Here is a 138,192-nt window from a genome sequence, read left to right as displayed (position 1 = left end):
TGAACCCATGACCTCTGACTCTTTCTGTGCTCTTTCCACTGAGCTACATAAGTGCTGTGGAGCTGGGGGCGGGGGGGGTAAGTAAAGGGAGCAAATCAGGGCAACACAGAAGGGAATGGGAGAAGGGGAAAGGTGGGCTTAGGGAAGGCCTCTTGGAGGAGATGTGCCTTCAGTAAGGCTTTGAAAAGGGGGGAGAGTAATTGTCTGTTGGCTATGGGGAGTGAGGGCGTTCCAGGCCAGAGGCAGGAGGTGGGAGAAAGGTCAGTGGCGAGATAGGGAAGACAGATGCTGCTAAGGATAGAACTGGAGATGACAGGAGGAAACTATTTGATACAGTTCATACAAAGGGATTGCAGAGTCAGGGAGAAATAGAGAAGGGCAGGACTGAGTTGAAGCGAGAGGAGGAAGGGCCAGAAAGGGAACTGGCTTTCCTGCAGCGATTGGATGTAACATAACATGGAGCTGAAGTAAACTGGGCTTGTCAGCAAACGGTTTAGGAGGTGACCCCAGGCAAACTGGGGTACAAATGTACTAGACAGAAAGCATTGATATTACCACCAGAGGGAGCCCAGCGCTTGGTTTTCAATCTGTTGGACCCAATCCCCTGAGGTAGCTGTAAAGGAAACAACTCCTAGCATATGTGGGAAACCGTTTCCAAAAAACCAACATCACCTCCCTAAACAGTGAAGGGGCCTGGAAGCCTTTCTTTCCACACCTTACAGTGTGGCCTAGTAGAAAGAGCATGGGCCTGAGAGTCAGAGGACCTGGGTTCTAAACCCAACTCTGCCACTTGTCTTCTCGGTGACCTTGGGCAAGTCACTTCTCTGTGCCTCAGTTCTTTCATCTGCAAAATTGGGATTCAATACATATTCCTCCTAGTTAGACTGTGAAGCCTAGAGACGTGACTATCTTGTGTCTACCCCAGCACTTAGTGCAGTGCTTGGCACATAGTAAATGCTTGGAAGCAGCGTGGCTCAGTGGAAAGAGCACAGGCTTTGGAGTCAGAGGTCATGGGTTTAAATCCCAGCTCTGCCACTTGTCAGCTGTGTGACTTTGGGCAAGTCACTTCACTTCTCTGGGCCTCAGTTACCTCATCTGTAAAGTGAGGATTAAGACTGTGAGCCCCCGTGGGACAACTTGATCACCCTGTAACCTTCCCAGTGCTTAGAACAGTGCTTTGCATATAGTAAGCGCTTAATAAATGGCATTATTATTATTATTATTAACAAATATCCCAACTATGACCTTCTTCCTCCACTTTCTCTCCTCCCACTCCCTTCTGGCCTCTACCTACTCGAAACCACTGACAGTGACCTCCTTCTTGATAAATCCAGTGGACTCTACTCCATCTTAATTCTCCTTGACCTCTCTGCTGCCTGTGACACTGTGGACTACCTGTATATCAGTGCCACTAGTTCTTCTGATTCTACTCCAATCTCTCCATCTGCTCCTTTTCAGTCTCTTTCTCAGTCCTCCTCTCCAACTGTAGGGGGTGTCCCTGAAGACCCAGTTCTGGGTTCCCTTCTATATTCCATCTACACCCACTCCTTTGGGGAGCTTATCCACTCTCAAGACTTCAACTACCATTTCCACACTGATGATTTCCAAAACTACACCTCCAACCTTGCCCTCAACTCCTCTCTGTAACCTAACTTTTCTTCTTTCCTTTAAGACATCTCTACCTGAATCAGCTTAACATGTCAAAAATTGAACTTTTCATCTTGCCTCCAACGCTCACTCCTCTCCCCAAAATTCCCTTCCCTTTAGACAACACCACCAGCCTACACCCTTGGAATGATCATCAGCTCATCTTTCTCATTCAACCTGTGTATTCACTCTGTCACCAAATCCTGTTGGTTTTACTTCCACAACACCTCCAAATTTGCTCCTTCTTATCCATCCAAACCATTACCATACTGCTTCAAGCATTTGTCCCATCCTCTCTCAACTATTACACTAGTCTCCTCACTGACTTCCCTGCCTCTAGCCTTTCCCCTCTCCAATCCATACTTCACTCTGTTGCCCTGATCATCTTTCTAAAAGAATCTCTCTGCCTACATCTCCCCACTCTTCAAGAGCCTCCAGGGGTTGTCCATCCCCTCTGCATCAAGCAGAAACTCCTCACCATTGGTTCTAAGGCATTCACTCAGCTCTCTCCCCCTTACCTATCTTCCCTCCACTCCCACTCCAACCCAGCCCACTTCACTCCTCTAATTCCAAACTATTCGCTGATCTTTGCTTTCGCCTGACTCGCTGCCAACTCTTTGCTCATGCCTTCCCTCCTGTCTGGACCTTCCTCCCCATGCACATCCAACAGACTATTACTCTTCCCATTTTTAAATAATAATAATAATAATGGCATTTGTTAAGCACCTACTATGTGCCAAGCACTAAGTGCTAGGGGGATACAAGATAATCAGGTTGTCCCACATGGCTCACAGTCTTAATCCCCATTTTACAATTGAGGTAACTGAGGCACAGAGAAGTGAAGTGACTTGCCCAAATTCACACAGCTGACAAGCGGCAGAGGTGGGATTAGACCCCATGAACTCTGACTCCCAAGCCCGTGCTCTTTCCGCTGAGCCATGCTGCTTCTCTAAGTTCTACTGAAATTTTATCACCTCCAGGAAGTCTTCTCAGACTAAGCTCTCATCACCCCTTTCCTTTTCCCCCTTCCCCACTACCGCTTCTCCCATTCACTTAGTCCTACCCCCTAAATACTTAGGTATGCACCCCCATTTTCCCCCATTCCCAACCCCCAGAGCACTTTTGTACATATTCTTATACTCTGTTACTTCCCTTGCATGTAATTTTTTTCAATGTCTGATCCCCCATTAGACTGTAAGGTTTCTGAGGGCAGGGATCATGCCTACCAACAGTGCCCAGCACTTAGAACTGTGCTTGGCACATAGTAAGTACTAAACAACTACCATGATTATTATCATTGCTGCAGTCTCCCTAGTGCTTAGTACAGTGCTCTGTGCACAGTAAAGCACTCAGTAAATACCAGAGATTGATTAGTATGTGTTCCTACTGGGTACCACCTTCATATCTCTAAGTTTCTCCAAAATTATTCCAGTTTTTTGCAGAGTCAAGAAAGGTAACATGGAAAGAAAGGTCAGAGCAGGTCTTTGGTTTTCTGGAAAGAAATATGGAGAAAACTTTTACCTCGTATCTACCTCAGTGCTTAGAACAGTACTTGGCACGTAGTAAGTGCTCAACAGGTACCACAATTATTATTATCATTATTATTATTAGCACTCTGCTCCTATACATAATAATAATATTTATTAAACACAATATGAAGAGTGCTCTATTAAGCGCTGGGAAAGTGTACAGAGGTAGGAATTAGATGCAGTTCCTGGCCCTCAAAATGCTCACAATCTGAGAATAGGGAGAGAAAGGAGACTGGCAGTAGACACAAAAGGAGCAATGAAATAATAAAACACTAAAACAGCATAAAACACAAGTGAGTGCTTACTACGTGCAAAGCACTATACTAATCACTTGGGAGAGCACAGGATAAAACAAAATGAAAAGCATTGCTATTATTTGTGGACAATTCTAATAATGGTTCATTGGCATAATAATAGTATAATCAGATCTGAACTAGTTTCTGTCCCACCTGGGGCTCATGATCTGAGGAGGAAGGAGAGCCTAAAGATTTGGAGAAGCAGCATGGTATAGTGGATAGAGCACTGACCTGCGAGTCAGAAGGTCATGAGTTCTAATGGCTCCACCACTAGTCTGTTATGTGACACTGAGCAAGTCACTTAACTTCTCTGTGCTTCAGTTACCTCATCTGTAAAATGGAGATTAAGACTGTGAGCCCCAAGCAGAACAGGGACTGTGTCCAACCCAACTTGCTTGTATCCACCCCAGCCCTTCATAAAGTGCTTGACATACAGTAAGTACTTAACAAACATTATTATTATCATTATTTGATTACACTGTTTGCCTTTAATGTATTTCACTTTTATTTAAATGCAAAAACTACTTGAATTTTAATACAAATCATTGTTTTAAGTTTGACTGAAACCAACAGGCAGCTTGCAAGGTCTTTGGTCTAGGCTGTTTCCAAACCCCCGATCAGGATAGTATTAATCCCTCTAGACTGTAACCTCCTTGTGGGCAGGGAATGTTTCTACCAAATCTATTATATTGTATGCTCCCAAACGCTTAGTGAGGTGCCCTGCACACTGTAAGTGCTCAATAAATACGGTTGGTTGATTGGTTGACCACCAAAAGATGGACAGACACCGAGCAGGCTTCCAACGTTTGACCGTCCCTGTAACAGGGAGAACTTTTTCTGCTTCCTTCTATTCTGACTGACATCAACCGAAAGTCCTTTCCAACCTCAAACCAGGAGTGTTTCTTCAGGTGGAATGTCTGACCTGCTACCCTTTGCTCTAGGCCCATTGAGTTCTCTTCCCGGGTTCCCATCCCCCAAACTCTGCTTCCAGTGGGCAGGCTCTTTCCAAATCTGAAGCCCCATGTAGGAAGAGCAGGACTAGAACATAGCAACGTGGCCTAGTGGATAGAGCACGGGCCTGGGAGTCAGAAGGACCTAGATTCTAATCCCAGCTCTGCCAATTGTCTGCTGTGTGACCTCGGGCAAGTCATTTCACTCCTCTGGGCCTCCGTTCCCTCATCTGTAAAATGAGGATTAAGAGTGTGAGCCCCATCATCATCATCATCATCAATCGTATTTATTGAGCACTTACTGTGGGCAGAGCACTGTACTAAGCACTTGGGAAGTACAAATTGCCAACATATAGAGACAGTCCCTGCCCAACAGTGGGCTCACAGTCTAAAAGGGGGAGCCAGAGAACAAAACCAAACATACTAACAAAATAAAATAAATAGAATAGATATGTACAAGTAAAATAAATAAATAAATAAATAGAGTAATAAATATGTACAAACATATATACAGGTGCAGTGGGGAAGGGAAGGAGGTAAGATGGGATGAAGAGGGGGACGAGGGGGAGAGGAGGGAAGGGGCTCAGTCTGGGAAGGCCTCCTGGAGGAGGTGAGCTCTCAGCAGGGCCTTGAAGGGAGGAAGAGAGCTAGCTTGGCGGATGGGCAGAGGGAGGGCATTCCAGGCCCGGGGGATGACATGGGCCGGGGGTCGATGGCGGGACAGGCGAGAACGAGGTACGGTGAGGAGACTAGCGGCAGAGGAGCGGAGGGTGTGGGCTGGGCTATAGAAGGAGAGAAGGGAGGTGAGGTAGGAGGGGGCAAGGTGATGGAGAGCCTTGAAGCCCAGGTTGAGGAGTTTCTGCCTGATGCGCAGATTGATTGGTAGCCACTGGAGATTTTTGAGGAGGGGAGTAATATGCCCAGAGTGTTTCTGGACAAAAATAATCCGGGCAGCAGCATGAAGTATGGATTGAAGTGGGGAGAGACATGAGGATGGGAGATCAGAGAGAAGGCTGATGCAGTAGTCCAGATGGGATAGGATTAGAGCTTGAACGAGCAGGGTAGCGGTATGGATGGAGAGGAAAGGGCGGATCTTGGCGATGTTGCGGAGCTGAGACCGGCAGGTTTTGGTGACGGCTTGGATGTGAGGGGTGAATGAGAGAGCGAAGTCGAGGATGACACCAAGGTTGCGGGCTTGTGAGACGGGAAGGATGGTAGTGCCGTCAACAGAGATGGGAAAGTCAGGGAGAGGGCAATTTTGGGGAGGGAAGACAAGGAGTTCAGTCTTCGACATGTTGAGCTTTAGGTGGTGGGCAGACATCCAAATGGAGATGTCCTGAAGGCAGGAGGAGATGCGAGCCTGGAGAGAGGGGGAGAGAGCAGGGGCAGAGATGTAGATCTGGGTGTCATCAGCGTAGAGATGATAGTTGAAGCCGTGGGAGCGAATGAGGTCACCAAGGGAGTGAGTGTAGATCGAGAACAGAAGGGGACCAAGCACTGAACCTTGGGGAACCCCCACAGTAAGGGGATGGGAGGGGGAGGAGGAGCCTGCAAAAGAGACTGAGAATGAACGACCGGAGAGGTTAGAGGAGAACCAGGAGAGGACGGAGTCTGTGAAGCCAAGGTCAGATAGCGTGTTGAGGAGAAGGGGGTGGTCCACAGTGTCGAAGGCAGCTGAGAGGTCGAGGAGGATTAGGACAGAGTATGAGCCGTTGGATTTGGCAAGCAGGAGGTCTGTGCGCAACCTGAAACTCATTCCTTTGTTCTCAGGAGTTCCTCGGGCCAGCTTCTGGTCTATTTTCTGTAAACTATAGTGTTGAAAAGCCCAAAATATTTACACTGGGTCATGCAAGCAGCCTGTGAGACTGCTGGTAGTAGCTCCTTCCCTTGGCAGATCCCTCCTGTCAACAGAGCCAGGTGCTTTGTGTCTCTTTGCTCTGCCATGTTCAATCCTCAAAGGAGTTTCTAATCAGCTGAAAAAGATGTCGATTGCCTCTCTCCCTTCTGGTTATTGATCTGAGCTTCCCTCAGCTCTGCTTGAGGTGCTCAAAGCAATATTGGGGTCCCTCTGCTCCATGACCTAAGCATTAATTCCATCCCAAACAAGCAGGATGTTTTCTTTTTTTTAATCTTCCTTCTCTCTGAGACGTAGAAAGGAATAGTAATAGAGGGAAAAGAGGAATGGAAGAAAGGGGGAGTGGTATTTGCTGAGCACTTAACTGTGTTCCAAGCGCTTGCATCTTTTGAAGCAGCATGGCTTAGTGGAAAGAGCATGGGCTTGGGAGTCAGAGGTCATGGGTTCAAATCCTGGCTCTGCCAATTGTCAGATGTGTGACTTTGGGCAAGTCACTTGACTTCTTTGTGCCTCAGTTACCTCATCTGTAAAATGGGGATTAAGACTTTGAGCCCCACGTGGGACAACCTGATCACTTTGTTCCTCCCCAGCGCTTAGAACAGTGCTTTGCACGTAGTAAGTGCTTAACAAATGCCATTATTATTATTATTATTATTATCTTGTATCTACCCCAGCACTTAGAACATGCCTGTCACATAGTAAGCACTTAACAAATGCCATAAAAAAAATTACAGGAAAGGGAATCAACCCAATAAAAAGATATGTACATAATTTCTGTGGGAGCCAGGGGAAGTGAGTTCCTAATGCTTAAGATGGACCTGACCAACTATCGTCCAGGTGGCAGGACAGGAGTCCCAGATGCCTAGAACAGTGCTCTGTTCACGATCGGCATTTTTTTGTTTCATTTTGTTTTGTGTTGTTTTAATGGTATTTGTTAAGCACTTACTATGTGCTAGGCACTTCACTGACCACTGGTGTAGAGACAAGCTTATGAGGTTGGACACAGTTCCTGTCCCACAGGGGGCTCACAATCTTAATCCCCATTTTACAGATGTGGTAACTGAGGCACAGAGAAGTGAAATTACTTGCCCTAGGTCACATAGCAGACAAGTGGCAGAGACAGGATTACAACCCAGGATTATGACTCCCAGGCCTGTACTCTATCCATTAGCCCATCCTGCTTCTCAATAAGTAGTACTGATTGAATACGAATTTCAGTACAATTTGCTTAATATGGGGCTCCTAGTCACTTTAATATTAAGATTAACAAATAAAAGACCATTTTAGAAAAGGAGCTTGGCCTAGTGGAAAGGGCAAGGACCTAGGATTCAGAGGATTTGGTTTCTAAGCCCTGCTCCACCACCTGCATGATATGTGACCTTGAACAAGTCACTTAACTTCTTGGTACTTCAATTTCCTCATCCGCAAACTGTTTTCCTACCTAGATTTTGACCCCGTATAGGACGGGGACTATGTCCAACTTGAATATCATCATTTGATTCAATCTTATTCATTGTGCATTTTACTGTGTGCAGAGAACTGTTCTCAGCACTTGGGAGAGTACAATACAACAATAAACGGTCACATTCCCTGCCCACAATGAAATATCAGTATCTACCCTAGTGCTTAATGCAGGACTATCGGGAGATTTGCTTTTAGTAAGATTTTGAAGATGGGGAGAGCTACCGGTCAGATACGAAGAGGAGAGCATTCCAGGCCAGAGGCAGAATATGGGCGAGAGGTCAGCAACAAGATAGACAAAATCAAGGAACAATGAGTAGGTTGGTACTAGAGGAGTGAAGTGTGGGGCCTGGGCTGTAGTAATCAGGTAGTAGAAATCAGGGACGTAAGGTAGGAGAAGGCAAGATGATTGAGTGCTTTAAAGCCAATGGTAAGGAGTTTCTGACTGATGCAGAGGTAAATGGGAAACCACTGGAAGTTCTTGAGGAGGGGGGAAACCTGAACTGAATGCTTCTATTAAAAAATGATGTGGGCAGCAGAGTGAAGTATGGACTGGAGTGTGGAAAGACAGCAGGCTTGGAGGTCAGCAAGAAGGCTGGTACAATAATCAAGGATTAACATTGTAGCACTTTGGAGAGGAAGGGAGGGATTTTAGGAATGTCGTGAAGGTTGAACCAACAGGATTTGGTGACCAAACTGAAGATGTGAATTGAATTGAGAGATGAGTTGACCTTCAAAGCATTATTACAAGCACATCTCCTCTAAGAGGCCTTCCCTGACTAAGCTCCTTTTTTCCTCTACTCCCACTCCCTGCTGCTCACCCTTGCACTTGGATTTACACCCTTTATTCACCCCTCCCTCAGCCCAACAGCAGTTATGTACATATTCATAATTCATTTATTCATGTTAATGTCTGTCTCCCCCTCTAGACTGCAAGCTCATTGTGGGCAGAGAACATTTGTACCAACTCTGTTATATTGTACTCTCCCAGGTGCTCTTGGGAGAGTACTTACTCTTACCTCACCTCCCTTCTCCCCTTCCACATCCCAGCCTGCACACTCCGCTTCTCTGGGGCTAACCTTCTCACTGTGCCTCGTTCTCGCCTGCCCTGCCATTGACCCCTGACCCACGTCCTATCTCTGGCCTGGAATGCCCTCCCTCCTCAAATCCACCAACAACACTGTCCCCCTTCAAAGCCCTACTGAAGGCTCACCTCCTACAAGAGGCCTTCCCAGACTAAGCCCCTCTTTTCCTCAGCTTCCCCTCCCCTCGGCTTCACCTCGACTCACTCCCTTTCCTCTCCAACCACCCTGCCCCACAGCAATTGTGTGTATATGTACAGATCTATAAATCTATTTATATTGATGCCTGTTTACTTGCTTTGATGTCTGTCTCCCTCCTAGACTGTAAGGCGGGTGTGGGCAGGGATTGTCTCTCTTTATTGCTGAATTGTATTTTCCAAGCAGTTAGTACAGTGCTCTGCACACAATAAGCACTCAGTAAATTTGATTAAATGAATGAATGAAAGTGCTTAAAACGGTATTCTGCACACTGTGAATGTTCAATAAATGCAATTAGTTGATTTATATTAAATGCTTAACAACTGCTATTGTTATTATTAGTACTACGATAGGCCCTGCAGTTCTTAGCATTTAAGTTTCATGATTAATCTTCGAATAAATACAGAACTTAATCCACAGATGCTTTCACAGGTTTGAACTTTCCTCTAGGAGGGGGCCAGTTAACCATGATAATCAGAGCTGTGGTTCTTTCCTACTTAACTGCCCCAGTCATTGATTACTCTCTAAGGGAGAAGGCATTCCGAAGTTTAATAGAGTAAGTGCTAATGGCAGTGCAACTAAAGGTCCATTTACATTACAGGAATATTCCCTGCAGAATTTCTCTGAAGTTTTAGGCCTTCAGAGCAAACTGTTTGTCATTGCTATGAGAGAGAGAACTCTCAAAAGGGGCACAGCAATAAAACCCTCCCTATCTAAAAGCAATCCATCTGTTCCTAAAGTGTCAATATGGTTATGGGCTTCCCCCAGATAAACAGTATTTTATGGTAATAATGGACAACACTAACTGCATTCTAGCTCAAAAAAATCTTAAATAACTTTTCACATAGATTTAAATCCAATTAATCAATAAGATTTAAATCCACTTTATAAACTGCTTTACTAATTTTTTAACATGAGGACCTACAATTTAAAGGAATTCTATGCTATCTTTTTGGGTATGTTTACCCTTTTCCCACATCAACTTACAAAGACTTCTATAACAACTTTGGATATTTTTTCATCGTATAAGTAGGAAGATGGTATTTATAGTATTGATCAGAAGATGGTATTTCTTCACTCTTCCAAGGATCACCTTCTAATTATTCTTTCCTCCCAGCTGATCCCCTCTGACTCTCTTGATTCCAACATTCCATGGCCTGAAACGCCATCCCCTTGCAAAAGTGCCAAAGCACAGCTCTCATCTTCAAAGTCAAAGAAGCAGCGTTGCCTACTGGAAATAATAATAATAATGTTATTTGTTAAGCACTTACTGTGTGTCAAGCACTGTTCTAAGCACTGGGGCAGATACAAGCTAATCAGGTTGGACACAGTCCCTGTCCCATGTTGGGCTCACAGTCTCGATCCCCATTTTACAGATGAGGTAACTGAGGCACAGAGAAGTGAAGGGACTTGCCCCAGGTTACACAGAAGACAAGGGATGGATTCAGAATTAGAACCCATGACCTTCTGACTCCCAGGCCTGTTCTCTATCCAATAGGCCACACTGCTTCTCTAAACCCGTGTCTATACTGTGAGATCGTTGTGGGAAGGAAACATGTGTACCAACTTGGTTACATTCTATTCTCCCAAATGGTTAACACAGTGTTCTGCACCAGTCAGTGCTCAATAAATACCATTGATTGATTGATTAGAATAAGATCATGGCAACAATCCCATTCTGGGAGTTCAATTCTGGCATCCAGAAGGAAAGAAAACGAAAGGTTAGAGAAGCGGCATGGCCTAATAAAAAGAGCGCAGATGTGGGAATCAGAGGACCTGGATTCTAATTCTGGCTCTGCCAATTGCTTGCTTTATGACCTTGGGCAAGTTATTTAACTTTTCTGTGCCTCAGTTCTCCTGTTCTCTCTCCTACTTAGACTGTGAGCCCCATGCAGGACAGGGACTGTATTCTATTTAACTTATATCTAATCTAGCGCCTAGAACAGTGTTTGTAAGCCCATTGTGGGCAGGGAATGTGTCTGTTTAATGTTATATTGTGCTCTCCCAAGTGCTTAGTACAGTGCTCTGCACATGGTAAGCACTTAATAAATATGAGTGAATGAATGAATGACACAATAAATTCTTAACAGTACTACTTTTTTGAAAAATGGTTTAGTGCTACCTGTTGATTTTCCTAAATTATGTGCAAAGGCTGATCTACTTTTGTCCCTCCAGGTGGTGCCAGTCACAGAGAGTTGGGTCTGGCAGACATATCACCAGGCTGTTCCTAGACTCTGTTTCAGACCTCTGTTTCTGGGGAGAGGCAAGTTTATGCTTACATCTGGCTGAATAATGGACTATCCAAAAGCTGTTCTCCCTTCTGTGCCCAGGAGAACTCCTAGCACTCTTTGGGTATGGAAATGAATATAGAGCTTGGACTCTGTCTGGACCTTATTTTCTCCTTGCAAAATGTCCATGCAAATACATCTGAGGCTCAATGCCTGAAGGGAATTTGACTACAAAACTAGGAGGAAATTAGATATTGGCATTAAAAAAAAATCAGAATTTTTTTTACCAGTACCATACTGGTAAAAATACTGAGGAACAGTGGGTAGTCCTGTAGTAGTAGAACTAGTTGTATTTATTAAGCACTTATTTTGTGCAGAGCACTGTACTAAGCCCCAGAAAAAAGTCTGCAGGTGGGAATTAAAAATTTCTGTCCCTGGAAGGTCTCACAATCTATAAATATGGAAGACAGGGGAGGACTGGAGACACACACATAAGGAGCAATGAACACTGAAACAAACATAGTGTAAAGGACACGTATAAATACTCAGTACACAAAATAAAAACAAAAGTCAGTAAGGAACTGTGGTTTAGAGGAGCTGAATTTCTCCTCGTAATTCAGAATCTACAGCAATTGCTGCTTAGGCACTAGCTTTCCTAAGGTTCTTTGAGGCTTCACATTACAGGTGCTGTTCTCCCTCCCATCAGGGCAGTGAAATGCTGGATAGGATGGAATCTGGAGGCAGCAACTCCAAGGTGCTAGAGCACAGGCCTGGGAGTCAGAAGGACCTGGGTTCTAGTCCCTGCTCTGCCACTTGTCTGCCGTGTGACATTGGGCAAGTCACGTCACTTCTCTGGGCCTCATTTACCTCAACTGTAAAATGGGGATTGAGACTGTGAACCCCACATGAGAAAGGGATTGTGTCCAACACTGTTGTCTTGTATCCACTCCAGCACTTAGTACAGTGCCTAGCATATAGCGAATACTTAACAGGTACCACAATTATTATTAATATTATTATCATTATTGGGTCTCCTCGATAGTTCGGAGTGGAGCCAGTGTGAGCCCTGGTGGCAGGGAGGGAAGGCACTTCATTCATTCATTCAATCATATTTATTGTGCACTTACTGTGTGCAGAGCACTGTACTAAGTGCTTGGAAAGTACAAGTTGGCAACATATAGAGACGGTCCCTACCCAACAACAGGCTCACAGTCTAGAAGGGGGAGACAGATAACAAAGCAAAACATGTGGACAGGTGTCAAGTCATCAGAATAAATAGAAGTAAAGCTAAGTAAACATCATTAACAAAATAAATAGAATAGTAAATATGTACAAGTAAAATAAATAGAGTAATAAGTCTCTGCAAACTTATATACAGGTGCTGTGGGGAGGGGAAGGAGGTAAGATGGGGGGGATGGAGTGGGGGAGGAAAGAGGGGACTCAGTCTGGGAAGGCCTCCTGGAGGAGGTGAGCTCTCAGTAGGGCTCTGAAGGGAGGAAGAGAGCTAACTTGATGGATGTGCAGCAGGACGGCATTCCAGGCCAGAGGGAGGACGTGGGCCTGGGGGTCAATGGCGGGACAGGTGAGAACGAGGCACAGTGAGGAGGTTAGCGGCAGAAGAGCAGAGGGTGTGGGCTGGTCTGGAGAAGGAAAGAAGGGAGGTGAGGTAGAAGGGGACGAGGTGATGGAGAGCCTTGAAGCAGAAAGTGAGGAGTTTTAGCCTGATGTGTAGGTTGACTGGTAGCCACTGGAGATTTTTTAGGAGGGGAGTAACATGCCCAGAGCATTTCTGCACAAAGATGATCTGGGCAGCAGCGTGAAGTATAGACTGAAGTGGGAAGAGACAAGAGGATGGGAGATCAGAGAGGAGGCTAATGCAGTAATCCAGTCTGGATAGGATGAGAGATTGAACCAGCAGGGTGGTGGTTTGGATAGAGAGGAAAGGGCGGATCTTGGCAATGTTGCAGAGGTGAGACCGGCAGGTTTTGGTGATGGATTGGATGTGAGGGGTGAACAAGAGACCAGAGTCAAGGATGACACCAAGGTTGTGGGCTTGTGAGACGGGAAGGATGGTAGTGCCGTCTACAGTGATGGGAAAAGTCAGGGAGAGGGCAGGGTTTGGGAGGGAAGATAAGAAGTTCAGTCTTGGACATGTTGAGTTTTAGATGGCAGGCAGACATCCAGATGGAGATGTCCTGAAGGCAGGAGGAGACACGAGCCTGAAGGGAGGGAGAAAGAGCAGGTCAGTCGACTGAAGAGCTTGTACAAAAGAGTGGGGACCGGAGGTTGCAAATGCTGGATGACTCATTTGGCTCCAGATGAAAAGGAATACCTAGCTGAGAAAGCAACTAGGTATTTCACAATCTGCAAGGTTGAAAGCTCCTTTTCATTCATTCATTCATTCATTCAATCATATTTATTGAGTGCTTACTATGTGCAGAGCACTGTACTAAGCGCTCGGGAAGTACAAGTCGGCAAAATATAGAGACGGTCCCTACCTTTTGGGCAGGCACCATGTCCACAAACTCTGTTGTACAGGGAAGAAGCACGGCCTAAAAGAAAAAGCACCGGACTAAGATTCAGAGGACCTGGGTCCTGGCTTCGCCATTTGTCAGCTGTGTGACTTTGAGCAAGTCACGTAACTTCTCTTTGCCTCAGTTACCTCATCTGTAAAATGGGGATTAAGACTGTGATCCCCACGTGGGATGACCTGATCACCTTGTACATTCATTCATTCATTCATTCATTCATTCAATCATATTTATTGAGCACTTACTGTGTGCAGAGCACTGTACTAAGCACTTGGGAAGTACAAGTTTGCAACATATAGAGACAGTCCCTACCCAACAGCAGGCTCACAGTCTAGAAGGGGGAGACAGACAACATAAAAAGACATATAAACCAAATAAAATAAATAGAATAAATATGTACAAGTAAAATAAATAAATAGAGTAATAAATATGTACAAACATATATACATATATACAGGTGCTGTGGGGAAGGGAAGGAGGTAAGATGGGGGGATGAGGAGGGGGAGTAGGGGGAGAGGAAGGAGGGGGCTCAGTCTGGGAAGGCCTCCTGGAGGAGGTGAGCTCTCAATAGGGCCTTGAAGGAGGAAGAGAGCTAGCTTGGCGGATGTGGGGAGGGAAGGAATTCCAGGCCAGGGGGAGGACTTGGGCCAGGGGTCAACAGCAGGACAGGTGAGAATGAGGCACAGTGAGGAGATTAGAGGCAGAGGAGCAGAGGGTGCGGCTGGGCTGGAGAAAGAGAGAAGGGAGGTGAGGTAGGGGGCGAGGTGATGGACAGCCTTGAAGCCCAGGGTGAGGAGTTTCTGCCTGAAGTGTAGGTTGATTGGTAGCCACTGGAGATTTTTGAGGAGGGGAGAAACATGCCCAGAGCATTTCTGCACAAAGTGATCCGGGGAGCGGCGTGAAGTATGGATTGAAGTGGAGAGAGACAGGAGTATGGGATATCGGAGGATTGTACCCTCTCCAGCGCTTAGACTAGTGCTTTGCACGTAGTAAGCACTTAATAAATGACATTATTATTATTATTGTTCTAATCCTGACTCCACCTCGTACCTCCTGTGTGACCTTGGGCGATTCACTTAACTTTTCTATGTCACAATTCCCTTATCTGCAAAATAGAGATTCAATACCTGTACTGTCCCCTACTTGGACTGTGAGCCTCATGGGGAACCTGATTATCATGAGTCTACCCCAATGCTTAGTACAGTGCTTGGCATATAAGAAGCACTTAATTAATCAATCATATTTATTGAGTACTTACTATGTGCAGAGAACTGTACTAAAGGCTGGGGGAGCACAATACAACAAAATTAGCAGATACATTCCCTGCCCGTAATGAGCTTTCAGTCTTAACAAAGGCCACAATTATTATCACTCTCCCAAGCACTTAGTGCCATTATTATCATTAGCAGTAGTGTTGAGTTCTAGATCTGTGCACCCATTATGGGCAGAGAGTGTGTCTGTTTATTGTTGTATTGTACTCTCCCAAGTGCTTAGTATGGTGCTCTGCACTCAGTAAGCACTAAATAAATGCAACTGACTGACTGACTGACAATGCCCCTGGAGAACCCTGATCCCTGGAGATATCATCCTAAAACAGCTCCCTGCAATGGCCTTGCAGAGAGGATGGGCCCAGCCAGCTGGGGGAGAATGAGAACCCCAAGCTCAACCAGCAATGGAGAAATTCATTCATTCACTCATTCAATCGTATTTATTTAGTGCTTATTGTGCGCAGAGCACTGTACTAAGCTCATAGGAAAGTCCACTTCAAAACTCTCCTCAGGTAGCTGATAGACTTCCCCTGACAGTGAAGGCCTAGAGGAAAGAGCACAGGCCAGGCAGTCAGAGGTCCTATCATCTAATCCCAGCTCTGCCATTTATAATAATAATAATAATAATAATAATAATAATGGCATTCGTTAAGTGCTTACTATCTGCGAAGCACTGTTCTAAGCACTGGGGAGGTTACAAAGTGATCAGGTTGTCCCACGTGGGGCTCACAGTCTTAATCCCCATTTTACAGATGAGGTAACAGGCTCAGAGAAGTTCAGTGAATTGCCCAAGGTCACACAGCAAACATAAGGCGGAGCCAGGATTAGAACCCATGATCTCTGACTCCCAAGCCCATGCTCTTTCCATTGATCCATGCTGCTTCTCTATTTATCTGCTGGGTGACCCTGAGCAAGCAGATAAGTGACTTCTATGTGCCTCAGTTCCCTCAACTGCAACATGTGGATTCACTACCTGTTCTCCCTCAACTTAAACTGGGAACTGCATGTGGGACCTGATTAGTGTTTAGAGAAGCAGCGTGACTCAGTGGAAAGAGCCTGGGCTTTGGAGTCAGAGGTCATGGGTTCTAATCCCGGCTCCACCACTTGTCAGCTGTGTGACTTTGGGCAAGTCACTTAACTTCTCTGGGCCCCAGTTACCTCATCTGTAAAATGGGGATGAAGACTCTGAGCCCCCTGTGGGACACCCTTGTAACCTTCCCAGCACTTAGAACAGTGCTTTGCACATGGTAAGCACTTAAATGCCATCATTATTATTAGTAGTAGTACAGTGTCTGGTACATAGTAAGTCCCTAACAAATACCATTTGGGAAAAAAAATTTAAAAAGGAACTCCTTGAGTTTGAAGCTGGTTGACACCCTGGGCTTATGTAGGATGCCTCCTTCATTGAATATGAGTAAATTGTCTGGGGGCATTAAAAACTCAACTAGGGAGAGCAATGAGCTTCCCATAGTTAAGGAGACCCTGTAGCTTGGCTATTTCAATTGATCGATAAATGGTATTTACTGAGTGCTTACTGTTGCATAGCACTGTTCTAAGAGCTTGGGAATGTTCAATTCAGTGGAGTTGGTAGATATGACTTCTGCTCTCAAGGAACTCACAGTCTAGTGGGGGAGACAGATATTGAAATAAATGACAGGTAGAAGTGGCAGAGTGTAAGGTTATGTATATAAGGGCTGTGCCATTCATTCATTCATTATTCAATTGTATTTATTGAGTGCTTACTGTGTGCAGAGCACTGTACTAAGCGCTTGGGAAGTACAAGTTGGCAACATATAGATATGGTCCCTACCCAACAGTGGGCTCACAGTCTAGAAGGGGGAGACAGACAACAAAACAAAACATATTAACAAAATAAAATAAATAGGTACAAGTAAAATAAATAGAGTAATTAATATGTACAAACATATATACATATATACAGGTGCTGTGGGGAGGGGAAGGAGGTAAGGCGGGGGGGATAGGGAGGGGGAGGAGGGGAAGAGGAAGGAGGGGGCTCAGTCTGGGAAGGCCTACTAAAAACAAAACACCAACATTAGTGTGATGTTTTTAGTGCCAACAGGTACCACACTAATCCAAGCACTTCTCCTTGACTACTGCTTCTGCCTCCTCACTGGCTTCCCTGACCCTTGTCTCTCCCCACTCCAGTCCATCCTTCACTCTGCTGACGAGATCATTTTTCTTAAAAAAACGTTGCCCATCCATCTCTGCATTAAGCAGAAACTCCTTACCATCAGCTTTGAAGCACTCAATCAGCTCACTCCAGACTACCTTACTTCACTAATCCCCTCCAGCAGTCCAGCCCACATACTCTCCTCCTCTAGCACCAGCTTACTCACTGTGCCCCAATAATAATAGTGATGACATTTATTAATCACTTACTATGTGCAGAGCACTGTTCTAAGCACTGGGGAGGTTACAAGGTGATCAGGTTGTCTCACAGGGAGCTCAGTCTTAATCCCCACTCATCTATCTCTCACTGATGCCCATATCCTCCCCCTAGCCTGGAACTCCCCCACCCTACATATACACCAGACCACCACTCTCCCCACCTTCATCATTATTATAATGATTATTATTATTATAGTATTATTTTAGCATTATTAGGTCACTTCTCCTCCAAGAGGCCCTCTGTAATTAAGTCCTCTTTTCCCTCGTGACCTTTGGGCATTTGATATTCTCTCCATTCTCAATCCCAAAGCATTTATGTACATTTCTTTAAAATTATATATTGTAAATTATTTATATCTGTATCCCCCTTTAGACTTCAAGCTCACTGTGGACAGGAAACTTATCTGCCAACTCTTGTTGTAGTGTACTCTCCCAAGTGCTTAGTACAGTGCCCTACATGCAGTAAGCTCTCAATAAATATGATTTATTGATTGATAAATGATCAACAAATATAATTGATTGCTATGGGGCTAGACCATTAATCGAAGGTCATCACGGCATTCTGAATGAAAGCAAATGGAGCTCCCTTTCTTGGAGAAAGTTTTACACCCAGAAAGTGTTTCCTCTGGGAGATTAATTAGTCATTCAATGGTATTTATTGAGTGTTTACTCTGAAAAGAGAAGTAGCATGGCCTAATGAGAAATGCACAGAACAGGGAGTCAGAGGACCTGGACTCTAATCCCGGAACTGCTACTTGCCTTCTGAGTGACCTTGGGTAAATTGATTAACTTCTCTCTGCCTCAGTATCCTCAGCTGGAAAATAGGGATAAAATACCTGTTCTCCATCCCCTTCAGACCAAGCCCCATGTGAGATGGGGACTGAATCTGATCTGATAGTGTTTTACCAGCACCCTCACTGAGCACAGTGCTTGGAACAGAGTGAAGACTGAACTCCTTGTTTTCCCTCCCAAACCCTGCCCTCTCCCTGACTTTCCCATCACTGTTGACGGCGCTACCATCCTTCCCGTCTCACAAGCCCGCAACCTTGGTGTTATCCTCGACTCTGCTCTCTCGTTCACCCCTCACATCCAAGCCATCACCAAAACCTGCCGGTCTCACCTCCGCAACATTGCCTAGATCCGCTCTTTCCCCTCCATCCAAACCACTACCCTGCTTGTTCAAGCTTCCATCTTATCCCATCTGGATTACTGTATCAGCCTTCTCTCTGATCTCCCATCCTCCTGTCTCTCCCCACTTCAATCCAAACTTCACGCCGCTGTCCAAATTGTCTTTGTCCAGAAACACTCTGGGCATGTTACTCCCCTCCTCAAAAATCTCCAGTGGCTACCAATCAACCTACACATCAGGCAGAAACTCCTCACCCTCGGCTTCAAGGCTCTCCATCACCTTGCCCCCTCTTACCTCACCTCCCTTCTCTCCTTCTCCAGCCCAGCCTGCACCCTCCGCTCCTCTGCCACTAATCTCCTCACCGTGCCTCGTTCTCGCTTGTCCCCCCGTCAACCCCCGGCCCACGTCCTCCCCCTGGCCTGGAATGCCCTCCCTCCACACATCCGCCAAGCTAGCTCTCTTCCTCCCTTCAAGGCCCTACTGAGAGCTCACCTCCTCCAGGAGACCTTCCCAGACTGAGCCCTCTCTTTCCTTTCCCCTTCCTCCCCCTCCCCATCCTGCCCGCCTTACCTCCTTCCCCTCCCCACAGCACCTGTATGCATGTATATATGTTTGTACATATTTATTACTCTATTTATTTATTTTATTTGTACATATTTATTCTATTTATTTTATTTTGTTAATATGTCTTGCTTTGTTGTCTGTCTCCCCCTTCTAGACTGTGAGCCCACTGTTGGGTAGGGACCATTTCTATATGTTGCCAACTTGTACTTCTCAAGCGCTTAGTACAGTGCTCTGCACACAGTAAGCACTCAATAAATATGATTGAATGGATGAACAAAAAAAACTTATCAGCATCATTCCCTCTCTCCCCACCACCCAGTTGAGGCTCCAGCCCTGGAAAAATGGACTCAGGCAAACAAATCTTTTCAGTATTCTTTCTGCTTTACTGTCAAATCCAGAGAGCAAAGAGAGAGTTTCTCACGACTGAGAAGGTCTCAGGCAGTCAGGCCGCCGCCACTGCCCCACCCCAACGCACGGAATGCCCAGCAGGGCACATTCAGGGGGAAGGTCTTACACTAACAGTCCTTTGTGCTGGGAACAATTTGCGCCTGAAGCTTTTCCAGCTGGCTCTGCTCACTCTGCCAACACTGCCAACCTCCATTCCTGAGTGTGGTCCACTGCCCTGGGCCAGAGGGCCTTCCTGCTTTTTTTTTCTTCTTCTTTTCATGATATTTGTTAAGCACTGTGTCAAGCACTGGGGTAGTTAGTCCATCAGTCTTATTTTAGTGCAGAACACTGTACTAAGTGCTTGGGAGAGTACAATGTAACACTATAACAGACACATTCCCTGCGTATAATGAGCTCACAGTCTAGACTGGGAGAAAGACGTTAATGTAAATAAATGAAATTACAGATCATCATCACCATCAATCGTATTTATTGAGCGCTTACTGTGTGCAGAGCACTGTACTAAACGCTTACAGATATGTACACAAATGCTGTGGGGCTGTGTGGGGAGTAGTGGGGAGGAGAGTACAGTGCTCTGCACATAGTAAGCGCTCAATGAATATGATTGATGATGATGATGATGAATAAAGGGAAGGCATCTTGGAGGAGAAGTGCTTTTAACAAGGCTTTGAAGGTGGGGAGAGTGATCATCTGTCAGATATAAAAAGGAACAGTGTTCCAGATCAGAGGCAGGACATGGGGAGAGGTCATGGGAGAAAGGTTGGTGGCAAGATACATGAGATCTACGTACAGATTGACATTAGAGAAGCAAAGTGTGCGGGCTGAGTTTTAGTAGGAGAGTAGTGAGGTGAGGTAGGAGGGGGCAAGGTGACGGTGCTTTGAAGCCAATGGTGAGGAGTTTCTGTTTAATGCGGAGGTGAATGCACAACCACTGGATGTTCTAGAGGAGGGGGGAAACTCAGCCTGAATATTTTTATAGAAAAATCAACTGGGCAAGAGAGTGAAGTATGGACTGGAGTGGGGAGAGACAAAAGGCAGAGAGGCCATCAAGGAGGCTGATATAAAAAGCAAGACAAGATAAGATAAATGCTTAGATTTACATGGTAGCAGTTTGGATGGAGAGGAAAGGGCAGATTCTAGCAATGTTGTGATATAAGTCAAGTTGAGTGAACACACTCCCTGTCCTGCACGGGGCTCACAGTTGAAATAGGAGAGAAAACAGGAGAACTGAGGTTCAGAGAAGTGAAGTGACTTTCCCAAGGCCACAGAACAAGGAATTGGCAGAGCTGGGATTAGAACCCAGGTCCTCTGACTCCCAGGCTATTTGCCCTTTCCATTAGGCCATGTTACTTCCCAATTTTGGGGGAAGACCCTCACCATGTTTTAAATATAATTTGGGGTCCCTCTTCTTAAATTTGGGCTTTTTTCCCCCAAACTAGGGAGTTTATTTTTAATTAATTCAAACATATCCCACGAGGAATTTTTTTGCTATGAAGAATGGTGTGTCCTTGCTTAGCTTATCTTAGAACAACATCCTGGTGGACCCTGGAAGGATACTCTTTAAAACTTTATCTCATGAAAGAAAAGGTTTATCCTGTCCCAATCACCACAAGGTCATTGTGTTTCTTGTTTCCAAAAGTTTCTATCCATCAGTAGACAGCACAGAGTTGTGGCTTGCTTCAAGGTAAAGTGACAGAGGACTCTTTAGGTTGGTATTATTCACCCCTTTGAGCAGTGCATTTCCTCAAGCATAAGGAAGAAAGACTTCCACCCTCTCCCTTGAGAACAATGGAAACACAGCTTGAATATTAGCTGGGTGAGAGAGGAAACTCATGCAAAATGCTGATCTAGAAGGAAGGCAATTAAGAGAGGACTGAAGGATTATTTGGAGTTTCATAATAATAATAATAATAATACCCATCAAGCAGACTCCTCACTCTCGGCTTCAAGGCTCTCCAAAACCTCGCCTCCTCCTACCTCACCTCCCTTCTCTCCTTTACAGCCCAGCTCACACCCGCTGCTCCTCTGCCGCTAACCTCCTCACTGTGCCTCGCCTGTCCCGCCATCGACCCCCGACCCACGTCCTCCCCCTGGCCTGGAATGCCCTCCCTCCGCACATCTGCCAAGCTAGCGCTCTTCCTCCCTTCAAAGCCCTACTGAGAACTCACCTCCTCCAAGAGGCCTTCCCAGACTGAGCCCCCTTTTTCCTCCCCGCACCTCCTTCCCCTCCCCACAGCACCTGTATATATGTTTGTACAGATTTATTACTCTATTTATTTTACTTGTACATATTTACTATTCTATTTATTTTGTCAATTATGTGCATCTAGCTTTACTTCTATTTATTCTAATGACGACTCCTGACCACATGTTTTGTTTTGCTGTCTGTCTCCCCCTTCAAGACTGTGAGCCCGTTATTGGGTAGGGACTGTCTCTATATGTTGCCAACTTGTACTTCCCAAGCACTTAGTACAGTGCTCTGCACACAGTAAGTGCTCAATAAATACGATTGAATGAATGAATGAATAATAATAATTGTGGTGCTCATCTCTAGACTGTAAGCTCTTTGTGGGCAGGAAATATGTCAGTTTATTGGTATACAGTACTCTCACAAGTGCTTAGTACAGTGCTCCGGACACATAAAGTGCTTAATAAATATGATCGAATGAATGAATGAGTGGTATTTGCAAGGGCTTATTATGTGACAGGCAAAGTACTAAGTGCTGGGGTGAAGTCAAGTAAATCAGGTAGGACACAGTCCCTGTCCCACAAGGGGCTTAATCCCCATTTTACAGATGAGGTAACTGAGGCACAGAGAAGTGAAGTAACTTGCTAAGGTCACAAAGCAGACAAGTGGCAAAGCCAGGATTAGAAGCCATGTCTTTCTGATTTCTGGGCCCATGCTCTATCCACTAGGCCACATTGCTTCTTGCTGTTTATTGTCCAAAGAAGCTTGAACGGAGAGGAGTTGAGAGTGGCAAACGTGGGGTCTAGCCTGGGGGTCTTGAGGATTTTATGAGAATTATTTCTCTGCAGTTGTTGCTCTTGTTAGACAGCCCAAGGTGATGTTCCCTGCTTTGAAGGAGACTTCAGGGTAACAGGAACCTGAAGAGGCTTCTTAGAATCTGTCTTCTCTTTCTGTCTCCACATTTCGTGGCTCAGTGGAAAGAGCTCGGGCTTGGGAGTCAGAGGTCATGGGTTCTAATCCCAGCTCATCCACTTGTCAGCTGTGTGACTTTGGGCAAGTCACTTCACTTCTCTGGGCCTCAGTTATCTCATCTGTAAAATGGAGATGAAGCATATGAGCCCTAGGTGGGGCACCCTGATTACCTTGTATCTACCCCAGAATTTAGAACAGTGCTTTGCACATAGGAAGTGCTTAACAAATGTGATCATTATTATCTATGATCCACCCATCTTGGATCATAAAAATTAGCCCAGGCTGAGGCTGGGAAAAATGGAAAGTGCATCTCTGAAGTTAATATCTGGGGTAGAACCTGTCCAAACCCTCCATAGTCATAATCCACCCATTCCGCTTCATCCAAACTGCTACCACTTTAATCACTTATCTTCTCCTGCCTTGATAACTGTAGCAGCCTCCTTGCTGACCTCCCAGCACCCTGCCTCTCCCCACTCCAGTCCATACTTCACTCTGCTGTCCAGATCATTTTTCTACAAAATTGTTCAAGACATATCACACCCCTCCTCAAAAAACTCAAGTGGTTGCCCATCCACCTTCTCACTGTACCTTTATCTTGTCTATCTCACTGCTGACCCCAAGAGACCTTAACTGACTAAGCCCCCTCCTTCCTCTTGGAGAAGCAATGTGGCTTAGGGACAGAGCACAGGCCTGGGAGTCAACCTGGGTTCTAATCCCAGCTCCACCACCTGTCTGCTGTGTGACGTTTGGCAAGTCACTTCACTTCTCTGTGCCTCAGTTAGCTCAACTTTAAAATGGACATGAAGACTGTGAGCCGCAAATGGGACAGGGACTGTGTCCAACCTGATTAACTTGTACCTACCCCAGCACTTAAAACAGTACTTGGCACATAGTAAGCACTTAACAAGTACCATAATTATTATTGCAATTATTATTATTACTCTCACCCACTCCCTTCTGTGTCACTTTGACTTGTTCCCCCCACCCCACCCCTCCCAGATATGTACATATCTGTAATTTATTTATTTATATTGGTGTTTCTCCCCCTCTAGACTGTGAGTTCGTTTTGGCCAGGGAATATTCACATAGTAAGTACTCACTAAATACGATTGAATGAATGAATGCATGAATGCATGAATGAATGAATGAATGAGTGAATTGATGAATGAATGAATGAATGAAGTGTTTATAGCGCTCCTAAGGTGTTCCAAGCCCTGTGCTAAGCACTTGGGAACTAACTAGGGTAGCAGCCCTCCCACATGTCAGACAAGGAGATGCCTATGATGTCACCTGCAGAGCATCACTCACACAGCATAAGATGATGATGTCATAGATTCTATTTTCCAGATGTATTATAACAATAATAGTGGCAATGATAATAATAATTATGGTAGTTGTATACAAATTGTGTATGAAAATTTACATGCAAATTTTGCCTGATCTTGGAGTACTGTTCTGGACAGAGGGAGCGCGGTTTAGTGGAAGGAACATGGGCTTGGGAGTCAGAGGTCATGGGTTCTAATCCTGGCTCCACTACTTGTCAGCTGTGTGACTTTGGGTAAATCACTTAACTTCTCTGTGCCTCAGTTACCTCATCTGTAAAATGGGGATTAAGACTGTGAGCCCCACACAGGACAACCTGATCACCTTGTATTCCCCCCACCCCACCCCATGCAAGACCGAGCTCCTTATCTTCCCTCCCAAACCCTGCCCTCTCCCTGACTTTCCCATCACTGTAGATGGCACTACCATCCTTCCCATCTCACAAGCCCGCAACCTTGGTGTCATCCTTGACTCTACTCTCTCGTTCACCCCACACATCCAATCCATCACCAAAACCTGCTGGTCACACCTCCGCAACATTGCCAAGATCCACCCTTTCCTCTCCATCCAAACCGCTACCTTGCTGGTTCAATCTCTCATCCTATCACGACTGGATTACTGCATCAGCCTCCTCTCTGATCTCCCATCCTCCTGCCTCTCCCCACTTCAGTTTATACTTCACTTGGCTGCCCAGATTATCTTCGTGCAGAATTGTTCTGGGCATGTTACTCCCCTCCTCAAAAATCTCCAGTGGCTGCCTGTCAGCTTATGAATCAAGCAAAAACTCCTCACTCTCGGCTTCAAGGCTGTCCATCACCTCGCGCCCCCACCTCACCTCCCTTCTCTCCTTCTCAAGCCCAGCCCGCACCCTCCACTCCTCTGCCGCTAAATTCCTAACTGTACCTTGTTCTCGCCTGTCCTGCCGTCGAAGCCTCCCCCACCCCGCAACCGTCCTTCCCCTGGCCTGGAATGTCCTCCCTCCACACATCTGCCAAGCTTCAAAACCCCACTGAGAGCTCACCTCCTCCAGGAGGCCTTCCCAGACTGAGCCCCCTTTTTCCTCTCCTCCTCCCCTTCCCTTCTGTCCTACCTCCTTCCCCTCCACACAGCACCTGTATATATATTTGTACAGATTTATTACTCTATTTATTTTACTTGTACATATTTACTATTTATTCTGTTAATGATGTGTGTATAGCTTTAATTATATTTGTTCTGATGATTTTGACACCTGTCTATATGTTTTGTTTTGTTGTCTGTCTCCCCTTCCTAGACTGTGAGCCCGTTGTTGGGTAGGGACCGTCTCTATATGTTGCCAACTTATACTTCCCAAGCACCTAGTACAGTGCTCTGCACACAGTAAGTGCTCAATAAATACCATTGAATGAATGAATGAATGACACCCTGATAACGTTGTATCTCCCCCAGCGCTAAGAACAGTGCTTGGCACATAGTAAGCGCTTAACAAATACCATAAATATAATTATTATTATTACACCTACCTGCTCTAGATACTTTGGTTCCAGATACTTTGGTTCCCATCCCAGAACAGTATGAGGCCTGGGGCATTGACCAAGCAAGTGGAGCTCAGAGGCAGCCATGTCAGACAGTGGCTCGCACTAAAAATAATTAAAAAAAAGAAACAGACATAAAAATGTCTGGAACAGAACCAAGGAGGGGGCGTATCAATGGACATTGGGCTGTCATGTAGGAAACCAGATAAATGGCCACCCAAATGGAACAGGAAATGGCCTCCATTTTGGCCCAGCCTTTGAAGGATCTGAGCCAAGAGTTAAGGAAAGAAACCCAGACTCTCAACTAGTTCAAATACTTGGCTCAGAGAAGGTAACTTCTCTCCCTCCTCATGCTTAGCATTTTCAGAAAAGTGTCATGCCGCTGATCCAATCAATCAATTGTATTTACTGAGAGCTTACTGTGTGCCAAGCACTGTAATAACCTCTTGGGAGAGTACAGTCTAGCAGAGTTGGTAGAAACGTTCTCTGCTCATGATCCTCTTCAGGGGATTCTGCAACATAACTACAAGAACCAAGAACCGCTGCCATTTTGGAAAATGTCAGTGGAAAGTGTCAACATGCTGGGAGTAGCAGTGTGGACTAATGGAAAGAGTGTAGTCCTGGAAACAGGAGACCTGGGTTCTAATCCCAGCTCCACCATTTGCCTTCTGGATGACCTTGGGTAAGTCACTTAACTTCTCTGCTCCTCGGTTTCCTCATCTGAAAATGGGGATTAAATACCTGTTCCTCTACCCCTTAGACTATGATCCCCATGAGGGACAAGGACCCTTAACAAATATCACAATACCCTATTATGAGGACATCATTGCTGAGCATTGTTCTTAACAAATACCCCAGTACCCTACTGTGAGGACATCACTGTCCTTATTTCAATGCAAAGAACCAGCACTGCCAAGTGGTTTTATACTACAAAGAAAAGCAGTGAATAGGGGGGAAGTCTGAAGGAGACCATCAGCTAGGTAGAGGGCCTGTCAGCTGTCTTTAGGTGGCAGGCCTGAAGTCACCCCATTTTGCTTACTTGAGAAGAGAGCAGAATCATAGGCCGGTGTTGAATGACTGCCTTTCCTGGGATTCTAGATTCAAGGTAGGATCAATTGATTTTTATCACTGACTCAGTGGTAACTGGTGAGGGTTGAGGGAGTAAATGAAATGCTTAGTACACATGTCTGATGTAAATTAGACTTTGCTTATACTGTAAGCTCCTCTAGACTGTAAGGTAGTTGTGGGCAGGTAATGTGTCTTTATATTGTTGTATTGTACTCTCCCAAGTGCTTAGTACAGTGCTTTGCACACAGTAAGTGCTCAATAAATATGATTGATTGAATGAATGAATGAATGGAAGTCTGAAGCCAATCTGAGGCTTGGAAGAAGTCAGGTGGGTGAAGGCAAGAAGAATATTATTTAGGTAAAAACCACCTGATTCAGAGCCTTCAAAACTGGGGAGGACAGTTTCACTGACTTTCATGAGTAGCCCAAATAATAATAATAAGGAATAATTATGGTATTTGTTAAGCAGTTACTATGAGCCACGCACTGTTCTAAATTCTGGGGTAGATAGAAGGTAATCTTAGGGCTCCTCGTTTCAATCCCCATTTTAAAGATGACATACCTGAGGCACAGAGAAGTAAAGTGACTTGCTCAAGGTCACACAGCAGACAAGTGGCATAGCCTGGATTAGAACCCTTGACTTTCTGACTCCCAGACCTGTGCTCTACACCATGGTGCTATTTGGCTATCAGGCTAACTAACTGGCTATCACCTCCCCCAACTTCCTCTGCCAATCACCAGGTTTTGCTAGGAAATATTATACTTTGGAGGGCCTGAATAAATAATATTTCAAAACTCCTTAGAATTATTTTATCAACCTATCACACCAGTTGAGCTGGAGATCCTGTCACAATGGGCTTTCCTGTTCTCTCTCTCTCTCTCTCTCTCTCTCACACACACACACACACACACACACACACACACACACACACACACACACACCACCCCCCGCTCCCCAAATTCCCACCCCTCTACCCACATATATACATCCCATCCAAGGGAAAAGAGAAATCTATTTTGCTATCATCACCAGCACCTCCCAGAGTTCCTGCCTCTGGAGCTGTGGGGCTGCTTCTGACTGTTTACAACTTTATTTGTTAAGCACTTACAAATGCCAAGCACTGTACTAAGCGCTGGGGTAGATACAAGATAATCGGGTCCCACATGGGGCTCACAGTCTATGTAGGAAGGAGAACAAGTGTAGAATCCCCATTTTGCAGATGAGGGAACTGAGGCAGAGAAGGTTACATAGCAGGTAAGGGGTGGAGTTGGAATTAGAACCCAGGCCACACTGCTTCACTGTATTCTCAGCAAAGAACAAATTCCAGGGAATTGATGATGCAAGAGTAGTTTCTCCTCTCATCCGGTCCAGATGTTACTGTCTGGCTTCTTGCCGGACTTCTGGGAGTTCTTGTCTCATCATTAAGTTCAGCATGAAGCAGGTGTGTAGTGGCCAGAGTGGTCTAATGGATAGATCCTGAGCCTGGGAGTCAGAAGGACCTGGGTTCTAATCCTGGCTCTGCCACTTGCCTTCTGTGGGACCTTGGGCAAGTCATCAATCGTATTTATTTAGCGCTTACTATGTGCAGAGCACTGTACTAAGTCACTTCACTTCTCTGGGCCTCAGTTACCTCCTCTGTAAAAGGCAGATTAAGAGCTTGAGCCCCTTGCGGGACAGGGACCCTTTCCAACCGTATTACCTTGTATTTACCCCAGCACTTAGAACAGTGCATGGCATGTAGTAAGTGCTTAACAAGTACCATTATTATTATTATGAACCCTTAAGGACACTTTGTAGCATTCCCAGGGGCACACATACCCCAAGGTGAGAAATCTCTGAATCATAGCATCAGTAGACCACTAATTGGGCTAAGACTGGGTTGAGCTGATTTGTAAATCATTTTCTGGGATAGCAGACTTTTGAATCTATATACAAGGATGGCTTAAGTGTGCCGTCGGGAAGAAGGAGCTGCAAGTTATAAAGCAATCATTACAGCCAACGGGGTCTTCTTTAAACAAGAGAAGATTGTGTTATTTGTATTTTCTCTTTACTCATCCTGGCTTTAAATATCTGAGGTAATTTCTCTTCTGTCAGTTCCAGTTGGGAGATTATCCCACAGCTTAAATATAGCTCACCATTTTTTCCTGGTGTTCAGACCGAATTTCCTGTCGGATTCTCTATAAGCTTTAATTAAACTTGCTTCAGCTAATGAGCTTGGCTATTAAATGGATGATCTTGCTCAGAAGGGAAGTGGTGCAAGTTTGTGCCAGCCCTATGAAGTCACCATGAACTGCTTGATTGATCCAAGGTTTAAGGGACAATGGGAATTAATTTCCCTCGGAAGAGACCGATTTGGTGGTCAAAGATCAGGTGGTAAAATAATTTCTAAGTACTGAGATATAAATTAGGAACCAACCATGGGTTGATAATACAAAAAAAGTTCCAAGACAAAGCTTTTGTTGGTTTTGGAAGAAAAAAAATCATGAAGATCTTTTTATTTGGGGAAGGCCCAAGTCTTATTTTTTTAATACCTCATTTGAGAATAGATATGGGATACTATATTTACCTAAGAAAAATCAATAAACAATGTATTCTACTGCTGGGATCCAAGTTCCAGTTGTTTCCACTGGGTTTCAGAAAATAAACTTGTCTGAAAGGCAGAATTGCCTAAATTGGGAACAAAATCCATCCAACCAGTGTTCAGTCATAGTTCTTAATGGACCGGCCCATAATGGACAGTGCAGAAGATGCTGTGAGAGAGTTATTGTGTAATGCCAAGCACCCTGTGATTAAGTTTAACATTCTCGTGGGGTGAGTAGGTCAAATATACTGAGAAAGAAATAAATTGAGACAAATAGTTTAAAAAATTAGCCTATGAGAAGCCCAAATAACGTGTGGGCCCCTCTTTTTATTACTACTACCCTTGCTAAGGTGGTGGGAGAGTATGCAGAAAGTGTCATGGCCTGGTGGGAAGAGTAAGGTCCTGGGAGTCAGAAGGACCTGGGTTTTAATCCCATCTCCTCCCCTTGTCTGCTGTGTGACCTTGGGCAAGTTGCTTCACTTCTCTGGGCCTCATCTGGAAAATATGGATTATGACTGTGAGCCCCATGTGGGGCAGGGACCGGGCCCAACCTGATTACTTCCTACCTAACACAGCTCTTAGAACAGTGCCTGGCATATAATAAGTGCTTAACAAATACCATTAAAAGATATATGGCCACATAATGAGGGCCATCTGGTCACCTCAGCCAAGGGCCAAAATCAGAGATGAAAGACACTCTCTTTCCACCAACTACCCCAGAGCCTGCAAACGGGTCTGAACAAGAGCAGCAGCTAAAATCATTTATTTTCATTCATTTATAATTGGATTCTCAGACTGAGGCATTAGCCTGGGGCAAACCTAAATGAAGCACTGTGCTAACAATAGCCAGGATTTTCCTAAGCAGACATAGCCCATCTTTTGGAGCCAGGCATGATGAATCATGCCTCCGAGATGGCCCCGAACACAATACTATCCTGGTTTCCACCCCCATCCCCATCTCTAGTAATAATAATAATAATAATAATGATGGTATTTGTTAAGTGCTTACTATTTGTTAAGTGCTTACTATATGCTAAGCACTGTTCTAAGCACTGGGGTAGATTCAAAGTAATCAGGTTGTCCCACATGGGGCTCATAGTCTGAATCCCCATTTTCCAGATGAGGTAACTGAGGCACAGAGAAGTTAAGTGACTTGCCCAATGTCACACCGTTGACAAGTGGCAGAGCCAGGATTAGAACCTACAACCTCTCACTCCCAAACCTGGGCTCTTTCCACTAAGCCACGCTGCTTCTGTGCTTTTCCACTAACTCCATGCCCAGATCCAAGACTGTCAGGGAAGCTGAGCTCAAACAGCTTCAGCCCAAGTAGGGCCCAGACTAGGGGTGAGGATAAGTTGGGAGGAGGTTCCCTGGTTCAAGCCTGTATTTCCACAGCCCCTTTCCTCTCTAGTTGATGTTTTTGTGGCTGCCGGTGTGATTTTGCAAATCACTGGGCAGGCCTGAAGGTATCACTAGTTATGGGCAGGGAACGTATCTGCTTATTGTTATATTGTACTCTCCCAAGTCCTTAGTACAGTGCTCTGCCCATAGTAAGCTCTCAGTAAATATGATTGAATGAATATCATGCATGCTCAGTTGCTCTCCTGTCCCTGGCACCCTAACAGCCCAATTCCTACTGCTCTGTAATGCCTCTCCCTGCCTCATCCCTGTCCATTCATCCTGAAGATTCCTGGGGATACAAATCCCAGCAACCCATAATCCATATGCACGTACCAACCAACCTCCAAAAGTGAGGTTGGATTATCGGTGATGGTGATGGTATTTATAATAGTATTTATTAAGTGCTTACTGTGTGCAGAGCACTGCCCTAAATGCTGGGAGAAATACACGGGTGGGAATTAAAAACAGTCCCTCTCCCTCATGTGGCTCGCAATCTATTATGTATTCATTCAATCAGTCAGTCATATTTATTGAGTACTTACTGTGTATAGAGCACTGTACTAAGTGATTGGGAAAGTACGATGAAACGATAAACAGTGACATTCTCTGTCACAGTGAGCTCACAGTCTAGAATACCAAGCACTGTACCAAATGCTGGAATAGATACAAAATAATTGAAATGGACAGAGTCCCTGTGCCATACAGGGACTTACAATCAGTATGGTAATATAGAAATCAATTTTAAAAGTCAAACATTAAAAGGTGGTTTTAACTAAAATATAAAAATAAAATCATGCAGGCACCCACATAGGACAGAAAATCAGAGAAAGCCATTCCGGTTGGCATTAGAGGTGTGTCTGAAACATCAAACCTGGAAATTTAATCAAATGCAGTTCAACTGATGCTGGTACCTATGTGTTCAGATAGGATTGATTAATCCCACCATCCCACCGGGTCAGCCCCAGAACCAGCCCATAGAGCAGATACTCAGTGCAGCTTGTTAGCCAGTACAAACACCTTCAAAATGGTTAGGCAATTTAAATGACTTGCTACTAGAGAATAATGTATAGGTAGCACTTTTAGAAATTTGGACGTTTAGTTTTAGAAGTGTGTTGATTTGGCACAGCGATACCAGTAATCTCAGGTAAAATGACACTGGTTCTAAAAGGATTGTGATGAGAATGCTATTGACAAAGGAGAAAGAGAAGAAGGAGAAAGAGGAAAAGAATGAGAAGGAAAACAAAGAGGAGAAAGAAGACGAGGCTTCGTAGTGTGACTTTTTTGTTTTTTAATGGTATTTGTTAATAATAATAACAATGGCATTTATTAAGCGCCTACTATGTGCAAAGTACTGTCCTAAGCACTGGGAAGGTTACAAGGTGATCAGGGTGTCCCACAGGGGGCTCACAGTCTTAATCCCCATTTTACAGGTGAGGTAACTGAGGCACAGAGAAGTAAGTGACTTGCCCAGTCACAGAGCTGACAATTGGCAGAGCCAAGATTTGAACCCATGACCTCTGACTCCAAAGCCTGTGCTCTTTCCAATGAGCCACGCTGCTTCCCTGAGACATTTACTATATGCCAGGCCCTCTATTAAACACTGGAGTAGACACAAATTAATCAGAATAGACCCAGTCCCTGTTCCACAGAGGGTTCATAGTCCTAATTCCCATTTTACAGATGAGGTAAGTGAGGTCCAGAAGTAAAATGACTTGCCCAAAGTCACACAGCAAGCACGTATGGGATTAGAACCCAGGTCCTCTGACTCCCAGACCCGTGCTCTTTCCATAAAGCCACGTTACTTCTCTGACTTTGGGAGGGTCACTTAATATCTGTGCTTCAGTTTCCTCCTCTGTAAAATGGGAATAAAATACCTGCACTCCCTATCTTTTAGGTGGGGCGGAGTAGCAACTGTATCTGATCTGATGATCTTGTTTCTTTCCCTGTGCTTAGCACAGTGCTTGGCATCTATAAATTGCTTAATATATATCATCATCATGATCATCATCATGATCATAATTATCATTACGTATTGGGGAAAAGCATCTTTGCTGTTTATAAGCCCTAAAGGGGATGTTCTTGATATTCTCTGTGCATCAAAACACTCCCACAAGACTTAGAGCTCCCACATACAACCTTTAGCCTTGCCAAGCAATCAATCAATCGTATTTTTTTTAATGGTATTTGTTAAGCACTTACTATATGTCAGGCACTGTACTATGTGCTGGGGTAGATACAAGGTAGTCAGATGGAACACAGTCCTGTTCCACATGGGGCTCACTGTCTTAATCCCCACTTTACAGATGAGGTAACTGAGGCCCAGAGAAGTGAAGTGACTTGCCAAGGTCATACAGCAGTCATGTGGAAGAGCCGGGATTAGAACCCAGGACCTTCTGACTCCCAAGCCTGTTCTCTCTCTACCAGGTCATGCTGCTTCTCTTTATTCAGTCAGTCAGTCAATCATATTTGCTGAGTGCTTTCTGTGTGCAGACCTCTGTACTAAGTGCTTGGGAGAGTACAATATAACAATAAATAGCTCCTGATCACGAGGAGCTAGAGCTGTAGAGTTTATCCAACCAACAATACATTTCCCCTCCTTCAAACCTTATTGAAGGCACATCTCCTCCAAGAGGCCTTCCCTGACTAAGCCCTCCTTTCCTCTTCTCCCATTCCCTCTGGGTCACCCTGACTTTCTCCTTTTATTAATCCCTGCTCCCAGCCCCACAGCATTTATGTATTTATTTATATTAATGTCCATCTCCTCCCTCTAGACTATAAGCTCATTGTGAGCAAGGAATGTGCCTGTTTATTATTATATTGTACTCTCCCAAGCACTTAATATAATGCTCTGCACACAGTACTTAATAAGTACCAGTGATTGCTTGCTTAATTGATCCAATCAACCAAGATGCCCTGGCACGATCTGTTTTCATCCTTACTTGACTGCCCGGAAGCTAGCATTTATTGTCCACCCCTTCTTCAGAGGTGTGGTGTAGTGGATAGAGATGGGCCTGGGAGTCAGAAGGCCATGTGTTCTAATCCTGCCTCTGCCACTTTTTTGCTGTGTGACTTTGGGCAAGTCACTTTACTTCTCTGTGCCTCAGTGACCTCATCTGGAAAATGGGGATTAAGACTGTGAGCTCCACGTGGGACAACCTAATCACCTTGTATCACCCCCAGCTCTTAGAACAGTGCTTTGCACATAGTAAGTGCCTAACAAATACCAATATTATTATTATTATTATTATTATTAGGTAGGGACTCCTGATTCTCATCCACCCCAGCCCCCAGCCCCAAGAGTACATTTCCTTAGCCTAGGCCATCCTGGAGCTCACAGCTCCCTTAATGCCACTTGCAGGGAGCCAAACACAATCTCCCTCCCTCTCAAACAAACCTGGGGCCCACGTTCCTGTGGTTGGGAAATGCAGGAGCCGGGAGACTCATTTATAGATTCTAAACATGAGGCTCTCAATATAGACTGCAGCTGGCATCTCACATTTTTTTTTAATTTTGGAATTGTTTGTTTTGTCTAAAGTAGGATCAAATGTTGAAATTTTAGCATTCATTGTTAGCATCACTTCACTCTGGATATAAGGAACCTGCTCAAAGAGGAAAGTGACTAGGCTGGACTCTCGGCAGAACTGGTTAGAGCTTGTAGGAATAGATAAGGAGCCTATTCTGTGGGTTCCGGTTGGGCAAAACATCAATGAAAAACTGAGAAGGGACCTTTCAATCTAATCTAGTGAGTAGGATTATATTCCCTGAGAGATAGCCTGCAGATGAAGAAATGGAGTGAATGAGGAACAGGGGTGGGAAACTGGGAGCACTGTGGAAATGGGAAGGGGTGGAATTGGGTAAGGGAGAATTCATCAGTCAATGAATTGATAGTGATATTTACTGAGCACTGACTGTATGCCGAGAACTGTATTAAGCACTAGGGAAAGTACAATATAATGAAGTTGGTAGATATGATCCCTGACCTGAAGTCAGTCAGTCAATCATATTTCTTGAGCACTTACTGTTTGCAGAGCACTGTACTAAGCTCTTGGGATAGTATAATATAACAATCAATGGAGACATTTCCTGCCCATTACAGTGTACAAGGAGTTTATTGTCCACAGGGGGAGTCAAGTATTACAATCAATTAGTCAGTCAATCAGTGGTATGTATTGAATGCTTACTATGTGTAGAGATTTGTACTAAGCACCTAGGAGAATACACTACAACAGAGTTAGCAGACACATTCCCTGTCCATAATGAGCTTGCAGTCTAGAGGAATTACATACATGGGAGAAGCAGTAGCAGCATGATCTAGTGGAAAGAACATGGGCTTGGAATTCAGAGGCCCTGGGTTCTGCTCCTGACTCTGCCAATTGCTTGCTGTGTGACCTTGGGCAAGTCACTTAAATTCTCTGTGCCTCAGTTCTCAAGTTCTCCCTCTTTCGTAGTCTGAGAGCCCCATGTGGTTCAGGAATGTGCCCAACATAAGTAACCTGTATCTACCCCAGCACATAGAATAGTTTTTTACACATGGTAAGCACTTAACATGTACCATTTTATATAAAAAAGGTGAGGGAGGGGGAATAGTTAATTATAAAGATATGTGTACAAGTGCTATAAGGCTGGGGTGAGTATTAAAGTACATAGGAGGACAAAGTCAAGTGCATAGTCGACACAGGGCAGATAGGGCAATGAGGACTTAGAAAAGGGACCTGGGTTCTAGTCCCGGCTCTGCCACTTGTCTTCTGTGTAACTACGGACAAGTTAATTAACTTATCTGTGCCTCAGAGAAGCAGCATGGTGTAGGGGATAAAGCAGAGGCCTGGGAGTCAGAAGGTCATGGGTTCTAATCCCAGCTCCATCACTTGCCTGCTGTGTGACCTTGGGCAAGCCACTTCATTTCTTTGGGCCTCAGTTACCTCATCTGTAAAATGGGGATTATGACTTAACCCCATAAGGGGCATGGTCTGTGTCCAACCTGATTTCCTTGCATCTACCCCAGCACTTAGAACAATGCCTGGCACATAGTAAGTGCTCAACAAATACAATAAAAAAGGGCCTCGTACAATAAAAAAGGGCCTCTTAGAAGAGCTGTTGGGAAGCATTGTGGCCTAGTGGATAAAGCGTAGGCCTGGAAGCCAGGAGACCTGGATTTGAATCTTGGCTCTGTCAGTTACCTGTCGTGTGACCTTGGGCAAGTCACTTAACTTTTCTATGCCTCGGTTTCTTCAAGGGTGAAAAATGGGGATTCAATACGTTCTCCCTCCTACTTGACTGTGAACCCCATGTGGGACAAGGACTGTATTCAGCCTGATTAGCTTTTATCTGCCCCAGCACTTAGAAAAGTGCTTGACCCATAGTAGGCATCTAACAAATACCATTTAAAAAGTTAGTCAATCAGTGGTACTTAGACATCACAAGTTCAACTAAACCAGCTCTGTCAGTAATTATCTGGAAATGCTACCAGGGTTCCTGTTACAGACATTAGCCACTGGGGTTGAGGAGTCCTATGGCTGTTTTGGGGGTACTCAAACTGTGTGTGTATGGGGAATACTGGAAGGAGTAGGAGAATGGGGTGGAGCAGGTGGTTCCTGAAAGTAGCCCTAAAGGGCGGGTCCTAGGAGCCATACAAGAGTATATAGAAGACAAAAGGAGGATGGCCTCAGGGTAGTTACCAGCACAACAGCAAAGGGACAATAGGAGCTACAACAAAGATCATCCTATCACCCCCAGGAAAGCTATTGAGGTTGGCATGGTTGACTGGACAGAGAAACATTCCCAGAAAATCAGCCCAAGAAGGCCATATTAGCTGACCTGGCCACAACCCTTCTGCAAGAACTACACAGACTCCCAACCAGGAGATACCCTGAAATATGTGGACAGGGCTCAAGAACGCCCCAGACGTCCCAGCCTGATGTCAGAGGCCAGGATTCCCACCTTCAGGGTGGGACCGGAGAGGGGTAAGGAGTGCTAGAAGGTATAAAATGGGACCAGGGGATAATGGTCTTTGCTCTGTGGGTCAAAGTCCACTGGTCCTTAAGCCAGGGTAAGGACAAGTTAAGTTAAGTTAATTGCATTGTTGTGGATTTAATGGTGTACTGTCACATTCTTGGACTGGTAATTATACCAGGGTGTCATGTGGGTTTTTTTCCTTTTTCGGGGTGTTCTCTTACAGAAAAGGAGTGTGGCCTAGTGGATAGAGCACGGACCTGCGAGTCAGAAGGATGTGGGTTCTAATCCCAGGTCTGCCATTTGTCTGGTGTGACACCTAGGGCAAGACTCTTCACTTCTCTGTGCCTCAGTTCCCTCTGCTGTAAAATGGAGATTAAGACTGTGAGCCCCATGTGGGAGAGGGGTTTGTGACACCCAAATCTACATCTTGACACCCAAATCTACATCTCTGCCCCTGCTCTCTCTCCCTCCCTTCAGGCTCCTCCTGCCTTCAGGACATCTCCATCTGGATGTCTGCCCACCATCTAAAACTCAGTATGTCCAAGACTGAACTCCTTATCTTCCCTCTCAAACCCTGCCCTCTCCCTGACTACTGATTACTTTGTATCACTGTAGACGGCAATACCATCCTTCCCCTCTCACAAGCCCACAACCTTGATGTCATCCTCTACTCTGCTCTCTCGTTCACCCCTCACATCCAATCCATCAACAAAGCCTGCTGGTCTCACCTCCGCAACATCGCCAAGAACTGCCCTTTTCTCTCCATCCAAACCGCTACCCTGCTGGTTCAATCTCTCATCCTATCGTGACTGGATTACTACATCAGCCTCTTCTCAAATTGCCCATCCTCCTGTCTCTCCCCACTTCAGTCTATACTTCACGCTGCTGCCCAGATCATTTTTGTGCAGAAACGCTCTGGGCATGTTACTCCCCTCCTAAAAAATCTCCAGTGGTTACCAGTCAACCTACGCATCAGGCTAAAACTCCTCACTCTCGGCTTCAAGGCTGTCCATCACCTCGCCCCCTCCTACCTCACCTCCCTTCTCTCCTTCTACAGCCCAGCCCACACCCTCCACTCCTCTGCTGCTAACCTCCTCACTGGGCCTCGTTCTCTCCTGTCGCTCCATCGACCCCCGGCCCACAACTTCCCCCTGGCCTGGAATGCCCTTCCTCCGCACATCCGCCAAGCTAGCTCTCTTCCTCCCTTCAAAGCCCTAGTAAGAGCTCACCTCCTCCAGTAGGCCTTCCCAGATGGAGCCCTCCCTTCCTCTCCCCCTCCTCCACTCCCCATCACCCTGCCCTACCTCCTTCCCCTCCCCACAGCACCTGTATATATGTTTGTACAGATCTATTTTACTTGTACATATTCACTATTCTATTTATTTTATTTTGTTAATGATGTGCATCTAGCTTTACTTCTATTTATTCTGATGACTTGACACCTGTTCACATGTTTTGTTTTGTTGTCTGTCTCCCCCCTCTAGAATGTGAGCCTTTTGTTGGTTAGGGACCATCTCTGTATGTTGCCAACTTGTACTTCCCAAGTGCTTAGTACAGTGCTCTGCACACAGTAAGCGCTCAATTAATACAATTGAATGAATGAATGAATGAATGAATGGGAGGGGCTGTGTCCAAACCAATTCACTTGTAGACCCCACAGATCTTAGTACGGTGCCTGGCACATAATAACTGCCAATTATGTTGCCAATTTGTACAGTGCTCTGCACGCAGTAAGTGCTCAATAAATATGATTGAATGAATGAAGTGCTTAACAAATACCACAGTTATTGGTATTGTTATAGGACACCCCCCCGGGTAGGTTGCTGATGGGTAGCAGGAGAAGTGGTGTGGGTTAGTGGAAAGAGCACGGGTTTGGGAGTCAGAGGACATGGGTTCTAATCCTGAGACCATCACTTGTCTGCTGTGTGACCTTGGACAAGCCACTTAACTTCTCTGTGCCTCAGTTACCTCATCTGTAAAATAGGGATTAAGACTGTGAGCCCCATGTGGGATAACCTGATTACTTTGTATCTACCCCAGTGCTTAGAATGGTGTTTGGCACATAGTGAGCACATAACAAATGCCATAATTATTAATAACATTTTCTGGAGTAAATCATTCTCATTCTCATTATTAGGAGTATGTGGAAAAGAATAAAACCTTGGGTAGGAAAGGGACCTGGGGAACCTTTTGTTTTTCAAATTCTAATAAGAACAGTAACAGTGAAAATAACTGTGTTTGTAAAGTGCTTGTTATGTACCAAGCACTGTATTAGGCTTTGGGGTGGAACAAGAAAATCAGGTTGGAAACTGAGTATAAGAAAATCCGCATGAACTCAAACTGATGACTAACTATTAAGAGCATCTAGGATGTTATGGCATTTGTTAAGTGCTTACTATGTGCCAGGCACCGTACTAAGCACTGGCATGGATACAAGCAAATCAGGTTGGACAGAGTCCATGTCCCACATGGGGCTCACAATCTTAATCCCCACTTTACAGATGAGCTAACTGAGGCACGGGGACGTTAAGTGACTTGCCCAAGGCCACACGGCAGAGAGGTAAGAGAACCGGGATTAGAACCCATGACCTTCTGATGCATGACCTTCTGACTCCCAGAGCCGTGCGCTATCCACTACGCCATGCTGCTTCCCCAGTGAAGCTTTCTAGTGAAGAAAAAAGCTGGCCTGTAAAATGGTGCTCAAGGAATGAAAAAGCTTTAGCAATACCTGAATAATAACAAGAACTGTTAATGGTTCGGATCTAGTTTAGTGGGACAAATTAAGGTTTAGTGATCTGAACATATGATATAAGACTGAATTCTAATCAGGTCTATTTATCAACTGTCATGAAACAAACCATGAGAGATTTGTCATTAAAAACTACTGAGAGAGCAATTATTGTATAACTAGAGGGAAGGATGTAAAATTAGCCACCTGGATCTCATTAGTGTGGGGATAAAAATAAAAGGAAAAATGAATAACGGGAGGGTGAATTTTTACAATGACCATAAATTTTTAGTGACCCTGATTTTCCAGTGAGCCCCAAGCAGAACAAACCAGTGTGGCTCTTCTGGAAAGAACATGTCCCTCAGAGGCAGAGGTCATAGGTTCTAATCCCAGCTCTGTCACTTGTCTGCTGTGTGACCTTGAGCAACTCACTTAACTTCTCCAGAACATTTCAGGACCCGTGCCTCCTCGTCTCAACTGGAGACTTAATACCTGTTCTCCCTCCTACTTAGACTGTGAGCCCCATGTGGAATGGGGACTGTGTAACGGGGACTGTGTCCAACCTGATTAACTTGTATCTATCATCACAGCACTTAGATTAGTGCTTGACACATGCTATGCACTTAACAAATACAGAGATATTAATGATAATAATAATCTCCATAGTCTTCTAAATCAATCAATTAATAATCACATTTATTGAGCACTTACTGTGTGCAGAGCAAGATACTAAACTCTTGGGAGAATACAGTGTAACAGAGGTGATAGACACAGTCCCTGCCCACAAGGATCTTATACCTCCTCTCCCAGGTAATTGCAATACCGGTAAAAAAAGAAGGTGAAACTAACAAATTAAGGAAAACTTAAGATAATTAGCATGATAGGACTTGGGAAAATGAAAAGCACTATACAAATTCAAGGTATCATTCTTTTCTAGAGTGACTGTTCTTCACTGAGCAGTGTGGCCTAGTCGATAGAGCACAGGCCTGGAAGTCAGAAGGATCTGGGTTCTAATCCTAGCCCCACCATGTGTCTACTGTGTGATGTTGGCCTAGATATTTAACTTCTCTGTGTCTTGGTTATCTCGACTGTGAAATGGGGATTAAAACTTCAAGCCCCATGTGGGACAGGGACTGTGTCCAACCCCATTAACTTGTATCTACATCAGTGCTTAATACAATGCCTGTGAGCCCTCTATGGGCAGGGATTGTATCAATTTGTTGCTGAACTGTACTTCTCAAGTGCTTAGTACAGTGCTCTGCACACAGTAAGCATGTAATAAATACGACTGAATGAATGAAAGAATTGATGAATGGCACAAATACCACAATTATTATGCCTGAGTTCAATGAAGCTTTAGATGGCAAGTTAAGGGGGGCAATGGAAAGCCTTTTCGTGTTCAATTCAGAAGTTCTAGAAGCTCCAGCTCAGCACCTGGAATCAAAGAATGCCAATTCAAATGGCAAAATCAAATCCCAGGCACCGCCAGGGCAGCGGTCTCTGAATTTGAGGTGAAACTGTTCCAAATCCTATAGGACTTTGAGTTATCTTCCCCTTGCAATACATTCCATAGTGTCTGAGATGCCAGAAGCAAATGAAGAGCACAGGTCGGGAGGCACAGATTGGCATATGCCAAGACAGAATACAGAGATAATTAGCCCATGTGGATCTTGGTTGCAGTGGCAACCTCAAGAGTTTACAGTACTTTTTCGGTTTGGAGCTCCACTAATGAGCCAGACAGCCCTTCTGCTTTTCCCTATCTGCCCTCTGATTCTTGCTCCCTCCGAGCCAGAGCACAGAAAGATGGTGGAAAGGGTTGGGGGATGTGCAGGGGGGAAGAAAGGGGAGGTGGAAGGGGGTTGACAGATCTCTAGAGCTGCAGCCTTGGCAGTTTGAATTTAGCCTGAGGCTTGGTATAAGGCACTTTAATGAGTGGCACAATCCAAAAAGAAAAAAACCTGGTTTGGGGATGGGTCTGGGGTTTTTCCTGAGCCTGAATTTACCAGGAACTGCTCCCCAAGGCACTGGAATGACTTAGTCACAGTGGGGAAAGTAGGGGGAGAAATGAATACAGCTAAACCAAAGGTCAAAAAAAGCCACCTGCTCCTAAAACAGCAAATCAATGGTCTTTATTGAGTATTTACTGTGTGCACAGCGCTGTATAACATCACTTACTTCCACCTTTTTCTCTCCATCCAAAAGGTTACCATGTTAATCCAACCATTTATCCTATCCTGCCTTGATTACTTTAGCAGCCTCCTTGCTGACCTCCCTGCCTCCTGTCTCTCCCCACTTCAGTTCATACTTCACTTGGCTGCCCAAATCATTTTTCTTCAAAACCATTCAGTACATGTTTCCCCACTCCTCAAAAACCACTGGTGGTTGCCCCTCCTCCTGCACATTAAACAGAAATTCCTTACCTTCATCTTTTAAGCACTCAATCACTTTGTCCCCACCTACCTTACCTTCTTGTTTTCCTACTGCAACCCAGAGCGCACACTTCATTCTTTTAATGCCAACTTACTCACTGTACCTTGATCACACCTATTTAGCTGCCCACCCCAAACCTGCGACCTTCCTCTGGCCTGGTATGACCCCCGCTTCATATCCAACAGTTGATATAAGAAGCATTCATTCATTCATTCATTCAATCGTATTTATTGAGCGCTTACTGTGAGCAGAGCACTGTACTAAGCATTTGGGAAGTACAAATTGGCAACATATTGAAATGGTCCCTACCCAACAACGGGCTCACAGTCTAGAAGGGGGAGACAGACAACAAAAAACAAAACATGTGGTCAGGTGTCAAGTCACCAGAATAAATAGAAGTAAAGCTAGATGCACATCAACGAAATAAACAGAATAGTAAATATGTTCAAGTAAAATAAATAAAAGCAGCATGGCCTAGTGGATAGGGCACAGGCCTGGGAGTCAGAAGATCATGGGTTCTAATCCTGGTGCCTCCTCTTGTTAGCTGTGTGACCTTGGGCAAGACACTTAATTCTCTGGGCCTCAGTTCCCGCATATGTAAGATGGGGATTAAGACTGTGAGCCCTTTGTGGGACAGGGACTGTGTCCAACTTGATTACCTTGTATCTACCTCAGTGCTTAGTACAGTGCACAGTAAGCAGTAGACTGTGAGCCCGTCTCTGGACTGTGAGCCTGTTGTTGGGTAGGGTCCGTCTCTATCTGTTGCCAAATTGTATTTTCCAAGTGCTTAGTACAGTGCTCTGCACACAGTAAGCGCTCAAGAAATACAATTGAATAAATGAACAAATACAATAATTATTATGATGATAACTTTCCTCACCTTCAAAGCCTTATAACTAATAATGACAATAATGGTATTTGTTAAGCACTTACTATGTGTCAAGCACTGTTCCAAGCACTGGGGTACATACAAGGTAATCAAGTTGGACACAGTTCCTGTCCCACATGGAGCTCACAGCCTCAATCCCCATTTTACTGATGCGGTAACTGAGGCACAGAGAAGTCAAGTGACTTGACCAAGGCCACACAGCAGACAAGTGGCAAAGCTGGGATTAGAAGTTGTGACTTCTGACTTTCAAGCCCATGCTCTTGCTACCACTTTGCCTCCAAGAGGCCTTCCCCAACTAAACTCTCATTTCCTCTTCTCCCATTCTCTTCTATGTCACCTTTGCACTTGAATCCCTACCTTTTATTTGCCCCACCCACAGTCCCACAACACAGATGTGCACATCTGTAATTTATTTATAAGACCATAAGCTCTTTGCAGGAAATGTATCTACCAAATCTGTTATATTGTACTCTTCCAAATACAGTGCTCTACACCAGTAAGTGCTCAATAAATTTGATTGATGGACTTATTGATTGATTGACCCTTGTTCTTGGCATTCCTGTAGTTCAGGGGCCGCAGACAGTGGGGATGGGGGAGGCAGAAGAGCTCAAACTCGAGGATGAGACCACCCTGGCTTTGTGTTCAAATCACCCCTCACCTGACTGATTGCTAGAGAATCACAAAGGGCCAATCTCCGGGGAAGAAGACAGTTGGAAGGAGGGGGGTCCAGCCCTGCCCACTAAAGACCAGAGAAATGGTGGGGCTACCGACAGAGTTGTTTCAACTGGAACCGTTTAGGGAAAGACCATTCCCTGCATCCCCAGTTCTGATATGGCAGGTTCCCAGCAGGTGGGAAGAGAGGAGGAGTTGCAGTGGCAGCTCCCTCCCTGATTTGGGAAGCACTTAGTCTTCTCATCCCTAAACTAGAGAAGCAGCATGGCCTAATGCCTAAAGCATGGGCCCGGGAGTCAGAGGACCTGAGTTCTAATCTCCTCTCTGCCATTTTCTGCGGCGTGACCTTGGGCAACTCACGTCACTTCTCTAGACTTCAGTTACCCCATCTGTAAAATGGAGATTAAGACTGTAAAATGAAGGCTAAGACTGTGAGCCCAGTGAGGGACAGGGACCTTGTAAAACCCAATTATCTTGTATCTACCCCCATGCTGTCCCCCACACTTCGCACTTCCAATGCTAACCTTCTTACTGTATCTGGATCTTGTCTATCTCCAGCCGACCTCTTCTGCACGTCCTGCCTCTGACGCGGAACACCCTTCCTCCTCATATTGAACAAACAATTACTCTCCCACCGCTTCAAAGCCTTACTGAAGGCACATCTCCTTCAAGAGGCCGTCTCTGACTTCACTCTCCTTTCCTCTTCTCCTACTGTGTCACCCTGACTTGCCCACTTTATTCATCCCCCTTCCCAGCCCCAAAGCACTTATGTACATATCTGTAATTTGTTTATATTAATGCTTGTCTCCCCCTCTAGACTGTAAAGTTGCTGTGGACAGGGAATCTGTCTGTTTATTATTATATTGTACTCTCCCAAGCACTTAGTACAGTGCTCTGCACACACTAAGCATTCAATAAATATGATCGACTGACTGATGACTGACTACAGTGCCTGGCACATAGTAAGTGCTTAACAAGTGCCACCACTACCCCCCGCCCCAACTCCCCAAAATAAAATCCCTCCTGATTGCCCTGTGAGAGTGCTCAGAGCCTGGCTCCAGATATTTCCCCAAGGTTCAGGTACATTCTAAAATTCCCAGTTGTGTGAACAGGACAATGTGTCATGTCTCCTTTAAGTGGTTATGCTTCCTGAAAGGCCAGATATTTATCAGCTCCCAATCTCTTTCCTGCCTTTGGAATCTTTTCTCCTGCCCACAGTTCTGCTGACCCATGTCCAAATCAGTTTTGTTCTCCTGTACTGCTCACTCAATAATTAAGACAACATTGCCTCCTCCAAATTCCTTAGCTGTTAACAAGATTGTTTAATGCAGAAACCCGTTTTTCCAGTCAAGACTCATTTACCTCAGTTGAACTTGCTCCTTAAAGTGAGGGCCAACCTGATTCTTATTACATATATAATTTTATAAGGCTCTGAGATATTTGGGTCCTAGACTTTTGTGGTTTTTGAGTTCTATCTGTAATAATAATAATAATAATAGTAATGGCATTTATTAAGCGCATACTATGTGCAAAGCACTGTTCTAAGCGCTGGGGTAGATACAAGGTGATCAGGTTATCCCACGGGGGGCTCACAGTCTTAATCCACATTTTACAGATGAAGTAACATATTTCCTTATCTGTAATTTCTTTTAGTGTCTGTCTCCCACATTAGCCTGTAAACCCCTTGAGAGCAGCTTGACCAAGAGGATAGAGCACGGGCCTGGGAATCAAAAGGACCTGGTTTTAGTCCCCACTCCACCTCTTGTCTGTTGTGTGACCTTAGGGAAGTCATATCACCTTGTCAACCTTCACCAGTTAACCTTTATATGAAGCAAAAACTCCTCACTATTGGCTTCAAAGCTCTCCGTCACCTTGCCCCCTTCTACCTCACCTCCTTTCTCTCCTTCTATAGCCCAGCCCTCCTCACTGTGTCTCATTCTCAGCTGTCCTGCTGTCCAACCCCAGCCCACGCCCTACCCCTGGCCTGGAATGCCCTCCCTCCTCACATATGCCAAACTAGCACACTTCCCTCCTTCAAAGCCCTACTTAGAGCTTACCTCCTCCAGGAATCCTTCCCAGATGAAGCCTCCCTTTTAATAATGATGACATTTAATAATGATGGTATTTATTAAGCACTTACTATGTGCAAAACACTCCCCATTGCCCCAACTCCCTTCCTCTTCTCTACCCCGCTTCCCTGTCCCACAGCACTTTTGTGTATATATGTACATATTTAAATCCTATTTATTTTATTAATGATGTGTTTAGATATATAATTCTATTTATTTGTATTGATGCTATTGATGCCTGCTTGTTTTGTTTTGTTGTCTGTCTCCCCACTTCTAGACTGTGAGCCTATTACTGTGTAGGGATTGTCTCTTGCTGAATTGTATTTTCCAAGTGCTTAGTACAGTGCTCTGCACACAGTAAGCACTCAATAAATATGATTGAATGGGTGAATGAATGAATGAATTTCACTTCTCTGTGCTTCAGTTACCTCAGCTGTAAAATGGAGATTGAGACTGGGAGCCCTAATTGGGACAGGGGCTATGTCCAACCTGATTACCTTGTATCTGTCCCAGCACTTGGAACAGTGCCTGGCACATAGTAATCACTTAACAAATGTCATAAAAAAGAGATAGTGTTTACCAACTGTATTGTTTTGCACTCCTCCAAGCACTTAGCGCAGCGCTCTGTACACCCAGTATGTTTTCAGTAAATACCAGTATTTGATTGAAGAACCCTCTCCAGATTTAGACAGATGGAGGCAGAGCAGCAGGATGTGACAGAGGCATCATATCACCTTCTAACTTCAGTATGTATCTCTTAGTTCTGATGATGTGAGATTTGATGAACAATAAGTAAGCATTCACCCAATTCACACCATTCATGATTTTGTACACTTCAATAATGTCCCATCTTAGCCATTTTCTTTCTAGACTGAAAAGGTCCCCTGATTTCTAGAACCAGGAATCTACTCCCTTCTTGTCCGCTATACTGTACACTCCTTGAAAGCCAGAGTCAGGTCTACCAACTCTACTGAGCTCTTTCCCAAGTACTTTGTACAGTGTTCTGCACAAAGCAAGCACTATGTAAATATCATTGATTAATTGATTGGTTAATTAATCTTCAGAATCCCTACCAAAGGGAAAGATTTTTTTGCATGAAATGGCAATTACTGGAGATCGGCTAAAGCACAGCCAATTTCAGAGCAGGAATTGAGTAAGGAGATGGGGGGCTCTTGATGTTCAAGCCTTTAACAAAGTAAATTCGACCTATAACCAAAAATTAGTTCTGAATTGGTCTCTGTGTGTGGAACCAGGAATATTGGAGACCAGCTATCAGACAGATTCCTCTAAACCTCCACGGTCAGCCCCAAATGCTTTTTTTAAATGGTATTTGTTACACAGTTATTGTGTATTGTCTTCCAGGCACTGTACTAAGCACTGGGTAAATATAAGCTAATCAGGTTGGACCCTGTCTCTGTCCCACATGAGAATCACAGTCTTAACCCCCATTCACAGATGAGGGAACTGAGGCACAGAAAAGTAAAGCCCAAGGTCACACAGCGAAGTGGAGGAGCTGGGATTAGAACCCAGGTCCTTCTGACTCCCAAGCCTGTGCTCTATCTGCTAGGTTATGCTGCTTTCGGGGTCACACTACTTTTGGAGCCTTTCAAGAGCACCAAATCTAAGAGTCACAGAATGATGGCTACAAACTACTAATAACCTCAGGCTGCCCAAGGACAAAGGCAACAAAGAGCTCTTTCCCCAAGTGTAAATTACCAAGCACGCTAGGACTCTGGTGTTAGAAATGGGACATCCACCCTCAAAACAAGAAAGTGTCCAAAAAGATCATAATCCTGCAACCAGTATTTGTGTGGCCTTTAATAGCCACTAGCAATATGATGTAGTAATGGAGAGAGTACAAACTACTGGTAACCTCAGGCTGCCCAAGGGCAAAGCCAACAAAGAACTCTTTCCCCAAGTGTAAATTACCAAACACACTAGGACTCTGGTGTTAGAAACTGGACATCCACCCTCAAAAAAAGAAAGTGTCCAAAAAGATCATAATCCTGCAACCAGTATTTGTGTGGCCTTTAATAGCCATTAGCGATATGATGTAGTAATGGAGAGAGTAATAATACAAGAATAAGAAAGGTTTTGTAAGGTGAGTCCACTATAAATCGATTAGGGAAGGCCTCCCAGTGATGTGATGTTAGAAGAGCCATGAAGATGGGGAGAGTAATGGTCTGTTGAATGTGAATGGTGTCAGAGGGATCCAGAGAAGTTGTGGTGGTTTTGTTTTTTTTTTTTTTTTTAGATTAGAAGAGACATGGGCGATTTTGAAGGCAGAGGGGAAGGAGTCATCAGAGAGTGAGTGATTGAAGACTGTGGTCATGGAGGGAGGAGAAGTGAGTGCAAATGTTTTAGAAGGGGAGGAAGGATGGGGTTGATTTTGAAAGCAGGTGGGAGACCTCTTGAAAGCTGGCTGAGAGACAGGAGAGAGTTAAAATCTCTATATAAGATTGTCAAAATACTGTTTGAATAAAAGGAGTGATCCCTTGTTCCCTTGAGATTCCTCAAAATCTCCCCTCTGCTAGATGCTTTGGGGAATTACTCCAGGGATGACAACTGGGGCCCTATTTCATAGTTTAAGAATGTCTTGGGTAATAGTTGGATATTTACTGTTTATCAGAGATGGAGATTTCTGGGGCCTCTTTGTCTGGATTTAACAATTATTACTCCATTTATGGAGAGGGACCTTGAGGTCAACAGCATGTTGCTTTCAAGTTATCTCTAGTTTTCTCCCTCTGTCCCAGAGATTACCATTGAGTCTTTATACATAGCAAAACATTCTCACAACTTTTATATTGTGTGGCCTTCATAGCCCTTGGGATCCTGCTGAGAATTCTCTCTGTAGTTTAGTTGATAACTGCTGTTTGGAGCCCTTTTGCCATACACCTTTTAGAGAGATTTCTCAGGCCTTTGGCTTTTACCCTGGCTTGTGCCATTTCTCCTCGCTCAGTTTTATACCAAGTAGGAACTGGATTGCTGCATCCCTCCTTACCACTTGCTGACTCTGTAATAATCATGGTATTTGTTAAGTGCTAACTATTTATTAAGTGCTTACTCCTCAAATCCAACAGACACATACTCTTCCCACCTTCATAGCTTTATTGAAGACATATCTCCTCCAGGAGGCCTTCCCTGACTAAGCCTCCCTTTCCTCTTCTCCCACTCCCTTCTGTATCACCCTGACTTGCTTGTTCTTCCCCTGTCCCAAGCCCATAGCACTTATGTGCATAGCTGTAATTTATTTATTTATATTAATGTCTCTCTCATCTCTTGACAGTAAGTTCTTTATGGGCAGGGAATGTGACTGGTGCTTGTTGCGTTGTTCTCTCCAAAGCGCTTAGAACAGTGCTCTGCACACAGTAAGCACTCAATAAATACAATTGAATGAATGAATGAATATGTGTCAAGCAATCAATCAGTGAATCAATCAATTGTATTTATTGAGCACTTACTGTATTCAGCACTGGGGCAGATACACTACAGTCACATCAGACACAAGCCCCAACCCGCATGGGATTCATAGTGAAAGGGGAAGGGAAAATAGGTATTTAATTAATAATAAGAAGAATAAGAATAATTATGTTGTTTGTTGAACTCTTACTATGTGCCAGGCACTGTACTAAGCACTGGATTGGATACAAGTAAATTGGATTGGACACAATCCAATTCACGTTTTACTAGTGAAGAAACTGAGGCACTGGAAAGTTAAGTAGTTCTCCCAAGGTCACAGAGCAGGCAAGTGGCAGAGTCATGATTACAACTCAGATCTTCTGATGCACAGTCCTGGGCTCTTTCCACTAGGCCACACTGTTTCCCATGTTACAAATTGACCCGAGACTTGGAGTTCATGAAGTGATTAGGCTGGGTACAGCCTGATTCTTAAAGCCAGTTATCAGTATTTATTGGATACATACTGTGTGCAGAGCACAGTACTAGACTCCTGGGAACACACAATAATCACCATATTTATTTAGTACTTATTATAGGCCCATCCCTGGGTTAAATATGAAATTATCAGAACCCCTGTCCCAACTAGGCTTATGATTTTAGAGCAATATTTTATTCCCATTTATTCTTATTTTATTGAGAAGGGAAATTAGGCAAAGAGAGATTAAGTGACTCATCCAAGGCCCCAGAGCAGATAAGTGGTGGATCCTTGGTTAGAATCTGGGTTTACTGAGTTTCATCCTTGTGTTTGTGTTCCTAAAATTCTTAGGGGCAGAGACTGTGTTTACTTACTCTATTGTATTCCATTAAATGTTCAGCATTGTTCCAACACTGTCAGTGCTCAGTAAATATAATTGATTGATTGATTTCCACTAGGCCCCCGAGCTTCAGTACAATAAAAGGAGCAGTTTAAAAACCTCCGACCTCTCCAGGTCTACTCAGTCCCCTCTGCCTAACCACCCCACTCCTGGCCTTCCTTCCCAGTGAAGCTCCTCATCCCACTCCACATGCACCAGGATCCCCTCAGCTCACACCCATCCAATCCCTCTCCCTAACCCTCATGGTATCCACTCTCCGCTCCCACTTCCACCACCCAACAGCCCCAGCCGGGTGCAGTCTGGAAACCCCAGTTCCACGACAGGAAAGCTTCCCTTCATCTTTGACCTGCTCCTGACCCAATCTCTGCTCCTCCGCACCGTTACTGAAGTCTGGCACACCCTGGATGATATGATAACACCTGCTGCTCTCTCTAGAGGGGCCCTCATCTCTTCCCACTCTCCAAGACTCACCAGGAAAGGGGAAGGAGTCTGCTTCCTTCTGGCTCCCCAATGCCACTTTTGCACCATTCCACCTTCCCCATCCCTGTCTTTCTCTTTCTTGGAAGCCCATATCCAATTACTAGTCATCAACTACCTCCCACACACCATCTCCCACTTTAAGCAGCGTGGCTCAGTGGAAAGAGCCCGGGCTTTGGAGTCAGAGGTCATGGGTTCAAATCCTGGCTCCGCCACTTGTCAGCTGTGTGACTTTGGATGAGTCAACTTCCCTGTGCCTCAGTTACCTCATCTGGACAATGGGGATTAAGACTGTGAGCCCCCTGTGGGATAACCTGATCACCTTGTAACCTCCCCAGCACTAAGAACAGTGCTTTGTACATAGTAAGCACTTAATAAATGCCATTATTATTATTAACCGTTTTGTTCTCTCTCTTTCGTTCCTTCTCTGTCCATCTCTAAACTGATCTTTGGGGACTTCAGTATCCACAGGAATGTTCTCGATGATGCTTCTACTTCTCCACTTCTTCTTACTCTTCAATTCCACTGACCACCTGCTCTACTCTGTCTCACTTACCCACCAACTTGAACATATGCTCTATCTCATTATCTCTGGTCACTGTACAATCTCCAAACTCACTTCACCTCACCAACTCTGAAATTCCACTCTCAGCTGACCACCTCCTGACTGGTCTTCTTCCCTACACTTCCCCTCCCTACAAACCTGTTTTGTTCTCTTACAGAGACCTCTAATCTTTTGATCCCCTGCAATTTTCAAAAATCATCATTCCTATTTGTTTTCCATAACCAACCTATCTTCTCTTGACACACAACACAATCCACCCCACAACATCATCCTTTCCACCGAACTCAACTCCCTGTCTCCACCGTCCCTCTGTGGATCTTGTAAAATTAACCCACAGCCCTGGATCACCTAATCAGTAATACTAATATAAAAATAATAATTGTATTTGGTAACTGCTTACTATGTGTCAAGCACTGTTCTAAGCACTGGGATACATACAAGTTAATCGGGTTGGACACAGTCCTTGTCCCACATGGGACTCAGAGTCTTAATCCTCATTTTCTTAATCCTTAATCCAGAGAAGCAGCGTGGCTCAGTGGAAAGAGCACAGACTTTGGAGTCAGAGGTCATGGGTTCAAACCCTGGCTCCACCAATTGTCAGCTGTGTGACTTTGGGAAAGTCACTTAACTTCTCTGTGCCTCAGTTACCTCATCTGTAAAATCAGGATTAAGACTGTGAGTCCCACATGGGACAACCTGACCACCTTGTAACCTCCCTAGCATTTAGAACAGTGCTTTGCACATAGTAAGTGCTTAACAAATGCCATCATTATTATAATTATTATTTTACAGATGAGGTAACTGAGGCACAGAGAAGTGAAATGACTTGTCCAAGGTCATAAAGCAGACATGTGGCTGACCTGGGATTAGAGCCCACATCCTCTGATTCCAGGCCTGTGCTTTTTCCACTGTGCCACACTGTATGCTTCCTCCATTCTTGTATGCTGTATTCTTGTATGCTGCATGCTGCATGTTCCTACATGGAGTAGTGGATGATGGCAGTCTTCAACTGATCACTTTCCAGTGGCTCCTTCTCCTGCTTTCAAACATGCTTATATCTCCCCTATCCTAAGAAAACCCTCCCTCGACCCCACAGCTCCTCCAATTATCATCCCATCTCCCCTAACATTCCTCTCCAAACTCCTTGAATGAGTGGAAGCAGCATGGCCTCGTGGATAAGAACACTGGTTTGGGAGTCAGAGGGATCAATCAATCAATCGTATTTATTGAGCACTTACTGTGTGCACAGCACTGTACTAAGCACTTGGGAAGTACAAGTTGGCAACATATAGAGACAGTCCCTACCCAACAGTGGGCTCACAGTCTAAAAGGGGGAGACAGAGAACAAAACCAAACTTACTAACAAAATAAAATAAATAGAATAGATATGTAAATAAATAAATAGAGTAATAAATATGTACAAAAATATATACATATATACAGGTGCTGTGGGGAAGGGAAGGAGGTAAGATGGGGGGGATGGAGAGGGGGACGAGGGGGAGAGGAAGGAAGGGGCTCAGTCTGGGAAGGCCTCCTGGAGGGGATGAACTCTCAGTAGGGCCTTGAAGGGAGGAAGAGAGCTAGCTTGGCGGATGGGCAGAGGAAGGGCATTCCAGGCCCAGGGGAGGACGTGGGCTGGGGGCCGATGGCGGGACAGGCGAGAACAAGGTACCGTGAGGAGATTAGTGGCAGAGGAGTGGAGGGTGCGAGGTGGGCTGTAGAAGGAGAGAAGGGAGGTGAGGTAGGAGGGGGCGAGGTGATGGAGAGCCTTGAAGCCTAGGGTGAGGAGTTTCTGCCTGATGAGCAGATTGATTGGTAGCCACTAGAGATTTTTGAGGAGGGGAGTAACATGCCCAGAGCGTTTCTGGACAAAGACAATCCGGGCAGCAGCATGAAGTATGGATTGAAGTGGGGAGAGACATGAGGATGGGAGATCAGAGAGAAGGCTGATGCAGTAGTCCAGACGGGATAGGATGAGAGCTTGAATGAGCAGGGTAGCGGTATGGATGGAGAGGAAAGGGTGGCTCTTGGCAATGTTGCGAAGCTGAGACTGGCAGGTTTTGGTGACGGCTTGGATGTGAGGGGTGAATGAGAGAGCGAAGTCGAGGATGACACCAAGTTTGCGGGCTTGTGAGACGGGAAGGATGGTAGTGCCATCAACAGAGATGGGAAAGTCAGGGAGAGGGCAGGGTTTGGGAGGGAAGACAAGGAGTTCAGTCTTGGACATGTTGAGTTTTAGGTGGCGGGCAAACATCCAGATGGAGATGTCCTGAAGGCAGGAGGAGATGCAAGCCTGGAGAGAGGGGGAGAGAGCAGGGGCAGAGATGTAGATCTGGGTGTCATCAGCATAGAGATGATAGTTGAAGCCGTGGGAGCGAATGAGGTCACCAAGGGAGTGCGTGTAGATCGAGAACAGAAGGGGACCAAGCACTGAACCTTGGGGAACCCCCACAGTAAGGCGATGGGAGGGGGAGGAGGAGCCTGCAAAAGAGACTGAGAATGAAAGACCGGAGAGATAAGAGGAGAACCAGGAGAAGACAGAGTCTGTGAAGCCAAGGTCAGATAGCGTGTTGAGGAGAAGGGGGTGGTCCACAGTGTCGAAGGCAGCTGAGAAGTCAAGGAGGATTAGGATGGAGTATGAGCCGTTGGATTTGGCAAGCAGGAGGTCATTGGTGACCTTTGAGAGGGCAGTTTCCGTGGAATGTAGGGGACGGAAGCCAGACTGGAGGGGGTCGAGGAGAGACGGGATGTGGGTTCTAATTCCGGATCTGCCACTTGTCTGCTGTGTGACCTTGGCAAGTCACCTAACTTTTCTGTGCCTCAGTTACAACATCTGTAAAATGGGGATTAAGGCTGTGAAACCTATATGGGACAGGGACTGTGTCCAACATTATGATCTTGTATCTATCCCAGTGCCAAAACAGTGCTTGACACATAGTAAGCGCTTAACCAATACCGTCATTATTATTATTATTATTGTCTACACCTGCTGCCTCCACTTCCTCTCATCTAATGTTCTCCTTGACCCCCTGCAATCTGGCTTCCACTATCTTCATTCCATGGGTACTGCCCTCTCTAAGGTCACCTCCTTCTTGCCAAATCCAATGGTCTCATGACATCCTAATCCCCTTCAATTTCTCAGCTGTCTTTGACATTATGGACCACCCCTTTCTCTGGAAACATTACCTAACATTGGCTTCACTAACTGTCCTCTCCTGGTTCTCCTCCTATCTCACTGACTGCTCCTTCTCAGCAGTCTCTTCTCAAGTTCTTCCTCTGTCTCTCCCTCTCTAACTGTGGGAGTCCTTTAGGCTCAATTCTGGATCCCCTTCTATTCTCCATCTGCACTGACTCCCATGGAGAACTCATTTGCTCCCATGGCTTTAAATACCTTCTTCACATGGATGATTTCCAAAATCTACCTCTCAGCCTTCTCGGCAGTCTGGTATTTCCTCCTGTCTTCAGAACCTCTCTACTTGCATGTCCTGCCAACATCTCAAACTAAACGTACCCAAAGCAGGGCTCCTCATCTTCCCACCCAAACCCTGTCCTCTATGTGACTTTCCCATCACTGTAGATTACACCACCATCCACTCTGCCTCACAAGCCCATATAGCCTTGGCATTTACTTCAACTCATTTTTCTTATTCAACCCACATATTCACTATCACCCAATTTTGTCAGTTCTAGCTTGGCAGATCACTAAAATCTGCCCTTTCCTCTTCATCCAAACTGCTTCCATGCTGATCCCAGCACTTATCATATCTCCTGTTGATTACTGTATCACCTCCCTGACCTCCCTAACCTCCCTGCCTCTCCTGTCCCTCCCCACTCTAGCCCAAACTTAACTTTGCCTCCCAGATTATTTTTCTAAAAAAACTTTAGTCCATCCCTCCCCACTCCTCAAGAACCTCCAGTGGTTTCCAATCCATCTCCACATCAAACGGAAACTCTTTACCATTGGTTTTAAGGCACTCAAACAGTTGTCCCTCTCCTATCAAATCTAGATGAACTCTTACAATTTAGCTTGCACTTTTCACTCCTCTAATACCAACCTACTCACTGTACTATCAGTGAGTACAGTGAGATGTTCAGTGATTCTCAAATCTAAATCTCTAGCCCTGATCTCTCTCCCTCTCTGCAGCCTCACATTTCCTCCTGACTTCAAAGCATCTCTATTGGATGTCTCACCATCACCTCAAACTTGACATGTCTAAAAGAGAACACCTTTCTTCAACTCATTTTTCTTATTCAACCCACATATTCACTATCACCAAATTTTGTCAGTTCTAGCTTGGCAGATCACTAAAATCTGCCCTTTCCTCTCCATCCAAACTGCTTCCATGCTGATCCCAGCACTTATCATATCTCCTGTTGATTACTGTATCACCTCCTCTCTGCAGTCTCACATTTCCATCTGACTTCAAAGCATCTCTACTTGGATGTCTCACCATCACCTCAAACTTGACATGTCTAAAAGAGAACACCTTATCTTCCCACCCAAACACTGCCTTTCCCCTGTTTTCCCATCACTATAGACAGCACCACCATCCTTCCTTTATCAGAAGCTCATAACTCTGGCATTATCCTTGATTCCTCTCTCTCCCATTCAACCCAAGTATTCAATCCATTATTAAATCCTGTCAGTCCCACCTTCACAACTTCACTAAAATCTGCCCTTTCTTCTCTATCCAGACTGCTACCACGTTAGTCCAAGCACTTATCCTATTCTGCCTTGATTACTGTATCAGCCTCCTTGCCGACCTCCCTATCTTCTGCCTTTCCCCACTCCAGTCCATACTTCACTTGCTTCCTGGATTAATTTTCTACAAAAACATTTAGTCCTTGTTTACCCACCCCTGAAGAAACTGCCATGCTTGCCCATCCTCCTCCACATCAAACAGAAAGTCCTGACCGTCTGCTTTAAAGGAATCAATCACCTTTAAAGCCGTTCGTATTAAAGGAATCAATCACCTTGCCCACTCATTCATTCATTCGTTCATTCAATCGTATTTATTGAGTGCTTACTGTGTGCAGAGCACTGTACTAAGCGCTTGGGAAGTACAAGTCGGCAACATATAGAGATGGTCCCTACCCAACAATGGGCTCACAGGCTGGAAGGGGGGAGACAGACAACAAAACAAAACATGTAGACAGGTGTAAAAACCATCAGAATAAATGGAATTATAGCTATATGCACATCATTAATAAAATAGAGTAGTAAATATGTACAAGTAAAATAAATAGAGTAATAAATCTGTACAAACATATATACAGGTGCTGTGGGGAGGGGAAGGAGGTAGGGTGGGGGAGGTGGGAAGGAGGAGAGGAAAAAAGGGGCTAAGTCTGGGGAGGCCTCTTGGAAGAGGTGAGCTCTCAGTAGGGCTTTGAAGGGAGGACGAGAGCTAGTTTGGCAGATATGTGAAGGGAGGGCATTCCAGGCCAGGGGAAGGACTTGGGCCAGGGGTCGATGGTGGGATAGGCGAGAACAAGGCACTCCTACCTCACCTCACTACTCTCCTACTACAACCCATCCTGCACACTTCTCTCTTCTAATGCTAATCTTCTCACTGTACCTCATTCTCCTCTACCTTGCTGCCAACCTCTCACCCTCATCCTGCCTTTGGCCTGGAATGACCTCTCTCTTCATATCTGACAGATAATGACTCCACCTTCAAAGCCTTATTGAAGGCACATCTCATCCAAGAGGCCTTCCCTGAATCAGCCCCCCTTTCCTGTTCTCTCACTCCTTTCTGTGTTGTTCTGACTTGCTCCCTGTATTCATCCCCCCTCCGAGCCCCATAGCACTTATGTGCATGTTTGTTTTTTTATTTATTTATATTACTATACATCTCTTCCTCTAGACTGTAAACTCTCTATGGGCATGGATATGTCTGTTATATTGTTTTACTGTATTCTCCCAAATGCTTAGTACAATGCTCTGCACACTGTACATTGCTCATTAAATACGATTAACTGACTGTACCATCTGTCTCATCTCTGATCTCTTTCCCACATCCTCCATCTTGCCTGGAGTTTCCACCCCTTTCTCATCCAACAGACCACTGTTCTTCCCACCTTCAAAGCCTTGTTGACATCACTTCCATTGCTTAGAACAGTGTGTGTTACATAGTAAGCCCTTAACAACTACCATCATTATTATTATTATTATTCTCCTCCAAGAGGCCTTCCCAGACTAAATCTTCATTTCCCCTACTCGTTGTCCCTGGCACTTGCATCTGTACCCTTTAAATACTTTATATTCACTCCATCTTCAACTCCACATCACTTAATGTACATATTCTTATACTCTGCCATTTTCCCTATCTATAATTTATCTTATCATCTGTCTTTTCCTCTACATGGCAATTTCCTTGTGAGCAGCCATCAGGTCTACCAACTCCATTGTTTTGCACTCTCCCAAGAGCATAGTACAGTGCTCTGCATACAGTAAGTGCTCTATAAATGCCACTTATTGATTAATTGATCTGTTACAGATATTACACAGTAGGCTTCAGCACAGCTCTAGCATAAAATGTTGCTAATAAAGGCCCCATTGTCACAATGATCACATAAGGAAATACTTTTTCAGGTTTAAGAAGGCAGTTAAATGGAGAAGGAAGCTGAGCTGAAAGCCAAAACCCAGGATGAAGAATTCAGGACAAAAAAATACCTCCTGTGCCTACATCTTTCTGTCACTAATCACCTTTCCTGGCACCAGTGCCCTTTGATTTCTGTGTCTTTTAGCAAATTGGTAAAATGTTTCACTTGCAATGAAGGTCAAATCCCATAGGTCAAGGCCAACTCTCTCCTCGACCCCCTCCCACCAGGCTTCTGTCCCCTGCATTCCACGGAAACTGCCCTCTCAAAGGTCACCAATGACCTCTTGCTTGCCAAATCCAATGGCTCCTACTCTATCCTAATCCTCCTCGACCTCTCATCTGCCTTCGACACTGTGGACCACCCCCTTCTCCTCAACACGCTATCCAACCTTGGCTTCACAGACTCTGTCCTCTCCTGGTTCTCCTCTTATCTCTCCGGCCATTCATTCTCAGTCTCTTTTGCGGGCTCCTCCTCCCCCTCCCATCCCCTTACTGTAGGGGTTCCTCAAGGGTCAGTTCTTGGTCCCCTTCTTTTCTCGATCTACGCTCACTCCCTTGGTGAACTCATTCACTCCCACGGCTTCAACTATCATCTCTATGTAGATGACACCCAAATCTACATCTCTGCCCCTGCTCTCTCTCCCTCCCTCCAGGCTTGCATCTCCTCCTGCCTTCAGGACCTCTCCATCTGGATGTCTCCCTGCCATCTAAAACTCAACATGTCCAAGACTGAACTCCTTGTCTTCCCTCCCAAACCCTGCCCTCTCCCTGACTTTTCCATCACTGTTGAAGGCACTACCATCCTTCCCGTCTCACAAGCCCGCAACCTTGGTGTCATCCTCGACTCTGCTCTCTCGTTCACCCCTCACATCCAATCCGTCACCAAAACCTACCAGTCTCAGCTCCGCAACATTGCCAAGATCCGCCCTTTCCTCTCCATCCAAATCACTAACCTGCGCGTTCAAGCTCTCATCCTATCCCGTCTGGACTACTGCATCAGCCTCCTCTCTGATCTCCCATCCTCGTGTCTCTCCCCACTTCAATCCATACTTCACGTCGCTGCCTGGATCGTCTTTGTCCAGAAACGCTCTGGGCATGTTACTCCCCTCCTCAAAAATCTCCAGTGGCTACCAATCAACCTTTGCATCAGGCAAAAACTCCTCACCCTCGCTTCAAGGCTCTCCATCACCTTGTCACCTCCTACCTCACCTCCCTTCTGTCCTTCTACAGCCCAGCCCACACCCTCCACTCTTCTGCCGCTAATCTCCTCACCGTGCCTCGTTCTCACCTGTCCCGCCGTCGACCGCCGGCCCACGTCGTCCTCCTGGCCTGGAATGCTCTCCCTCCGCACATCCACCAAGCTAGCTCTCTTCCTCCCTTCAAAGCCCTATGGAGAGCTCACCTCTTCCAGGAGGCCTTCCCAGACTGAACCCACTCCTTCCTCTCCCCCTCCTCCCTCTCCCCATCCCCTCCGCCTTACCTCCTTCCCCTCCCCACAGCACCTGTATATATGTATATATGTTTGTACGTATTTATTACTCTATTTTATTTGTACAAATTTATTCTATTTATTTTATTTTGTTAATATGTCTTGTTTTGTTCTCTGTCTCCCCCTTCTAGACTGTGAGCCCACTGTTGGGTAGGGACCGTCTCTATATGTTGCCAACTTGTACTTCCCAAGTGCTTAGTACAGTGCTCTGCACATAGTAAGCACTCAATAAATATGATTGAATGAATGAATGAATAGTCAGGTTCCAATAGGAAATAACAATAAATCAGTGAAGAGAAGCTATGTGACCTAGTGGGAAGAACACAGGCCTAGGAGTCAGAGGACCTGGGTTTTAATCACAGTCTGCTGTGTGACTTTGGGTAAATCACTTCACTTCTCTGTGCCTTAGTTTTCTCATCTGTAAAAAAGGGATTTGATATCTGTTCTCTCCCCATCTTAGACTGGATCCTCATGCCAGTCAGGGACTGTGTCTGAAATATATATCAGGTATCTACCCCAGTGTTTAGTACAGTGCTTGGAACATGTAGTAAGTGATTAACAAAAACCACAATTATTATTAGCTGACTGGCCTACTTCTTACTCCATATTTGTGTTCTGAGGAAGCTTGCCCCCTGGAAGCACCTTGCGTCTTGGAGCAAAGACACTCTGAAAATGTTGAGATTAAGTTATGCTGTTGTTGATGATGGTGCTTGGCACAGAGTAAGTGCTTAACAAATACCGTATTTATTATTATTACTATCATTATTATTATGATGATGATGATGACCAGGGAGGGACAATACAGCACTAAAATTTAGAGGTGTTTTCATGAATGTTCACAGGTGTGGTTATGCTCTTTTCATCCCGGTCTTTCATTCTTTACTTGGGCACCACAGACTGTACACTCCTTGTGGTTAAAGTTCACGTCTACAGTCTCTATTGTATTGTACTTTGCCAAGTGCTTAGTACAGCCCTCTGGACCCTAAGCACTCAATTAATACCACTGGTTGATGGATTGGGTTCTTCTTTTAACCTGAATTTTCGTCTTCCTATTCTTTTAGAAACATTAGTAAGTGCCATCCACTCTTCCCTTATTTCCATCCCCAACTCCACCTCTCAGTAATCTCACAGTGCAATTATCCTTTGTCTTTCAATGATCCATTAACTCTGCAATGTTTCTTCAAGATAGAAAATTGTGATCAAAAAATCATGTGCTATTTTAATCTGTAAAACCAGAGTCTGTCTCCTCTGTGCTAAAGGCATCCCCCAGAAACTCAATCCTCTATTGAAATACTCCCCAACAGATCCTGAAAACAATCAATCAATCAGTGTTATTTATTGAGCACTTTCTATTTGCAGAGCACTGTACTAAGCACTTGGGAATGTACAATACACCAGAATTAACAGGCATATTCTCTGCCCATAATTTCATTCATTCAGTGGTATTTTTTGAGCACTTACTGTGTGCAGAGCACTGTAATAATAATGATGGCATTTATTAAGCACTTACTTTGTGCATAGCACTGTTCTAAGCACTGGGGAGGTTACAAGGTGATCAGGTTGTCCCATAGGGGGCTCACAGTCTTAATCCCCATTTTACAGATGAGGTAACCGAGGCCGAGTGAAGTTAAGTGACTTGTCCAAAGTCACACAGCTGGCAATTGGCAGAGCTGGAATTTGAACCCATGACCTCTGACTCCAAAGCCCATGCTCTTTCCCCTGAGCCACACTGCTTCTACTAAGTGCTTGGGAGAGTTCAGTACAACAATAAACAGACACATTCCTGCCCACAATGAGCTTACAGCCTAGAGGACAAGCTTACAGTCTAGTCCATACTGTGCTTACAGCCCTGTGCTTCCTGAGCATTATGCCATGCCCATGGGATCATTTTTCTAGTTCTTTCATGAGTACCATTTAAAATTTAATTCCATTTAATTTGGGAATAAACATTTAAAGATTGAGAAGTAGCATAGTCTAGTGAGAAGCAGCATAGACCAGTGGGTAGAGCACTGGACTGGGAGTCAGAAGGCCATGGGTTCTAATCCCTTATCCACCACTTGTCTGCTGTATGACCTTGGACAAGTCACTTCACTTCTCTGTGCCTCAGTTCCCTCATATAAAAAATGGGGATTAAGACTGCGAGCCCCACGTAGGACAGGGACCTTGTCCAACCTGATTAGCTTGTATCTACCCTAGTACTTAGAATAGCAGATGGTGCATAGTAAGTGGTTAACAAATACCATAAAAATGGCATTTATTAAGCTCTTACTCTGTGCAAAACAATGTCCTGTGCTCTGTGCAGTACTCCATGCAAAATGAAACACTGTGGCCAAGTAGATAGATCACCAATTGGGGTGCCAGAAAGACCTGGGTTCTAATCCTAGCTCTACCACTTGTCTGCTTTGTGACCTTAGGCAAATCACTTAACTTCTCTGTGCCTCAGTTATGTCATCTGTAAAATGGGGATTAAGACTGTGATTCCCATGGAACTTGGACTATGTCCAACCTGATTAGCTTGTATCTACCCTAGCACTGGCATTGTATCTACCCCAGAGCTTACTACAATGCCTGGGACATAGTAAATGCTTAACAAATGCCATTAAAAAAAATCAGTGGTATGTATTCAACACTTTCTGTGTGAAGAGCACTGTACTATGTGCTTCCTTGAGAGAGTACAGTAGAGTAGAGCTGGTAGCCACAATCCCTACCTACAAGGAATCTACCATCTTGAAGGGGAGACAGGCATTAAAATAAATTACAGCTAGGAAAATGAATAGACTATAAGAATATGTACGTGAGTACTATAGGGTTGAGGTGAATATCAAAGCTAGGTGTATTTACTTAACACCTGTCCTCAAAATCCCAAAACTCTTGGTTAAAATTACCATGTCAGGGTTTACATATTCCATTTTACAGGTAGGAGTGAATTGTTCAAGTGACTTGGGCCCTTCTCTGCATTGGCAAAATGCAGCAACAGAATTGGAATCCACCACCTCTGCTGAAACCAGAGAATGGCGAATTCTCTAAAACTAGAAATCTAACCTTCAGTTGTGAATTACAAACACTTAATGGTATGTGCCACATATTAGATGACTGGTTAGTTGATTACCTTTAGCTGTTTTTGATTTCTGATGCCTTTTTATGGCTATTTGGAGAGATGGAGATGCTCACAACATTAGTGTAATGGCAGTTTTTACAGATCAGCCTGAGCCTCTGTCAATGCCCCAGATCCACTTCATGTTTACCATGGAGAAACAGCCAATGCTATCTGAACCCCTAAAATGGCAAGCTTCTTCAGGGCAGGGACTGTGTTTTCTACATGGTTATTGTAATTTCCCCAGCACTTAAATCAGTGCTCTGTGCAACAAAAATGATAAAAATATCATTTAGTGTTTCACAGTTTGGGGATGATCCCATCTATTTTCCCTTCATTCCTTCCTCTCCTCCCATTCCTTCTAACTTTCTTCGGTTAAAAACTCTCTTCCTTTATCATGCATCATTCCCAAACCTCCTTCTAGCCCCGTTTTTGGTTTACCCCATCCTCAAAGCCTTTCCCTTTCTTCTTGAACCTATTTCCAAATCCCATCTCTTCTCCAACTCCTGCCAATTCCAGTTCTCCTCCTCCCCAAAATTCTCAAATGCCTGATATCCTTTACCTCACTCCCATTAAACTAATGCTATGAGCATCTCCAACTTTCCAGAGGGTCTGATCACTCTCTACATCTTCCCTTTCCCCAGGATGACTAGCATTTTCAAGCACTTAGTACATTGCTCTGCACATAGTAAGTGTTTGAGAAATACCATTGATTGACTGATTGATTGATTGATTAATGCACACTCTAAAATAGGGAGCCTTTCTGGGCACCCCACTTGCCTCTGAATTCTTGGGTAAGTCACTTGATTTGTCTGTGCCTCAGTTTCCTTATCTGTAAAATGGGGATTCAATACATGTTCTCCCTCCTATTTAGACTGTGAGCGTCCAATCTGATATCTTGTCTCTGCCTCAGCACTGGACTGCTTGGTGTACAATAAGGGCTTAATGAATACCGCAGTGATTATTGTTATTATGTCTGATACACAGAACAACAAAAGCCCAATTCTGTCTCCATTGGGGTGTGAAGCAACTGGTGCATAATTGCTTGAGGGACACACACACCAGGTTTATCATTAAGCAGCTAGAGATTGGCCATTGCTGATCAGACAGGGAGACCTGGAGTTACTCAGTTCAGAATTGTCTGTGCCTCTACAGACCAGGGCAGGAGTAATCCTTCCCATGGGAATGTTGGAGCAGTGAGGCCTGGGCCTAAAACACCACTAAGACCAGTGGAAGGGGTGCTGAGAGGTCTCTAATGATAATAATAATAGCACATAAGTGCTTACTATGTACCAAGCACTCTTCTAAGCACTGGGGCAGATACAAGTCCCTGTCCCACATTAGGCTCACACTCTTAATCCCCATTTTTTACAGATGAGGTAACTGAGGCCCAGAGAAGTTAAGTGGCTTTCCCAAGGTCACACAGCAGACCTGGGTGGAGCTGGGATTAGAACCCAGCTCCTTTTGCCTCCCAGGCCCCTGCTTTATCCACTAAGCCACACTGCTTCTCTAGATTTTGATGCCTCAGTGCACTTCCCTAAAGGCAGATTCTGGGATGGCTTGAGAGCCCTTGGGTATCAAAGACAACATAAAGCCTGAAGGCCACTGTGGCTTGAAAACTCCTGCCCTCATTAGCCATAAGGGTGGGGGGACTTGGGAAATATTGGAAGGAATTCTCCATTTGGCATAAGATCTATGCAGTGGCAGAGGTCATCACCAAGGTAACCAGAATCTGAAGTGAGAGCGGTCTGAGCTAATCTAGTTTGGCGCCTTGAATGTGATAAATGTGGTTGGCAAAGCTGCTACATACAGTCTCTAGTCCATCCCAAAGAGACGACCAGGTTAGAGCCAAGCCCAAAATAGAGCCAATAAGTTTGGAAAAGATGCTATAACCTTCCCCCCATCCCTCCGCCAAGAAAACAAGAGACAATGGAGTGAAGGAGGAATTCCAGTGAGAAGTGTTCATAAATGCCTTCCATGAGGAATGCAACTGTCCAAATAAATCAATCAATAGAATTTATTGAATGATGGCACTGTACTTCATATCCAACAGATCACTACTCTCCCCACCTTCAAAGCCTTATTAAAAGCACATCTCCTCCAAGAGGCTTTCCCCAGCTAAACCCCCATTTCCTCTTCTCCGACTTCCTTCGGCATCCCCCTGGCACTTGGATTTGTACCCTTAATTTACCCCACCATAGCACTTATGTACATATCCATAATTTACTTATATTAATGTCTGTCTCACACTCTAGGATGTAAGCTCGTTGTGGGCAGGAAACATATCTACCAATTCTATTATAAAATCCTCTCCCAAGTGCTTAGTAGTGTTCTGCTTACAGTAGGTGCTCAGTAAATGCAATTTATTGATTTATTGATCGATTGATTACCAAGTGCTTGGAAGAGTACGATCAATTTGGCAAACATGATTCATGTCCAGAGCGCAGTGGCATGGTTTTTTTTATGCTATTTGTTAAGCACTTACTAAGTGTCGGGCACTGTTCTGAATGCTGGGATAAATACGAGGTAATCCAGTTGGACATAGTCCCTGTTCCAGTTGGGGCTCACAGTCTTAATCCCCATTTTACAGATGGGGTAACTGAGGCCCAGAGAAGTGAAGTGACATGGCCAGGGTCACATAGCAGACAAGTGGTGGAGCTGGGATTAGAACCCAGGTCCTCCTGACTCCCAGGCCTGTGCTCTATCCACTAGGCCATGCTGTCCTTAGCAGGCCTTCCCAGACTGAACCCTCTCCTTCCTCTCCCCCTCCTCTCCCTCTCCATCCCCCCAGCCTTACCTCTTTCCCTTCCCCACAGCACCTGTATATACGTATATATGTTTGCACATATTTATTACTCTACTTTACTCTACTCTACTTTACTCTACTTTATTACTCTACTTTATTACTTTATTACTCTATTTATTTTACTTGTACATATTTATTCTATTTATTTTAATTTGTTAATATGTTATGTTTTGTTCTCTGTCTCCCCCTTCTAGACTGTGAGCCCACTGTTGGGTAGGGACCATCTCTATATGTTGCCAACTGTACTTCCCAAGCGCTTAGTACAGTGCTTTGTACACAGTAAGTGCTCAATAAATACGATTGATTGATTGATTGATTGATTGTCCTTCCCTGACCATGAGGATGGGAGAGCCAGCGGGGCTCCACTTCCTTCAAGTGTGGACACAGAATACTGAGCTGGGCAGACCAGGAGGCTGACCTAGTAGTCGTGGCTTTGATGTCTCCAACCCAGCCTTCTAAACCCTGTGTCTACAGATCCATTCAGCAATAGGTCAGGAAGAAGTCATGATGATAGTATTCATTCATTCATTCATTCAATCGTAATAGCGTGTGGCTTTTAAGTGCTTCCTGCAAGCTAAGCCCTGCACTAAGCATTGGCTCCGATACCGGGTAATCAGGTAGGGCCCGACCCCTGTCCCACATGGGGCTCACAGTCTAAGTTCTCTCCCAAGCACTTAGTATAGTGCTGTGCACAAAGTAAGAACTCAGTAAATTCAATTGATTTGATTAAGAAGGACGAAGATCTGGTACAGAATACCCATCTTACAGATGAGGAAACTGAGACACAGAGAATTGAAATGACTTGCCCAAGATCAAGCAGTGAAGCAGTGACAGAGTCAGGATTAGAATCCAGGTCCACTGACTCCCAAGTCCACTAGGCCACGCAGCTTCCCCTAAGTGTACTACTGAAGAAACAAGAAAATTCCCTTAGCGAATTCTGGGTGAGAAATTATGTATCATTTGGTCTCCATGGCTGGAACTATACCTGGACCAAGGGCTATAGTCACTGGGGACAGGCAGATGCTTTGGTAAATTTGGTAGTTTCCTGAGACTAATATGTCCATTTTCACTGTTTAAAGCAAATTCTGGGTTTGGGAAGCACCAGCAATTCAGACACCTTATAGAAAAGATAGCTGTTTTTGGTATTTTGTTTTTATCTGGGGCCAAGGTGAGGGCTGGCAGTTGTGTGTGTTGAAGAGAGCGAGGAAGAGAACCTTCTGCATTCCCTCCTGGACTCTCCCCTGGAGATAATGACCTCTGTGGTTCCAGATTGCACAGGTTTCCTATGAGCAGAAAGAAAAATGAGGAAACTCAGAGCGCTGGAATGGACTGTTCTAGAGATTTGTCCTATTCTCTATCCTTCTTGCAAGCACATGTGGCCTAGTAGAAAGAGCAAAGGTCTGGGAATCAGAGGACCTGGGTTTTAACCTTGGATCTGCTACTTGTCTGCTATTATAACTCTAGGTAACTCACTTCACTTATCTGTACCTTAGTTACCTCATCTGTAAAATAAGGATTTAGACTGTGAGCTCCATGTGGAACATGAACTGTAATCAACCTGATTATCTTGTATCTACCCCAGAGCTTAGTACAGTGCTTAGCCCAGAGTAAGTGGTTAACAAATACCATAAGAAAAATGTGGAAATGGGGCTGTGGAAGACTTTGTGTTTCTGGGCCTCACTCCTCTCTCACTACTATCCAGCCCCACCCTTCACTCCTCTAACACCACCTACTTACACCTACTTACAGTGTCTCCATAATTTCTCTCTATCGACCCCTTGGCTATGTCCTCACTTCTACCTGGAATTCCTCTTCCTTCCTATCCAACAAACATTACTCCCCTATCTTCAAAATCTTACTAAAATCATATTGCCTCCAAGAAAACTTCCCTGCCTAATCTCCCCTCCCTATTCTCACCCTTTTACAGTACTCCCCCACCTTTGAAATCCTACTAAAATTATATTGCCTCCAAGAAACCTTCTCTGACTCTATTCATCTCCCATCTCTATTCTCACTCCTTTTGCATCACCTATGAACTTGGATCCATATCCCCAAAACATTTTGATACACCTCCCTCAGTCCGACATGACACACACATACACAGAACACACACATCCTCTTTATTCTCTGCTGCTTCCCTTACTTCAATTTATTTTAACATCTGTCTCCCTCAATGTCTACCCGAGGGCAGAGCCTGTGTAGATCAACTCTATTTTATTCTCCCAAGATCTGAGTACAGTGTTCTACATATGGTAAGTGTTTAATAAATAACATAGATTGAATGATTTATTGATTTTTAAAAATGAGATTTGTTAAGGGCTTACAACATATTCAACAGTGTTCTATGCTCTGGGGAAGATACAAATTTTCAGGTCAGACACAGTTCTTGTCCCATATGGGGCTCCCAGTCTAAGCAGGAGGGAGAACAGGTAGTGACTCCCCATTTTACAGTTGAGGAAACTGAAACAGAGAAGTTAAGTGACTTGCCCAAGGTCACACAGTAGGGAAGTAGTGAAGCTGGTATTAGAACCCAGGTCCTCTGACTCTCAGGCCCAGACTCTTTCCACTGGGCCACACTGCTTGATGTAGTTAGATTTAAGATCACAAAAATAGATACTAGACTCCTAAACAGACTGAACCCCTCTCCAGAAGCACTTGTGACAGGTTGTGACAGTGACAAACTGAGCGATTTCTTGCTTGGGGATGAAATCCAGGATGAGTGGCCAGACCCCAGGCCACTTGTCTCAAACACTTAATTTTTTGAAATGTACATATACCTTATCTTTTATGGGGGGGGGGTGGTATTTGTTAATCACTTACTATATGCTGTACATTGTGCTAAGCGCTGGGGTAGATACAAGCTAATCATGTTGGGCACAGCATGGCGTGAAAACTGCATGTGTGCTTGGCATGAAAATGGGACTGGGAGTCAGAAGGTCATAGATTCTAATCCTGGCTCTACTACTTGTCTGCTGTGTGACCTTAGGCAAGTCATTTCACTTCTCTGGGCCTCAGTTCCCTCATCTGTCAAATGGGAATTAAGACTGCGTGTCCAACTCCAACATGGGACTGTCCAATGTGATTTACTTGTATCCACCCCAGCACTTGGTACAGTTTCTGACACATAGTAAGTGCTTAACAAATCAATGTGATTTACTTGTATCCACCCCAGCACTTAGTACAGTTTCTGACACATAGTAAGTGCTTAACAAATAACATAATAACAAATACCATAATAGTAACACAGGCCCTGTTCCACATGGGGCTCACAGTCTTAATCCCCCATTTTACAGATGAGGTAACTAAGGCACAGAGAAGTGAAGTGACTTGCCCAAGGTCACACAGCAAACAAGTGATGGAAGCAGTATTGGAACCCATGTCCTTCTAAATCTCAGGTCTGTACGTTATCCATTAGGCCATGCTGCTTCTGTCTGTGCCTCTCTATAACCACATAGGATGTTGGCATTCTAGTGTTAAAGATCTACAACTATTCATGTCTAGTAGAACAGAGTTCACAGTCAAGCCTCCCAACAGGGCTACAGCAAGAAGACAGAAAGGAGAGAATCAGAGGAGGTGGGAAAAGGGGATAAATATGGGGATTTATTGGGAGGGAAGGAGGTCGAACGAAGGGGAGAAAGAGAAAAGTGATGGAAGAGAAAGGGGATAATAGGACAAATTAGAGAAGCAGCATGGATAGAGCACTGGCCTGGGAGCCAGAAGGACCTGCGTTCTAATCCTGACTCTGCCACTCGTCTGCTTTGTGACCTTGGGCAAGTCACTTCTCTAGGCCTCAGTTATAAAAATAATAATAATAATAATAAGGCATTTGTTAAGTGCTTACTATGTGCAAAGCACTGTTCTAAGCGCTGGGGAGGTTACAAGGTGATCAGGTTGTCCTACGGGGGGCTCACAGTCTTAATCCCCATTTTACAGATGAGGTGACTGAGGCCCAGAGAAGTGAAGTGACTTGCCCAAAGTCACACAGCTGACAGTTGGCAGAGCTGGGATTTGAACCCATGACCTCTGATTCCAAAGCCCGGGCTCTTCCCTACTGAGCCATACTGCTTCTCAGTCATCTCATCTCTAAAATGAAGATTTTGAGTGTGAGCCCTATACAGGACAGAGACTGTGTCCAATATGATTATCTTTTATCTATTCCAGGATTTAATACTGTGACTGGCCCATGGTAAGTGCAAATCATATGCCATTAAAAAAATGCCAACACAGCTCCCTCACTCCCTATGAAACCCCTACATTGGCTGAGATGCATGGTTTTATGGGTTTAATGTCCTAGAGAACCTAAGAAGGGCCACAGTATAGGCACTGCCATTTGAGAACGGTTATCTGGTTACCTTGACATAGAAAGAATGAAAATTCCATTAGCCTTCCCCCTCTCTTTTTCCCGTCTTCCCACCGAAGTGTTTTCTTCACTCAGGTTTCTACTGAAGATTTGAGAAAGTCTTCCGCACCACCACCAACAGCAAGGCTGAGAAACAGCATGGCCTAGTGGATAGAACATGGGCCTGAAAGTCAGAAGGACCTGGGTTCTAATCCTGATTCTGCCATTTGTCTGCTGTGTGACTTTGGACAAATCACTTCACTTCTCTGTGCCTCAGTTACCTCATCTGTAAAATGGGGATTAAGATTGTGAGCTCCATGTAGGAAAGGGACTGTGTCCAACCCAATTTGCTTGTATCTACCCTAGCGCTTAGTGTGGTGCCCGGCATATAGTAAGTGCTTAACAAATACCACAATTATTATTACTGAGCCACAGGAGGTGAATGAGAAATTGAACTAATAAAACTCTCCCAGGACTCCCTCCGACTTAGACTGTGAGTCCCAAGTGGGACAGAGACTCTGTACAATCTGATAAACTTGTATCTATCCCAGTGCTTAAAACAGTGTTTGACACATGATAAGTGCTTAACAAATACCTTTTAAAAAAAGAGATAAGAATACTCTCTTTAAAACTGAACAGCATGAGAGTGGAGGAATGGGCTTTTAACAATCTCGTGATTCTTGATTTCCTTCAAGTTTGAGAAGCTCAGTGTTTTCAGTGTCTACTCAAAGGAGTAATTCAGCAAGCAGGAGACTTCCAATTGTTTGTCTGTGTATGACAGACTAGTCAAGCTCTCCAGTCATTAAGATTTTTGCCCCCACTGCACAGATCACACTTTCAAAAGAATGTACTTGCTCTGCAAACAGAGTTGTCACTTCAATTCCCTGGAGTAAAAAAAATGCAGCCACAGATGGAGCTGGCCAGCATTTCAACAGCAGAGATAGAAATGTATTTGTGGAATGAGAAGCCCTGCCTGCCTTCATTTCTCAGTTCTGTGGTTAATTTATTCCATAGAGAGGACAAGGTAGTTCTGTGTCTGGGGAGGTGCTGTCGTTGTTATGGAAACAGCACTGGTATTGTATCGGCCTCTAGTTAGCGACGCTTTTACCTTGACTGTGCTATGATATACACTTAATAATTTGGGGCTTAAAGGCTTCATAACTTCTTAATCATCGGGGAAAAATGAAGCGGACTGAGGTTTAACATTTCAGGGAACTGCTCAGCAGAAATGAAAGCTGTAGTCGAGTTAGCAACAGCCAATTTTCCCCGTAATTCAGCCTCAAAATTATCTTTTAGCTTCATTCATCCACATATTTCAGGACCGAAGAACCCAGATGGACACTTATAGACATGGGTTTGAGGGACAGAGTGCCCCTCACATTGAAAGCCCACCCTCACTGAAGGCGGAAGGACCCTAAAGTTCCCACTCCTTTCTGCATCACCCTGACTTGCTCCCTTTACTCATCCCCACCTCCCAGCCCCACAGTACTTAGGTGCATATCTGTAATTTATTTATTTATATTAATGTCTGTCTCTCCCTCAAGAGTGTAAGCTCATAGTAGGTAGGGAATGTGCCCATTTATTGTTATAATGTACTCTCCCAAGCACTTTGAGTAGCACTCTGCACACAGGAAGTGCTCATAAAATATGATTGATTGTACAATAGACTACAGCACACTTTGCTCTCTCCCCTGCCTGAGCCATCTCCTTGGGAAGTGGAGTGATGGAAGGAATGGTGGGCCCAGGATAGAGGATGTCTCTCCACTGGGCTCCCTAGCACTTCCATGTGGCCTCTTGAGGGACAGATCTCAAGGGGTGTCCCAAGGTAATAATAATAATAATATAACATTATGATAATATAATTACAATTATTGTTATTGTTATTGTGGCATTTTTTAAGCACTTACTGTATGCCATGCACTGTACTAAGCACTGGGGTGGATACCAGGAAGGCTACTGCATCAGCCTTCTCTTTGATCTCCCATCCTCGTGTCTCTCCCCACTTCAATCCATACTTCATGCCGCTGCCCGGATTGTCTTTATCCAGAAATGCTCTGGGCATGTTACTCCCCTCCTCAAAAATCTCCAGTGGCTACCAATCAATCTGCGCATCAGGCAGAAACTCCTCACCCTCGGCTTCAAGGCTCTCCATCACCTCACCCCCTCCTACCTCACCTCCCTTCTCTCCTTCTACAGCCCAGCCTGCACCCTCTGCTCCTCTGCCACTAATCTCCTCACCGTGCCTCGTTCTCACCTGTCCCGCCATCGACCCCTGGCCCACGTCCTCCCCCGGGCCTGGAATGTCCTCCCTCTGCCCATCCGCCAAGCTAGCTCTCTTCCTCCCTTCAAGGCCCTACTGAGAGCTCATCTCCTCCAGGAGGCCTTCCCAGACTGAGCCCCTCCCTTCCTCTCCCCCTCATCCCCCTCTCCATCCTCCCCATCTTACCTCCTTCCCTTCCCCACAGCACCTGTATATATGTATATATGTTTGTACATATTTATTACTCTATTTATGTATTTATTTATTTTACTTGTACCTATCTATTCTATTTATTTTATTTTGTTAGTATGTTTGGTTTTGTTCTCTGTCTCCCCCTTCTAGACTGTGAGCCCACTGTTGGGTAGGGACTGTCTCTATTTGTTGCCAGCTTGTACTTCCCAAGTGCTTAGTACAGTGCTCTGCACACAGTAAGTGCTCAATAAATATGACTGATGGATTGATTGATTACAAGCAAATCGTGGTGGACACAGTCCCTGTCTCGCATGAGGCTTCCAATCTCAATCCCCATTTTATAGATGAGGTAACTGAGGTATGGAGAAGTGAAGTGACTTGCCCCAGGTCACACAGCAGACAAATGGCAAAGCGGGGATTAGAACCCCCGACCTTCTGACTCCCAGTCCTGTGCTCTATCCGCTATGCCATGCTGCTTCTCCAAGGTGCCACCAACCCTGAGATAAATCACAGGGCACCCCTGACTTCCTTTCACTTCATCCAACAGGGCCGCCACTCCCAACATGGACACCAGACTGTGGGGGTTTAGGTTGCAGCATGAGAAGCAGTGTGGCCTAATGGATAGACCACAGGGCTGGGACTCAGAGAAACTGGGTTCTAATCCTGACTGCCACCTGTCTGCTTTATGACCTTGGGCAAGTCACTTCACTTCTCTATGCTTCAGTTACCTGATCTGTAAAATGGGGATTCAATCCTTCTATCTCCAAGTTAGAGTGTGAGCCCAACCTGTCCAACCTGATGATCTTGTATAATAATAGTAATAATTATGATATTTGTTAAGTGCTTACCATGTGCCAAGCACTGTTCTAAGCACTGGGGTAGATTCAAGGTAATCAGGTTGTCCCAAGTGGGGCTCACAATCTTAATCCCCATTTTACAGATGAGGGAACTGAGGCACAGAGAAGTTAAGTGATTTGCCCAAGGTCAAAAAGCAGACAAGTGGTGGAGGCAGGATTAGAACCCATGTCCTCTGACTCCCAAGCCCGTGCTCTTGCCACTAAACCACGCTGCTTCTCTTGTATGTACCCTACTAATAATGATGGCATTTGTTAAGTGCTTACTATGTGCAAAGCACTGTTCTAAGTGCTGGGGAGGATACAAGGTGATCAGGTTGTCCCACATGGGGCTCACAGTTTTAATCCCCATTTGACCGATGAGGTAACTGAGGCTCAGAGAAGTTAAGTGACTTGCCCACGGTCACGCAGCAGATATGTGTCGGAGCCAGGATTAGAACCCATGACCTCTGACTCCCAAACCCAGGCTCTTTCCACTGAGCCACGCTGCTTACTACTTATAACAGTGCTTGACACATAGTAAGAGTTTAACAAGTGCCATAAAAAATAAAAGCAGGGTGTGGCTTCTGCAATTTTCAGACTTTGGTTGTCTCTGGATTCTAGATGACCTAGGTGACTGCATACTAAGGCGCCTTCCGGGCCTCTTTACCATGTGGCCCTTTGGACCCTGAGCCTTCTCCTTTATGCTGTTTTTGTTTTTCCTTATAATTTCATCTTTCCTAGGGTGTCTGTAGCCAATTCCCTCGAAACCCTGTTTTGAGATTTTTGAGCCCTTGGAGGGCTAGAGACCGTGTCTAACTCTCAGCTCTGTACTTTTTTCCCCCAGGATTAATTAGTACAGTGCTTTGCCCTGAGTAGACACTTTATAAATACTATGCTACTACTGTTACTAGCAATGTGGACAATCTCATCGTCACCAGTCACTGTACAATGTCAGACTTTACCAACTCTGAAATTCTACTCTCCAGCCACAACCCATCTTCTCTCTCACACAGCTGTTGTTGTCTTATGCTGTCGAGTCGTGTCCGACCCATAGTGACACCATGGACACGTCTCTCCCAGAATGCCCCATCTCCATCGGCAATCGTACTGGTAATGTATCCATAGAGTTTTCTTGGTAAAAAATATGGAAGTGGTTTACCATTGCCCCCTTAAGTACAGTAATCCTGAATCTCCACCCTCAACTCTCTCCCATGCTGCTGCTGCCCAGCACAGTTGAGTTTTGACTTGTAGCAGATTACCTTCCACTCGCTAGCCACTGGCCACTCTAAGAATGGAATGGATATGCCTCTGCTTGACTCTTCTTTCCATAGTCTAGACTTTTAGAGTACTGGAAACTCTCCAGGTGCGACACCGAGAGGTGTCCACACACCTACTCCCCACAAAATCTGTATTCCCTCTAGAATGTAAGCTCGTTGTGGGCAGGGAACATGTCTGCCTATTCTGTTGTATTGTACTCTCAAGTGTTTAGTATAGTGCTCTGCACACAGTAAGCACTCAATAAATAGGATTGATTGATTCCTCCAAAGGCCATCAATCCCTCAACCCCCTCCAATTTTCTATAGTCAGCACATCCCATTTGGTCTCTATACCCAGCCTATCATCTCTTGTTACACAAATCCACATCCTCAAAACAACCCTCTCCACTGAACACAACTCTTTCGCTCCCCTGTTCCTATGTTGAACTCATACCACTAACCTGCAATCCTGGATCACCTCCACAGTCCACTTCCTCCACTCAGCATGAGCTGAGCTCGTTGTGGACAGAGAATTCATTCATTCATTCATTCATTCATTCAATCGTATTTATTGAGCACTTACTGTATGCAGAGCACTGTACTAAGTGCTTGGAAAGTACAAGTCAGCAACAAAGATAGCCTTGTGTCTGTTTATTGTTATAGTGTACTCTTCCAAATGCTTAGTACAGTGCTTTGCACACAGTAAGTGCTCAATAAATGTGATTGAATGAATGAATAAATGAATGAGCTGTTGGGCACTTCTGGTAGAAATCCAGACACTAAGACAACCCTGTCCATCTCAAGTTCATCCTCACCTGCTTTATTGCTGTCATCTCCTCCTTCTGGCAAAATATTTCTCTGTTTTGATTGACTCCCATGCCCATTGCCCACAACAGCTGTTTCCCATTGGCATATTTCCACCCATGTTTAATACAGTGCTCTGCGCACAGTAAGTGCAATAAATACAATTTCTATTACTCTTTCCTAAGTACTTGTCAATCAATCAATCAGTCATTCAGTGTTATTTATTGAGTGCTTACTGTGTGCTGAGAACTGTACTAAGTACTTGGGAGAGTACAATATAATAGACTTGGTAGACATGTTCTCTGCCCACAGTGAGCTTACAGTCTGGGGGGGAGATAGACATTAATATAAATAGATAAATAAATCTGCTCTTTTCTCCCATTGCAGCCCAGCTTGCACTCTTCATTCCTCTCAAACTAACCGACCAACATGTGCCCTCTCATTCTCATCCTCCTTCCTCGCCTACAAGTCCGTCTCATCCAACAGCCCACTACTCTCCCCATTTTCAAAGTCTTTCTGAGATCACATCTCCTCAAGAAAAGGCTTTCCTTAATTAATCTCTCCTCTCCCCACTTTATAGTCTTCCAACTGCCACTTCAGCACTTTCACTCCACTAACTCACTTAAGTACTCACAACCCCTCATTACACTTTGGAACATAGTAATTGTAGTAATAGTATTTATTAAAAGCTTACTGTGTGCCGAGCATATTACTAAGTTCTGGGAGAGAATACACGGATGGGAATCAGATGTGGTCTCTTTCCCTCGGGGGCTCAAGAGAAGAGAAGAAGAGAAGAAGTGGGGTGAAGGGAGTGGAGACAGATACAACAGGAATGAGGGAAACATTAAAACACAACACAGAGAAACGCGCAGGATAGGAACAAAATCAGGAGAATGCTGTGACTAGAAGTGCAGAATTTCAGGCTCCCTGGGGCTCGGAGTTCAGGGCCCACCCTCAGCCACCAGTCTTCTCAGGCTTGGTGGGAACCACTTACTGTTGGTTCATAGGGAGCAGCTTTAATTCTCCATCAGATGGGCATAGAGCTTGCTGGGAGCAGAAAACCACAGTACCAGGAGAGAAGGCAGCAATTACCATGGTGCTTTATTCAACAGAGATGGAGGTCCATAGCTTACATACTCAATTACTTCCTCCTCTCTATAATTTATTTGAGTGTCTGTCTCCCCTGCTAAACTGCCAGCTTCTTGAGGGCAGGACCATGTCTTTCATTTCTGCTGTACACTCTCAAGATCTTAGTACAATGCTCCATACAAAGTAGGCCCTCAGTAAATACTATTGATTGCCTCAAGTCAAAGGTTATTTTTCAGCCTGAATTGTTCAGATAATTTGCTAGTGCAGATTCAGTCTTTCTAATCTGGATGAATAACTCTCTTTTATAGATGACCTAGAGGAAAAAGCATGGGCCTGAGAGTCAGACGACCGGGTTCTAATACTGGCTTTGCCACTTGTCTGCTGTGTGATTTTGGCAAAGTCCCTTCACTTCTCTGTGCCTCAGTTGCCTCATATGTGAATTGGGGATTAAGACTTTAAGCCCCATGTGGGACATGGACCACATCCAACCTGATTATCTTATCTCCACCCCAGTGCTTAGTACAATGCCTACCACATAGTAAGTACTTAACAAATACAATTGGAAAACAAAATCAAACCCCTCATTTGAAAATCTGAATATAATACTGGTCCTGTGATACCACAGCTGCTATTCTGGAATTATTTTCCTTGCTTTCGTCTGGGACAATGAGACAAGGAATCTTAGGAATGTGTGAATAAGAAAAAGAATAGCTTCTATAGTGTTTAAAATGTCAGCTGGGAAACTCTAAATTGAACCCCCGATTCACCCTGTCTCCTCTAGTGGAGAAGACAGAGCCACCATTATATTCATGGAATCTCCCCAGAGTCAGGAGTGCATTTTTTTTAAAAAAAGGTATTTGTTAAGCACTTACTGTGTGCCAGGCACTGTATTAAGTGCTGGGGTAGATACAAGCTAATCACAGTGTTAATCCCCATTATATAGATGATACACACAGAAGTTAAGGTACTTGCCTACACAGCAGACAAGAACCCAGGTCCTTCTAATTCCCTAAACCAGCAGACTTCACAAAAGCCATGACCACTCAGTGTTCCACTAGAGTAGCAGATGTCCTCCTCTCAGCAACTATCAAGTGTTCTTCTGATTGTCAAGTCAGTCAGTTGTATTTATTGAATGCTCACTGTGTGCACAGCACTATACTAAGCGTTTGGGAGAGTACTGTGAGCTTGTTGTGGGCAGGAATGTGTCTGTACTCTTCCAAGTGCTTAGTACAGTGTGGCTCAGTGGAAAGAGCCCAGGCTTTGGAGTCAGAGGTCATGAGTTCAAATCCTGGCTCCACCAATTGTCAGCTGTGTGACTTTGGACAAATCACTTAACTTCTCTGGGCCTCAGTTCCCTCATCTGTAAATTGGGGATTAAGACTGTGAGCCCCCCATGGGACAACCTGATCACCTTGTAACCTCCCCAGCACTTAGAACAGTGCTTTGCACATAGTAAGCACTTAATATATGCCATTATTATTATTATTACAGTGCTTTGCACTCAGTAGGTGCTCAGTAAATACGATTGAATGAATGAATGAATGAATAGAACAGTATGACAGACACATTTTCTCCCCTCAGTGAGTTTACAGTCTACAGTATGGTCAGATTGGCTCAGAGACAACTCCCGGGCAGTAATTATCTAGGCAGGCTGGGCTACAGGAAAGTCAGGGACTGGGAGTAAGGGCAAGGGTTTAGCAAGTGTTCTACACACAGAAAATGTTCAATAAATACCATTGGTTGAAGGGGAAGAAGGGAAATGGAAGAGGATGAGCAGTGAAGGGGGAGGGGGAGGAAGAAGAAACAGCATGGTGTAGTGGATAGAGAAAGGGCCTGGGAATCAGAAGGACCTGGGTACTAATCCCAGCTCTGCCACCTGCTGTGGGACCTTGGGCAAGTCACTTCACTTCTCTGGGCCTCATTTCCCTCATCTTCAAAACAGGGATTGAGACTGTGAGCCCCACGTGAGGAAGGGACTGTGTCCAACATGATTTGCTTGTATCCATTCTAGCACTTAGTACAGTACCTGGCTCATAGTAAGCACTCAACAAATACTACCATTATTATTATTAAGGGATGGAGCCTGAACTTGGGAGCCTGGAATCATCAGAATAGCTGAGGGAAAGAAAAGGGTTCCACTGGGGAGGGAGTTGGGGGTAGAGCGTGGGTTGCTGTGCAGAAAGAAACCTGGCAGGGGCTGGGATGGACAGCAGGGAAGGAACAAAAGCAAGATGGGCCAGGAGCGAGGGCAGACCTGGTATTTTAGTTTGTCATTAATAACGTACGATATCTGGCCCTCCCGCCAATGAGCCCCCGACATTGTTGTGGGCCAGGACAATATGCTCACTACTATGTCCTCACTGCTAGTGCTCACTTCCCTGGGTCAGTCCCAGATTGGGCCTCTCCCAATGATGCTAAGCGATGATGAAGCCCTGTTGCACTTAGGCTGAGTTGGGGCAGAGTCGCTTCCTGCATGGAATGGCGCATTCTCCCACCAACTCTCCCAAGTTGCAGACAGAAAACAAGGCCCAATATCACCGATGCCAAAAAGGATTTGCAGAAGGACACTTTGATTGATGGAAAAGGTGGTTCGGAATGGCTAAAAATCATGTTTAATTGTGGCCAAGCTAAACATTCATCAGCTCAATTACTGTTACTGGCAAAGGCCTGGTTCCGATGAAGAAGTTCTTCCTACAGTGGGTTGGAAAAGGGAACCAACTGCTGCCTTAACAGGGCTAATCATTTTTTTGTAAAAATGTCTTTATTTAATACCAGTTTTAAAACTTATGGAACTTGTTCCAGAGCAGTTTTGAAACTTATGGAACTTGTCCCAGCGTGAAGCAGAATATCCCTGTTAGGTCTTCATTCTCCCTTTAATGGAAGCTAGAGTCATCAGGAGTCGGGGCGCGGCAGGGAGAAAGGTGTATGTGTAGGTAGGTAGGGAAAGCCCATCACAGGGGAGGAGGCTTCTCCTAGACGTCCCTGCCTCTTTCCTCTTCCCACTCCAGTCCATACTTCACTCTGTTGCCCGGATCATTTTCCTACAGAAACATTCAGGCCATGTTTCCCCCCATTCCTCAAGAACCTCCAGTGGTTGCCCATCTATTTATTCATTCATTCATTCAATTGTATTTATTGAGCACTTACTGTGTGCAGAGCACTGTACTAAGTGCTTGGGAAGTACAAGTTGGCAACATATAGAGACGGTCCCTACCCAACAACGGGCTCACAGTCTAGACGGGGGAGACAGACAACAAAACAAAACATGGACAGGTGTCAAGTCATCAGAATAAATGATCAGAATAAATAAGTCATCAGCACCCAATCACTTTGCCCCCTCCTATCTTACCTCTCTGATTTCCTACTACAACCAGCCTGCCCACTTTGCTCCTCTAATGCCAGCCTACTCAGTGTACCTCGATTTCATCTATCTCACCACCAAACTCTCACCCACATCCTGTCTCTGGCCTGAAACACACTCCCTCTTTATATTTGACAGATGATCACTCTCCCCACCTTCAAAGCCTCATTAAAATCACATCTCCTCCGAGAGGCCTTTCCTGACAAAGACTTCATTTCCTCTTCTCCCACTCCATACCCTGTCACCCCACACTTCGTTTTGTACTTTCTTCACCCCTTCCTCAGCCCAATAGCATTTATGTACATATCTGTAATTTTGTTATTTACATTAATGTCTGTCTTCCCCTTTAGATTTTAAGCTTACTGTGGGCAGGGAACATGTCTACCAAACTCTGTTACATTATACCCTGCTTAGTACAGTGCCATGCACACAGTAAGTGCTTCATAAATACTAGTGATCAACTGATGGATTGAGTGACACTCAGAAAATCATCTTGAGTTAGGTTGGTCAGTCATCCAGTTTTAATATCAGACAGTTTACTTCTCAGCTTGTCTGTTAACTGTCTGATCCAATATGGTACCTTTATTTCCTTTCTATTTTCTGCACCCAGCCTCGCTGGGTTTCTTCTCCTGCCACTAATTTCCATTGCTCAGAAATGGCACCTGTGTCAAAGGAATCTATATACAAAGACCGGATGAAATGTGTAGGGAATGTGTCTGTTTGATTGTTGCAATGTTTCTCCCAAGCACTTAATACAGTGCTCTGCACACAGTAAAGTGCTCAATAAGTACAAATGAATGAATAAATAAACAATAAGCCAAATTGGACAGCTAAAGGAGGATGACCAGTCAGCACTCGATTGAAATTGACCTCAAAAGTGAGGTAGGTTAGTTTGGAAACAAAACAAAGCAGCGTGAAAAGCAGTGTGGCCTAGTGGGTAGAGCATAGTCCTGGAAGTCAGAAGGACCTGGGCTCTAATCCAAGCTCTGCCACTTGTCTGCTGTGTGACTTTGGGTAAGTCATTTCACTTCTCCGTACCTCAGTTACTTCATTTTAAAAGATGGGGATTAAGACTGTGAGCCCCATTTGGGTCATGGACTGTGTCCAACCTGATTTGCTTGTATCTTCCTCAGCAGTTAGTACCGTGCCTGGCACATAGTAAACACTTAGCAAATGCCATAAAAAGATATGGAAGTATATTTGAGAAACTGAATATGACATACTGAACCAGGCCTACCTTAACTGTAAGCTATTCCCTGAAACTATTAGGCTTCTTTGAAAGTCTTTAATCATCGGGACAGTAGAATAGCATTTTCAGCCCTGAAACCCTCATCTATTAAATAATATCCAGGATGTCTGGGGAGTACACTAGTTTAAATCAATCGATCAGTCAACTAATGGTATTCATTAAGTGCTTACTACAATAATAGTAACAACTGTGAAATTTGTTAAGTGTTTACTATGTGCCAGGCACTGTACTTAGAGAAGCAGCATGGCTCAGTGGAAAGAGCATGGGCTTGGGAGTCAGAGGTCCTGGGTTCTAATCTCGGCTCCCTCACATGTCTGCTGTGTGACCTTGGGCAAGTCACTTAACTTCTCTGAGCCTCAGTTACCTCATCTGTAAAATGGGGATTAAGACTGTGAGCCCCACACTCATTCATTCATTCAATCCCTCGTATTTATTGAGCACGTACTGTGTGCAGAGCACCGTACTAAGTGCTTGGGAAGTACAAGTTGGCAACAAATAGAGACGGTCCTTACCCAACAATGGGCTCACAGTCTAGAAGGGGGAGACGACAACAAAACAAACATGTGGACAGGTGTACAACGTGATCACCTTGTCATTATAATAATAATGATGGCATTTATTAAGTGCTTACTATGTGCAAAGCACTGTTCTAAACACTTGTATCCCCCCAGCGTGTAGAACAGTGCTTTGCACATAGTAAGCACTTAATAAATACCATCATTATTATTACTAAGCACTGGGAGGATATGATTAAATCAGGTTGGACCCTGTCCCTTTCCCATGTGGGGCTCACAGTCTCAATCCCAATCTTAAAAATGAGATAACAGGCACAGAGAAGTGAAGTGACTTGCCCAGGTTCACACAGCAGACAAGTGGCAGAGCTGAGATTAGAATTCATGACCTTCTGACTCCTGGGCCCTTGCTATATCCACTACACCATGCTGCCATATGTAGAGCACTGTACTAAACTCTTAGGATGGTTCAATACAACAGACGTGGGAGTCACAATCCTCACCCACAAGGAGCTCACAGTCTAGAGGGAGGGCATGCATAAAGATAATTTACAGCTAGGAGAAATGGCAGAGTTTAAGTACATGTACAGAATACCTGTGGGCCCGGGGGATATCAAGCACTGAAGGGGTACAGATCCACATATATAGGCAGTGCAGAAAGGAAGGGAAATGAGGGCTTGGTCAGGGAAGTTTAAACACTAAAATTAGTTTAAACACTAGGAGAATTGCACTTATGGCTCGTTATTCTGTGTCCCGTTAGGAGAATTGCACTCATGGCTTGTTATTTTGTGTCCCTGGCATTTGTCTTGTATATTATGGCTACCAAAGTGACCCTCCAGCAACCAGCAGCAAGGCCTGGAGAGACAGAGGACCTAAATTCTAATCCCAGCACCACCAGTTGCCTGCTGTGTGCCTTAGGCAAGACACTTAACTTCTCTGTGCATCAGTGACCTCATCTGTAAAATGGACCTTAAGACTGTGAGCCCTATGTGTCCAATCTGATTTGCTAGTATCTACCCCAGAACTAAGTACAGTGCCTGGCATGTAGAAAATGCTTTAAAAATACCTTAAAAACAAAGCAAGACAAAACAAAAAGAAACCAATGTGACTTTAGCTGATTTTTGAAAACATTTTCCAACAGATATCCTTTCGATCTTTAGTACATTGTCCATTGTCCTGTAGCCAGCTGATCTCTAGAGGGAAGGGATATCAGTCGATTAACGTAACAAAGATGTTGACTGGTGTTTCTGATTATGGAATCTTTTGCTGCCTAGGGCCAGGGAATGTTCACACAGAAAACATGAGGGAAGAGCAGCAGGAGCTGAAGGGAGGCTGGCAGACGTTTCCCTCAGTCACATCTCCCCCTGATCCCCTCTCCCTCTCCCTTCCAGCTTCCTGTAGGATGGCACTCTCCAATGCCCGATAAGGCTGCCTTTCCCATCATTTCCACCACAACCACCTGACTACCGCTGTTCTGTCCACTGATAGAGTCATTCTTCAGTGTTGATTTTAAGCTCTCGATAGAATACCATTGATTAATTGACCGATTCATTGAAAACAATTTTGGGGGTGAAATGGGGATGTATCAAGATTGAAAAGAGCTCTTATCTTTTGTTTTAAGTACTAAATAGCATTCCTACTCATCTGTCCAACATTCAATCAATGGTATCTATTGAGCGCTTACTGTGCGCAGATCGCTGCATTGAGTGCTTGGGCGAGCACAGTACAACATTCAGGTAGTCCGTCATATTTATTGAATGCTTACTGTGTGCACAGCACTGTACTAAGCGCTTGTCACCCATCATCCAGGGATGGGTTCGTTTGGTAATCGGCGCGGCGAGAGAAAAGAGGGAGAGGCCGGGGATGGAAAGCCTGAGTTTTATATAAAATTTATTCCGTGAGGCAAATTGAATTATTTAATTGTTTTGGCACAATGTATTGAACTTCCCTTTTGGGAGGAATGTAATCAATTAGTAATATTAGAGATTACATTACTCACGTGTGGCAGAACCCCCAGGTCCCACTCAGGCAGAATTCCCTTACAGTTTGTTTGCACACATGGGCACTTCCCACTTGGGAGGAAACACCCATGAGGATTTTCCACTTGGGAGGAATACATTCATTCATTCCATACCCATGGCGAAGCGGCTGGCTTCCAGCCCCACGACCGTCCAGTGGGACAGGAGCCTCACTCTCCCATCGTAGGGCTCCACAGTTGGTGCAGGCAGAGCGGGCTTCTCACACTCTGGATAGAGGTGCCCTGCAGCCATCTGCTGCAAGTCTCGATCCTCTGCATAGAGGGCCAGAGGCCGCAGGTATTTATCACCTGTGCTCCTAGGCCATTCCAGCTTCCAGCCTCAGTTTATCCAATCTCTGCCCTCCCCCCTCCTCCATACCTAATTTAATTGGCATGGGGGTGAGGGACACCTTCTGTATTCCCAGCTTGGGCTGTCAACCTAGCAGTTTTGGTTGTGGGGGCAGTATCCCACCCTCACTTCTGAGTTCTGCCTGCTGGCTCAGGCGGCCACGAGATAGCATTTGGCCTTGAGATGGCTGGTACCCAAGGGTCACCTTGGGACAGCGCTTCAGAGTATACGATATAAGAATAAAACAGACACATTCCCTGCCCACAACGAGCCTTACAGTCTAGAGGGAGGAGGGTGGTCGAAGTGGTAGATGGAACATTCAGCTGATTTGACACAACCTAGAAAAGCACTGTGGGAATGGGATAAAATGTCATGGGAATGGTTTCATGCAGCACCATAATGTGACACAGGACCAATTTCAGACAATAAGTGAATAAACAGCCTCCTTGGGGCTTACTGTCAAAAGGGGCAACTGAAAGTTCCCAGACTCCCTCTGTTCGAGTTGGTGCTTGTTTGAACAGGGACCTGGGAATGTAATGGGTCCTTTTAATAACGATAATTAGGCAATTTAGTAAGTGCTTACTATGTGCCAAGCACGGTAGCAAGCACTGGGGTAGATACAAGATCATAAGATTGGACACAGTGAGAAATGTTCTAGATTTGGAGGTTTGGGAAGGCTTGGGGGACTTTTACCCACCAAACATCACGTACAGCAAGTCATGTGCACAGCAAGTCATGTGTGGATTAATGGGTTAGTGGATAGAGCAAAGGCCTGGGAGTCAGAAGGTCATGGGTTCTAATCCTGACTCCAACAATTATCTGCCGGGTGACCTTGAGCAAGTCACTTCACTTCTCTGGGCCTCAGGCACCTCACTGTAAAATAGGGATTGAAACTGTGAGCCCCATTTGGGACAGGGACTATGTCCAACTCTACTTATTCGTACCCACCCCAGCTCTTAGAGAAGCAGCGTGGCTCAATAGCAAGAGCATGGGCTTGGGAGTAAGAGGTCATGGGTTCAAATCCCAGCTTTGCCAATTGTCAGCTGTGTGACTTTGGGCAAGTCACTTAACTTCTCTGTGCCTCAGTTACCTCATCTGTAAAACGGGGATGAAGATTGTGAGCCCCATGTGGGACATCCTGATCACCTTGTATCCTTCCCAGTGCTTAGAACAGTGCTTTGCACATAGTACGCGCTTAACAAATACCATCATTATTATTTGTAGTAGTACAGTGCCTGGCATATAGTAAGCACTTCACAGATACCATTTTTTAAAAAAAGGATTTAGGGAAGCTGACCCAAGGGCAGTTTTTATTTCCTAATTCCAAAGTAGTTGTGTGAAATCAGAAACACCTTAGATGTTCAGCTCAGTTTTTTTTCAGGAAAGAAAAGAAACATGTCTAGATGTACCCTAAATGAGCCTGGTAAGCCATAAACAAAATTCCAGGGGAGGGAGTGTATTCTTGTAAATGAGGACAGTTCACTGTGTTCCTAGTCACGGAACTTTTCATTTCAGGAGATTGTCTCATCAGAGTGTGGGGGATGTAACTCGTTTATTCAGCCTAAGCATTCTGCCGAAGTCTAACAAACTGAAGGCAACATAGCGCTTCACATATCAGCAGGTGAACTTTATTTTAAGGTTCCGTCCTTTTAAGGTAAAGAAGTAAACATTTTCCTACAACCTCACGTAGACTTTCAGAAGTTGTACTCAAAAGCCAAAAGGGTTCTGCTCCTCACAGACTATCTACAGCAGAAAATAACTCTTTGGGTGGCCCCCTCCTTCCCAAAGCCAGTGAATTGCTTAGTACAATTAAGCTCCCTTGGAGGATGAATGAAATAACCCATTTACAACTGACAAAACAAGGACTTTCTCTCATCCTTGGGAAAACTGCTCCATCTTCCACCCTCAGGGATGGAAGATTTTCTCCTTTTTATCTGTTTTCCTTTCAGCCCAAGGCAGACTTCGTTTGGGTTACACAAGAAAGGGATCAGGCTGAGTTCAGGGCCGGATGTTCCCTGTGAGTTTTGTGGAGTCTTTAGGGCAGTCAGGCTCTAGAAGCAGTGTGGCTCAGTGGCAAGAGCACGGGCTTGGGAGTCAGAGGTCATGGGTTCTAATCCTGGCTCTGCCACATGTCTGCTGTGTGACCTTGGGCAAGTCACTTAATTTCTCTGAGCCTCAGTTACCTCATCTGTGAAATGGGGATTAAGACTGTGAGCCCCATGTGGGACAACCTGACCGCCTTGTATCCCCCCAGCACTTAGACTAGTGCTTCGCACATAGTAAGCACTTAACAAATGCCATCATTATTATTATTATTTACCACAACATCTTCCCCCTTCCAGAGTTCCAGGTCAGTCCAACAGAAATCTCCCCCTCCCAAAGCGATGGCAGCTATGGTTTCTGTTTCTGGGTTCTAATCCTGGCTCTACCATTTGTTTACTATTTGACCTTGGGCAACTCACTTAACTTCTCTGTGCCTCAGTTAACTCATCTGTAGGGGATTTAATAATAATAATAATGGTATTAAGTGCTTACTATGTGCCACACACTGTTCTAAACTCTGGGGAAGACACAAGGTCATCAGGTTGTCCCATATGGGACTCACAGTCTTAATCCCCATTTTACAGATGAGGTAACTGAGGCCCAGAGAAGTTAAGTGAGTTACCCAAAGTCACACAGCTGACAAGTGGTGGAGTTGGGATTAGAACCCATGACCTTTGACTCCCAAACCCAGGCTCTTTTCACCAAGCCAAGCTGCTTCCCTATGATTTTACATCTTTAACACTGTGAGTACCATGTGGGACAGGGACTGTGTGAAACCCAATTTGCTTGTTTCCACCCCAGTGCTTAGTACAGTGCCTGGCACATAGTAAACACTTGACAAATACCATTATTCTTATTATTTGCAAATTGGCCAGGAACTATCCCTGTCCCTCCTGGCCCCTCCCCCAAGCCCAGCCCTCCAGATTAACAGCCCTTGATTCTCCCCGCTTCCCCACTCCAGCCCAGACTCCAAACTCACTCCTGTTTTCTCAGGCCCCTCTGCACTCCCATGTCTAGACAATGCTGTTGTATAGTACTCTCCCAAGCATTTAGTACAGTGCTGTGCACACAGTGAGTGCTCAATAAATACAATTGATTGATTTTCTTTAACAGTTCTAATGCTGGTGGTTTCCAACGGCATCTTTGCAGAGTCAGGATGTGGGGAGGTCAAGACTTGGTAGTGGGAGGAAAGTCAACACCCCTCCATCCCCACCTCAAAAAAAGACAGGACTGGAAGTCAGAGGGCCTGGGACCTAGTCCTGACTCTGCCACCTCCCCTCTGTGTGACCTTGGGTAAGTCACTTAGCTTCTCTGTGCCTCAGTTTCCTCTTCCATAAAATGGGGTAAAATACCTGTTGTCCTTCTCTCTTATACTATGAGGTCTGTGAGGGACAGGGACTGTGTCCACTTTGATTCCCTTGTATTGTATTCTCCCAAGTGCTTAGTACAGTGCTCTGTCCATAGTAAGTGCTCAATGAATACCATTGATTGACTGACTGATTGATCGACCTACACTAGCACTGAACACCATATTCAGCATATAGTAAGTACACAATGTGCCATCTTTATCATTATTGTTCTTCCTTTCCATCCCAGCATAGCTGGCCATGTTGTCCCAGCTGTATAACCTCAAAAAGCAGGGTTCACCAGCAGTGGGAGTAGCCAGAATAGCGGTGTCCCAGCTAGTTCCCTAGTGAAGCCCAGCAGCCGTAGAGTTGTTAAGCTAATGAATCCATTGAAAGACTGGCTATAGATACAGACTAGAAGTGGGGCACATGGAGTCCAGAAGTGAGTTATTCATTCATTCATTCTTTCATTCAATCATTTATTTAGCGCTTACTGTGTGCAGAGCACTGTACTAAACACTTGGGATAGTACAGTAATAAACAGACACACTCTGTCCTCAATGAGCTTACAGTCTAGAGGAAGGGAGACAGATATTAAATATATATAAATAATAATAATAATGATGGCATTTATTAAGTGCCTACCATGTGCAGAACACTGTTCCAAGCGCTGGGTAATTTACAAGGTGATCAGGTTGTCCCATGTGGGGCTCACAGTCTTAATCCCCATTTTACAGATGAGGTAACTGAGGCACAGAGAAGTTAAGTGACTTGCCCAAAGTCACACAGCTGATGGGTGGCAGAGCCGGGATTTGAACCCATGACCTCTGACTCCAAAGTCCGTGTTCTTTCCACTGAGCCAAGCTGTTTCTCTGTATATATACAGAGATGCATATATATATATACAAAAGTGCTGTGGGGCTGGGAGGGAGCAAGAACAGAGAGAGCAAGTCAGGGTGACACAGAGTGAGTGGGAGAAGAGGAAATGGGGGCACTTAGTCAGGGATGGCGTCCTGGAGGAGATGTGCCTTCAATAAGGCTTTGTAGGCAGGGAGAGTAACTGTCCGTAGGATTTGAGGAAGGAGGGAATTCCAGGCCAATGGCAGGACATCGGTGAGGGGTTGGCAGTGATATATATGAGATCGAGGCACAGTGAGAAGGTTAGCACTAGAGCAGCAAAGTGCTCAGGCTGGGTTGTAGAAGGAGAGTAGCGAGGTGAGGTAGGAGGAGGCAAGGTGGTGGAGTGCTTTAAAACTAATGGAGAAGAGTTTATGTTTGATGTGGAAGTGGATGGGCAATCACTGGAGATTTTGGAAGAGTTAATAGAAAGGATGTGTTAGGGGAACTGGAGGGAGTTTGGGGAGTGGGGAGGGAGGGACAGAAGAGCTAAAAACCAAGGGAATCTGGGTGCCAAGGAAGTAAGCCTGGATTTAACCTACTTTGGTGAGCGAGAGGCAGCAAAATTCCCTGCTGGTCATTTTGCCCACACCTTTTAAAGCAAAGTTCTAAGAATTACTTTGACTGTTCCATTTTAAGAAAGAGGAAGCTCTGTGGTTCGGGCCAGGGTAGTTGAAGGTCTGGGGTCTCATGGGCCTAAACTGTGACTTCTGCTCTCCACAGACAAGCCAGCTTCTCCAGCAGCAGTCTTAGGCTGCGGTCAGGGTGGTGGAGAGGGGAAAGTTCCATCCTTCTAGACTGTAAACTCCTTGTGGCAGAGAAACTTTCCACCAACTCTCCCAGATGGTTAGTACAGGGCTCCGCATGCAATCAGCACTCAATCAATACCATTAATTAATTGACTGATTGATCAGTTGACGTCAGTGGGCCTCCCAGATGGGTAGCTGGATAGCTGTCTCTTTCTCCCAGTGGTTAACACAGTCCTTCAGTCCTTCTCTGGAATGCTGCAATTCAAGACATTGGGAAATGCCCTGATAAATGGCCTTTCTCTCTAAGGACTTCTGTTTCTTTATTCGTAACCAGGGTGTTTTTTTTAAATAACAGTGGCCCTTGCAATGATTTACTCAACTCCAGGCTCAACACTTATTCCAGAGAGATCCCGTCTTTTGCTTCATTTGTACTAAAAGAAATAAAGACCTTTAATAAAATGCAAATGGGTTGGAAATTTTCCCAGTGAGTGGTGGAGTTTGGAGCGAGAGATAGTACCACCAGTGACTTGAAAATCAAAGACACTAAGGCAAATAGACAGTAGATATTCGAAGGAGCAGTTTGTCTGAAGAGGCATGACAAAATAGGGGATCATTACTTCTGACAGCGGAGGCTGTGGACAATTCATTCATTCAATCATATTTATTGAGCAGTTACTGTGTGCAGAGCACTGTAAGAAACGCTTAGACAGTACAGTTCGGCAACGAATAGGGACAATCCCTACCCAACAAGGGGCTCACAGACAATGACATCAATAGTAACCAGTAGGAGAGCAGCCCCTAAACTAGGAAAAAAATAAGAGAATAAAGATTTGCTCCCTTAATTCACTGCCCCATTAGCCCCTCAGCACTTATGTAACATATCCACAGTGTATTTATTAATATTAATGGCTCCCCTCTACACTGTAAGCCTATTCTGGGCAGGGAACATGTCTACAAACTCTTATATTGTACTCTCCCAAGCACTTAGTATAATGCTCTGCACACAGTAAGTGCTCATTAAATACAATTGACTGATTGATTGATGGAAAAGCCACCCTGCCACTGGATTCTCTAAGTAGTGATTCCATTCCTCCTGTTCCTACCTGTAGAATCCACTTTGAGTAATTGTTGCTCTCCCCCTCTACGACTATTACTACTTACTACTACTGCTACTCCTGCTTCCCCCATCTATAATTTATTTTAAAAAGTTTCCCCAGCTATAATGTAACCTCTCTGAGGCCACAGACCACATCTCATAATGATGATGATAATAATAATAATAATAATAATAATAATATTTGTTAAGCGCTTACTATGTGCAGAGCACTGTTCTAAGCACTGGGGAGGATACAAGGTGATCAGGTTGTCCCACAGGGGTCTCACAGTCTTAATCCTCATTTTACAGATGAGGTAACTGAGGCCCAGAGAATTGAAGTGACTTACCCAAAGTCACACAGCTGACAATTGGCAGAGCCAGGATTTGAACCTGTGACCTCTGACTCCAAAGCCCAGGCTCTTTCCACTGAGCCATGCTGCTTCTCTAATAATAATAATAATAATGTTGGTATTTGTTAAGCGCTTACTATGTGCCAAGCACTGTTCTAACCACTGGGGAAGATACATGGTAATCAAGTTGTCCTACGTGGGGATCACAGTCTTAATCCCCATTTTACAGATGAGGTAACTGAGGCACACAGAAGTTAAGTGACTTGCCCAAAGTCACACAGCTGACAAGTGGCAGAGCCAAGATTAGAACCCATGACCTCTGACTCCCAAGCCTGTGCTCTTTCCGATAAGCCACGCTGCATCTCCACTTCTCATAGTACTACTGTCTCTCTCTAGGTATTAGTACAGTCTTCTGCATGGAGTAAGAGCTCAATTAGTACTGTTGATTAGTTGATTACTATTATACTACTACTATTATTATCACTATTATCACTACTATTACAATGCTTAGTACAGTGCTCTGCATACAGTAAGCACTCAGTAAATACAATTGAATGAATGAATTATTATTACTACTATTATTATCTACTGCTGCTGCTGCCGCTGCTACTACTTCTACTATTACTACTACTACTGCTACTCTCTGAACTGGGATCTCCTTAGGGTCAGGGAATGTATCTACCAACTCTATTTTCTTGTAGTCTCCCAAATGCTTAATACAGTGCTCTGCACACAGGAAGCACTCAATAAACTCCATTGATTGTTTGACTGATAATCCCTCTCTCACATCCCTCCCCCCACCACCACCGATAACACCATCACATACCTGGTAATCGACAGGACTGTGATCTTTTTTGTAGGAAAAAAAAACAAACTCTCTGGTTAGGGTATTACACTCAAATGATACAGATCCAATTTTAAATGCTTTTATAAGAAACTGGAAAATATACACAGTGACACGCAGCTTACCACAGTTGAGTCCTACGCCCAACCAAAGATCATCACTGACAGTTCAGAGCATAAATGAAGTTACAGAATTCTATTTTCTACCAACACTGTCTCTGCCTTTTTATCTATGAGCACCCTGTGGGACAGGGACTGAGTTCTATCTAATCACCTTGCCTCTTCCCCAGCACTTAGCACAGAGCTTTGGCACATAATAGGCATTTCATAAATACCATTATAACAAATACCAATATAAGGAAGTAGAGAATAAAATTAAGAAGCATAGCACATTGTTTGGGATAGAGAGTGTGTTTGGAAGCATGGAATCTTTTAGACTGTGAGCCCACTGTTGGGTAGGGACTGTCTCTATATGTTGGCAATTTGTACTTCCCAAGCGCTTAGTACAGTGCTCTGCACATAGTAAGCGCTCAATAAATACGATTGATGATGAATCAGGGCTTCAGAGCAAATTGTCATTGTTCAGAGCAGGAGTGCTGTACAACTTTCTCTGCAGCTGTGAGATGGGATCTCTCACAGACGGCACCTCCGACAGCTTGAGCAATTCCCCGTTAGCGCCATTTATTGAAGCAGCAAGGCTTTGTGGAAAGATCACAGGCTTGGGAGCCAGAGGTCATTGGTTCTAATTCCGGCTCAGTTGTTTATCAGCTGTGTGACTTTGGGCAAGTCACTTAACATCTCTGTGTATCAGTTACCTCATCTGTAAAAGGGGGATTAAGATTGTGAGCCCCACATTGGACAACCTGATTACCTTGTATCTACCCCAGCTTAGAACAGTGCTTAGCATATAGTGAGTGATTAACAAAGACCATCATCATCATCATCATCATAGCCCATGATTGACATCAAGAGGCAAAAGAGGATCACAAACAATATTCCAGATCATTTCTGCCTCCCCCTGCAGACTGTACACTCATAATGGGCAGGGAATGTGTCTGCTAATTATTATTAATTGTGAGGCACTTACTATGTGCCAGGCTCTGTTCTAAGTGCTGGGGTAGATACAAGATAATCTGTTTGGACACCATCCTGTCCCACATATGGCTCACAGTCTTAATTCCCATTTTTAGATGAGACGCCTGAGGCACAGAGAAGCAAAGTGACTTGCTCAAGGTCACACAGCAGACAAGGGACAGAGCCGGGATTAGAACCCAAGTCCTTATGAATCCCAGGCCTGTGCTCTGTCCACTAAGCCATGTTGCTTCAGTTGTATTGTGCTGTACTGTTCTATTGTAATTCTGTTGTACTCTCCCACATGCTTAGTACAGTGCTCTAAGCATAGTAAGCACTCAGTAAATACCATTGATTAATGGATTGATTGATTGATTATTGAAATGAGCCAGACTGTGCGGAGACTGTGAGGAGAATGGCTAACAGCAGAATACCCAAATGGTTGTAGCCTGGCTGTGAGGGACCTGTGAGGAGAACGGAGAACAGCAGTGTTCCTGAACAGCTGTTTTGTGGGGAAGTTGGGAAAGGAAGACTGAAAACAGGGGGGACTGAGGAAGAAACAAGTTTAGCAAACAGTGCAGAAAGTTTTAGACAATATGGCATCACAGCTGAAAACTGGAAACAATTGTAGTCAACAGGTCATCAGAGCAATCAAAAAAAGAGCATCTCCTTTTTGAGCAACAGGCTCTACCTCTCCAGCCCCAATCTCTCTCCGTTGCAATATCACATTTCCTCCTGCCTTCAGGACAGCTCTACTTGTAGCGGCATGGTGTAGTGGTTAGAGCACAGATATGCGAGTCCGATGGTCATGGGTTCTAATTCCGGCTCTGCCATGTGTCAACTGTGTGACCTTGGACAAGTCACTTCACTTCTCTGTACCTCAGTTCCCTATCTGTAAAATGGGGATAAGAGTGTGAGCCCCGGGGACTGTGTCCAACTTGATTAACTTGTATCTACCCCAAAGCTTAGAATAGTGCTCAGCACATAGTAAGTGCTTAACAATTACCACAATTATTATTATTATTATGTCCCCCAACTCCTCAAATGTAATTTGTCCAAAACAGATCTCATCTTGCCATAATTATTATGTCCTTTAGAGAAGCAGCGTGGCTTAGGAGATAGAGCATGGACCTGGGAGGACCCAGGTTCTAATCCTGGCTCTGCCACCTGCCTGCTGTGTGACCTTGGGCAAGTCACTTCACTTCTCTGTGCCTCAGTTACCTCATCTGTAAAATGGGGATTAAGACTGTGAGCCTCATGGGGGACAGGGACTTTGCCAACCTAATTAACTTGCATCTACTCCATTGCTTAGAACAGTATTTGACACACAGTAAGCATTTAATAAATGCTATTATTATCATCCTCCTATCCCTATTTAAATCATATCTCCTCCAGGAAACCTTTCCTGATTAATCCCTCATCTCCCCACTATTCTCCCTCCTCTCTGCATCTCCTATGCACTTGTGTTCATACTCATTAGCACTTTGATAGTCACTCTCCCAAACTCTCAGAGCACACACATAGATATCCTTAAACTCTATTTCTTCCTCATCTTTATTTTATTGTCCGTCTCCCCGACTAGATCCCTGCTCTTTCTGGGCAAGGATCGTGACAACTGATTGCATTATATTCTCCCAGAATCTTAGTACAGTGCTCTGCAGACAGAAAGTGCTCAATATATACCAATGACTGACTGACTGATGAGACAGAGAGGCAAAAGTGAAAGTGATACCAGGTGATGATCCAGTAATACACTAGCCTTCAAAGAACCATCTTTGAGTGTGTACCATGTGTGTACTACTGTGGGTTCTGTGTTGCTTCTTTCAATTACTCACACACCCACAGACAAAATTCATTGTCAGAGGCAACTTTTTCAAGCATGAAAGATACCTATGGAAAGAAATAAATAGATGATAGATGATAGAAAATATTTGGAACAGGGTGGGGACCCTCTCTATATGTTGCCAACTTGTACTTCCCAAGTGCTTAGTACAGTGCTCTGCACACAGTAAGCGTTCAATAAATATGATTGGATGAATGAATTAATGAATCTAACTTGTTTACTACCATTGCACAGTATATTTCTAGCCTCTCTGCAGAGAAATTGAATGTTGCTTTAGCACATTCCAAGTACAACTTGCATAACATGGTTAAATAGCTAGAAAATAGATTAGGATTAAGATAAACCCTAAAGGTTTTTTCAAGGGTATGGCTGTAAGCTTTATAACAGAAAGGACCCTTTCCATGTTCAAAACATTCTATGTTATAGTTCTCTATGGGGTTGTTTGGACATTGTCTCTGGTTTTAAGGTCATAGAAGACCTGAGTTGTTTTTTGTCCTGATGAAATTGAGAGGAAGAAAACATTTCTAAATACTTCTAGTTACAAAACCCTTGTAACAGATACAATGGAGGGAATGACATAACCTTCCTGTGTATTTACTGAAATACAACCCTAACTAAAACCTCTCTGTTTTCATTGGAAGATAACCTTTAACATTGTCTAGACACGCATGGATTTGTATTAAGTTCCATTTACACGCACTCCCTTGATGACATCATTCGCTCCCACGGCTTCAACTATCATCTCTACGCTGACGACACCCAGATCTACATCTCTGCCCCTGCTCTCTCCCCCTCTCTCCATGCTCGCATCTCCTCCTGCCTTCAGGACATCTCCATCTGGATGTCTGCCCGCCACCTAAAACTCAACATGTCCAAGACTGAACTCCTTGTCTTCCCTCCCAAACCCTGCCCTCTCCCTGACTTTCCCATCTCTGTTGACGGCACTACCATCCTTCCCGTCTCACAAGCCTGCAACCTTGGTGTCATCCTCGACTCCGCTCTCTCGTTCACCCCTCACATCCAAGCCGTCACCAAAACCTGCCGGTCTCAGCTCCGCAACATTGCCAAGATCCGCCCTTTTCTCTCCATCCATACCGTTACCCTGCTCATTCAAGCTCTCATCCTATCCCGTCTGGACTACTGCATCAGCCTTCTCTCTGATCTCCCATCCTCGTGTCTCTCCCCACTTCAATCCATACTTCATGCTGCTGCCCGGATTGTCTTTGTCCAGAAACGCTCTGGGCATGTTACTCCCCTCCTCAAAAATCTCCAGTGGCTACAAATCAATCTGCGCATCAGGCAGAAACTCCTCACCCTGGGCTTCAAGGCTGTCCATCACCTCGCCCCCTCCTACCTCACCTCCCTTCTCTCCTTCTACAGCCCAGCCCGCACCCGCCGCTCCTCTGCTGCTAATCTCCTCACCATACCTTGTTCTCGCCTGTCCCGCCATCGACCCCCGGCCCACGTCATCCCCCGGGCCTGGAATGCCCTCCCTCTGCCCGACCTCCAAGCTAGCTCTCTTCCTCCCTTCAAGGCCCTACTGAGAACTCACCTCCTCCAGGAGGCCTTCCCGGACTGAGCCCCTTCCTTCCTCTCCCCCTCGTCCCCCACTCCATCCCCCCCATCTTACCTCCTTCCCTTCCCCACAGCACCTGTATATATGTATATATGTTTGTACATATTTATTTCTCTATTTATTTATTTATTTATTTTACTTGTACATATCTATTCTATTTATTTTATTTTTTTGGTATGTTTGGTTTTGCTCTCTGTCTCCCCCTTTTATACTGTGAGCCCACTATTGGGTAGGGACTGTCTCTATATGTTGCCAATTTGTACTTCCCAAGCGCTTAGTACAGTGCTCTGCACACAGTAAGTACTCAATAAATACAATTGATGATGACGATGATGATTAAGTTATTTACCTAATCTTTTATGTTTTTTAATTCCCAATATATATGTAAGACACCTTCCTATCCATTTGTTCCTATTTTTAAGTACAGTTTATCACTCCATTTGTTTGGAAGCCTGAACAAAAGGACAAAAGCGTAGATGGAAGTAGAAGGGATTCTGTTCAACAGAGGGTTTTCTGATTCTGAGGATCCTAAAATGCAGGTATAAGATCCTGAGAGAGGTTGTGAGACCTTGGTCCCTCGAATTCTCTCAGAATAGGATAGAAACGGTTTCCATCTGTTGTCGTGGATGGAATCATCTTCTGACATCAGGCCACTGGAAGCAGGGAGATACGGGTCCCTCCCTTCTGGTCCCTGTGATGACTTTATATTACAGTGAATGTGCATGGAGCATGATAGAAAGTCATCTTACAGAACTGCAGTCAAAGCCCCCAACCTAGAGTGTTTCTCTGAAGAAACCCCAATCTTGCCCATCTTTGCTTCAGAGCCCAGCATACCCCTCCCAGGTCCTTGTTTGCCCAGGTGTCGCTTCCAGTGGGCAGCCAATTTTCCATTTTTAATCACTTCAGACCACCTGATGCTGTGACCAAAGGCAGTTGGCGCTTGCTTGCTTCCTTACTGTCTCAAGACTATTCTGATCATGGTTAAACTGTAGCCCTACCAGGAAGATCCTTATAACTCATGGCCCAGTGGAGAGATCATGGGCCTGGTAGTAGGAAGGACCTGGGTTCTAATCCTAGCTCTGCCACCTTTTTAAAAAAATGGTATTTGTTAAGCATTTACTACGTTCCAGGCACTGTATTAAGCTCTGAGGTAGATACAGGTTAATCAGGTTGGACACATTCCCTGCCCCACATGGGGCTCACAGTCTTAATCTGCATTTCACAGATGAGGTAACCAAGGCACTGAAAAGTGAAGTGACTTGCTCAAGGTCACACAGCAGACAAGTGGCATAGCCGGGATTAGAACCCTGGTCCTTCTGACTCCTAGGCCCCTGCTCTAAGCAACTAGACCACACCACTTTACTGCCGCTGCACTTGTCTGCTGTGTGACCTTGAGCAAGTCACTTCATTTTTCAGGGGCTTGGTTGCCTCATCTGTAAAATGGGGATTAAGACTGCCAGCCTCATGTGGGAGAAGGACTCTGTCCAACCTGATTAGATTGTATCTACACCAGTGCTTAGTACAGTGCCTGGTACCTAGTAAGCGCTAAACAAACACCATTAAAAATACCCTCACAATTCTATGATAGTATCTGCATCTGGAAATACCCATGATCTTTAATAGTAATAATTGTGATTGTTAAGGTCCAACTATGTGCCCACCACTGGGGTGAATACATGATAATCAGGTTGGACACAGTCTCTGTCCCACATGGAGCTCAGAGTCTAAGTAGAAGAGAGAAGGGTCATTGAATCCCCATTTTACAGCTAAGGAAACTGAGACCCACATAATTTAAATAACTTGCCCAAGGTCACATGGCAAGCGTTAGAGCTGGGTTTAGAACCTGAATCCTCTGATTCCCAGACCTGTGCTCTTTCCTCTAGGCCGAGCTACTGCTCAAAATTCCCCAAATCCCAAATGAATTTTTCTAAACAGTATCACCCTTTCCCAATCTCTTTTACTGTAGTTGAAGAGGGGTGGTAAACAGTTAATTTTGTTACATTAGTTTAGATTGGGATTGAAGTTATTGGATTCATCATTTTCACTGGGCTTTTTGCCAGGTGCTAGCATTTTCATGTGTCTTTCCCTTTTCTGGTACTGGGGGCTCCTTATTTTGCTGCTGCTGTCCTTACTGTGCTGCTCGTTTCTGGCCCAGACCACCCTGAAGATCCCAGAGTGGTCACTGACCTGGGGCTGGAGATGATCAGACAGCTAGAATTGGCTGTGAGTGGAGACTCACTGTAAGTCAGTCAGTCAATCAGTCAATAGTATTTATTGAGCACTCACTGTGTGCAGAGCACTGTACTAAGTGCTTGGGAGAGTACAATATAACAATGAACAGACACATTCCCTGCCCTCAGCTAGGATGCAGTCTAGAGGGGGAGACAGACATCAATATAAAAGAATAAATGACAGATAGATACATAAGCGCTATCTATTCTATTTGTTTTATTTTGTTAGTATGTTTGGTTTTGTTCTCTGTCTCCCCCTTCTAGACTGTGAGCCCACTGTTGGGTAGGAACTCTCTCTATATGTTGCCAGCTTGTACTTCCCAAGCGCTTAGTACAGTGCTCTGCCCACAGTAAGTGCTCAATAAATACGATTGATTGATTGATTGATTGATAAGCACTATGGGGCGAGGAGGCAGCGCTTAGAACAGTGCTTTGCACATAGTAAGCGCTTAATGAATGCCATCCTTATTAATAAAGGGAGCAAGTCAAGGTGATGCAGAAAGGAGTGGGAGAAGAGGAAAGTAGAGCTTAGTCAGGGAAGGCCTCTTGGAGGAGGTGTACCTTCGATAAGGCTTTAAAGGCAGGGAGAGTCATTATCTGTTATTCATTCTTTCATTCATTCAATTGTATTTATTGAGCATTTACGGTGTGCAGAGCACTGTACTAAGCGCTTGGGGAGTACAAGTTATGAGAGTGGCTCAGTAGAAAGAGCATGGGCTTGGGAGTCAGAGGTCATGGGTTCGAATTCCGGCTCTGCCACATGTCTGCTGTGTGACCTTGGGCAAGTCACTTAACTTCTCTGAGCCTCAGTTACCTCATCTGTAAAATGGGGATTAAAACTGTGAGCCCCATGTGGGACAACCTGATCACCTTGTATCCCCCCCAGCACTTAGAACAGTGCTTTGCACATAGTAAGTGCTTAACAAATGTTATTACTATTATTATTATTATTATTATTATATGAGGAGGGAGGGAGTTCCAGCCTAGAGGCAGGACATGGAAGAGTGGTCGGTGGTGAGATAGATAAAATCGAGGTTCATTAAGAAGGTTAGCATCAGAAGAGTGAAATGTGTGGGCTAGGTTGTAGTAGAAACCAATACACTTAACTTCAAAGACATTGCTTCTGCCTGCAAGGCTTTGATTGCAGCCTGGTGTTTCAGTGCTCTGTAAAGATATGGGTCAGTAAAGGGACTGTCCTTATGCCTTACCTCATGGAGATTCAGTTTGCAATTCTAAAACTTTATAGCGACCCATAACCTGTGACAAACTGCACGTATACTTCATTATGGGATTCCTAGGTAAGTTATTTCCAAGTTTCTTTCTGATGTTATCAGCACAGTTTCCACTTTTTCTAAATGCAGTTTATAGAATCAGAGATTCGAGATAAGGAAGGTTTTTAGGTCAACTATTCTATCCCCGAGGAAAATAACATGCAAATTGAATTCTTCTTTAATCTGATGATCATAGAGCAAAGAGAGCAGAGAAGTTAGAAAATGAAAGTCCAATACCATCATCTAAAAATGTGTAATCATTGTTATTGATCAATTTTATCCATTAAGATTTGAAAATAGTGTTCATTGAGCATCAAAGGGTTCGAAGCACTGGATAAAGTCTTGGGAATCACAAAACCAAGAAGCTTCACGTTCCCTGCCCACCAGGAGCTCACACTGGAATGGGGAAGATAGACATAAAATATTTACAAATGGAGTCACCAAACAATCAGTTATTCAATCAATGGCATTTATTGCATGCTTACTGAATGCAGAGCTCTGTGCTAAGCAAAGAGTAAGTAAAGGTGAGTGAAATACAACAGCACTGGCAAGCGCATTACCTACCCACAAGGAGTTTACAACCTAGAGAGGGAAACAGACATTATAGCAAATTGATTAAATTAATTAATTTGAAAGTGGGAGAGTGGTGGATTGTTGAATATGAAGTGGGAGGGAGTTCCACACCTGAGGGAGAACTTGGGCAAGATGGGAAACATAAGATCGATGTTCAGAGATTAGGATGATTTTAATAATAATAATAATAATGGCATTTATTAAGCGCTTACTATGTGCAAAGCAGTGTTCTAAGCACTGAGGAGGTTACAAGGTGATCAGGTTGTCCCACGGGGGGCTCACAGCCTTCATCCCCATTTTACAAATGAGGTCACTGAGGCCCAGAGAAGTTAAGTGACTTGCCCAAAGTCACACAGCTGACAATTGGCAGAGTCGGAATTTGAACCCATGACCTCTGACTCCAAACCCCGGGCTCTTTCCACTGAGCCATGCTGCTTTCTCTTTTAGAGGAGCAAAATGTGTGGGCTGAGTTGTAATAAGAGATCAGAGAGGTTAGGTAGCAGGAATGGCTAAGTGAGTGCCTTAAAGTGGATGGAAAGCATTCATACATACATTCAATCGTGTTTATTTGAGTGGTTACTGTATGCAGAGTACTATACTAGTGCTTGGGAGGATAAAATATAACAATATACAGGCACATTGTAAAACCCTCGAGAGGAGCACTTGATGCTGCCTACTTTGCTCTACGTTTCCTCTTCTCCAACCCCCCAATCCTTTGGAGCTATAAGAATGTGTAACAAGAAGGACGGTCTGATGAGGGTCAGAAAACAGGGAACCCTGACTGTGTGAGTCCAGGGTTGTGGAAGGCAGAAGTCACACACAGCAAGAGTTTGCATGGAAAGGAGAGAGTGGGTGGTTGGGAAAGAGATGAGCCTCCTTGAGGAGAGGACTGAACCCTGGAGCCACGGCTGAATGTGACTGGTCATCAGCTTGAATCTCCTTGTCAGCCATCTCCCAGTTCCCCTTCTTTTCCCTGTTTCACTCTCTGCCTCTCACTCACCCATAGTTTCATTTCCTTCTGTCTTTTTCAGTTGTCTGTAACCCACCCAAACTCATCCCTTCGTTACCCTATTTTCTTCCCTACCTCCCTCAGTGCTCTGCACATAATAATAATAATAATAATAATAATAATAATAATAATAATAATAAATAAAGCATTTGTTTAGTGCTTACTGTGTGCCAGACATTGTTCTAAGTGCTGGGGTGGATACAAAGAAATCGAGTTGGACAAAGTCCCTGTCCCATGTGGAACTCACAATCTCAATCCCCATTTTACAGCTGAGGTAAATGAGGCACAGAGAAGTGACTTGCCCAAGGCCACACAGCAGACAAATGGTAGAGCTAGGATTAGAACCCATGACCTTCTTACTCCCAGGCCCATGCTCTGTCTATTACACCATGCTGCTTCTACACAATAATACCCTTTCCAAAATAATGTTGTTGAGGAGAAAAGACTTTCACTAGAGGAATAGTCCAAAGAAGTACAAGATCTGACTTCTCCCCTTTAGGAGATTATAGCTCTAGAGTCTTTTCAGAGCAAATAATAACAGTTGCGGTATTTTGTTAAGCACTTACTATGTGCCAAGCACTGTACTCTCTAGCCTGTACTCTTTCCCTAAGGCCACCCTGCTCCTCAGGGCAAAGCAGAATTTCTTTAAGGTGAAACTCTTCCCTGCTGGAGAAGAGAGTGGTCCTTGGGGCTCTTGTATCTTAGCAAAGTGATCGTAAGATCAGAAAAGTGGGAAAACCACAGGCCAATTCCTGCTGCAATTAAGAGTTGTCATCCACAGCCTGTCACACTGCCAAGTCCCAATGCTCTTCTCCAGCTTGAATGGGGCAACCGGTGGAAGGGGCGTGGAGTAGCCGTGCTTGGCCCCAGATCCCCGCTAGCCCACCCACTAGCCCACCTCCAAAATCCCACCCTCCCTGAAAGGCCTGCAGCTCAGGGTGTGAGGAAAGCTGTTCTCCCACCCACACTATGTTCCATGGTGTCATCCAACAAGCTACCAACAGCTTGTTTCCCCACTCTGGAGAGCAGAGCTTTTTTTTTAATGGTATTTTTTAGCACATGCTATTATTTTTTAGCACATACTGTATGCCAGGCACTGTACAAAGTGCTGTGGTAGATACAAGATAATCAGGTTGGACACAGTCCCTGTCCCACAAGGGTCTCCATTCATTCATTCATTTAATCGTATTTATTGAGCGCTTACTGTGTGCAGAACACTGTACTAAGCAGTTGGGAAGTACAAGTCGGCAACATATAAAGACGGACCCTACCCAACCATGGGCTCACAGTCTAGAAGGGGGAGACAGACAACAAAACAAAACAAGTAGCTCACAGGCTCCAGTCTTAGTCCCCATTTGACAGATGAAAGAACTGAAGCATAGAGAAGTGAAGTGACTTGCCCAAGATCACAAAGCAGACAAGTGGCTGAGCCAGAATTAGAACCCAGGTCCTTCTGAATTCCAAGCCTGTGCTCTATTAATTAGGTCATGCTACTTCCTATTATTAATTCAATCATATTTATTGATCACTTACTGTGTGCAGAGCACTGTACTAAGCACTTGGAAAGTGCAATAAAGAGAGAAAATCCCTCCCCACAACGAGCTTATAGTCTAGAGCTGGGGGGAAAGACATCATTCATTCATTCAATCGTATTTATTGAGCACTTACTGTGTGCAGAGCACTATAATAAGTGCTTGGAAAATACAATACAGCAATAAAGAGAAAGAATTCCTGCCCATAATGGGCTTACAGTCTAGAAGAGGGGAGACAGACATCAAAACAAGTAAACAGGGCAGCAAAGTGAAGTACGGACTGAAGTGGGGAGAGACAGGAGGTTGGGAGGTCAGAAAGGAGGCTGATACAGTAATCCAGTCAGGATAGGATGAGTGACTGTACTAACGTGGTAGCAGTTTGGATGGAGAGGAAAGGGCAGATCTTGGTGATGTTGTAAAGGTGAGACCAGCAGGACTTGGTGATGGATTGGGTATGTGGAGTGAATGAGAGAACAAAGTCAAAGTTTGGAGAAGCACCGTGGCTCAGTGAAAAGAGCACGGGCTTTGGAGTCAGAGGTCATGGGTTCAAATCCGGCCTCCACCACTTGTTAGCTAGGTGACCCTGGGCAAGTCACTTAACTTCTCTGTGCCTCAGTTACCTCATCTGTAAAATGGGGATTAAGACTGTGAGCCCTGCGAGGGACAACCTGATTACCTTGTATCCCCCCCCAGCGCTTAGAACAGTGCTTTGCACATAGTAAGTGCTTAACAAATGCCATTATTATTATTATTATTATTATTAAAGATGACACTAAGGATGCGGGCTGGAGAGACAGGAAGGATGAATGTGTTGTCCACAGTGATGGGAAAGTTCAGGAGAGGACAGAGTTTGGGAGGGAAGATAAGGAGCTCTGTCTTGGACATGTTGAGTTTGAGGTGGCGGGAGGACATCCAAGTAGAGATGTCCTGAAGTCGGGAGGAGATGAGAGCCTGGAGGAAAGGAGAGAGAAATCAGATGTAGATTTGGGTGTCGTGCACATAGAGATGGTAGTTGAAGCTGTGGGAGCATATGAGTTCTCCAAGAGAGTGAGTGTAGATGGAGAATAGAAGGGGACCAAGAACCAAACTTCAAAGGATCCCTACAGTTAGGGGATGGGAGGGGGAGGAGGAGCCCATGAAGGATACAGAGAATGAAGGCCAGAGAGATAAGAGGAGAAACAGGACAGGACAGAGTCAGCAAAACCAAGGTTTGATAACATATTGAGGAAAAGGGAATGGTCCACAGCATCAAAGGCAGCTGAGAGGTTAAGGATGGAGTAAGAGCCTTTGGATTTGCAAGAAGGAGGTCATTGGTGACGTCTGAGAGGGTGTTTTCAGTGGAGTGAAGGGGGAAGAAGCCAGATTGGAGGGGGTCAAGGGGAGAGTTGGAGGAGAGGTATTCGAGGCAGCGAGTATAGATGACTTGCTCAAGGAGTTCGGAGAGAAAGGGTAGGAGGGAGATGGGGTGATAACTGGAGGAGGCGGTGGGGTCAAGGGAGGGATTTTTAGGATGGGGAGATGTGGTCATGTTTGAAGGCAGTGGGGAAGAAGCCACTGGAGAGTGAGTGGTTGATGATGGTAGTTAAGGAGGGAAGAAGGGAAGGGGCGAAAGTTTTTATAAGGTACGAGGGTTGTGCATGTGGAGGGGGTGGCACCTGAGATGAGGCAAAAGATCTCCTCTGAAGATTCGCTGAGGTCTAAGTGTAGTAAAGAATCAATCACTCCATTATATTTATTGAGTGCTTACTGTGTTCGGAACACTGTACTAAGTGCTTGGGAGAGTGAACTCTAACAGAAATGGTAGACACTTCCCTGCCCACAGTGAGCTTGCCATTCAATATATAGGAAAGACTAGGCTTATGCCTTTGAATCGTGGCATAAATTAAAAGGCAAGTTCCTCTTCAATTCCTTCATGCTAGCCATAGTTGGTATAAAGAGAAAAATCTCTCCACTGAGCACAGATACATTGCACTGATAATAATGACTTGAATTACATTTTCGGTTTACGTTCCCTCAAGCTTAATTTTTTTTAATGATATTCGTTAAATACTTACTATGTGTCAAACACTGTTCTAAGCCCTGGGGCAGACACAAGTTAATTAGGTTGGAAAAAGTCCCTGTCCCACATGGGGCTCACAGTCTTAATCCCCATTTTTCAGATGAGATAACTGAGGCCCAGAGAAGTGAAGTGACTTGCCCAAGGTCACTCAGCAGACACGTGGCAGAGCCGGGATTAGAACCCATGTCCTCTGACTCTCATGCCTGTACTTTACCCATTAGGCCATGCTGCTTCTTAACTTTCATAGAAACAGGGAAGGCCATAATGTCAGCCAGTGACGAAGGTTATTGTTATTGTTTCATCCCATTTTCCTAGTAGATAAAGCTTCTATAATCCCCTGCCTTTAAACCACTACAGCTTCCCTGAAGGGAGTGCAAACTGTGAGAAACTCATCAGCTTCACAGAGAGAAGCAGTGTGGCCTAGTGGAGGGCCTAGAGAGCCTGGGCTCCAATCCCAGCTCCACCACTTCTCTGCTGTGTGATCTTGGGCAAGTCACTTCACTCCTCTGTACTTCAGTTACCTCATCTATAAAATGGGGATTAAGACTGGGAGCCCTACGTGGGATGGAACCTTTTTTTTTCTAAAAGATTAATTTAGGGTGGCCTAGTACAGGCAGTGTGAGCCTGAGAGTCAGGAGACCTTGTTCTAATCATGGCTCTGCCACTTGCATGCTGGGCAAATCACTTAACTTCTCTGTGCCTCAGTTTCTTTATCTTTAAAATGAGACTATTAGACTAGAAGCAGGGATTGTGTCCACCAACTGTATTGTGCTCTCCCAAATGCTGTGTATAGTGCTCTACGCAAAGTAAGCATTCAGTAAGTGCCATCAACTGGTTGAAATTGTCAACACCCTGTGAGACAGGGAATGTATCTGATGTTTCTGATCCATTATGTTGTATCTACCCCAGCATTTAGTACAATGCTTGGTACGTAGTAAGTACTTAACAAATACCACAATCACTGTGAAGTTTTGTGACAAAATCCTGGGACTTTTTATCCTTAGTAAGAGGCAAAATAGAGCTTTGCAAAGGCCAGATTCAACTCATGGGTGTGATATCAGAAAGTCAAATTGAGTCTGCAACTGACCTTGATCTAGAAGGATTCAGGGAAACTCAGTGGGACTGGGATTCCCCCCATTTTCTTGGGGCTTCAGGCCCTGAGACTGTATCATACTTAGACTGCCCATTTGTCCAGTCTTACACTGGACAGTGTGGTTCCCAGCTGGTCTATCTCCTGTCTTCCCAACTTTCTGACAACATCAGCCTCTTTCAGTTATATGAAAAGCTAGAACTCATGATTTAAATTAGCATAAGGTATGTGAATTCAGTTTCTTAAAGGGCATTGTTAGAAGTGTTATCAGAACATCGTCTATTTATGGAACAGTATTATAATGGAAGAAATCCATTCAAGTTGCCAAGTTCTAACTAAAGAGGAGAAAAAAATATTTGGTTAGATGACTATTTTACCAGAAGTAGAATCATTTTCAAATGATAATAATAATAATGGCATTTATTAAGTGCCTACTAAGTGCAAAGCACTGTTCTAAGCACTGGGGAGGTTACAAGGTGATCAGGTTGTCCCATTGTGGGCTCACAGTCTTAATCCCCATTTTGGAGATGAGGTAACTGAGGCACAGAGAAGTTAAATGACTTGCCCGAAGTCACACAGCTGACAATTGGCCGAGCCAGGATTTGAACCCATAACCTCTGACTCCAAAGCCCATGCTCTTTCCACTGAACCACGCTGCTTCTCTGCAAATCATTTTCAAATGATTTTGGAACGTGCGAAATGCCATTTGTAAATTTATTCAAGCAAAAACAGCATCTTTCTCTAGTTTAAATTAAAGGGGGATTATCAGTGAATGGGGTCAGGAGAAGGAAACCAAAAAAACTCCTCATCCAGGTTAGAGGGAGAGTGGTCTTCTCCTTCTCTCCCTTTTCCTGATCCTTTCCCTTTTGTCTATGCTATCGTTTTCTCTCTCCTATCTCATTCTCACCTGCTATGTCCCCTCCACTCCCCCTACATTTTTCTCTGGAGTGTTCATCTCCAATAAGAGTAGTAATGGTATTTGTTGAGCGCCTACTGAATGCAATGCACTGTATGCACTAAACGTTTGGAAATAGCAATAATAACAGTTGTGTTATTTCTTCAGCTTACTACATGCCATACACTGTTCTAAGTGCTGGGGTGGATACAAGCAAAATGGGTTAGACATAGTCCCTGTCCCACATGGGGCTCACAGTCTCAATCTCCATTTTACAGATGAGGTAACTGAGGCACAGAGAGGTGAAGTGACTTGCCCAAGGTCACCCAGAAGACAAGTGGGGGAGCCAGGATTAGAACCCATGACACTCTTACTCCCAGGCCCACAGTCTATCCACTACACCATGCTGCCTCAACATGCACAAGACAAGTTCCCTGTCTACAAGGAGTTCACGCTCTGACAGTCATAACTAGTAGAATCATGGGCTAGAGGAAAGAGCCCAGGCCTAGGAGTCTGAGGACCTGGGTTCTAATCCTGTCTCTGCCATTTGCCTGCTGTATGATCTTGGGCAAGTCATTTAACTTTTCTGTGCTTCAGTTTCCTCAACTGTAAAATGAGGATTAAATACCTGTTCTCCCTCTCCCTTAGACTATGAGCCCCATATGGGACAGGGACTGTGCCCTGTCTGCTTATACTGTATCAATTCTGATGCTTAGTAAAGTGCAACTTTAAATATTACAATTATCAGAGAAAGTAAAATTGAATATTCCAATGAATATCCATCTATACATCAACTCTCGGGCTGGGCATATGTAAGTAAGTACATAAGTGCAAGAGGCAGCTGAAGGGTTGATAAGAATTGGGGTGCTCTCAGGACTCAGGGACTCAGGGAAGGCTTCTGAGAAGGCTTCTGAGAAGAAGGCTTCTGAGAGAAGAAGCACTGTGCCCTAGAGAAAAAAAACATGGACCAGAGAGCCAGACCAGCTCGGCCACTTGTCTGTTCTGTGACCTTGGGGAAGTCATTTCGTTTCTCTCCCAATTTCCTCATCTGCAAAATAGGGATTAAGCTGTGAGGCCCAGGTGGGACAGGGACTGTGTCCAACCTGATTATCTTGTATCTACCCCAGTATTTTGTACAGTGTCTGGTACATAGTAAGTGCTTTACCAAATACCATTATTATTATTATTAATTTTATCATTCTCGGAGTAGGAAGAATTTTAGAAGGGCTTTGATAGTGAAGAGGGTTGAGGTCTGGCAGATTTGGTAGGGAAGAGAACTCTAGGTTCTGGGGACAATGTGAATGAGGGACCGGAAATGGGCAAGGAGGTTACAGACATAAGGCAAAGTTTCTGGATCCAGCGAATTTAGGGCAGCGTGAACGAGTAGCATTGCCTAGTGGATAAAGCCTGGGCCTGGGAGTTAGAAGGACCTGTGTTCTAATCCCAACTCTGCCATGTGCCTGCTGTGTGACCTTGGGCAAGTCACTTCACTTCTGTGTCTCGCTTCCCTCATCTGTAAAACGGGGATTAAGATTGTAAACTACATGTGGGACAGGGACTGTGTCCAACCTGATTACCTTGTATCTACCCCAGTGCCTAGAACAGTGCTTGACACACAGTAAGTGCTTAACAAATGCCATCATTATTATTATTTTTAGAAGGTGGGCTTGGGAGGAGAGGTGTGCAAGAAGGGGAAAAATAGGTGAGCAGTGTGAAGATTTCCCTTCTCAGGGTCACACCTGGTGAGTTTCCAGTCCTCTACCAGTCTCGACTATGGGAGGGAGAGTCAAGCTTGGGCATTGGCTAGCTAGTGGAAAGTAATCTGTTACAAGTCAAAACTCACCTGTGGTGGGCAGCAAGAGCATGGGAGAGACTTGAGGGAGGAGACTCAAGTTTACTGCGCAGAAGGAGGCAATGGTGAGCCACTTCCATATTTTTATCAAGAAAACTCTACAGACACACTTCCAAAGCAATTGCTGATGGAGGTGGGGCGTTCTGGGAGAGACACGTCCAGGGCATCGCTATGGATTGGAGATGACTCAGCATCATAAAACAAGACAGCGTGAAGATTAGACCGAAGGGGTTGAAAGGTTGGAATCCAGGAGACAAACAAGGACACTAGTAAAGTAGTCCAAATGAGACAATTATGGTGGGCAATTCATTCAGGATTATGACTAACTATGGGTGGAGAGAAGGGGCAGATGGCAAAATACTCTTGTCTTCAATGACTGTCCCCTCCTTTGTCTCCTCCAATTTCAGTCTCTTTCACGGGCCCATCCTCTGCCTCCCACCCTCTAACTGTGGGTGTATCCCTCAAGATTCATGTCGAGGTCCCCTTCTATTCTCCACCTGCATCGACTCCCTTGGAGAACTCAGCCCCACAGCACTTATGCTCATATTTGTAATTTATTGTAACATCTGTCAATCAATCAATCAATGGTATTTTTTGAGCAGAGCCCAGTACTAAGCACAGAGTTGGTTAGACGTGTGTTCTACGCCCACAAGGAGTATTCAGTCTAGAGGGGAAGGCAGACATTAAAATAAATTGTGGATCTGTACAAGACTGCTGAGGGGCTGTGGGTGGGGTGAATAACCAGGCCTTAAAGGATACAGATCCAGGTTCATAGGTGACACAGGAGAGGGAGTAGTGGAAATAAGGGCTTAGTTAGAAAAGGCCTTTAGGAGGAGATGAGATTTTTGTAAGGTTTAGGAAGGTGGAGAAAATGGTGGTCTGGTGTGAATGAAGTGGGACGCAGTTCCAGGCCAGAAGGAGGATGTGGGCCGGGGGTCAGCGGTGAGATAAGTGAGACTGCGGTACACTGAGTAGGTTGGCACTGGAGGAGCAAATCATGTGGGCTGGGCAGTAGGAAATCAGAGATCTAAGATGGGTGGGTTGAGCTGATTGAGGGTTTTAAAGCTGTTGATAAGGAATTTCTGTTTCATGTGGAAGTGTCTGGGCAACCAGTGGAAGTTTATGAGGGGTGCGGAGCTGTGAACTGAACATGTTTCTAGAAAGACGGTCTGGGCAGCAGCGTGAAGTATGGACTGGAGTTGGGAGAGACAGGAGGCAAGGAATTCAGCCAGGAAGCTGATGCGGGAGTCCAGGAGGCATTTAAAGTTCTTGGATCAGTGAGGTAGCAGTTTGGATGAAGAGGAAAGGGCAGGTTTTAGCAATGATGTGAAAGTAAAACTGACAGAATTTGGTGACCGATTGAAGATGGGGGTTGAATGAGAGAGAGGAATCAAGAATGATGTCAAGTCTCCTCCTCTAGACTGTAAGTGCTTTGTAGCTTGGCTATATTGTGCTCTCCCAAGCATTTAGTACAGGGCTCTGCACACAATAAGCAATCAATAAATACCATTGATTGACTGACTGATTGATTTAGCAGTAGATTGGACATGAGAGCAGAGGAGAGTGAGGAGTTGAGAATGATATCAAGGTTAGGGCTTGTCACAGAGGATAATATACATTCTTTGAGAGTAGGGATATAACTAGTAACTGTACTGTGATCATCAACCAATTAGTACAGTGGTTTGCACACAATAGACACTCAGTAAATGCCATTGGCTGATTAATCTATTGCTGTTGTCAATGGAGACGGGGAAGTTGGCAGGAGGGAAGGATTTAGGCGGGCTGTTGAGAATCAATCAATCAACTGTATTTATTGAGCGCTCACTATGTGCAGAGCACTGTACTAAGTGCTTGGGAGAGTACGAGTGAGTTGGTAGAAGCATTGCTTGCCCACAATGAGCTTACAGTCTAGAGGGAGATACAGACATTAATATAAACAAATAAATGATGGATATATAGGTAAGTGCTGAGGGAGGGGTGAATAAAGAGATCTAATTTTTGTGAGATCTCATTTTTTTGTGGTTAAGCTTCTGCTATGCGCCAGACACTGTTCTAAGCACTGAGATAAGTACAAGGTAATTAGGCCAGGCACAGCCCAATAAAGGGGGCAAATCCAAGTGCAAAGAGAGTGTGAGGAGAGGAAATGTGGGCATAGTTGGAGAAGGCCTCATGGAGGTGATGAGCTTTTAAACAAGGCTTTGAAGGTAGGGAGAGTGATTGATTGTCTGTCAAATGTGAAGAGGTAGGGCCTTCCAGGCCAGAGGCAGGACGTGGATGAGAGGTTGGCAATGAGATGGATGAGAATATGTTGGCATTGGAGAAGTTCTGTTTGGGGCACCTGGTCTCTCTTTGTTCCCTCTCTGTCCCTCTTGCTCTGTCATTTAGAAATTACAGTAGTAATAGTAGTATTTATTAGTAGTAATAGTTTTTATTAAACACTGTATACAAAGCACTATATATTAAGCACCGGAAAGGAGTGGGGATTAGACACAGACCAGGTCCACTAAGGGGCCCACGATCTATGAATTGTGAAAGCTTGGGCCAATTACTAAAGCAGTCACTACCTGTTTTCTTATCTGAACCTGAAATACTATCAGTTCCCTCCCTACTTTATTTTTGTCCATTTGTCTCAGATTCAAAGATGAGAAACTCCAGGACAACATAGAGCAGATTACTAGTATGCACGGCAATTTTCAGCTGTCTCCCCGAGTTAAATGATCTTCCTTTTTGCCTATGCGAGATACCTGAAAGGCTTCAGGGTAGGCACTACTATTACTATTACCATTTCACTTCTCTGTGCCTCAGTTACCTCATCTGTAAAATGGGGCTGAAGAATTTGAGCCCTTTGTGGGGTATGGACCATGTCCATCTGGATTTGCTTGTATCCACCCCAGCATTTAGTACAGTGTCTTGCACATAGGAAGCGCTTAACAGATACCGTTTTTATTATTACTACCACTAATGCTGCTACTAGTACTATTACTTCTACTACCACCACTATTACTGTAATAAATTCATGACAATAAACAAAAACCCTTCAAAGGATGAAGGAGAGATTTCTGATGTGACTCCTTTGAAAGGATTATCTCTGGAACCAAAAATGTGGGAGAAGAAAGTAGGAGTGGGGAATGACTGTGCAAGAAAGAAGAGTTACCGACTGCCATGCTGGGACACTGCAATCAGGGTGTTCTGGTCTCTAGGGGATTTGAAGCCAAGGATAATTAATCCGGATGGCACTCGCTAGACATTGCACATTTTTTTAAAATGCAAAAGGACATCCTTATTCTTTCTTTTGTCTAATTTAGGAAAACTTTCCACTTTCACATAGATGATTCTCTATATACTAAGTTTCCAATTTTATCACTCCCTTCCATAGGCCGGGTATATGATGTTGTCCTTAATCGCCTTGCTTCTCATTAGTTTTTATTATTCATTTCTTCCACTTTTGTGCATAAGCATAGCTTCTAAAGATATGCAATCATCAGCAATGGTATTTTTGGAGTGTTTACTTTTTTATGATATTTGTTAAGCTCTTCCTATGTGACAAGCACTGTACAGACTGCTGTGGTAGATGCAAGCTAATCAGATTGGACACAGTCCATGTCCAGGATGGGGCTCACAACTTGTACTTCCCAAGCGCTTAGTACAGTGCTCTGTACACAGTAAGCGCTCAATAAATACGATTGACTGATTGATTGATTGATTGATTTTACAGATGAGGAACTGAGGCACAGATACATTAGGTGACTTGTCCAAGGTTATGCAGCAGATTCATGGTGTTGCTGGTATTAGAACCCAGGTCCTTTTGATTCCCGGACCCATGCTTCATTCACTAGGCCATGCTGCTTATTGTGTGGAGAGCACTGTGTGAGACATTTGGGAGAGTAAAATACAATAGAGTTGGTAGACATTTTCTGCCCACAAATCGTCAGTGTCTGAAGACATACAATGTCACCCCAAAAGGCAGGGTCAGAAAGTCTCACTAGAAAACCTATTCTACCCTATCATTCATTCATTCAATCAATCATATTTATTGAGCACTTACTGTGTGCAGAGCACTGTACCAAGAGTTTGGGAAGTACAAGTTGGCAACATATAGAGACGGTCCCTACCCAACAACGGGCTCACCATTGGACTGTAAACGCTGAGGCAAGAATGGTGTTTCTTACTTCTAGAGACTGTAAGCTTGTTGTGGGCAGGGAACGTGTCTTTTCATTGTTGTGCTCCCCCAAGTGCTTAGTACAGGGTTCTGCACATAGTAAGCGCTGAATAAATAGGACTGAATGAATGGATGGATGTACGTAGTGCAGGAAAGATATGATTGATTATTTAAATTAAAAAAGATAGCAGAGTCCCCTTTCCTTTCCACCTGCCCTGCCACCCAAAGCTGAGTCGTGTTGAAAATCATGAAGTTCCTAACCACCCCCTCAACAACTGCCCCCACCCCACCGTTTCCTTCACCACCCCCTACCTCCACCACGTCAGAGCTCAGTTGACTTTTGGTTGTTGGTGGTGATGATAGCTGTGGGGTGAATGAGCAGACTGATGGGGGAACTAAGAAGATGAGGTGGCCGGCCACTGAAGGGGAAAACTGGCACTCTGCCCAGAACTGTGGAGCAGAGTGAAACGGGAGAGGCAGCATGGCCTTATGGATAGAGCCCGGGCCTGGGAGTCAGAAGGTCCTGGATTCTAATCCTACCTCCACTACTTGTCTGCTGTGTGACCTTGGGCAAGTCACTTCACTTCTCTGGGCCTCAGATACCTCATCTGTAAAATGGGGATTAAAACTGTGAACCCCCTGTTGGACATGGACTGTGTCCAACCTGATTAGCTTGTATCAACCTCAGCGCTTCTAGACTGTGAGCCCGTTGTTGGGTAGGGACCGTCTCTATATATTACCGATTGTTCTTTCCAAGCGTTTAGTGCAGTGCTCTGCACACAGTAAGTGCTCAATAAATATGATTGAATGAATGAATGAACAGTGCCTGGCACATAGTAAGCACTTAATGATAATAATAATAATAATGATGATGGCATTTATTAAGCGCTTACTATATGCAAAGCACTGTTCTAAGTGCTGGGGAGGTTACAAGGTAATCAGGCTGTCCCACGGGAGGCTCACAGTCTTAATCCCCATTTTACAGATGAGGTAACTGAGGCCCAGAGAAGTTAATTGACTTGCCCAAAGTCACACAGCTAAGTGGAAGAGCCAGAATTTGAACCCATGACCTCTGACTCCAAAGCCCGTGCTCTTTCCACTGAGCCACGCTGCTTCTACCATAAAAAAAAAAACAAAACAAAACAAAACTGTGACTGCTGGTGACCAAAGAGACAACCTATAGTTGGGCTGGAGGCGGTGACCCCTTTGGGCAGCCATACAGCCTCCTTGTGGCCTCCCCTTACCAGCCCTCTGTTGACCTGCACTCCCCAGCCCAATCAAAGAAAAACCCATTCCAAATCAGCAACATTAAATAATATAAATGATAATAATCATAATGGCATTTGTTAAGCACTTACTATGTGCGAAGCACTGTTCTAAGTGCTGGGGGGGATACAAGGTGATCAGGTTGTCCTTTGTGGGGCTCACAGTCTACACCCCCATTTTCCAGATGAGGTAACTGAGGTCCAGAGAAGTTAAGTGACTTGCTCAAAGTCACACAGCTGACAAGTGGCGAAGCCAGGATTAGAACCCATGCCCTCTGGCTCCCAAGCCTGGGCTCTTTCCACTGAGCCACACTGCTTCTCTACCTTGTGCAACTACCTTGTGTACAACTACTGGGAAGTAGGAGGGGGTAAGGTGATTGAGTGCTTTAAAGCCAATGATGAGGAGTTTCTGTTTGAAGCGGAGGTGGATGGGTAACCACTGGAGTTTCTTGAAGACTGGGGAAACAGGTCCTGGATGTTTTTGCAGAAAAATGATCCGGGCAGCAGAGTCAAGTAGGGACTACAGTCGGGAGAGAGAGAGGAGGCTGGGAGGTCAACATACACGTAACTATAGGATCTGAATTTTTAGGGTCTCAAATTCTATCCCCCCCCAACTTTTTTAAATTAAACTCCCCTCCCCAAAACACCCAGGAAGTTTTTTTTAAAAATTTTCACTACCAAAATGAAATTGTGTCTTCATGAATCATCCTAAATCTGCAATGGCTGTGTTATCCATTTAGAACATTTTTTAAAATTCCCATCTTCAAATGAGATCTATAATATGTTTGCTTACAAGTGGTATAGATAGAAAATAGTTGCATGTTGGCAGCGCAGGGAAGACATTTACAAAAAGATGGCAGGGGAGAGGAGCTGGGGAGGGAAACCAAAGGTTCCCCAGAATTTGGTCCCCACTGTCATCAAAGACTAGTGTGTAATAATGATAATAATAATAATAATAATAATAATAATGGCATTTATTAAGCACTTACTATGTACAAAGCACTGTTCTAAGCGCTGGGGAAGGTGATCAGGTTGTCCCACTGGGGGCTCACAGTCTTTCTAAGCACTGGGGAGGTTACAAGGTGATCAGGTTGTCCCACTGGGGGCTCACAGTCTTAATCCCCATTTTACAGATGAGAGAACTGAGGCACAAAGAAGTTAAGTGACTTGCCCAAAGTCACACAGCTGACAATTGGTGGGGCCGGGATTTGAACCCATGACCTCTGACTCCAAAGCCCGGGCTCTTTCCACTGAGCCACACTGCTTCTCAGCGTAGTAGTGTGGTCACTGATAAAAGGATCACACACACACACAATGTAAAAGGTTAAGGTGTGAAATTAATCACGGTAGATGTCTCTGATATATTTATATATTTTTATATAAAGGATTCTCATGTATATATGTATGCATATAAATATATACATATACATATAGAACGCCGGGGTGTTGCCGTCATCTCTAGAGTTTCCTTAAATTACTGGCCCCTGTGAACTCTTTGCGTTTTATCTCTTGTGTGGGTCAACAGTCTTCCTGTCCTTTCTCTCCACATCAGACCGGGGTCCCCCCGACCCCATTCATGGCCCTCCTAAAAATCCCACCCCTTGCAATATCCTTTTCCTGATTAAATTTCCAATAGCCTAGTTCAGTGTAACTGCCATAAGAGGGCATTCAATAAGTGCTACTACTACTACTACTACTATTACCGCTGATAATACTACTATTTGCTTGTATAAAGAATCAGGATATAATTAAGTTTTGGATTGCTATTGGAGTGTGATACCCTAAACTAAGCCTTAAAATTACTACACATGCCAAATTAGTAAGGGGTTCGTTTAGCCATTTGCACTACCAGAGACCTACTATTACCAAAAAACCAGGCAGGAATTGTCTCTATTGCTATATTGTACTTTCCAACCGCTTAGTACAGTGCTCTGCACACAGTAAATGCTCAATAAATACGGTTCAATGAATGAATCATCATCATCATCATCAATCGTATTTATTGAGCGCTTACTGTGTGCAGAGCACTGTACTAAGCGCTTGGGAAGTACAAGTTGGCAACATATAGAGACAGTCCCTACCCCACAGTGGGCTCACAGTCTAAAAGGGGGAGACAGAGAACAAAACCAAACATACTAACAAAATAAAACAAATAGAATAGATATGTACAAGTAAAATAAATAAATAGAGTAATAAATATGTACAAGCATATATACATATATACAGGTGCTGTGGGGAAGGGAAGGAGGTAAGATGGGGGGATGGAGAGGGGGACGAAGGGGAGAGGAAGGAAGGGGCTCAGTCTGGGAAGGCCTCCTGGAGGAGGTGAGCTCTCAGTAGGGCCTTGAAGGGAGGAAGAGAGCTAGCATTCAAGCTCTTATCCTATCCCATCTGGACTAGTGCATCAGCCTTGTCTCTGATCTCCCATCCTCGTGTCTCTCTCCACTTCAATCCATACTTCATGCTGCTGCCCGGATTATCTTTGTCCAGAAACGCTCTGGGCATATTTCTCCCCTCCTCAAAAATCTCCAGTGGCTACCAATCAATCTGCGCATCAGGCAGAAACTCCTCACCCTGGGCTTCAAGGCTGTCCATCCCCTCGCCCCCTCCTACCTCACCTCCCTTCTCTCCTTCTCCAGCCCAGCCCGCACCCTCCGCTCCTCCGCCGCTAGTCTCCTCACCGTACCTCGTTCTCGCCTGTCCCGCCATCGATCCCCGGCCCACGTCATCCCCCGGGCCTGGAATGCCCTCCCTCTGCCCATCCGCCAAGCTAGCTCTCTTCCTCCCTTCAATGCCCTACTGAGAGCTCACCTCCTCCAGGAGGCCTTCCCAGACTGAGCCCCTTCCTTCCTCTCCCCCTCATCCCCCTCTCCATCCCCCATCTTACCTCCTTCCCTTCCCCATAGCACCTGTATATATGTATATATGTTTGTACATATTTATTACTCTATTTATTTTACTTGTACATATCTATTCTATTTATTTTATTTTGTTAGTATGTTTGGTTTTGTTCTCTGTCTCCCCCTTTTAGACTGTGAGCCCACTGTTGGGTAGGGACTGTCTCTATATGTTACCAATTTGTACTTCCCAAGCGCTTAGTACAGTGCTCTGCACAGTAAGCACTCAATAAATACGATTGATGATTGATGATGATGATGATGATGATGATGATGATGGGCAGAGGGAGGACATTCCAGGCCAATGAAATGAATGAATGAACACTTTCGTTACAGGTAGTGAATACGAATTGTAAAAGCTAAAACCAGAAATTTTTCCATTTCGCCTCGAGGGTTCCCCGAATCAAACCTTAAACCCGACCATTACGCGGTTTTCAGTGGGGGGGGTGGGGGTGGGATATATTTTCCATTGGAAACAATCGATATTTCCGATCTAAATTTGAGAAATCCATTTCCTAGCTATCGGCAACCAGCAGCTGTGCAGCTTTCTTTTCATGAAGCCCCATCTCCGGGCCTACAGAACCTTGTTAGTTGGGGGTGGGGGGGGGGGGGGGTAGAGAGCGCGCGAGTGTGTGTGTGTGTGTGTGTGTGTGTGTGTGTGTGTGTGTGGAAAGAGGGCGACATGCTGCAAATCCTTGCTTGGGGTTGTGCGGGGAGTGGGGTGCGGGGTGAGGGGGGGGGGCGGGTGTGTGTGTGTGTGTGTGTGTGTGTGTGTGTGTGTAGAAGAGTGCGATGTGCTGCAAATAGATGCTTAGGGTTGTGCAGGTGTGTGTGTGTGAGTGTATGTATATTATATATTATATATATATGAGTATTGAAGAGCGATACCCTAAACTAAGCCTTAACATTACTACACATGCCAAATTAGTAAAGGGGTCGTTTAGCCATTTGCACCACCAGAGACCTACTATTAAAAAAAACACCGGGTATATATATATATATATATATGAGTGGGATGTGCTTTTTGGGGCTGTGCATCTGCGTGTGTGTGTACACGGGTGCGATGTGCCGCAAATCCATGCTTGAGGTCGTGCAGCTCTGTGTGTGTGTGTGTATATTATATATGTCTATTATATATGCATAGAGAGAGAGAGAGAAGAATGTAAACACACATATAGTGGAGTGCGCTGTGCGTCCGATGGGAGGTTGGGGTTGTGCCCGGCTCGGGGCCCGGGCTCTAGCGGAGCCCCGGTGCCAGGACGGTGGGCCGGTAGGACGCAGACAGACAGACAGACAGGCAGGCAGGCAGACAGGCAGACAGACAGACAGGCAGACAGGCAGGCAGACAGGCAGGCAGGCAGATCGGGGCCCGGGGTCGGGGTCGGGCTAGCGCCGCGCCGGGAGGGTGACCCGACCGGACCCGACCCGAGCCGACCCGAGCCGCAGGGGCCCTCCGGGGACGGAGGGCGGAGAAGGGAGGAGAGAGGGGGGGAAACGGAGGGCGAAGGAGGAGGGGAGAGGGAGGGAGGGCGGAGGGAGGGGAGAGGAGAGGGAGAGAGGAGAGGGAGGGAGGGCGGAGGGAGAGGGAGGGAGGAGGGAGGGAGAGAGGAGGGGGGAGGGGAGGAGGGGGGAGGAGAGGAGGGAGGAGAGAGGAGGGGAGGGGAGGGAGAGGGAGGGAGGGGAGAGGAGGGGAGGGAGAGGAGGGAGCGGGAGGGAGGAAGGAGAGGGAGGAGAGGAGGGAGAGGGAGGAGGGCGGAGGAAGAGAGGAGGGAGGGAGAGGGAGGGAAGGGGGGGAAGGGGGAGAGGGAGGAGGGGGGAGGGGGGAGGGAGAGGAGGGAGAGAGAGGGAAAAGGAGATAGGAGGAGGGAGAGGGAGGGAGGAGAGAGGAGGGGGAGGGAAAGGAGGAAGAGGGAGGGAGGAGGAGGACGGGGAGGGGGAGGGAGGGAGAGGGAGGGAAGAGGAGGAGGGAGGAGGGGAAAAAGAAGGGAGAGGAGAGGGAGGAGGGGAGGGAGGGGAGGGAGAGGAGGGGAGGGAGAGGAGGAGGGTGTCGGGGCGGAGCGGTCCCCGGACGGAAGCGTCTTTCTTCCTCCGCCCCGCGGCTCCTCCCCGCCGCGGTCCCGCCCCGCCCCCTGCCCCCGCCGCTTTCCGGTGCGCTGGGCTGCTACTGCCCGCTGCCCGCGGTGCCCGCTGCCCGTGCCCGCGGGCCGGAGCCGGCCGCCAGCGCCAACCGCCGGGGGGACCGGGACGGGGACCGGGACCGGGACGGGGACCGGGGGCGGAGCGGCGGACCCCCACCCCCACCCCCACCCCCCCGGAGCCCCGCGGCGGCGGCCCCGATGCCGGTGTGGTGCTGCCGGTGCGCTCTGGCCGCTCATTTCAGGTGAGTCCGTCCGTCCGTCCGTCCGTCCTCACCGGGGCCCCCCCGGGCCCCCCGCCTCCCGGAGCCCCCTTCCCCCCCAAGGCCGACGCGCCGACACAAAAGTTCAGCCGGGTCGGGAGGGCCGGGAGCCGGAGGCCGGACAGCGCTTCGCACAGTGCTCCGCGCGCGGTAAGCGCTCGGGAAGGGCCACCCTCACTACCCTCCTCCGTCAAATGGGGATGAAGAATAATAATAATCATAATAATAACGATGGCATTTGCTAAGCGCTTACTATGTGCAAAGCACTGTTCTAAGCGCTGATGAAGGATCATCATCATCAATCGTATTTATTGAGCGCTTACTATGTGCGGAGCACCGTACTAAGCGCTTGGGAAGTACAAATTGGCAACATCTAGAGACAGTCCCTACCCAACAGTGGGCTCACAGTCTAAAAGGGGGAGACAGTGTTCTAAGGATGAAGACCCTGAGCCCCACCTCGGACAACCTCATCACCTTGTATCCCCCCCAGCGCTTACAACAGTGCTTCGCACATAGTAAGCGCTTAACAGGTATCATCATTAGCTCAGTGGAAAGAGCACGGGCTTTGCCCTTCTAGACTGTTGGGTAGGGATCGTCTCTATATGTTGCCACCTTGTACTTCCCGAGCGCTTAGTCCAGTGCTCTGCACACAGTAAGCGCTCAATAAATATGAATGAATGAATGGAGTCAGTGGTCAGGGGTTCAAATCCCGCCTCCGCTTAGTCCAGTGCTCTGCACACAGTAAGCGCTCAATAAATACGATTGAATGAATGAATGAATGAATGGAGTCAGTGGTCAGGGGTTCAAATCCCGCCTCCGCCAACTGCCAGCTGTGTGACTTTGGGCAAGTCACTTCACTTCTCTGGGCCTCAGTTACCTCATCTGGAAAATGGGGATTAAGACTGTGAGCCCCTTGTGGGACAACCTGACCACCTTGTAGCCTCCCCAAATCAATCAATCAGTCGTATTTATTGAGCGCTTACTATGTGCAGAGCACTGTACTAAGCGCTTGGGAAGTACAAGTTGGCATCCCCAGCGCCTAGAACAGTGCTTTGCACATAGTAAGCGCTTAACAAATGCCATTATTATTATTATGTGGCCAGTTCGCGGCCGGGTTAAAATCATGTACCCCGCACCCATCCCCAGCTCACGGTCAAGGAGGAGCGGCTGTTCAATTTACCGATCAGAAAGGAAAAAAAAAAGATGTGATTGCAGGTTTGACCCTTGGGTTTGCATCTTTTTTTTTTTAACCTTTTTTTTTGCAAGGCTGTTAATCGATTTTGACTTTAAAAGCCGCCTGTTTTTCTAAACTTTAGAATTCTAGAAACTAGGAGAATGGGTAAAGCGTTAGGCCAGAAAGAGGTGATAGGACATTATTTTATTCGTTTGAGTCCAAGTGACAAAAATATATCAGACGCTTGGTTGAAACGGTTTTCGTCTTGAAATGATCACCTCGGGTAGTTCGCTGGAGTCGCTTTACCCGTTGGCAGAGTCTGTCCTGCACTTCAGGAGCAGCTAGTCAACGGGAATGTAAGAGCCAACGCAGGAGGAAGAGTTCCCTGACCTCATCCATGTATAACAACAGTTCCCATTTGTAGCTTATTTAGATTGGAAGCTCTCCAAGGGACAGAGACTGCATACAGTAAGTGCTCAATAAAATACGATTGAATGAATGAATAATTCCCACCTTTTTATTCATTCATTCATTCAATCATATTTACTCATTCCCAGGGCCTAGGACAGTTCTCCACAATAAGCACTCAAATAATATTCCTCCTCCTACTACTTTACTAAGATGTAATCGTGAGATGAAAGACAATGGAAGCAATCAGTTGGGTTCAGAAATGTTCAGGGCATTAGCCTGTTGGGAAATCTGGGAGGGGATGAGGCCTTTATATGTAGAAAATACTATTTTCATCCTTGAAGGGCAGGAGGGGGTTGGCCAAGAGAATAGGCTGACCAACTTAGAAAGCAGCTGGTTTAGATGCACGTTCAAAGTCTCTCCCCCTGTAGACTGTAAGTAGTCATTTATCCAAATCAGAAAAAAGACGATTAAAGCATCCATTGATCCTATATAATACAAATATTTAACATGGAAAAAAATGACATTTTTAGCTTAAGTATTGAGGGGGTATGGTATGAACTCCTGTGGGTTTGATTTTTTTTTTTAGCCATATTTTGAAGGAGTTAGTCTAGTCCAAGTCTTGGTTTCATTCTTTTATGACAACTGGTGAAATACATTTTCTGTATGTTTTTCCTTGTCTTTTAGTCCAAATCAATTTTATATTACTAGCCGTAACAAAATAGCAATGACAAATCATACCTATGTGCTTTATAGTAAAAATAATTGTGGTTTTGGTTTTTGTTAAGTGCTTACAATTGCCAGGTACTGTACTAGGCCCTGGAGTGGATTCAAGCCAATAGGTTTGGACACAGTCCCTGTCCCACATGAGGGTCACAGTCCTAATACCCATTTTGCAGATGTGGTAACTGAGGTACAGAGAAGAGAAGTGATTTACCTAAGGTCATACAGCAGACAAGTGATAGAGGCAGGTCGGAGTAGAATCTAGGTCCTTCTGACTCCCAGGCCCTCCAACAGGCATGCTGCTTCTTTACAGTGGCTAAGAAATCCCCACCTATCAATAATACTAACCCGCTCCTACTACTAAAAAGTTAGATGAAGTAGTTGTGACCTAGTGAATAGAGCATGGGCCTCGGAGTCAGAAGGACCTGGGTCCTAATCCCCGCTCTGTCACTTATCTGCTCTGTGACCTTGGGCAAGTCACTTCACTTTCCCGGGCCTCAGTTACCTCATCTGGAAAATGGGGATGAAGACTGTGAGCTCTCTGTGGGACAGGGACTTTGTCCAACTCAATCACCTCGTATCTACCCCAACGCTTAGTACAGTGGCTGGCACATAGGAAGCACTTAATAGATAGGAGAAGCAGCGTGGCTCAGTGGAAAGAGCATGGGCTTTGGAGTCAGAGGTCATGGGTTCAAATCCCGGATCCACCAACTGTCAGCTGTGTGACTCCGGACAAGTCACTTAACTTCTCTGGGCCTCAGTTACCTCATCTGTAAAATGGGGATTAAAACTGTGAGCCCCCCGTGGGACAACCTGATCACCTTGTAACCTCCCCAGCGCTTAGAACAGTGCTTTGCACATAGTAAGCGCTTAACAAATACCATTATTATTATTATTATTATTACCACAATTACTATTATTATTATTTGCAAAGATTCCAATACAGATGGGATTTATGAATGGAAGGGAGAGTAGGCATACTTAAGGGCTAAAACCTGAGAAAAGTTTCTGTTACTCACCATCCAATACTTGAATGCCTGAAATGAACTTGAGCAGCCCATGTGATTACATCGACAGTGACGGACCTTTAACACTGTAGACCCTTAATCATATTTATTGAGTGCTTACTGTGTGCAGAGCAGTGAACTAAGCGCTTGGCAAGTACAAATCGTCAACATATAGAGACGGTCCCTAACCAACAATGGGATCACAGTGTAGAAACATTATCCAACCTCAGCTTCACTGACACTGGTCTCTCCTGGTTCTCCTCTTATCTCTCTGGCCGCTCATTCTCTGTCTCTTTTGTGGGTCTCCTCTTCTTGCCTCCCACCCACTAAACTGTGGGTGTCCCTCGAGGTTCAGTTCTGGGTCCCGTCCGAGTCTCCATTTACACTCACTCCCTTGGAGAACTCATTCACTCCCAAGGCTTCAACTACCAACTACCACTTGTATGTGGGTGCTACCCAAATCTGTGTCTTCAGCCCCGATTGCTGTCCCTCTCTGCAGTCTCTCATTTCCTCTTGCCTTCAAGACACTTCTCTACTTGGATATCCTCCTGTCACCTCAAGCTTATCATGTCCAAAACAGAACTCTTTATCATCCCACCCAAACCCTGTCCTCCTCCTGACTTGCCCATCACTGTAGATGGCACCACCATCCTTTTCTGTCTCATGAGCCCGTCACCTTGGCATTGTCCTTGACTCCTTTCTCTCATTCACCCCACGTTTTCAATCCATCTCTAAATCCTGTCAGTTCAGCTTTCACAGCATCGCTAAAATCCGCCCTTTCCTCTCCATCCAAACCGCTACCATGTTAATGCGATCACTTATCCTATCCTGCCTTGATTACTGTGGCAGCTTCTTTGCTAACCTCCCAGCCTCCTGGGTCTCCCCACTCTATTGTTATTATTATTGTATTTGTTAAGCACTTACTATGTGCCAAGCACTGTTCTAAACGCTAGGGTAAATACGAGGTAATCAAGTTGTCCCATGTGGGGCTCACAGTCTTAATCCCCATTTTATAGATGAGGTAACTAGGGCCCAGAGAAGTGAAGCGATTTGCCCCAGGTCACACAGCAGACAAGTGGCGGAGCCGGGATTAGAACCCACATCCTCTGACTCCCAAGCCCGTGCTCTTGCTGCTAGGCTGTGCTGCTTCTTTACTTCATACTTCACTCTGCTGCCCAGATGATAATTCTATAAAAATGTTCAGGACATGTTTCCCCTGCTCCTCAAGAACCTCCAGTGGTTGCCCATCCACCTCTGCATTGAACAAAAACTCCTCACTTTGCCCTCTCCTACCTCACCTCGCTACTCTCCTGTTACAACCCAGCCCACACACTAGGCTCCTCTAATGCTAACCTTCTCATGATACTTAGATCTCGTCTCTTGCTGCCAACCCCTCGCCCACGCCCTGCCTTTGGCCTGGAACACCCCCACCCCCTTTGAAATCCGACAGACAATTATTCTCCCTCTATCCACCCCCCAAAAGCCTTGTTGAAGGCATATCTCCTCCAATCCTCCAAGAGGCCTTCCCTGACTAAGCCTTCCTTTCCTATTCTCCCATTTCCTCTGCATTGCCCTGACTTGTTCCCTTAATTCACCCCTACCCCTCCCCCAGCCCCACAGCACTTATGTACCTGTCCATAATTTATTTGTATTAATGTCTGTCTCCCACTCTATAGTGTAAGCTTGTTGTAGGCAGGGAATGTGTCTGTTCATTGTTATATTGTACTCTCCTAAGTGCTTAGTAAAGTGTTGTACACATAGTAAGTGCTCAATATCCAGGAGGCCTTCCAAAACTGAGCCCCCTTTTTCCTCTCCTCCTCTCCATCCCCCCACCATACCTCCTTCCCCTCCCCATAGCACCTGTATATATGTTTGTACAGATTTATTACTCTATTTATTTTACTTGTACGTATTTACTATTTTATTTATTTTCTTAAAGATGTGCATCTAGCTTTACTTCTATTTATTCTGATGACTTGACACCTGTCCACATGTTTTGTTTTGTTGTCTGTCTCCCCCTTCTAGACTGTGAGCCGGTTGTTGGGTAGGGACCGTCTCTATATGTTGCCAACTTATAATTCCCAAGCGCTTAGTACAGTGCTGTGCACACAGTAAGTGCTCAATAAATATGAATGAATGAATAAATACAATTGAATGAATGAACAGTTAACTAAGGGTGGCCCACTAATCTCTTGAGGTGGTGACTGAGTTCCTGAACAAATTGGTAGCTTTAGCAAAGTTTAGCATGATGTTTTTGTTCTCCTTTTGCCATCAGTTTATCACATTTGAGTGTTTACCATGTGCAGAGGACTGTTCTAAGCACTTGGGAGAGACAGTATAACAGAGTTGGTAGACACGTTCCCTGGAGTGATCACATAATTTTAAAAACCCAGTGTTTTATAAGAGCTTTTAAAATGACTGCTAGTACAAACCGGATAATTGTGTGATTATGGAAAAGCAAATATAGAAAGGTAGTATTTGCATATATATTTATGTGTGTGTGTGTGTGTGTGTGTGTGTATACGTGTGTGTGTGGGCATATATATATATATATATATATATATATATATATATATATATATATATATATATATATATATATATATATATATATATATAATGTTTTAATTGTCCAACATGATTTATGTTACTTAAATCTTACTTCTTCTATTGAAGAGTATTTGTGTTTGATTTATGTAGCTTGTTAAATTGGAGATTTTAAGAAATTAGGCTATTTTTGATCTTGTGTTAGTCAACAGTCAAAACTGCCGGAAGATAGGTTTTCAGTCTCAAATGATTTGTAGAGATGTGCTTTTGATCCTCGGACAACATTCAGAACCGGGATTTCAGAATCCTTGAAGAGAACTTTCATCCTCAGTGAAGATCTAGACCCTGAGCACCTATTCCACACTAACGTCGCTTTCCTTATTTTGAAATATTCGTTATCTTGAGTGTTTGTCAAAAATGTCAGCCAATTCTTGGGAGCAAGTCAAGGTAAAGGCAGTGTGTAATGATGAAGTGTCAGGACAGAGAGATCCAGCACGGAAGAATTGACCCAAGTGGTGGTAGTACTTGTCCGCCACTTGTCAGCTATGTGACTTTGGCAAGTCACTTAGCTTCTCTGGGCCTCAGTTCCCTCATCTGTAAAATGGGGATGAAGACTGTGGGCCCCATGTGGTACAACCTTGATTACCTTGTGTCCCCCGCCAGTGCTTAGAACAGTGCTTGGCACATAGTAAGCACTTAACAAATACCAATATTATTATTATTAGTAGTAGTAGTAGCCTGCCCAGAGCCAATCGCACTGTTGTCCCTGGTCAGTCACGCTCTTGCTGGGGTACAGAGTCCAACAGGCAAGGGTGTGGCTTCTAGCAAGGGGCATATGTGGTCTTTGCCCCATGAGGAGGCATTACAGGTGGAATAGTAAATACCATCATCATTATTATTATTCCTGGTAAGAATCAGAATGTTAAAGGTTTGACTCGTATCCTGAAAGTATTTCCTATTAGCTGATTTAAATGGCATTTAATTGTCCTAGTGCTCCTGTAGTGTCTATTTTAAAAGGAGGTGGAGTTTATTCTAGAAGCACAATAAAAGTACAAATAGCGTAGGAAAGGCACCAGCTTTATAACTAATTATTCAGATTTTAATGAGCTGCAGTGAAATATTTATAGAATTCCAGTTAATTTCAAAAAAAGAAAAAAAAGAAGCTACGTGACCATAGGGAAAGTGCATGGATCTGGGTGTCAGAGGACCTGGGTTCTAGTCCCACTTCTGCCACTTGCCTGCTGTGCGACCATAGGCAAATGACTCAACTTTTCTGTGCCTCAGCTACCTCATCTCAGATAACATACCTTTTCTCCCTCCTACTTAGACTGTAAGCCCCATGTGGGACAGGGACTGTGTCTGACCTGATTATCTCATGGGTGGGGAATGCGGCTACCAACTCTGTTGTATTCTCCCAAGTGCACAGTGCTCTGCACACAGTTATCACTCAATATATAAAATTGGTTGATCTTATATCTACCCGAGTGCTTAGAACAGTGTGTGGCACAGAGTAAGCACTTAACAAATACTGTAATATAATAATCTAAGCACTTATCCCATCCCACTTTGATTCCTGCATCATCCTGCCTCCTCTCTCTCCTCACTTCCGTCCATACTTCACTTTGCTGCCCAAATCATCTCTCTACAAAACTGTTCAGTCTGTGTTTCCCCACTCCTCAAGAACCTCCAGTAGCTAACTTCTGAGAGAAGCAGCGTGGCTCAGTGGAAAGAGCCCGGCCTTGGGAGTCAGAGGTTATGGGTTCTAATTATGTCTCTGCCAAATGTCTGCTGTGTGACTTTGGGCAAGTCACTTAACTTCTCTGGGCCTCAGTTCCCTCATCTGTAAAATGGGGATTAAGACTGTGAGCCCCATGTGAGACAACCTGATTACCTTGTATCCCCCCCAGCACTTAGAACAGTGCTTGGTGCATGGTAAGTGCTTAACAAATGCCATTATTATTAGTATTATTCTGCAGCAAAGAGAAACCCTTCACCATAGGCTTTAAAGCACTCAATCACCATGCCCCTTCCTACCTCATCTCCCTGATTTCCTTCTACAACCCAGCCCCGCACACTTCACTCCTCTGATGCCAGTCTGCGCACCGTACCTCAGTCCGGTCTATCTTGCTGATGACCCCTGGCCCACATCCTTCCTCTGGCCTGGAACACCCACCCTCTCGATACATGCCAAATGATCACTCACCACGCTAGCACATCCTCTCCAAAAGGCCTTCCCTGACTAAGCCCTCATTTCCTCTTCTCCCACTCCCTTCTGCTGTCACCCTTGCACTTGCATTATTTATGCGCCCCTCCTTCAGTCCCACAGTGCTTATGTATATACCTATAACCCATTTATTTGTATTAATGTCTGTCTCCTCCTTTAGACTGTAAGCTCATTTTGGGTGGGGAACCAACTCTGTTATATTGTACTATCCCAAACATAGTACTACTACTACTAGTAATTATTGTGGTATTTAAGCACTTAATCATTCAATCATATTTACTGAGTGCTTACTGTGTGCAGAGCACTGTACTTAAGCATTGGGGTGAATAAGCAAATCGGCTTGGATAGAGTCCCTGTCCCACAAGGGGCTCACAGACTTCATCCCATTTTACAGATGAGGTAACTGAGGCCCAGAGAAGTAAAGTGACTTGCTCAAGGTCCCACAGCAGACACGTGGTGGAGCCAGGATTAGAACTCATGTGCTTTTCCCACTGTAATCGCTCACTAAAAAAAAAGGTTCATTGATTGATACCACCCAAGAGTAAATGATAGGGATTCTTTTTCCTGTTTTTACAGATCGGAAGCATTCATTGCAGCTGAATATAAAAAAAGGTTCAGTAAACTTTATTCATTACTCAATTCTTTTCTTCTTAAAGGAAATACGGTGCCCAGGAAGCCGAAGAGCAGATTTTGAATTCCTTAGCGCACTATATTGGTGACAGCCGGGTGGGAAAAGTCCAAGCAATGCCCTTAGTGGAAGGAATCACTTTGCCTGAGGAATCGTCACTCACTTTGCCAGTGGTAATAGTTGGTGAGTTATCTAGTGGATGTTCCCAAGCTCCTGGAACAGCCGCCATCCTCCTCCTCTTCTTCCCCATCAGAATGGTTTATTCCAGGTTCTGTGATACAGACTAGTCACTAGAAGAGGTGCTGGGGAGTGTAGAATGAAAACAGGAGACACTTACAATCCATCTAAAACAGGGGAGGGAAGACCCACACACGTGGAAAAACTTCAACTCTCAAAACCTTGAAAACGCTTGTAATTACCCAGTAATAGTAGGCTCCTGAAGAACAATTCAAGCACTAAACAGGGTCTCCAGGGGGGTCTGTATATCAATCGTATTTATTGACCACTTATTATGTGCAGAGCACTGTACTAAGCACTTGGGAGAGTACAATGCAACAATACAACAGAAACTGCTTGCCTGGAGCCTCAAAGGTACCCACACTCTCCGATGTTCTAAACCCACTGGGAGATATGTCCCTGGATCTGCAGTGGTTACTATCTCCTTTCCTGCTTGGTGCCCAGAGAAAGCTTTTCTCCCTTCACTCCCCCATCTTGTCTTATGCTGTTGAGTAGACTTTCTGACCCATAGCGACGCCGTGGACACATCTTTCCCAGAACGCCCCACCTCCATCTGTAATCATTCTGGTAGTGTAGCCCTAGAGTTTTCCTGGTCAAAATACAGAAGCGGTTGACCATTGCCTGCTTCCGCGCAGTAAACTTGAGTTTCCGCCCTGTACTCTCTCCCATGCCACTGCTGCCCAGCACGGGTGAGTTTTGACTTGTAGCAGATTGCCTTCCACTCTGTAGCCACCGGCCAAGCTAGGAATGGAATGGATGTGCCTCTGCTTGACTCTCCCACCCGTAGTTGAGACTAGTAGAGAACTGGGAACTCTCCAGGGGCGACCCTGGGAGGAATTACTCCTCCTTAGTCCAGGAAATTCCAGGCTGAATGTGCAATAATCATCCTCCTCCTCATCATGATAATGATATTTATTACATGCTTGCTTCGTGCCAAGCCCAGTGGAGCACTGAGGTAATTACAAGAGGCTGATCTGTTTAAATATGTGAATGGAGATCAGTAGGCTTGGTTTCACGTGAGATATCTCTCGATAGGCATTTTAATTTTAGGAGGTAACAGGAGGCAAGTTTACTCTTCCTTGAATTTTTGGTAGGCAGTCTTCCATGGGACATTCTGGCAGTTCCCTCTCTCCAAGGAAAATCTGAAGATAAGCAGTGTGGGACATATCCAAGTTCATAGGCTGTCTGTTTCACTTTTGTAGTTTCCCCCCTTTGTTCATAAGCAACATTGCTGCTTCCTAAATGACAGTCATATTTTACTTGTTTTATGTCCTCTGCCCACGTGAAAGTAAGTGTTCCCTAAATGGTAGTGGGAAGGATAAATGAATCAATCTTGAGTTTTTCTATCAAATGACACCTTCAGAATGTTGGTGACCTGTGTTTGTGCTCCCAGATCTGCGTCAAAGGTTTGACTGACTACCCTAGCAAGATATCACTTCTGGCTAAATTGCTCCAAAGCCTGAAGCAAGCCTAAAAGCAAATACAGACTTCAAGTTTAAAAGTAAAAGCCGGTGGAAAACTTTTTTTATAATGAAACTTTTTTCACCTGTACAAAAACAACTTCTAAAAGTTTAAAAATTTCTGCCTGGGCTGAACTTTTAGCTGATGTGTCCAGCTGGTCTTTCCTGCTATTTTGCTGCCTGAGCTGTAGATATTAGCAGTTGTAATAAATACACCTTTGCCTGCTTTTGTCCCACAGGATAATAACACGTGAACTTTTTCTAGGGAATGGGCCTTCAGGCATTTGCCTTTCGTATATGTTATCGGGATACAGACCGTACTTGTCTCCAGAAGCCGTACACCCAAATCCAGTATTGCAGAGTAAATTAGAAGAAGCAAGACATCTTTCCATTGTTGATCAGGTATCTATCGGAAATATTAAAAATTTTCCCCCTTTAAACTATTATATTCCTGTTTATAGATTGCCTCTAGGACTGCTGTTTCTAAATTACTTACATAAGGAGTAATGACCAGGGGAACTGCCTCATGCATAGTCTCATGGCATTCAGTTGGTGCTCAATAAATAGTAATACTACTTTCTTTGACCGGAACATTCTTTGTGCCATTCGTATTCAATTCACCTGTATCAATCAGTCGTTCGGTTGGCATTGTGCTATGCCAGGGGTAGAGAGACTTCCAAGGGGCCTACTAGCCTGAGAAACTCAATCTGTGGTATTTAAGTGCCATAACAAAGTGCTGCTGAGTTCAAAGCACTCTGTTAAGCACTTGGGAAAGTTCAACAGAAGACACCCTTTCCTTACTCTCAAGGAACCTACAGTCTAATAATTTACAATGACCAGGAGGCAGAGCAAGGCTATGGTAGCGAGAAGTAGTTACAGACAAATCAGGATGAAACAGCCAAATAAATAATTGAAAATACAAATAATACATCAGCCAAGTAATGGTATGTATCGAGCACCTACTGGTTCTATAAATACATCTGTGAGCCTACCTGCTGAGGAAAGGAATAACTGCGTAATTGTTAAAGGGGTTGGGGGGTTGTCGGCTTGGCATGTGTCTGGGATGTTGTGAATTAATAGGGGATGGCTTCCTGGAAATTGGGACCTTAGTGGGTCTTTGAAGATAGAGCAGATTTTCCAGGGGGGAGGGAGTTCCTGGCTGAGGGAATATCACGAGTGAGAAGTTGAGATGGGAAGAGTCGAAAAGGAACTGGAGCCGTAGACGAGTTTGGGAGGGAGGAGCTGTGGAGTGGTTGCTTCCCTCTGACCACCTCTCAAATCTGGCTGCCACTGCAGCTTGGAAGCCACATTTCCTGCTGGAGCAAGTGATGGACAGAAACTGGATTGAGCCTTAGGTCTTCTGCCACCCTGTCTTCATCCCCTCCTCCCTACCTATACAAATTGGCATTGTTCTGTTGAAATCCCTTCCTCCCACCCCTACCATCAGAACCGTGAACTGGTAGAGGCACGGCATGGCACAGCCCGGGCTCGCCTAAACCGTGGCAGTGCAGTGTGACCACACAAACTACCTCTGTCATCTCCTTGTTCCTTCACTCTGACCCAAGCCACAATCACAATGGCTCAGAAACACCTTCAACTCTGTAGAGCAGGAAATGGGAAGAAGGTGGATCTTGTGCCTTTGGCCTTGCCAACGCTTCAGCCACGCAACATTAAAGGGATCAGCTTATTCCGTGTGTCAGTGCACATACATACTCAGGGGTTCACACCCCTGGAGAAACACACGACTGATAGGTAATAGACACCTAGATAAACTAACGTGGAGAAGCACTGTCAGATGGATGGGAAACAGGCAAACAACTGGGACAGAGGGACATGCTAGGATCAATCAGTCAATCCATGATATTTATTGAGTGCTTGCTCTGTGCAGAGCACTGAACTAAGCACTTGGGAGAGTACTGGAGTGGGAGCACATATGATCCTTTCTCTCAAGGAGCATACAGTCCATTGCAGGGAGACAGGACATTAAGGTAAGTGACAGGTTGGGGAAACAACCAAGTATAAGGATATGAGAAAAATGGGGAGGCAGGGAAAACAGAAAAAGCAAGAGAAAGAAAAGTAACTCACTTCTAGGAGACCTTCCCAGACTAAGCCCCCCTTTTCCTCTGCTCCCCCTCCCATCCCCATCGCCCCAACTCCCTCCCTTTGCTCTCCCCCCCTACCCCATCCACAGCACTTGTGTATATAAGCAGCGTGTAGAGAAGCAGCATGGCTCAGTGGAAAGAGCACAGGCTTTGGAGTCAGAGGTCATGGGTTCAAATCCCGGCTCTGCCAGTTGTCAGCTGTGTGACTTTGGGCAAGTCACTTCGCTTCTCTGTGCCTCAGTTACCTCATCTGTAAAATGGGGATTAAGACTGTGAGCCCCTCGTGGGACAACCTGATGACCTTGTAACATCCCCAGCGCTTTGCACATAGTAAGCGCTGAATAAATGTCATCATTATTATTATATGTACATATTTATAATTGTTTATATTAATGATATGTATAGATCTATAATTCTATTTATATTGATGCTATTGATGCCTGTTTACTTGTTTTGATGCTTGTCTCCCCCCTTCTAGACTGTGAGCCTGCTGTGGGCAGGGATTGTCCCTGTTGCTGAATTGTACTTTCCAAGTGCTTAATATAGTGCTCTGCACACAGTAAGTGCTCAATAAATAGGATTGAATGAATGAATGAATAGTCTGTATGTAACCTCAAGGAAGTAATGCTAGTTCCTCCAATCAATCAATAGTATTAATTGAGCACTTACTATGTGCAGAGCTTTGTACTAAGGGCTTGGGAGAGAACCTACAATAGAGTTGGTAGACATGCGCCTTGCCCTCAAGTAGCTTACAGTCTAGACAGGGGGGCAGACAAAATAAATTACAGATAGGGGAAAATGTCAGAGTAGAAGGAGATGTAGTTGAGTGCTGTGAGGCTGGGGGTGGGCTGAAGACCAAGAACTGTAGGCCTAAGACCCAAATCTTGCGACTAGAATGAAAGCAGAAATCCTTGGTTGGGGCTTACGATTTTTCCAAACTTTGTTGTGCACTGTCTTTGATCGGTGGAGGGTCAGAGTTGAAGTGAATGATGCTGTTGGTAAAGGTCATCATTTGCCCCTCAGTCCAACCGTGATGAGATGACTCGGTAGTGTTTTCACCTGGTTGTTCTCTTGTGACAATTTCCCGAGGATTTGGAGTACCTGTCTGAGGGTCTCGAGGGCCGATCATCCAACCCAGTTGCAATCCTTCTCGACACGCTACTTCATCCGGATGCTGACTTTGGTTATGAGTATCCATCCATTTTGCACTGGAAACTAGAACAACATCATTATATTCATCACCTAGTGCTTGGTAAAGGACCACCTGGCGGGGCTTGGAATGTAAGTCATTTTTCTCCTTCAGTTTCTCTTTTAGTATTTAGTTTTTCTGTGTCTGCTTGTCAGGAGAAAGAAGATGATTCCTAAGGATCAACGACAATACAGACTATTCTACTCTGTAGAAGAGTAGAGCATCTTAATGGCAATACACCTTATAGGTACTGTTTAATTGCTAATGAATAGCGACTTAATAAATTGTAATGATACTGGCAAATATTGTCTAATGCGACTGAAGAATTTAGTTTGCTCTGTAATTTGAGAATTACCTGTAAAATCCATCCCTTCCTCTGTTATCACAGCAGTAACATGAGAAGCATCCTGGCCTAGTGGAAAGAGCTCGGTCCTGGGAGTCAGAGGACCTGGGTTCTAATCCCGGCTCCACCACTTGCGTGCTGGTGACTATAGCCAAGTCACTTAAATTCTCAGTGCCTCAGTTTCCTCATCTGTGAAACTGGGATTCAATTAATACCTGTTCTCCCTCCTACTTAGCCTGCAAGTCCTATATGGAACAGAGACTGTGTTCAACCTGATTATCTTGTATCTATCCTTGTGCTTAGTACGGTGCTTGGCATACAGTAAGCTCTTAACAAAAACCACAATTCAGGTTATGTATTGCCTGAACTGCTCTACCAGCCATCTTGCCATCCTTTCTGTCTCTAGCCTCTCCCTCTCCAGCCTTCTCAACATCTAGCAGCAGCAGCTGCAGAAGTAATACTCTTCAAGCGCTGCTTCAGCAGGGAACATGCCTACCAAATCCGTTATATTATACTCTCCTAAGCACTTAATGCAGAACTCTGCACGCAGTAAGTGCTCAATAAATACAATCTATTGATTGATTCAACCACATCTCTCTCCTCACGAGATCTCTGCAGTGAGTTCCAGTTCCTCCTGGCTTTCTGGTGGTGGGTTTTGGGAAATTCCATCAACTGGCCCACCCCCACTTCAATCAATCAATCAATCAATTGTATTTATTGAGCGCTTACTGTGTGCAGAGCACTGTACTAAGCGCGGAAGTACAAGTTGGCAACTTATAGAGACGGTCCCTACCCAACAGTGGGCTCACAGGCTGGAAGGGGGAGACAGAGAACAAAACATAACATATTAACAACATAAAATAAATAGAATAGATATGTACAAGTAGAATAAATAGAGTAATAAATATGTACAAACATATATACAGGTGCTGTGGGGAAGGGAAGGAGGTAAGGTGAGGGGGATGGAGAGGGGGACGAGGGGGGAGAGGAAGGAGGGGGCTCAGTCTGGGAAGGCCTCCTGGAGGAGGTGAGCTCTCAGTAGGGCCTTGAAGGGAGGAAGAGAGCTAGCTTGGCGGATGTGGGGAGGGAGGGCATTCCAGGCCAGGGGGAGGACATGGGCCGGGGGTCGACAGCGGGACAGGTGAGAACGAGGCACGGTGAGGAGATTAGTGGTAGAGGAGCGGAGGGTGGGGGCTGAGCTGGAGAAGGAGAGAAGGGAGTTGAGATAGGAGGGGGTGAGGTGATGGAGAGCCTTGAAGCCGAGGGTGAGGAGTTTCTGCCTGATGCGCAGATTGATTGATAACCACTGGATATTTTTGAGGAGGGGAGTAACATGCCCAGAGCGTTTCTGGACAAAGATAATCCGGGCAGCGGCGTAAAGTATGGATTGAAATGGGGAAAGACAAGAGGATGGGAGATTGGAGAGGAGACTGATACAGTAGTCCAGACGGGATAGGATGAGAGCTTGAACGAGCAGGGTAGCGGTTTGGATGGAGAGGAAATGGCGGATCTTGGCAATGTTGCGGAGCTGAGACCGGCAGGTTTTGGTGACGGCTTAGATGTGAGGGGTGAACGAGAGAGCGAAGTCGAGGATGAGACGAGGATGACTTCCTAAGCGACTTCATTTGCACCCCCTCCCCCAATCCAAGCGGATGCTCTCTACTCCAGCCACGCCTATTCGCTGTACATAGTCCACCTTCTCTCAAGTTGAAGAATATTTGAGAGATTCCTTTACCAAAAAGGATCTAGGTTGCTTCTCAGTTGTATAATGCTTTTGTATCAACATTTTACAGACCATGGAAGGTTCCATGTTGACCATCAGCTTTGGAGACTGGATGGAGTTACCTGGGCTTTCATTTAAGGAATGGGCAGCTAACAAACGAAGGTAAGAGGTAATGGGCAATTCTTTTATATTTGGGAAGACAAATATATTAGACAAGTTCAAGGAAAGTTGGTGTTCATTACCTGGCCTTAAACTCATCTTTATAGAAGTATTATTAATAAAAAAAATCATTGAAAGTGAAGTTCTGCACTTCCATGGGTTTATATCCAGTGAAATCTCCTCAAAAGAATCTCCCCTGTATTGTTTCCCCACTTGATTTAAGTTGTCTCGTTAAAGAGCAAGCCCGTCTACTTTCTGTGTTATTAAGCGACAGACAGAAATGGATCAAAGGTTTATCAGTAGATTGTGAGTATTAAAGGAGGAAGTGAGAGAATTTTATTTCATGATATGTAATTTTAAAATTTGTAAAAAATATGTGAGAGAGTCCTGAAAGGCAGGAGGAAAGAGACAACAGCTTGATTTGGGGATGGTGTTAAATTCGGTATTCTATCCAGCACTTGGAACAGTGCTTTGCACATAGTAAGCGCTTAATAAATGCCATCATTAATTAATTAATTAATTTCCAATAGTAAAGAAACCACTATGGTTAGTCTTTTATCACCCAAAACACCACCTCACAAATAAGCGATAACGCTATGCAGTTTCAAACATGCCTGGTTTTGGTTGATCATAGCAGATCCAGAGTAATTAATTCAAATCAGGATATAAAAAGCTATCATCAATCAGGATGAATGGCTTTTTAAGGATGATTACAAGAGACCTAAGGCTGTAACTTGATAACAGTGAATTTAGGTGTACCAAGTCATGGCTCTTCAGTTGCACAACACAGTGTCTAAGGGAAAACAAAAGAAGTGCCATCCTCTTGTAGACCTTTGGGCTGAATTTAATCTGTCAGCAGCAATGGGATGCTTGGAGGAGCTGTGGACTGATTGTTGTCTTTGACATTCATTTGTTTTGTAAGCTCATTATAGGCAGGGAACATGTCTGCCAATTCTGTTGTATTGTTCTCGCCCATAGTAAACGCTCAGCAAATACTACTGATTGATATACTGTCAAAAAATGCTATTGATGATCTAGCATTCCTAACTTCCTGTTTGGTATCACACTATATACTTAAAAATATACACTACAATACTTAAAAGTCATTGCAGGATCATATAATAATAATAATAATAATGGCATTTGTTAAGCGCTTACTATGTGCAGAGCACATAAGCTCCGGGGAAGATACAAGGTGATCAAGTTGTTCCATGCGGGGCTCACAGTCTTAATACCCATTTTACAGATGAGGTAACTGAGGCCCAGAGAAGTTAAGTGCCTTGCCCAAGGTCACACAGCTGACAGTTGGCGGAGCCAGCATTTAAACCCATGACCTCTGACTCCCAAGCCCGTGCTCCTTCCTTTGAGCCACGCTGCTTCTCTGTTCCACTCTACGTAGATGGTGTTTTTGCCATAAAGTACAAGTTTCATCTTGAGTTGCCTTCAGGCAGTCTGGAGGGTGAAATCATAGGAAAAAATGCTGCACCTTTTTTTTTTTTTTTTTTTTGCAGTTTAACAAGAAGTTTCAAATAAGTGAAAGGTGGTACAAGCCTTACTTTTTTAGGCCATGTTGACCAAACAAACTTGTCAGTGATCATTCCATGTCTTAGGTTAGCCCAAACCAGATGAAATTTAAGTTTAAATCCTTTAATTCACAGAAAGTGAATTCTTAAATTCTGTGTTCTTAAATCACAATAAGCTTACAGTTTTGTAGAATGTCTCTGCAAGCACTGATCAGTAGATTATCATCACTGTTACTGAACTGTCATTTGCACAATTCAGCCTCTGAAATTGAAAGAATTTATATTTTGTGGCAGATGGATGGAATGAAAGGTGGACATTTTCAATGGCATTTCTTCTTTTCTAATAGAACGAGTAGTGGTAGTTCAGTTTATATCCTTTTAAAGAGCTGCTGATGGTGTTGCCTTGTGGACTGAAGAGACCCTCATTAAAGTAGAAATATTATTTGCTCATGTCACGTAGCTTCTTTCATGTATTGACCAAAGTTACTGTCTGAAGGGCTTTGTGAGAGAGAGCTAGCAGACCTTTCGCTACATGTGGCTAAATGCCAGTGTAAAATAGGAATCTAATTTAGCCCAAGGAGATCCCATAAAAATACATCCTTAGTCACTGTTTTATAGTTACAAAAAGATGTTTTATTACTAAGAAATGTACTCCTTTTTTCTTTTTTTCTTGTAGTAGAAATCTCAAGAGTGACAGAGTTATGCCCGAGGAAATAGCTTGTTACTACAAGCATTATGTAAAAGTCATGGGTCTCCAGAAGAACTTCCGAGACAACACTTATGTAACCTCTATATCAAGACTTTACCGAAACCAAGAGGATAGTGAAAGTGAAGATCAAGAAAATGAAGACCTTTCACCTCAGCAACTACCAATTGAGAAATCAACCTTCATCAAGAGGAACTGGGAAATTAGAGGCTATCAGAAAGGAGCTGATGGGTCTCACATTCCCTTCTGCCTCTTTGCTGAGAACGTCGCTCTAGCCACCGGGACGCTAGATTCTCCAACCCAACTGCAGGTGGAAGGGGAAGATTCTCCTTTTGTGTTTCACTCGGTGGCAGAATTTGGGACTGCCATTAGCAAAGGGAAATTTCAGGGCAGCGTGGACCCAGTCGTAATAGTAGGCTCTGGACTTTCCGCCGCAGACGCAGTGCTGTGCGCCTATAACAGTAACATCCCCGTAATCCACGTGTTCCGCAGACAGGTCACCGATCCGGGCTTAATTTTCCAGCAGCTCCCCAAAAAGCTTTATCCCGAATACCATAAAGTCTATCATATGATGTGCACTCAGACATATGCTGTAGAACCCAGCTTATCATCTGCTTACATCAGTTTCCCTGAGCACCAGGTGCTTTCTTTTAAGGCGGACATGCGATGCGTTCTCCAGAGTGCTGCCGGATTGAAGAAAAGCTTCAAGTTCTCGGCGGCAGCAGTGATGATAGGTTCGCACCCAAGTCTCTTCTTTCTGAAGGAGCAAGGGTACCACCTGGGCCACAACTCAGACCAACCCATCACCTGTAAGAGCAATCCAGTGGAAATTGATCCGTACACGTACGAGTGCACGAAGGAAGGCAACCTTTTTGCACTGGGCCCTTTGGTTGGAGACAATTTTGTACGTTTTGTAAAGGGGGGAGCACTGGCCATTGCACGCTGCTTAGTTACGAGGCAAAAGAAACAACAGCTAATTGTCGAAAGAGGTGGAGATGATGGAGTAGCTTAAGAGCTTTGTTGGAGGCGTAAACTCAGATGACTGTCTGGATGGGTTCCATTAAAATGGTTCAAATTGCGGGTCTGCAGTCTATTGGCCTATCTTTCAAAATCTAGAGTGCCTAGTAGGAGATGCATAAACTGGCATTTGGTCATTTTTAGAAGGCTTTAGAAAACTTCCTAAGAACTTGGTCTGCTGCTTTAAAATTGTACTTAAGTATCACTTTAAGGTGGACAGGAATTAGCTTAAGCTCAGGGGTTTGCTTTAGTTACCAGTGCAAGTGAAACATTGTGTTGGTTTTCTCCCGAGATGTTTTCTTCCATCAGTTTTGTTTTGTATAGTTTCAGCTTCCTAACGTCACTTCGTAATGCCTCAAACCTGTGAAATGGGGTGACATGAAGATCCGAAATAATTTTTGTTTGGCTGCTGTATTGGTTGTTCAAGCCCAGTTTACTACTGAGTAAAACCTCCTTGATGGTACACATTGAGCACAGGTTTAAATATGTGAAAATGAAAGATCTCATCCCTGCAGAAAAAGGAAAAGCCACCCAGTAATTAGTTGTCGGTCCATTTCTGTGGGCATGGCTGGCAGGGGAGGAGGTGGCCCTGAGCAAACCTCTGGTCACTCAAACCACCATATTCGCGCAGACGCGCTGTCCTAAAGTCTTGATGGCCGGGCTGAGGCTCATCCACACCATCAGCCAGAGACTCCACCAGGAGCCTCGATGTTTACATGTGCACATTTGGATTTGTAGAAAGAAATAACAAACTCATTTAGCCAGAGATCTGTTCTCGACTAAATTGCTATGTAACCTTCCAGTAATATTTTGGTTGCCGTGAAAACAATAAATTGCTTATGCAAGGGATCCTAGTTATGTGTGTGAATAGAATTAATATGTACTTTAAGACTGCTTGCCACCCAAATTGAGGGCACAGGGCTGTTTTTTTTATATCTTGGGCAGTTCCGCAAAGTTTTGAGCCCCCCAAAATGGATGCTTCTAAGCTCAGTGAGTTTTTTTCATTCTCAAGTTAATTGCATTTATGCAACAATTTCCAACCCCTAACTTGCAAAATGAGTAG

At 44.8% G+C, this 138,192-nt stretch overlaps 1 protein-coding gene across 5 annotated transcripts; it reads left to right on the top strand.

Moving 5' to 3' along the window:
* Window positions 1-26,557: 26,557 nt before the first annotated feature.
* On the top strand, window positions 26,558-137,983 carry OSGIN2 (oxidative stress induced growth inhibitor family member 2). Of its 5 annotated transcripts, XM_038745257.1 has the most exons (7): window positions 26,558-26,657; window positions 47,598-47,688; window positions 126,699-126,853; window positions 128,633-128,769; window positions 131,559-131,750; window positions 133,795-133,886; window positions 136,083-137,983. In XM_038745257.1, exons 3-7 carry the CDS (start codon window positions 126,787-126,789, stop codon window positions 137,122-137,124), a joined length of 1,530 nt encoding a protein of 509 aa, XP_038601185.1. In that variant the 5' UTR covers window positions 26,558-26,657; window positions 47,598-47,688; window positions 126,699-126,786; the 3' UTR covers window positions 137,125-137,983. The 5 variants fall into 5 exon arrangements, with proteins under 5 accessions (XP_038601185.1, XP_038601184.1, XP_038601183.1 ...); XM_038745256.1 differs by lacking the exon at window positions 47,598-47,688 and having other exon boundaries at window positions 26,637-26,657; XM_038745255.1 differs by lacking the exons at window positions 26,558-26,657; window positions 47,598-47,688 and adding an exon at window positions 117,874-117,941 and having other exon boundaries at window positions 136,086-137,983.
* Window positions 137,984-138,192: the final 209 nt, after the last annotated feature.

Source organism: Tachyglossus aculeatus, chromosome 4 (assembly GCF_015852505.1).
Source record: "Tachyglossus aculeatus isolate mTacAcu1 chromosome 4, mTacAcu1.pri, whole genome shotgun sequence".
NCBI lineage: Eukaryota > Metazoa > Chordata > Mammalia > Monotremata > Tachyglossidae > Tachyglossus > Tachyglossus aculeatus.
The sequence above is the reverse complement of the archived record's forward strand: the minus strand, read 5'-3'. Positions and strand labels throughout refer to the sequence as shown.

Bases quoted from the DNA above. Each gene is read 5' to 3' on its own strand.
- OSGIN2 (XM_038745254.1), top strand. From the start codon at position 117,898: ATGCCGGTGTGGTGCTGCCGGTGCGCTCTGGCCGCTCATTTCAG. The intron at 128,770-131,558 runs GTATCTATCGGA...CAATTTCCCGAG, and splicing joins ATCTTTCCATTGTTGATCAG to GATTTGGAGTACCTGTCTGA. The intron at 133,887-136,082 runs GTAAGAGGTAAT...TTTTTCTTGTAG, and splicing joins TGGGCAGCTAACAAACGAAG to TAGAAATCTCAAGAGTGACA.